This window comes from Rhinatrema bivittatum, chromosome 1, assembly GCF_901001135.1.
Source record: "Rhinatrema bivittatum chromosome 1, aRhiBiv1.1, whole genome shotgun sequence".
NCBI classification, from domain to species: domain Eukaryota; kingdom Metazoa; phylum Chordata; class Amphibia; order Gymnophiona; family Rhinatrematidae; genus Rhinatrema; species Rhinatrema bivittatum.
Genome location: NC_042615.1, coordinates 659,350,523 through 659,494,701, shown reverse-complemented (window position 1 = coordinate 659,494,701; position 144,179 = coordinate 659,350,523). Strand labels below are relative to the sequence as shown.

Sequence of the window (144,179 nt, the reverse complement as noted above, 5' to 3'; positions counted from 1 at the left end):
GGGATATCTCAAATATTCCAGGCTGAGGGCACGTCTAAAAGCAGGGGAGTTGCTGTTTTACTCCATAAAGACGTGCCCTTTCAAGCCAGTAAGACAATTGCAGATCCCACAGGCCATTATGTAGCGGTTTTAGGGAATTTGTTGGGATTTCAAATCATACTTGCGTCTGTATATGCCCCAAATAGCTACGACCACACTTTTTTTGTAAAATTAACTGCGGAATTGACTATACTTGGTGATTTCCCCATTATTCTGGGAGGGGACTTACATTTTGTGATTGATCCAATTTTGGACAGATGTCCCCCTTGCCCACACCAGCATAGTAGTCAGAATAAAGGACATCTTTACCTATGCAGACATTTGAAACTCTTGGATCTCTGGAGAACCCTACACCCGGGGGAAATAGAATATACTCACATCGCTAAAGCCCATCCTACTCAAACCAGAATAGATTATTTACTGATATCTGAGTCTCTTTTTTCTAGCTTTAAAAAGTCCTCTATTCATAACTTAGTGATCTCGGATCATTGCCCGGTTACGGGAGACATGACTTATGGAACGGAACAACTGCCTGCTCAGTGGCGATTACCAGGCCATTTGCAGCGAGACCCCGATTTTCCTGAGTACCTCCGTTCTAAGTGGCGGGAGTTCCAATCTTTAAATTCCACTCATCAAAGCCAACCAGTACTGTTTTGGGAGACGGCCAAGGCTGTCTTAAGAGGGGATATCATCAGCTATGTAAAATACAAAAAGAAAAAGCTAGATGCGGATATTCTTGCTCTTGAAAAATCCATGACTATGTTTAAGCGTTCCTCCTATAATGGTAACGCTGAGGCCGTCTCCCAATTCAAAGCGATGCAAACAGCTTTGAACACATTGTTACATGAAAGAGCTACCCACTCTTTAAGATTTCGCCAGTTTACATTCTTCCACCATGGAAACAAAACTGGGAAGCTTCTTGCCAATCTTTTAAAGGCATAGGAATCTTCTAAATTTATTCCAAATATTAAGTCCTCCAGTGGCCAGTTAAAAACTAGTTCCAAAGACATAGCTCAAGTTCTTGTGGAATATTACCATCAGCTTTATTCAGAGGAACAAACTCAGGGGGTGGACATAGAGAAATTTCTAGACACACTATCTTTACCTCAGCTCTCTCAGTCCCAACTTGCTTCTCTAAATCAGGATATAAAAGAGGAAGAAGTGCAGGAAGTGGTTCGTTCCCTTGCAGACAATAAGGCCCCAGGGCCCGATGGTCTAACTGCCATTTTTTATAACTCTCTTGGCTTTGAGATTGTACCAGTTTTGACGTCCCTTTTTGAATGCATTGCAGGGGATGGGGCTATGCCATCAACTATGCGGGCAGCAACAATAGTGGTACTACCTAAACTGGGTAGAGACCATACTCTGCCTTCCTCCTACCGTCCAATTTCACTTTTAAATCTGGATATTAAATTGTATGCAAACATTCTGGCCAATAGGTTAAAAACAATTATGCCAGCCTTAGTGGGCCCGAGTCAAGTAGGCTTTGTATATGGTCAAAGGTCTACTGTAAACATTCACAAGGTATTAACAGCCATAGAAGAGTGTTACATAAACAATTTACCCCAACCGTTATTGGTCTCCTGCGATGCGGAAAAGGCATTTGATAGGGTGGCATGGCCTATTCTCAGGGCAGTGCTGAGTAGAATGGGATTCATGGGACAGATATACAAATACATAACTCTATTGTATTTGAATCCCACGGCTCGCATCATGGTTAATGGTCTGCTGTCAGGGGAATTTTCATTGGCTCATGGCATGAGACAAGGGTGCCCCCTATCTCCCCTAATATTTATTCTTACGGTGGAACCCTTGGTACATAAGCTTTGGCAGGCACCTGCAGTGAGGGGCATATTGGTGGGATCGCAAAAATTCCTGACTTTATTGTTTGCTGATGATATTCTGTTGTTGCTCACGGAGGCTAGGACGTCGCTTTCTGCGGCTCTCCACATCTTTCGTCAGTATCAGCAGATATCTGGCTTCAAACTTAATTTGGACAAAACTGAAGCATTAGACCTATTAGGTACCATGGAGGGTTCTTGGCTGGACTTCCCGGTCCGTTGGGCAACCAACTCCCTTAAGTATTTGGGGATTAAAATTAATTGGCGCCCTGCCCAGTGGTATGAATTAAATGTCCCCCCATTGGTAGAAAAAGTTAGGCATCAACTTCAAGGGTGGCAGTCCCTCCCGCTTTCTTTACAGGGCCGCATAGCGGTGATAAAAATGGTGACGGCTCCCAAGCTCATATACTTTTTTCTAATGGTGCCCTACTTCTGGAAAACAAAGGATAAGCTTGTTTTACAGAAGGCTATTACTAATCTTTTGTGGCGTGGGAAACGGGCAAGGCTTTCGCTGGCCACCCTATGTGTGCCAAAATCACTGGGAGGTTATGGCCTACCGGACTTTCAAGTCTACACTTGGGCTGCTAATTTAAGATTCTTGGGGGATTGGTGAAAGCACTTCTCGACATATACTGATGGAGAATTGATAGCCAATATATGTGCTCCTTTTGACCCATGTCTCATACTTCACCTTCCCACAAGGGACTTATTATCGCATCACATGAAACACACTCTACTATGTTCTATGCGGAAAGTGTGGGCCATAACTAGGAAACACATGCAGCTCCCGAGTCATCTATCAATGTACTACCCTCTGAGGGGATCATCTCACACATCCTTGGCAGTTCTACCCAGGCAACACGTCCTAAAAATCTCCCCTAATTGGATGCTCAAGGATGTGGTAGATTGGCAGACAAATAAAGTCTATACTTTTGAACAATGCCAGGAGCTCTTGGGATTAAATATGTCTCAATTTTTTTTATATGGGCACATCCGGGATAGATGTAATATTTTGTTCAAAACTGTTACTGGGCCTATTGATAATTGCACTAGCCGAACCTTATTCACTGTGATGGAGGCCAACAAAGGGTCTTTGTCGTTCTTATATAAATTTTATATGTAGGTAATTCCGCAATATATCTTTCTTAATGTGGGGATTAAGTGGTCTAGAGACTGTAAAGAATATCTATCTGAACGTATGCTTGCTTCATGTTATGTGACCATTCCAACTATATCGAATAATGTTACATACCGGGAACTACAGCAACGTATTTTTCACCGAACAATTATTTCTCCAGCCAAGGCACACCTTATGCATATTGTACCCACAGACAATTGCTTGAAATGCAAGGGTCGGGGAGCTAACCTTATTCAATGTTTATGGGAATGTCCTAGCATTAAAGAGTTCTGGGAGGAGGTTCGACTCTGGCTATTGAATCTGTTTACAATTGATATTCAGTGGTCTGCTTCCTTTTGTGTATTGCAAAATGATGTGGGAGACATAAGCTTGACAAACAAATAGCAAAGAGCCGAAGAAATCCTATAGTACAATCAACATAAAAAACAAAAGGACTCCGTCTTAACTTTCAAAAAATGCACGCTAGCAAAATTATTAATGAATGTTTAAATTTTTAAATTTTAAACTTTTAAGAGGAAACCGCATCAGTAAGCCTGGCAATGACTATGGGGTGAATTTTAAGAGCCCTGCTCGCCTAAATCCACCCAAATCCGGGCGGATTTAGGCGAGCAGGGCCCTGCGCGCCGGTGAGCCTATTTTACATAGGCCTACCGGCGCGTGCAGAGCCCCGGGACTCGCGTAAGTCCCGGGGTTCTCCGAGGGGGGCGTGTCAGGGGCGTGTCGGGGGGTGGGCCGGTCATCGCGGCGTTTAGGGGGTGTGTCGGCAGCATTTTGGGGGCGAGTACGGGGGCGTGGCTACGGCCCGGGGCGGTCCTGGGGTGTGGCTGCGCCCTCCGTACCCGCCCCCAGGTTGCGTCCCGGCGCGCAAGAGGCCCGCTGGCGCGCGGGGATTTACGCCTCCCTCTGGGAGGCGTAAATCCCCCGACAAAGGTAAGGGGGGGCTTAGACAGGGCCGGGTGGGTGGGTTAGGTAGGGGAAGGGAGGGGAAGGTGAGGGGAGGGCAAAAGGAAGTTCCCTCCGAGGCCGCTCCGATTTCGGAGCGGCCTCGGAGGGAACGGGGGTAGGCTGTGCAGCTCGGCGCGCGCCGGCTATACAAAATCAATAGCCTTGCGCGCGCCGATCCAGGTTTTTAGCAGATATGCGCGGCTCCGCGCGTATCTACTAAAATCCAGCTTACTTTTGCTTGCGCCTGATGCGCCAGCAAAAGTAGGCCAATTTGCGCTATTTGAAAATCTACCCCTATGTGTATAACAAAGTCGTCCCGTCTTGTCCTCATATGCGGCAAAGTTCTCAAATAACACCTTGCGATGCTTTCCAGATTTAAATAGTTACTTCAAAATTATTCATCTGTACCCTTTATAAATGTCCAAGACCTGACAGTGGCCGGTGTTTCACAATCTATTTGATTGCTTCTTCAGGAGTCAAATTTATATTTGTTCTATAAGAAAAGACAAAGTACAGACTAATTTGACTTCTATTCTCTATATGTTGTTACTTATATTTAAGTTAAAGCTGCATCGTTGTCTTACTTCTTAAAGATGCCCGGTCTTAATGAGTTTGAAAAACGGGACAGAGAACGCCTTCCTTCAGCCGAGACCTTTAAATAACCCGCTTCGCCAATCTACGTGATGGCGTCAGAACGTCAAAAGTGTCAAGTTGCTATAGTTACCCTCCATAATAGTGGCCGGACTTCCAAATACACAGTGCAACATTTTAATCAAAGAAAAACTTGAAATTCCAACATAGAATTTAAGCCAGCTGGATCCACTGTCTTTAGGCGATAAATCCAACGTTGCTCAGCCTGCAGCAAACGTATATATATATATATATATATATATATATATATATATATATATATATATATATATATATCTATAGATATATATATATATATCTATATATATATATATATATCTATATCTATATCTATATCTATATATATATATATATATATATATATATATATACAAGACATAAGCTTGAACCATGATAACGTGCTCTTTTTCTCTAAAGCTTGCTTAGTAGTGAAAATATGTATTCTGACGCGCTGGTTAGAGGAATCTTCTCCAACAATTGGGATGTGGAAAGCAACTCTGTTGGAAATGTACCAGTTAGAATATGGTTCTCTCTAGAAACGCTTCTCTGGGAAAAAGAAGAAACTATTTAAAGACATTTGGTTTACTTTTTATGGCACTCTTTCTCAAACAGTGCGGGGTCTAGCACCGTTGGATGTTTCCTGATCCCCAAAGTGCTTTTTGGAGCTCTTTATACTTGACTGAGGAATTTGAGCGGCACGTTTACCTTCATATTACACACCAAGAGGACAAATGTGGGGTTATTATTTCAGTTGGCGGGGGTTGGCGGGCGGGGAGGGGGGGGGGGGGGGGATGGATGGGAAGGGGGGGGAGGGGATAGAGAGGATTGTCTTGAGAAAATATGGAACTTCGCCATGTTCTTTATGTCTTGCCACTTGTTGATGTTAGTTTGCTTGCATTGTTCCTAATAAAAATACTATTGAAAAAAAAAAAAAAAAGACAGGAAACAGAGAGAAGGATTAAATGGTCAATTTTCTCAGTGGAAAAGCGTAAATAGTGGAGTGCCAGAGGGATCTGTACTTGGACCGGTGCTTTTCATTATAATTATAAATGATCTGGAAAGGAATATGACGAGTAAGGATATCAGATTTGCAGATGATACAAAACAATTCAGAGTAGTTAAATCACAAGCAGATTGTGATAAATTGCAGGAGGACCTTGAAAGACTGGAAGATTGGACATCCAAATGGCATATAAAATTTAATGTGGACAAGGTGTTGCATATAGGAAAAAATAACCCATGCTGTAGTTACTCGATGTTGGGTTTCATAATCTAGGCATCATAGTAGATCATCATAGATGATCTAGGCATCATAGTAGATAATACATTGAAATCGTTGGCTCAGTGTGCTGCGTTAGTCAAAAAAGCAAACAAAATGTTTGGAATTATTAGGAAGAGAATGGTGAATAAAATGCAAAATGTCATACTGCCTCTCGATCACTCCATGGTGAGACCGCACCTTGAGTACTGAGTACAGTTCTGGTCACCACAACTCAAAAAAGATATAATTGCACTGGAGAAGGTAAAGAGAAGGGTGACCAAAATGATAAAGGGGATGGAACAGCTCCCCTATGAGGAAAGGCTAAAGAGGTTAGGGCTGTTCAGCTTAGAGAAGAGAAAGCTCAGGGAGAATATAATTGAGGTCATAATATGATCAAATCTGAATTAATGACTGCAAGAGGAATAGTATGTAAATCCATGGCTCTCGTGCTAAACTTCCAAAAGGGAAACTTTGATAAAATGAGAAAAATTGTCAGAAAAAACTGAAAGGAGCAGCTGCAAAGGTTCTAGAAGCACAGTCCAGATGTATTCCACACATTAAGAAAGGTGGAAAGAAGGCAAAACGATTACCGCCATGGTTAAAAGGGGAGGTGAAAGAAGCTATTTTAGCCAAAAGATCTTCATTCAAAAATTGGAAGAAGGATCCAACAGAAGAAAATAGGATAATGCATAAACGTTGGCAAGTTAAATGTAAGACATTGATAAGACAGGCTAAGAGAGAATTTGAAAAGAAGTTGGTCGAAGAGGCAAAAACTCACAGTAAAAACTTTTAAAAATATATTTGAAGCAGAAAGCCTGCGAGGGAGTCAGTTGGACCGTTAGATGATCGAGGGGTTAAACGGGCACTTAGAGAAGATAAGACCATTAGGGATGTGAATCGTTTTTTGACGATTTAAAATATCGTCCGATATATTTTAAATCGTCAAAAAATCATTAGGGCCATGATACAATACCAATTCCCCCGATTTATCGTTAAAAAATCGTAAATCGGGGGAAGGGGGAGGGCAGGAAAACCGGCACACTAAAACCCCCTAAAACCCACCCCCGACCCTTTAAATTAAATCCCCCACCCTCCCGAACCCCCCCCCCAATGCTTTAAATTACCGGGGGATCCGGCGGTGGTCCAGAACGGTGGCGGTCCGGAACGGCCCGCTCAATAGAATCGTGTTGTCTTCAGCCGGCGCCATTTTTCAAAATGGCCACCGCAAAATGGCGGCGGCCATAGACAAAAACGATTCGACGGAGGAGGTCATTCCGGACCCCCGCTGGACTTTTGGCAAGTCTTGTGGGGGTCAGGAGGCCCCCCCAAGCTGGCCAAAAGTTTCCTGGGAGTCCAGCGGGGTTCCGGGGGCGATTTCTCGCCGCGAATCGTTTTCGTACGGAAAATGGTGCCGGCAGGAGATCGACTGCAGGAGGTCGTTCAGCGGGGGTTCCGGACCGGTGGCGGTGGTCCAGAACGGTGGCGGTCCGGAACGGCCCGCTCAATAGAATCGTGTTGTCTTCAGCCGGCGCCATTTTTCAAAATGGCCACCGCAAAATGGCGGCGGCCATAAACAAAAACGATTCGACGGAGGAGGTCATTCCGGACCCCCGCTGGACTTTTGGCAAGTCTTGTGGGGGTCAGGAGGCCCCCCCAAGCTGGCCAAAAGTTTCCTGGGAGTCCAGCGGGGTTCCGGGGGCGATTTCTCGCCGCAAATCGTTTTCGTACGGAAAATGGTGCCGGCAGGAGATCGACTGCAGGAGGTCGTTCAGCGGGGGTTCCGGACCGCCGCTGAACGACCTCCTGCAGTCGATCTCCTGCCGGCGCCATTTTCCGTACGAAAACGATTCGCGGCGAGAAATCGCCCCCGGAACCCCGCTGGACTCCCAGGAAACTTTTGGCCAGCTTGGGGGGGCCTCCTGACCCCCACAAGACTTGCCAAAAGTCCAGCGGGGGTCCGGAACGACCTCCTCCGTCGAATCGTTTTTGTCTATGGCCGCCGCCATTTTGCGGCGGCCATTTTGAAAAATGGCGCCGGCTGAAGACAACACGATTCTATTGAGGGGGCCGTTCCGGACCGCTGCTGTTCTGGACCACCGCCGGATCCCCAGGTAATTTAAAGCATTTGGGGGGGGGGGGGTTCGGGAGGGTGGGGGATTTAATTTAAAGGGTCGGGGTGGGTTTTAGGGGGGTTTAGTGTGCCGGCTCACGATTTTAACGATTTTTCACGATAGTTTACACACCCAAACGGCAACAATACGATTCCCTCCCCCTCCCAGCCGAAATCGATCGTTAAGACGATCGAGGACACGATTCACATCTCTAAAGACCATTGTGGAAAGATTAAGTGATTTCTTTGCTTCGGTGTTGACTCAAGAGGATGTTGGAGAGATACCCGTACTGGAGAAGGTTTTCATGGGTAATGATTCAGATGGACTGAATCAAATCACGGTGAACCTAGAAGATGTGGTAGACCCGATTGACAAACTGAAGAGTAGTAAATCACCTGGACCGGATGGTACACACCTCAGAGTTCTGAAGGAACTAAAAAAATGAAATTTCAGACCTATTAGTAAAAATGTGTAACCTATCATTAAAATCATCCATTGTACCTGAAGACTGGAGGATAGCAAATGTAACCCCAATATTTAAAAAGGGCTCCAGGGATGATCTGGGAAATTACAGACCAGTTAGCCTGACTTCAGAGCCAGAAAAAGTAGTGGAAAGTGTTCTAAACATCAAAATCACAGAACATATAGAAAGGCGTGGTTTAATGGAACAAAGTCAGCATGGCTTTACCCAAGGCAAGTCTTGCCTCACAAATCTGCTTCACTTTTTTGAAGGAGTTAATAAACATGTGCATAAAGGTGAATCGGTAGATGTAGTGTACTTGGATTTTCAGAAGGTGTTTGACAAAGTTCCTCATGAGAGGCTTCTTGCAAAAGTAAATAGTCATAGGATAGATGGTAATGTCCTTTCGTGAATTGCAAACTGGCTAAAAGACAGGAAACAGAGAGTAGGATTAAATGGACAATTTTCTCAGTGGAAGGGAGTGGGAAGTGGATTGCCTCAGGGATCTGTATTGGGACCCTTACTTTTCAATATATTTATAAATGATCTGGAAAGAAATACGACAAGTAGGGATGTGAATCGTTTTTCAACGATTAAAATTATCGTCCGATAATGTTTATATCGTCTTAAATCGTTATAGAACACGATACAATAGAAATTCTAACGATTTATCGTTAAAAATCGTTAAATCGTGTTAGTGCGCACTAACTGAAAATGATACAAATAAACACTTTCCAGGTCACTGAAGGTCAGTTCGGAATGAATATGTGTTCCTATTGGCTGGCTGCCCTCTTATCTATTAATGTTACCAAGGTTACCACTGAGGTGATGGTTGGGGGGATGGGAAATGGAACTGGAAACTAACGAACACCAACAGAAAATGAAACAAAGTGTTCACACTTCCCAGGTCAGTAAAGGTCACTTAGGAATAAATATGTATGTATGTATTCCTATTGGCTGGCTGTGCTCTTATCTATTGATGTTACCAAGGCTAATACTGAGGTAATGGTTGGGGGGATGTGAAATGGAAACAGTTAGAAGCTTGACAAAAAAAGTAATGTAATGATCAGCACTCACGTGACTAGAACTTGTTTGTTTATTATTTTTGTTAGCAGGCACCTGAAATGCTAGTGCATGTTGAATTTGCCAATCACTGTGCATTTTAGAAAGGTGGTCCTGGCTGGAACTGTACACAGTTCAAATATATGTAATTGATTGTTGGTAAGTGTATTTTTTAAGTAGCCACACTGGCACAAGTATGTTTACTTTTCCTCCTACTTAACTCACTAGCTCAGCTTTGTAAGAAGGGCTTCTCTGCTTGTGTGTTGTTTTTGTTTGGTGTGAGGAGAGCAGAAACATCAGATCTTTATTCAATCTACTACAGTCATCTCTTACAGTGCCCTATCCCTATTAATACCAGGAGTGTTGTGATCTTCCTGCACACAGTGCCCTAACCCTGATACCAGTCTGAGACAGCTCCCTCCCTGCATTACTAGTGAGAGGCTGGCTTCACAGACAGGGGGGAGCTGCCTGACCCTCACTCCTGACTTCCCCCATGTCCCAGCTAGTGAATGGTGTGTGGGTGAGGGGGGGGGGGAGGATGGTGAAGTCTGAGACAGCTCCCTCCCTGCATTACCAGTGAGAGGCTGGCTTCACAGACAGGGGGGAGCTGCCTGACCCTCACTCCTGACTTCCCCCATGTCCCAGCTAGTGAATGGTGTGTGGGTGAGGGGGGGGGGGAGGATGGTGAAGTCTGAGACAGCTCCCTCCCTGCATTACTAGTGAGAGGCTGGCTTCACAGACAGGGGGGAGCTGCCTGACCCTCACTCCTGACTTCCCCCATGTCCCAGCTAGTGAATGGTGTGTGGGTGAGGGGGGGGGGGGGGGGAGGATGGTGAAGTCTGAGACAGCTCCCTCCCTGCATTACTAGTGAGAGGCTGGCTTCACAGACAGGGGGGAGCTGCCTGACCCTCACTCCTCAGGGGTATTGTGATCTTCCTGCACACAGTGCCCTATCCCTGATACCAGGGGTGTTGTGATCTTCCTGCATGCAGTGCCCTATCCCTATTAATACCAGGAGTGTTGTGATCTTCCTGCATGCAGTGCCCTATCCCTATTAATACCAGGAGTGTTGTGATCTTCCTGCATGCAGTGCCCTATCCCTGATACCGGGATGTGTGCAAGAAGATCACAACACCCCCGGTATCAGGAATAGGGCACTGTGTGCAGGAAGATCACAACACCCCCAGTATCAGGAATAGGGCACTGTGTGCAGGAAGATCACAACACCCCTGGTATTAGGGATAGGGCACTGTGTGCAGGAAGATCACAACACTCCTGGTATTAATAGGGATAGGGCACTGTGTGCAGGAAGATCACAATACCCCTGGTATCAGGGTTAGGGCACAAGTTCTAGTCACATTGACTGATCACATTACTCGTTTTGTCAAGCTACCAACTGTTTCCATTTCCCATCCCCCATATACTGTCAGTAGGAAACTTGGTAACATGAATAAATAAGAGGGCAGCCAATAGGAATACATATTCATTCCTAAACTGACCTTAACTGACCTGAAAAGTGTCAAATTGTATCATTTTCAGTTAGTGCGCACTAACTCCCAGTTAGTGCGCACTAATCGGAAAAAACGATTTTTAACAATTTTTTAACTAAAAAATCGTGCCTAAGACGATTTTCTCGCCCTGCCACACGATTTCTATCTTTAAGACGATATGGAAAACGATTCACATCCCTAACAACAAGTGAGGTAATCAAATTTGCAGATGATACAAAATAGTTCAGAGTAGTTAAATCACAAGCAGATTGTGATAAATTGCAGGAAGACCTTGTGAGACTGGAAAATTGGGCATCCAAATGGCAGATGAAATTTAATGTGGATAAGTGCAAGGTGATGCATATAGGGAAAAATAACCCATGCTATAGTTACACAATGTTAGGTTCCATATTAGGTGCTACAACCCAAGAAAGAGATTTAGGCATCATAGTGGATAACACATTGAAATCGTCGGTTCAGTGTGCTGCGGCAGTCAAAAAAGCAAACAGAATGTTGGGAATTATTAGAAAGGGAATGGTGAATAAAAAGGAAAATGTCATAATGCCTCTGTATCGCTCCATGGTGAGACCGCAACTTGAATACTATGTACAATTCTGGTCGCCGCATCTAAAAAATGATATAATTGCTATCGAGGAGGTACAGAGAAGGGCTACCAAAACGATAAGGGGAATGGAATAGCTACCCTATGAGGAAAGACTAAAGAGGTTAGGACTTTTCAGCTTGGAGAAGAGGTGGCTGAGGGGGGATATGATAGAGGTGTTTAAAATCATGAGAGGTCTAGAACGTGTAGATGTGAATCAGTTATTTATTCTTTCGGATAATAGAACGACTAGGGTGCACTCCATGAAGTTAGCGTGTGACACATTTAAATTAATCGGAGAAAGTTCTTTTTTACTCAACACATAATTAAAGTCTGGAATTTGTTACCAGAGAATGTGGTTAGTGTAGTTAGTATAGTTGTGTTTAAAAAAGGAATGGATAAGTTCTTGGAGGAGAAGTCCATTACCCGCTATTAATTAAGTTGACTTAGAAAATAGCCACTGCTATTACTAGCAACGGTATAATGGAATAGACTTAGTTTTTGGGTACTTGCCAGGTTCTTATGGACTGGGCCACTGTTGGAAACAGGATGCTGGGCTTGATGGACTCTTGGTCTGACCCAGTATGGCATGTTCTTATGTTCTTATGAGAGGTCTAGAATATGTAGATGTGAATTGGTTATTTACTCTTTCGGATAATAGTAGGACTAGGGGGCACTCCATGAAGTTGGCAAGTGGCACATTTAAAACTAATCAGAGAATGCACAATTAAGCTCTGGAATTTGATGCCAGAGTATGTGGTTAGTTCAATTGGTGTAGATGAGTTTAAAAACGTTTTGGATAAGTTCTTGGAGGAGAAGTCCATTAAATGTTATTAATTATGTTGACTTAGGGACTAGCCTCTGCTATTACTAGCATCAGTAGCATGGGATCTGCTTAGTGTTTAGGTACTTGCGAAATACTTGTAGCCTGGTTTGACCACTATTGGAAAAAGGATGTTGGACTTGATGGACCCTTGGTCTGACCCAGTATGGAAATTTCTTATCTTCTTATGATCTTAAAACACATTGGCAATGTAGCATACCCATAACAATGTATTGTTCCAAAAAACAGAAGAATAGACAAAAAATCTTCAAAATGGTAAATATATAGGCATGCTAAATCTGGGGCCATCATATCCCCCATCAGAGTGCTATTAATTTGTTTATATTTGTCTCCATGAAATTCAAAAAAATTCTCAGTTCGAGCAATAGTGGACAATTTTACCAGAAATTAAGTTGGAACATGAACTGGAAGTTCCCCGATTATTCAAAGTATGTTCAACCACTTTAAGTGCTTCTTGTTGTGGTATATTGGAATGAAGATGTTGTATCCCGTGGCCATGGCACTCCAAGACCGTGACCCCCAACCTGATTCACGGCGCTCTCTCGCCGCGGGAGCCCCGGGGGGAGGGCTCCGATTCGGGCTGCCATGCCCGCATGGCCTCTGATCCTGCTCACTGCAGGGGAAGCCGTCCTGTTTCCCCCCTCGCAGCGTCTAGCGGCGTCTCCCCTCCGCGGGGGAGATTCAAGATGGCCGCCGCCATCCTTAGGCACGAGGCTGCGCCTCCTCCACTGATTTAAAGGGACCTAATCCCTTTAAATGTCTTCACCTGTTCTCTATCAGGCAGAACAGAGGACATATAAAAGGCAGCTTCCTCTGCTCATCCAGCGACTTGGCAACGTCCACTAGCGCTGTCTAGTCTGCTTGCTTCGGTGAGTCTTCAAGCCTTGGATCTTGTTCCTGTTCCAATCTTGACATTCCCGGTTCCTGACTTCGGATTGGCCTTCGGTGATTCTCTGGTTCCTGACTTCAGATTGGCCTTCGGTGATTCTCTGGTTCCTGACTTCGGATTGGCAAGTGGTGATTCTCTGGCGTATGACTTTGGACTGGTGAGTGACGACCCTCTGGCACCTGACCTAGGACTCCTTCAAGACTACCGTCTCCAAGGGCCTACCTAAGTCCCAGCAGCCCGGGTCCCTACGGGCTCCTCCTGGGGGGACCGCAGGCTTCCAGGGTGAAGCTCCAGCCAGCCCTTGCACCATCACCTGACCTCTCAAAGGTCCACCTAAGTCCCAGCGGTCTGGGTCCCTACAGGCTCCTCCTGGGGTGACCACAGACTTCCAGTGGTGAAGACACAGCGTCTCATCCCGTCTCTTTGTGCTCACCTCAGTCTCCAGTGCCAGGGGTCAGCTGGTCCTGTCTCCTGCTCTGCCTCGCCACCCGACAAGAGAACCTACGGACCCTCCGATAGTTATACCATCCTCCCATCGGCCAAGGGTCCACAAGCCCGAGCATAACAGAAGAGAATGAATTTCCATACTTGCTAACCAACATTCCAGAACAGGAATACATATAGATTTCAAACATTGTATGAAATGTGTAGAATCACAAACAAAAGATATATTTATGTTTATGGGTACACTACATTAACGATGTGATTTGTATATGATGTGGCTCTAAGCTGGAGTTTATGAAACATTTTGCTCCCTCATTCACAGGTATCATTTCATTCTGAACTGGGCGAGATGTTAAAATCAATGGTACATGTTAATGTTTCAAGAAGTTCCAATCTTGTTGATGTTTCAAAAAATAATTCCTTGACAAGAGACCCTTGTTTCACCTGACAGTTTCCCTATAATCACAAATAATATTTAATCAACCATATCATTTATCACAAAAAATCATTAAGTGACAATGATATCCTAAACATATTAGAGATGTGAATCGTGTGCCCGATCGTCTTAACGATCAAAATCGTCTGGCAAGAGAAGAAAATCGTGTTTGGTACATTTTTTTAGCTAAAAAATCGGTTTTTCCGATTAGTGCGCACTAACGGGAGGGATATGTTAGTGCGCACTAACGGGAGGGATACGGCACACAGTGCTGTATCCCTGCTCAGTGCAGGAAGATCACAACACCCCCGGTATCAGGGTTAGGGCACTGTGTTCAGGAAGATCACAACACTCCCGGTATCAGGGTTAGGGCACTGTGTGCAGGAAGATCACAACACCCCCGGTATCAGGGTTAGGGCACTGCGTGCAGGAAGATCACAACACTCCCTGTATTAGGGTTAGGGCACTGTTTGCAGGAAGATCACAACACTCCCGGTATTAGGGATAGGGCACTGCATGCAGGAAGATCACAACACCCCCGGTATCAGGGTTAGGGCACTGCGTGCAGGAAGATCACAACACTCCCGGTATTAGGGTTAGGGCACTGCGTGCAGGAAGATCACAACACTCCCGGTATTAGGATTAGGGCACTGTGTGCAGGAAGATCACAACACCCCTGGTATCAGGGATAGGGCACTGCGTGCAGGAAGATCACAACACTCCCGGTATCAGGGATAGGGCACAAGTTCTAGTAGTCACATTGACTGATCACATTACTTTTTTTGTCAAGCTACCAACCGTTTCCATTTCCCATCCCCCCAACCATCACCTCAGTGGGAACCTTGGTAACATCAATAAATAAGAGGGCAGCCAGCCAATAGGAATACATATTCATTCCTAAACTGACCTTAACTGACCTGAAAAGTGTCAATTTGTATCATTTTCGGTTAGTGCGCACTAACTCCCGGTTAGTGTGCACTAACTCCCGGTTAGTGAGCACTAACTCGTTTTAATGATTTTTAACGATAAATCGTTAGAATTCCTATTGTATTGTGTTCTTTAACGATTTAAGACGATTTTAAAATTATCGGACAATAATTTTAATCGTTGAAAAACGATTCACATCCCTAAAACATATATCTCAAAAAACAAATATCCTGTTCAAAGATGTAAAATGGAACCACTATTATGGCTTCACAAAGCACTTCATAGCTTCACAAAATGAACTCATCAACTCTCTTAAAACATCTCATCTTTGAAACAAATGCACCAAAAAACATATCGAGATTCAAAGTTTAAATATACATGATATACACACCAAATTTCATCTTTAAATGTTACTTACAACTTATTCATGGACAGATCAGGTAATCCGCTGCTTCGTGTATTTTCTCACAGAACGCCACATACGTTAATGGTATAACTTATACTTATCCCGTGCATTTGTTTTATGTGTTTTTGCTGACCCAACCAGGGACAAAAGTCTATCAATTACATAAATGCAGGCCACTAAATTTCACTATTGAGACCAAACAGTATCAATGTTTGCCAATTATAAATAAAAACATTGTTCACATTGTCGTAATTTGCAGGAGTCATCCCATCCATGAGTACCATCTAATTGTTTGATAACAAAGAATTTTGCATTCTCATCCATATGTGACACTAAACTCCTATGGGCTACAAGCAGGGCATTCTCCTTTAATGTCCAAATACTACTCTTTCGTTCAATAATTCTCTGATCTCTTTCTTAGACATAGATTCAGTATTTTGCTATAAATGTAGCAAAAACACCACCCACAATAAAAAGATAGGTGTGGTAAGGGTAATTTTCCAGGTACCACATAGCTATTTTACCACATCTGTGATATTTTCACATTGCAACCTGAGAAGTGCCTGGACAGGCTTTTATCACATTTTGAGGAGAGAGAGAGACAACACCTCTTTAGAAGCTCATAAATTAGTTAACTATTTATTCCACAGTAAGAGGGGGCATTAGTAACTTGGGGTGAGGTTTGTGGGGAGGGGTGGGTTTGGGGGACCAATTTTACATATACAGTCATACATACGAACAACACAGTTACAATCAGTGAATATTTGCTGTGATTTGGAGTGATGAATGGTGAAAGAAGAGTACATGTGTACATATTCTCTCTTCCTAGTTTGATGCACAATCTAATAAGCAGTTTAATGAATGACTCTATTAGTTTGCCTAATATAAATGTAAGAACATGGGCAAATTTCAGCATATATGATACAGCTTGATTTACATGAAAAAGACGGACAGTGAAATGCTAAGAGAAATTAGGGAAGCTAACCAAATTTGTAGTGTGGTAATAATGGGAGATTTCAATTACCCCAATACTGACTGGGTAAATGTATCATCAGGACATGCTAGAGATGTAAAGTTCCTGGATGGAATAAATGACATTTTTATGGAGCAATTGGATGAGGAACCGACAAGAGAGGGAACAATTTTAGATCTAATTCTCAGTGGAGCACAGGATTTGGTGAGAGAGGTAACGGTGGTGGGGCCGCTAGGCAATAGTGATCATAATATGATCAAATTTGAATTAATGACTAGAAGGGGGTAAGTAAGCAAATCCATGGCTCTCGTGCTAAACTTTCAAAAGGGAAACTTTGATAAAATGAGAAAAATAGTTAGAAAAAAACTGAAAGGAGCAGCTGCAAAGGTAAAAAGTGTGCAAGAGGCATGGTCATTGTTAAAAAATACTATTCTAGAAGCACAGTCCAGATGTATTCCACACATTAAGAAAGGTGGAAAGAAGGCAAAAACATTGCCAGCATGGTTAAAAGGGAAGGTAAAAGAAGCTATTTTAGCCAAAAGATCTTCATTCAAAAATTGGAAGAAGGATCCAACTGAAGAAAATAGGATAATGCATAAGCATTGGCAAGTTAAATGTAAGACATTGATAAGACAGGCTAAGAGAGAATATTGAAAAGAAGCTGGCCATAGAGACAAAAACTCACAATAAAAACGTTTTAAATATACCCAAAGCAGAAAGCCTGTAAGGGAGTCAGTTGGACCGTTAGATGATTGAGGGGTTAAAGGGGCAATTAGGGAAGATAAGGCAATCGCGGAAAGATTAAATGATTTCTTTGCTTCTGTGTTTACTGAAGAGGACATTGGGGAGGACCCTGTACTGGAGAAGGTTTTCATGGGTAATGATTCAGATGGACTGAATTAAATCACGGTGAACCTAGAAGATGTGGTAGGCCTGATTGACAAACTGAAGAGTAGAAAATCACCTGGACTGGATGGTATACAACCCAGAGTTCCAAAGGAACTAAAAAATGAAATTTCAGACCTATTAGTAAAAATTTGTAACCTATCATTAAAATCATCCATTGTACCTGAAGACTGGAGGATAGCTAATGTAACCCCAATATTTAAAAAGGGCTCCAGGGGTGATCTGGGAAATTACAGACCAGTTAGCCTGACTTCGGTGAAAGACTAGGGGGCACTCCATGAAGTTAGCATGTGGCACATTTAAAACTAATCGGAGAAAGTTCTATTTCACTCAACGCACAATTAAACTCTGGAATTTGTTGCCAGAGGATGTGGATAGTGCAGTTAGTATAGCGGTGTTTAAAAAAGGATTGGATAAGTTCTTGGAGGAGAAGTCCGTTACCTGCTATTAAGTTCACTTAGAGAATAGCCACTGCCATTAGCAATGGTAACATGGAATAGACTTAGTTTTTGGGTACTTGCCAGGTTCTTATGGCCTGGATTGGCCACTGTTGGAAACAGGATGCTGGGCTTGATGGACCCTTGGTCTGACCCAGTATGGCATTTTCTTATGTTCTTATGTTCTTATGCCACTAGCCCTGATCCAAGCCTGTCAGTGATGCCTCCTCTAGCCTATTCCCTGGACGTGGACTTACAAGGCTCTGGCCTTTCTTTGCTTGAGCACCTCCAGTTACTCTCCATTCCTTTGGCACCTGAGTTCCTGTACCAAACCCAGTCCAGGGTAAGACTACGCCACCTATCGACTGCTGTCTCTAGGCTGAACCACCTTTCTTCACAAACCAATCTCAAGGCCCACCTAAGTCCTGCTGGCCCCAGCACCCAAAGGCTGAACCCGTGGGCAATGAGGGCTGGTATAGGTGAAGCTCCTGCGGCCTCTACCTTCAGCCCACTCTACCTGCTGACGGTGGGGACCCGAAGGTAGGGACCTACGGGTTCCATCAATCCTACCTCAGCCCAAGGGTCCACCTCCGACGCAACAGTGATGACAATGTCCTGTTTATTAAACAATTCTTAGTCTCAATACTGTTTATTGAACAGTTTCTTTGTCCTAACAGTTTGCAGCATTATTATTTTGATTTTTTATTTGATTTATATTCTGCTTTTTTTTCAGCAACTTCAAAGAGGATTGCATTCAGGTAATGTAAATATTTCTTGTCTTGCTCATACTCCATTTTGTTTAGTTTACACAGCTCACAGCTTCTTTAAAGGTGACCTGGACTAATTCCTACAGGTGTCTTAGGGTCATCATGTCACTGTTGTTGATGCAATTTACCAGTCTATTTGGTAGAGATGTGAATCGTTTTCCATATCGTCTTAACGATAGAAATTGTGTGGCAGGAGAAGAAAATCGTGTTTGGCACGATTATTTCGTTGAAAAATCGTTAAAAATCGTTTTTTTCCGATTAGTGCGCACTAACTCGAGTTAGTGCGCACTAACTCCTCGTTAGTGCGCACTAACTCAAAATGATACAAATAGACACTTTCCAGGTCACTGAAGGTCAGTTAGGAATGAATATGTGTTCCTATTGGCTGGCAGCCCTCTTATCTATTGATGTTACCAAGGTTACCACTGAGAGGATGGTTGGGGGGATGGGAAATGGAACTGGAAACTCATGAACACCAACAGAAAATGAAACAAAGTGTTCACACTTCCCAGGTCAGTAAAGGTCACTTAGGAATGAATATGTATTCCTATTGGCTGGCTGTGCTCTTATCTATTGATGTTACCAAGGTTACCACTGAGGTAATGGTTGGGGGGATGTGAAATGGAAACAGTTGGAAGCTTGACATGTGATGATCAGCACTCACGTGACTAGAACTTCTTTGTTTATTATTTTTGTTAGCAGACACGTGCATGTTGAATTTGCCAATCACTGTGCATTTTAGAAAGGTGGTCCTGGCTGGAACTGTACACAGTTCAAATATATGTAATTGATTGTTGGTAAGTGTATTTTTTAAGTAGCCACAATGGCACAAGTATGTTTACTTTTCCTCCTACTTAACTCACTAGCTCAGCTTTGTAAGAAGGGCTTCTCTGCTTGAGTGAGGGTCAGGCAGCTCCCCCCTGTCTGTGAAGCCAGCCTCTCACTAGTAATGCAGGGAGGGAGCTGTCTCAGACTTCATCATCCTCCCCCCCCCCCCTCACCCACACACCATTCACTAGCTGGGACATGGGGGAAGTCAGGAGTGAGGGTCAGGCAGCTCCCCCCTGTCTGTGAAGCCAGCCTCTCACTAGTAATGCAGGGAGGGAGCTCTCTCAGACTTCACCATCCTCCCCCCCCCTCACCCACACACCATTCACTAGCTGGGACATGGGGGAAGTCAGGAGTGAGGGTCAGGCAGCTCCCCCCTGTCAGTGAAGCCAGCCTCTCACTAGTAATACAGGGAGGGAGCTGTCTCAGACTTCACCATCCTCCCCCCCCCCTCACCCACACACCATTCACTAGCTGGGACATGGGGGAAGTCAGGAGTGAGGGTCAGGCAGCTCCCCCCTGTCTTTGAAGCCAGCCTCTCACTAGTAATGCAGGGAGGGAGCTGTCTCAGACTTCACCATCCTCCTCCCCCCCCCCCCTCACCCACACACCATTCACTAGCTGGGACATGGGGGAAGTCAGGAGTGAGGGTCAGGCAGCTCCCCCTGTCTGTGAAGCCAGCCTCTCACTAGTAATGCAGGGAGGGAGCTGTCTCAGACTTCACCATCCTCCCCCCCCCCCCCCACCCACACACCATTCACTAGCTGGGACATGGGGGAAGTCAGGAGTGAGAGTCCGGCAGCTCCCCCCTGTCTGTGAAGCCAGCCTCTCACTAGTAATGCAGGGAGGGAGCTGTCTCAGACTGGTATCAGGGTTAGGGCACTGTGTGCAGGAAGATCACAACACTCCTGGTATTAATAGGGATAGGGCACTGTAAGAGATGACTGTAGTAGATTGAATAAAGATCTGATGTTTCTGCTCTCCTCACACCAAACAAAAACAACACACAAGCAGAGAAGCCCTTCTTACAAAGCTGAGCTAGTGAGTTAAGTAGGAGGAAAAGTAAACATACTTGTGCCAGTGTGGCTACTTAAAAAATACACTTACCAACAATCAATTACATATATTTGAACTGTGTACAGTTCCAGCCAGGACCACCTTTCTAAAATGTACAGTGATTGGCAAATTCAACATGCACTAGCATTTCAGGTGCCTGCTAACAAAAATAATAAATAAACAAGTTCTAGTCACGTGAGTGCTGATCATTACATTACTTTTTTTGTCAAGCTTCCAACTGTTTCCATTTCACATCCCCCCAACCATTACCTCAGTGTTAGCCTTGGTAACATCAATAGATAAGAGCACAGCCAGCCAATAGGAATACATACATACATATTCATTCCTAAGTGACCTTTACTGACCTGGGAAGTGTGAACACTTTGTTTCATTTTCTGTTGGTGTTCGTTAGTTTCCAGTTCCATTTCCCATCCCCCCAACCATCACCTCAGTGGTAACCTTGGTAACATCAATAGATAAGAGGGCAGCCAGCCAATAGGAACACATATTCATTCCTAACTGACCTTCAGTGACCTGGAAAGTGTTTATTTGTATCATTTTCAGTTAGTGCGCACTAAATCGAGTTAGTGCGCACTAACGGGGAGTTAGTGCGCACTAACTCCCGTTAGTGCGCACTAACACAATTTAATGATTTTTAACGATAAATCGTTAGAATTTCTATTGTATCGTGTTCTATAACGATTTAAGACGATATTAACATTATCGGACGATAATTTTAATCGTTGAAAAACGATTCACATCCCTACTATTTGGTGCCTTAGGCTTTTCATGCCATTGTTTCTCCTGCTTTGTCCCTGAAGTATTCATGACACAGTTGTTGATTCTCTTTCCCCTCTTTTGGTGCTCTGGGTGTTCATGCCCTTGTTTTTGGTATCCTTTTCCCTTCTTTTGCTGCCGTGAGCTTTTCATGTCACTATTGGTGCTGCTTTGCCTCTCTCATAGCTTGTGTTAATATTGTTTTGCCCCTTTCATGATGCCTTGCGGTGTTCATGCCACTCTTCTGCTACTTTGCTTTCTTGTGGTGCCATTGAGTGTTCATGCACTCTTCGTATGCTTCACCCCATTCTTGGTATCATGGGGTGCTGCTTCCACTGCTGTTAATGCATTTTTATTCTAAATTTAAAAAATTACTAAAAAATCATAAAATTATTTTTGAGTGTGCTGGTTGGACCTATGATTAAAGAAGACCCTAATGTGAAAAAACTGGAAAACCTATAAAAGTGGACCCAGTTTTCAGAGGTGGTATGAAGGTCCATCTAAGGAATGTTTAAGTATTATCTTCAGATTCTCTCTCTGAATATTAATGACTTAAACCACATTGCAGTTACGTTTTTGTTTTAATTATATTGAATATCGTCTGCACGTATTGACTATTTATAGTGTGATCTCAAATCTAGGAGCTAAATTATATATTTTTAGACATTTTTAGACATTTAAACAACTAAATCTAACTATATCTTGTTCAACTTAGAATGTGACTTTCATGGCCCCTTTTCCTGAATGGGAAGCATTGCCCTCATTTACTTCAGACCTTTGAAGTAAAATCTGTCTCATGATTTCCAGTAGGCACATCTTACTTTCCTAATTACTAAAGTAATTTAGCACAGATAGATCCATTACAGACTCTCAGGATGTAAGTACAAATCTCTACTGATATGGAAGATAAACACTATGAACCTACATTGACATCAGAAGAAAAGTCATGTTTAAAATGCTGAGCATTAGAATCAAGGAACAAATAACTGTTGCAGGAGCAAACAGTTACTACTGGGCAGAACAATTGCTCACAAACTGTTTGCAATCACAATTAAATTCAACCTTTTACTTGTAGTTATGTAGCAATTATATTGGTGTACTGGGGATTGCATTAATGTATATTCCCTCATTTTCTTTGTGGTATGACTATACTTTCGCTGTAAACTGTTAATCTCCTACTCTCTAGACACACAAGCATGCTGAATTTGTAACCATTAAAACACACACTTTTCATGAATGTTCAGTTCTGCTTCTTTGAATCTAAATGTTTGTATGGAAATTCTGCAGTATGAACCAATAGCTTGGCAAGTCCAAATAACAACATAGAGGTTCATATTTAGTAAGTCGGAGAATAGAGGAGTTGTCTGGCTAAAGTTAGCTGAATAACTTGTCATGGATATACAGTGGGACAAGTCTTTCTCTGAATATATTTGGCTAAAGTAATTTGGGTAATGTTCGCAAACATAAGGGACGTTCTTTGAATATTAACCAGCTATATTCAAAATATAGCAAGTAAAGTTAAAAAAAACCCAAAAACTTCCGGACCAGTAGGCTGTCCCCCCTCCCCCCCCCCCAAATTCCCCAAAAGAGTACCTTGCCTAAGTTGTCTGAAGAGCCTTGCCAATGAGCCCTCCACATTTTGGTAAATAAAATAGGGAGACTCCAGGCCCTCTTCTAACTCCATCCTTCCCCCCTCCCACCTACAATCTCTACTGCTTACATTCCTGCTTCATTTGGATTCCTTTCTAAAGTACTCCAAACCACCAAGTGTGCAGTAGGGATGTGCATTTGTTTTGAACGAATGCACAACCCGCAACTTATAGGTCCCTATTTGTTGCATTCATGGGTCCGCGAAACGCATGGTGAACCCCCATGAATGCAACCTATCATTAGTTTCATTCTTTTTGTTCATGTTTTAGTGGCCGTTTGAAATAGAAGGCCATGTGAAAGTAGGGACGGATTGGCCTATCGGGATCGGGCTTCCCCTGGTGGGCCGGACTAGCTGATCACGTGGCCTTCTCTGGGCCATTGAGGGCACCAGGCCGAAGAAATGAAGAGACCATGCCAGTGGGGCCGAAGAAAAGAAGATGGCTGCTGCCGGAGACATGAAGACCGGCACAGTCAGCCACCGATGGAGAGCAGGCTGGCGGGGCCAAAGAAAACAAGACCACCAGGTAAAATTGAAGAAAATTTTAAAATCAGCCCGCAGCTCGTGAGTTGGAAGACAGATGCTCAATTATGCCAGCGTCCATTTTCCAAACCCATGGCTGTCAGTGGGTTCGAGAACCAACGCCAGTAAAATTGAGCGTCAGCTGTCAAACCCACTGACATCCTCGCTCCTGTCAAAAAGGAGGTGCTAGGGACATGCTAGTGTACCTAGCGCCTCTTTTTACCATAGGCCCTCATTCGCATATGAGCCGATACTAAATCGCACGCACAGGAGAGTGGCCTGAGCGTGCGTCGGGAGAGCGGGCGCTCACCAGCTCTCCCACATTTTTTTCTGTATCGGCCCATGTGTGTTATCTTTTTTCTGCTTTGCAGTAGGAATATTTCCTCATTGTTTTGAAGAGATTGTGCATACATAGATTTCTTTATGGTCACCTCTATTCACAGTGGTGTATTCTGGGTTAACATGCAAAAATATACATTATTAAATTTGAATTTTAAAAGCCCAACGTGTGCCAAAACCGGGAGATACATGAATTTGTAGGGATGGCATGTGCCAAGCAGATTTTAAAAGCTGCCCGAGTACGTACATATCTCCCGCTTCACACACAAATGAAAAGTTCCAAAAAAGGGGTGAGATGTGGGCAAGGTCAGGGCAGAGAATGGGCATTCCTGGATTTCAACTTCAAATTAGAGTGTACATACTTACATGCACAGGCGCATGCTGGAGTTTCCCTGCCACCTAACTTTACTTCTGCTATGCAGGACATATAAGTAATAAAATAAAGATTGATAGATTGGTGGGTTTTAAGGGTCGCGACTAACAGGGTAGAAGGGAGGCTTTTAAACTAGGGGGTTTGGGTGAACTGGGAATGAACTGGGAAAACTGGTAATGGCATGGGCACGCATGTATATTAAAATCCCTCCACTTATGCGGTAGAAGTAGCTTTAGTGCACATACGTGTATGTCCACTTAAAATTGCGTTCATGCAGTTTAGAGCATGTGCATATATATACATGCATATGTTATAAAATGGCAGTGTCCCCAGGGTGTGGGCTGGTAAACATGTGTGCATGTGTGCCCACACGCCTGTTTTAAAGTTACCTTCCCTGTGAATAAAAATCATAAATTCTTCATTATTATTTATAATATGATATATCAACCTTCAAAATAACACTCATCACTTTCAGTAACGGGCGGATTTTAAAAGCCCTGCTCGCGTAAATCCGCCCGGATTTACGCGAGCAGGGCCTTGCGCGCCGGTGCGCCTATTTTCCATAGGCCGCCGGCATGCGCAGAACCCCGGGACGCGCGTAGGTCCTGGGGTTTTTGTAAGGGGGCGTGTCGGGGCATGTCGGGGACGGGGCCGAACGACGCAGCATTTTGGGGGTGGGGCGCAGCGTTTCAGGGGTGGGGACCGGGGGCGTGGCGCTGGCCCGGGGGCGTGGTCCAGGCCTTCGGACCAGCTCCCGGGTCGGAGCACGGCGCGCCAGCGTAGATTTACGTCTGCTTCTCGCAGGCGTAAATCTACGGACAAAGGTAAGGGGGGGGGTTTAGATAGGGCCGGGGGGGTGGGTTAGGTAGAGGAAGGGAGGGGAAGGTGAGGGGAGGGTGAAAGAGAGTTCCCTCCAAGGCCGCTCCGATTTCGGAGCGGCCTCGGAGGGAACGGTGACAGGCTGCGCGGCAGGGCGCGCGCCGGCTGCCCAAAATCGGCAGCCTTGCGCCCGCCGATCCAGGATTTTAGAAGATACGCGCGTATCTTATAAAATCCAGCGTACTTTTGTTTGCGCCTGGTGCGCAAACAAAAGTACGTGAACGCGCTTTTTAAAAAAATCTACCCCTAAATTAATTACCCTTTAATTTTGGTCTATCTAATATTTTTACTTTTATTATATATTTATAAAGATAGATTTATAAAGCTAAACATATAAAAGCAAAATAGTAGATAGACCAAAGTTAAAGAGTAATTTATATATTTAAAGTAATGAGTGTTATAAATAATAGTGAAGAATTTATTATTGTATTTCCTCTATTGGACTTTCTTCACAACCCTGTGTATCTATTAGTGAATACCATTAGAAATTATGGGCACACAGGTACTGTGGTAAGTAATACATGTTTTTGAATGTTAACATATTTTTGTTAATGGGCTATTACATATACACAATTAGAACCAGTGAGGTTATTCAATCAGAAACAAACACAATCAACCCCTCTATAATATTACATAAGAACATAAGATATGTCATACTTGGTCAGACCAAGTGTCTATCAAGCCCAGTATCCTGTGTCCAGCAGTGGCCAACCAAATCACAAATTCCTGGCAAAAACCCAAAGCATCAAAGGATAGAGTTTAAAAGGGGCGTATAGGCATTCATGTTTGCATGGTTGCCGGCACGTGCACACGGACATGCCAATTTTATAACATGCATGTGTCGTTTGGGAGCAGATTTTAGTTAGAAGTACGGACAGGGAGGGAACTTCCTTAACCCCCTAGATCACCTTCCTGCCTTTTCCCCTCCCCCCCCCCTGCTAATGAACCAAATTTTTTAACTTACCTGCTCTTCTGAGCAGCAGTAAGTTCTGCCCGCCAGCCAGCTGCCAACGTGCACTCTCCCAGCCCACCCACGCTCCATCCATACTCCACCCCCTTTCGCTCCCCTGGCCCGCCCATTTTTTGAAACTTGGCTCTTCCACACATTCTGGGAGATATGTGCGCGGCTGGGATGCTTTGAAAATATGTGCTTATCTACCGGTATTGGCACGTGCTGGGGTTTAAAAATTAGCCCGTCAATGAATAGATCCCAAGCTATTAATCCTTATTGAATTAATAGCAGTTTATGGAATTATTAGGAAGGGAATGGCAAATAAAAGGATGGATGTCATAATGCCTCTGTATCGCTCCATGGTGAAGTTAGGGCTGTTCAGTTTGGAGAAGCGATGACTGAAAGGGGATATGATAGATGTGTACAAAATCATGAAAGTACTTGAACAAGTTAATGCAAATTGGTTATTTACTTTCTCAGATAATAGAAGGACCAGGGGGCACTCCATGAAGTTAGCAAGTAGTTCATTTAAAACAAATTGAAGAAAATTATTTTTCACTCAGCACGTAGTTAAGCTCTGGAATTCATTGCTAGAGGATGTGGTTACAGCAGTTAGTGTATCTGGTTTTAAAAAAAGGTTTGGGTAAGTTCCTAGATGAAAAATCAATAAACTGGTATTAATTAATTATTAGCATTAGTAGCTTGTGATTTATTTAATGTTTGGATACTTGTCAGGTACTTGTTACTTGGAATGGCCACTGTTAGGATACTGGGCTTGATGGACCCTTGGTCTGACCCAGTATGGCATATCTTATGTTCTCATATTTTTATGGACTTCTGCTCTAGGAAATTATCCAAACTATTTTAAATCTAGCTACATTACCTACCATAACTATATCCTCTAGCAATAAATTCCAGAGCTTAACTATGTGTTGAGTGAAATAATTTTCTCAGAGTTATTAATTAATAAATCAATTTAATTATTTATTTATTTAACTAACAGATTTTCTAGACCATCGTTTAGTGAAACCATCACAATGGTTTACATGATTAAGAAAATAAATACATCATTTCAGTATAAGGTATAAATACATAAAATAAAGAAATAAACCTGAGCTTAAAAAATAAAATGACTAAAATAATTAATTATCAGAGATATAATAAATAGTACTAAAAGAAGATAAAAGAATAAGATTAGAAACCCGACTCATCCCGCTCCCTTATAGGCTCTGTTAAACAACCAGGTTTTCAGATTTTTTTTAAAAACCTTAAAATCAGCTTGCATCTTAATTTCAGGGGGAAGCTCATTCCAAAGTTTTGTGCCTGTTAATGAAATGGCTCTCTCACGCACTTGTGTTAATCTCGCCGACATATCTTATGTTCTTATGTAATATTATCGAGGGGTTGATTGTGTAGGAAAATGTGGGAGGGAGGTTCTGGAAGCCAAATTTAGGGGTTGATTGTGTAGGAAAATGTGGGAGGGAGGTTCTGGAAAATGTAGGAAAATGTGGGAGGGAGGTTCTGGAAACCAAATTTAGGCTCTTAGGCAGACAACTTAAATCCAGAACCTCCAGGGTAGAATTCTCTGAAATGTTCCCTGTTCCAAGTGCAGGTCACCAGAGGCAGGCAGAGCTCTGGAGTCTCAATGCATGGATGAGATGATGGTGCAAGGAAGAGGGATTTAGTTTTGTTAGAAACTGGAGAACCTTTTGGGGAAGGGGGAGTCTCTTTCGAAGGGATGGGCTCCACCTTAACCAGGGTGGAACCAGACTGCTGGCACTAACCTTTAAAAAAGAGAGAGAGCAGCTTTTAAACTAGAACAAAGGGGAAAGCCAACAGTCACTCAGCAGTGCATGGTTCAGAGAGAGGCATCTTCAAAGGATACTAACGATGCATTAGAATTAGGACATCCCGACAGTGAGGTTCCAATAATAAGAAAAGTAGTCCAAGTACCTGTAACTAAAAATTCACCTGAGCTAAATAATTCTAACTTATTCCTATCAATTAAAAAGCAGAATGAAAATACAAACAAAAAACAAACTTGGAAATGTTTGTATACTAATGCCAGAAGTCTAAGAAGTAAGATGGGAGAATTAGAATGTATAGCAGTGAATGATGACATAGACTTAATTGGCATCTTAGAGACATGGTGGAAGGAGGACAACCAATGGGACAGTGCTATACTAGGGTAAAACTATATCGCAATGACAGAGAGGAGCACACGGGAGGCGGCGTGATGCTTTATGTCCGGGATGGCATAGAGTCCAACAGGATAAACATCCTGCACGAGACTAAATGCACAATTGAATCTTTATGGATAGAAATCCCTTGTGTGTCGGGGAAGACAGTGAAATGCTAAGAGAAATTAGGGAAGCTAACCAAATTGGTAGTACGGTAATAATGGGAGACTTCAATTACCCCAATATTGACTGGGTAAATGTATCATCGGGACACGCTCGAGAAATACAGTTCCTGCATGGAATAAATGATAGCTTTTTGGAGCAATTGTGTTTGCTTTTGATTGAATAACCTCACTGGTTCTAATTGTGTATATGTAATAGCCCATTAACAAAAATATGTTAAATTTGTTTTAAATGAGCTACTTTCTAAGAACATAAGAACATAAGAACATGCCATACTGGGTCAGACCAAGGGTCCATCAAGCCCAGCATCCTTTTTCCATCAGTGGCCAATCCATGTCATAAGAACCTAGCAAGTTCCCAAAAACTAAGTCTATCCCATGTTACTGTTGCTAGTAATAGCAGTGTCTATTTTCTAAGTCAACTTAATTAATCTCGACCAAGAACTTATCCAATCCTTTTTTAAACCCAGCTACACTAACTACACTAACCACATCCCCTGGCAATGAATTCCAGAGTTTAATTGTGTGTTGAGTGAAAAAGAACTTTCTCTGATTAGTTTTAAATGTGCCACATGCTAACTTCATGGAGTGCCCCTAGTCCTTCTAGTATCCAAAAGAGTAAATAACTGATTCACATTTACCCATTCTAGACCTCTCATGATTTTAAACACATCTATCATATCCCCCCTCAGCCTTCTCTTCTCCAAGCTGAAAAGTCCTAACCTCTTCAGTCTTTCCTCATGGGGGAGCTGTTCCATCCCCTTTATCATTTTGGTCGCCCTTCTCTGTAGCTTCTCCATCACAACTATATCTTTTTTGAGATGTGGCGACCAGAATTGTACACAGTATTCAAGGTGTGGTCTAACCATAGAGTGATACAGAGGCAATTAGTAACCCCTTATTTGTATATGATGTTCCTTCATTTGCCTGCATAGGCTTGCACATATTTGCATGTTTTCTTTAACATCATCTAGGACCACTTTATTGCACCCTATATTGCATCCTATTTTTAGCATGCACAAGAAGTCCTTACTGTGCACATCAAATTTTTTTGCATAAGTCCCTTAGTCATCATTTCTTCTTCAATCATATCACTCATCTTGTTGCTTGGTAGACATACACAAACTTTCTTGTTGCTAAGCAGATAGCCTAGCATCTCCTTCTGAAAATTATTTCTTTATTTATTATTTAGATTTATTACCCATCTTTATGAAGAAGCAATTCACTCAAATTGAAGTTCATCATATTAGAATGGCTACATATAATCAGAGAGATCAATAGCAGCTTGCAATTCTAGTCTGAATAAGGTACTTCTTTGGTAGTGCAGCTGGTATATACTTCTTTCCCTGGAGATCTTGTGCATCACATCTGTAGCTCTCAAAGCTGAGAGTCAGTTTGCTGAATAAATTCCCAAACTTAGATTTTTCAGCTGACAGTGCAACATGCTATTATTTTGTTACCAGGCAAAATCTATGTGCTGTTTCTTTGTTCAGATATAAAGAACATTTCTCATACTTTTTTGACCTTTGTTTTATCTTGTATTATGGATGTATTTTGGGTTTACTGCAAAACATTTTAGCATTGATACAGAGGACAAAATGAAGTATATAAGAGTAATTTGGAATCTTGAGTTAATTCATCCAAAAAGATTATATATTGAAAATACACAATTATTTAGAGATCTTTTAAACCAGAATGTCCACTTTCCTGATCCTTTATTTTTTCTATGTCTTTCTCTCATTAATTTATTTTCAACTCATTTCTTCCCATCAGGTTTATAAAGCTTCAGTCCTGATTGGAATCTCTCTTTTTCTCTCTCTCTTTCTCTCTACTATGTGCTACTCCCAGCTGAGCGGCTCCAACTATCAGACTAACATTAACTTATGTGATGATAATTGAGTGGAAATGACAAGAACAATAAGAAGACCCAAGGCAGAAAATTCATTGCTTCCCTTTGATTTTAATAGAAAATGAATGACTGAATGATATGAAAAAAAAAAAAAAGAATTCATTTTTGGCCCCAAACCAAACCAAAGAAATCACTAGGTCAAACAACCTGAGTGAATGAACCGAACCAAATGTTTTCCATGCACATCTCTACTTCCATGAATAAAAGTTTTATAGTATTTTGAGTTTGAACATTGCTGTTTCTTATCCAAATTTAGAGAAACTTGCAAGCAGGCATCAGTAGCAGAGGAAAAATCACTCCAAGATACCAAGATGTCATTGCAAATCACAAAATGCTTTATTTTGTACCCCGTCATACTTCAGGTTAATACTCGATGTTAAAGTTCCTATTATTTTTTCTTGCTCCTAGTTTTACGCCTCCCTGTTTTATTGTAACTGTAACTTTATTATTGTGTTAGCACCGTTCACTGTTTTCCGTTTATCACCCCACTGTTTATTGTAAACCGGCATGATGTGATACCCTCACGAATGCCGGTATAGAAAAAATAAAAATAAATAAATAAAAATAAGATTTGGGTAAAGTAGCACCAAGAGTGACATGAATAGCATAAGGCACCATGACAGGTCAAAGCCTGTTGGCCTGTCAAAAAAAGTATTACATATTTTGTAAGCTGTACTGAACTTTGCAGCACATTTAATATCAAGCTGTTCTCTACAAGCCTATATCACACCTAATCTGTAGGAACTCTACTAGCTGCCTATTACTTTTAGAATTAATTTTAAGCTAGTTTCCCTTGTGTTTTAAACATTATGAGGTACATTTAAAAGCCTGGCGTGCACATCAGTGAGGGGCTGTGTGCACAAGACGGGCTTGCGTGCACTGACCGGATTTTAAAAAACTGTCCAGATGCATGCTTATCTCCCATTGCACACACATGCCACTCGATTTAGAAAAGGGATGTAGTCTGGGCATCATCTGGGCAGGGCATGGCCAAGACATGTGCACATAAATACTTACACGCCCAGGTCCAGTGCCATGTGACTTTGCTTCTGCTATGGAGGAGGTGTAACTGTAAAAAAACAAAACATCCTGCCATTTCAGAGGGGTTTAAAAGGTCTGGGATAACTGGGAGGAATGCAGGCTATTAAAACAGGGGGGATTTACATTTACATAGTAGAAACATGATTTATGCACCAGGGTGTGCACCCAGGCTACTTTACAACATGCAGGCATAGTATGTGAGCAAGTTATAAAATGGTCGCGTATCGTGTGCATACATGTGGCAAACTGCACCCATGCACCAGTTTGAAAGTTAATGTTTATTTGAAGCTATACCCAGTTACTTAACTAACCTGTGTCTTGAATAAAAAAGGGGCGAGGCAATAAGTAAAGTCATTTTCCAAGGAGTTAATTCCACTAACAGCTGTTAACATGTGGCTACAACCCTTTCATACATGGTATGTTGTGTGCTAGAGGCCAGTAAAGGTGTGAGAGAGAGAGAGAGAGAGAGAGAGAGAGAGAGAGAGAGAGAGAGAGAGAGAGAGAGAGAGAGAGAGAGAGAGAGAGAGAGAGAGACTTGCTATAATGTCTACTCCCTAGACAGGTATTTGTATCCCTATGGGAGGCCCACCTAGTAACTCGAGGTGGGGATTAGGTATGAGTGTAGGGGGTTGGGGCCACTTTCACATTCAACATGAGACGTACGAACAGAACAGTGGTCTCTTGTGAAGATTTGATGGCCTTCGGAGTAAGGAAACTCACTCCAAGATGAGATTTGGGCAATGTTCTCTCCACCTAGCTTGTTGTTACCCAGGTAGAGTGTCCATCAAGCTAGTTTGAGAGAACATTGCCCAAATCTCATCTTGGAGTGAGTTTCTTTACTCCGAAGGCCATCAAATCTTCACAAGAGACCACTGTTCTGTTCGTACGTCTCATGTTGAATGTGAAAGTGGCCCCAACCCCCTACACTCATACCTAATCCCCACCTCGAGTTACTAGGTGGGCCTCCCATAGGGATACAAATACCTTTCTAGGGAGTAGACATTATAGTAAGTCTCTCTCTCTCTCTCTCCCCAATAAACCTTTACTGGCCTCTAGCACACAACATACCACAAATGAAAGGGTTGTAGCCACACTACCTTTACATATACTCCACCCCCTGAATAAAATATTCACAAATCATGTTAGCACGATTTGTGGAATTATCTCCTGCAGTAACTCCTTGGAAAATGACCCCCTTAGTTTTAAGAAAAAGTTTGAAACATATTTTAAAAAAAGGAGTCAATAATTAAATAAAGTAAATGGACCATAACCAGATTGAGTTTGATTGAAATACAAACTCATGGAGTGCGGGTCCTACAAACAACATATTTGCATTGCTATATATGTGGTTACAATTGAAAAGAAAAAGTTTTGACCAATGAAACCTACTGTTTTTGTGAGTGTGTTGCAGTTTGTGAGGGTTTCTGGAATACAGTTTTTTGTGATTGATGCAGTTTGTGAGGGTTTCTGGAATACAGTTTTTGTGATTGATACCCCTAATACCACCATGGGGGACTTGCTAGCACATGCTTATCTTCATTGCCCCTAATTCTACCAAAGGGGGCTTGCTGGCACATATCTACCTATCATACCTTAAATTCTATTATAGGGGATTTGTTAATTGATGCTTTCCTACCATTAGAGATGTGCATTTGTTTTTCATGAATTAGACAATGTGAATGATATTATCTAATTTGTCGTGGTTCGGTAGCACCGATATATGAAGTGATTTTTGCTGAAATTTTGGCAAAATTCGTATTTCGTGTTAGTGCGCACTAACAGAGTTACTGTGCACTGCATATCTCTTAGTGCACAGTAACACCAATTAGTGCACACTGTTTCTCTATCTAACGAACTCCTCATGAATTGATACTTTTTAATTTTTAAGTAGCATTTTTTAGCGCACACTAACATTAGTTAAGCGCACTACTACATGCTTAGTGCGCTGTAAGTTCTATTAGGGCGCACTAACGGGCCTTAATGTGCATTAACATCTAGCTAGTGTGCACTATCTCGTTCGTTGTACTGCGCACTAATACGGAGATAATGCGCACTAACGCACTTTGTTGAAAATTGCCGGAAAAAAAAACCAAACCATGGGAAAAATAAATTTCCTGCAGAGAGCCCAATCTGGAGCCCGAACCAAAATGTTTAAAGGAAGCACATCTTTACCTACCATGCCCTTAGTAGCAGCATAGGGGACATACTGGTGCATGCTTATCTTCCATGCCTCTAATTCCATTAAAGAGGGCTTGCTGGTAGTGCCACCCTATCTGCCATGCCCCTAATTACACCATGGGGAACTTTCTAGCACATATCTACCTGCTATACCCTTAATGCTACCATAGGGGATGTGTTAATTGTTTCCTACCTACCATGCCCCTAGTAGCAGCATAGGGGACTTGCTTCCTGAAGACCAGCTTCTATACACATAGTACTGGCATAGGGGATTTGCTGCCTGAATCCCAGTAGCCATATCTCTAGTACCATCATAGGGGATTTGCTGACAGATGTCTATCAGCCATGCCCCTAATTCTACCATGGGGGATATGCTGGCACATGCCTACCAGTACCCCTTATGCCACCATAGGGTACTTCCAATTTGCAGCCATATGCCTACTTGCCATGCCTATTATACTAGCACACGGGCATGACTGTTACTGCTCCCCCTACCTGCCATGTTTCTTATACCACCAAAGAGGTCTTGCTGCTACTGCTCTGCCTAACTGCTATGTCTGCCTAAAATGTATGAACATGGGAGTTTTGGTGCATCCATGTTATTTGCTGTTGTTTGTTTCTTTGTTGTACTGGGGTACTTGCTTTTCCCCAGAAAAAAGTGGAAAGTTAAGAAAAAAAATCTTTCTTCCACCTATTTTATAGTTCTTTGTTTTGTTTTAACCCATCTGCAATGATCCCAGCCTTTTTCTCCCACCCTGTTTGTTGATTATATGGAGGTAGTTTGTCCATAAAAGCCCTCATTCTTAACAAAGAAATACAGGCAAACAGAATACATAGAGGAGAGAATCCATTTACATTTTCTGAGAATATTAAAATTGACAGTCAGGCAGAAAAACTCATGAAAAAAACAGAAAATCAGGAAATGGAACAGCCGGAGTTCAGATACAGAATATGGGAATAGGTTTCTAAATAAAACCCTCTCAATTTACCAGAGAACAAAACCATATTCAATAGAGTAAATGGTTACATATTCTGAATGTGTTAAAAGTATCAGACAGGCAGAGAGAACTCATGGAAAATAAAATAAAATCAGGAAATGGAAGAGCAATACAGAATATTGGAAATATTTTCTAAAAAACAAACAATCTTCACAACTTGCAATAAAAATGTATTACACTCAACTGTGAAACTATTTGTATTCTGAATTTAGTGACTAGTACTAATTCCACTGGAAACCAGGCAATCAACATGAATCTGAAAGAGGTCACAAGATGGCTACATTTTGATGAAACTACACCTGATGAGATTGAAAGCCTAATAAAAAAATGATCCCTGCGACCCATCAATTGGACATGATACCTATTTCAGCCTTATAATCAATAATTCACTTGATCTCATCCCCTATTAGGTCATTAATTAATCTTTCTCTAAAGGAAGGCCAATTCCCGGAAATACTTAAATGTCCAATAATTAGACCTATTTTGAAAAAACAAATACTGGATCCAACTGTTTGTGATAATTATAGGCCTATATCTAATCTCTCATTTCTATACAAATTACTAGAAAAAGTAGTCCAGAAACAATTAACTGAATACCTTGAAAACAATAATATTTTATATTCATCTCAGTTTGGCTTCAGAAAGCACTTCAATACTGACACCATTCTTAGGGGATTTGACAGCAGACAAAGCTATCTACTAGTTCTGTTAGACTTATCCATAGCATTCAATACTTTAAACCATACAGTTCTTCTTGACAGATTATCTGAAATTGGATTAACAGATACTACACTCCAATGGTTTTCCTCCTATCTCACTAATCACTCTTACCAAGTTAAAATTAACAATTCTGTCTCAGACAAGATACAGCTCAGTACTGGAGTCCCTCAAGGCTCCTCACTGTCAGTTACCTTGTTCAACATATACATGCTCCCACTCTGCCATTTACTTGCTGGTCTAGGTCTTAATCATTACATATATGCAGACGATATACAAATATTAATTACAGTTAAAGACACAATCAAAACCACACACAAAATGACAGCAATGTATCTCTCAATCATCATAGAAACATATAGAAACATATAAATGACGGCAAAAGAAGACCAAACGGCCCATCCAGTCTGCCCAGCAAGCTTCACACATTTTTTTCTCTCATACTTATCTGTTTCTCTTAGCTCTTGGTTCTATTTCCCTTCCACCCCCACCATTAATGTAGAAAGCAGTGATGGAGCTGCATCCAAGTGAAATATCTAGCTTGATTGGTTAGGGGTAGTAACCGCCGCAATAAGCAAGCTACACCCATACTTATTTGTTTTACCCAGACTATGTTATACAGCCCTTATTGGTTGTTTTTCTTCTCCCCTGCCGTTGAAGCAGGGAGCTATGCTGGATATGCTTGAAGTATCAGTTTATTCTTCTCCCATGCTGTTGAAGCAGAGAGCCATGCTGGATATGCATTGAAAGTGAAGTATCAGGCACATTTGGTTTGGGGTAGTAACCGCCGTAACAAGCCAGCTACTCCCCGCTTTGTGAGTGTGAACCCTTTTTTCTTCTCCCCTGCTGTTGAAGCAGAGAGCTCTGCTGGATGTGTGTAGTATCAGTTTTTCTTCTCCCCTGCCGTTGAAGCAGAGAACTATGCTGTATGTGCATAGAAATTGAAGTATCAGGCTTATTTGGTTTGGGGTAGTAACCGCCGTAACAAGCCAGCTACTCCCCTCTTTGTGAGGGAGTAGCTGGCTGAACATTGAAAAAATGAAAGTTATTCTATTGGAAAGAAGACCATCACCCTCCAGATTTCCAGTCCTTATACTAGAAGATAACACAAACGTCTAGGAATCATCATCGATGGCAAACTTAAGTTCAAAAAACATATCTCCAACAAATTAAAAGAAGGGTGTAACAAACTTCTAACCCTCAGATGATTAAAACCACTATTAACACAGGATGATTTTAGAACAGTATTACATTCATTAATATTTTCAAGAACAGACTATTGCAATTCTTTACTGCTCAGTCTCCCATTGTCTACAATTCGCCCATTGCAAGTCTTACAAAACGTAGCAGCTAGGATACTTACAGGAACCAAGAAATGCGATCATGTAACTCCCCAACATTGATATCATTGCACTGGCTTCCAATTAAGTATCGTATTGAATACAAAATGACATGCATCTTACACAAAATCATTTATGGGGAGCAAATAGATTGGCTGAATGTGGCCATTTGCATTCATAAACCACAAAGAAATTTAAGATCTGCAATAAAGGCCTATTAACCATCCCTTCGGTGCACTCAGCACATTTAAGTCAGAGAGAGACCATTTCACTCACATGTCCTAAACTCTGGAATTCCTTACTAGTGGAAGACTGCAACCACATATAAAAACATTTAAAAAAGACCTAAAGACCTGGCTATTTGGCAAAGCTTATCAAGACCATGATTGATATAAGATCCAGCAATTCATTTCCTTTATTATTTTTCTTCTTTTAATTTCCTGTTTTTTATAGAATTTTTAAGTGATATCAATTTTATTTTATTTTAATTGTAAGTTTATTTTTTTACTTAATTTCTCATTTAATTTTGTGCTCTTTGATTGAATTCTATTTTAGATTTTATACTTTTATTATTGTTATTTTCTTGTATTTCTATTAATTATGAAAACCTTTGTGAAGGTACCCCCAAATGACAATATATACAAATCTATAAATAAATAAATACATGTACTGAATTGTGATATTGGTTTCATTTGGAAAGTCAGTTTCATAAGAAAATAAAATTCCACTCAGCAGCTAGATCAAGTTTCATCAGGGAATGTAATAAAAGCTTATTTAAAAAAATGATTCTTATCACTGGGCATTGTCTTATTCTGAATCTGACAATAGGCAATGTGCTTCAACACATTGACATCTCTCATGCTACTTACTCTGCCCTGCTACTATACTCCTCTATGCTACATGTTGGGGGTCTTTGTGCCACTCAGCTTTGCTTCCATGCCCAGACCTTAAACTTTGGAGTTTTCTTTGCCACTGTACCTTTCTGTCATGCCCAGACATTATACCTTGATTCGTTCTTGTATGTCTGGGGGTTTGCTTTGCACATCTCATGTTGTTTGTGTGCTGTTTAGCCCCTTTATCAGTGCCTTTGGTATTTTTTCTGCCATCTTTTCTGCATTGTTTACCCTTACTTGTGGTGCCAATTTGCCACGCAGGATGCCATCAAGAGTACATCTTACTATTTTGGAGCCCTGGTGTGTTCTTTCCACACTTGCTTTCTTCTTGGTTTGTTATAGTGGAGTGTTTGATCCCCAGAACAATCTCAGCTTATTTTTCCCATCTTGATTGATGGTTGATAATATTGGAGTGATTTGCCCAAAAAAACCCTCATTGAGAAGGAAGAAATACAGGCACAATAGAAAAGATGTTCATGAAAAAAAAATTACTGAATATCATAAGAGGTTAGAATAATTTAGTAAGAGAGAACACATGCAGAGCCAGCAAATTAGAACATATAACATCCAGGATTCAGCTTCAGAATATGGTAAATGTTTTATAAATAGAGCTACCCTCAACACTTTCCAGGGAAACTGCACCATACTTATTAGAGAAACAATTTAGATGTCCTGCATGTGATAACAGGCACCTTCAGATAAGTTCAGAAAGCTTAATTCACAAGAAAATCAATAGTCCATCCAGCAGTTAGATCAAATCCCAGTAGGGAATGTAATCAAAGCTTATTTCCAGAAAATGATACTTATCAGAGTTCCTTCTGTTGCACTGATTCTGACAATTATAAAGTGTGTTTGAACAGCATGACTGGCATCTCTCATCTCATTCAGCCTTGCTGCCATGCCCAGATTTTGCACTTTTAGATTCTTTCTTCCAATGTGCCTTGCTGTCAACCCTAGATCTTATACCTTGAGGTGTTCTTGCCAGTCTGAGGAACTGCTGTTCACCTCTCATGTTATTTTGAAATCTTGATGCCACTTTTTCTGCTGCTTGGTCTTTTTATCAGTGCCTTGGGGATTTTCCTGAAACCTTTTGGGCTTTATTCTGCCTTCATGGTACATTAGCATACTTATGCCATCAGGGGTTCATGTCACTATTGCTGGTGCACTCTTTTGGAGCCTTGGGGTGCTTTGCCAATGCTGATACCCCTTTGCCCCTTTTGGGAGTCTTAGGTTATTTATGCCACTTTTGGTGCCACTAAACAACAGTCTATATACCTTAAAGTTCTCTCTCCCTTCTGTTGATTTCTTAACACAAGTTTCATGAGAATTGATAAGAAAACCACAATTCTGGAACCCAAAATAGGCTACAATGCTAAAACAAATAAATTAATACTTTTTTTTTTTTCATTTTGAAATGAGTGAAATGAATTTGGTTCCCAATAAAATGAATGAATAAACCAAAATGAATTTTTATCTTCTGCACATTCCTGGAATTAATTCAGTATTTCTGCCATCCTTTGTACCTCTTTCACCCCTTGGTCATCCAACATCCTAAAAGACTCCCCTCAGAGGAATTTGGCTTCATATGTAATTGATAATGTTTTATTATTAATTTCTTTTCTCTCTGGCAAACTTCTTCCCAAATTCTTTCTTGGACTGTCTTACTACTGTTTTACATCTAACTTGCCAATTCTTATGCTCTTGCTTTTTTTTTTTTGGGGGGGAGGGGGGTCTGCTATCCATTTTCTTAATGATGCTCTCTTGGCTTTAACTGTGACTTTCCTGACTTTTAAGAACATAACAACATATGAAGTTGCCTTGCTGGGTCAGACCAAGGGTCCATTAAGCCCAGCATCCTGTTTCTAACAGTTACCAATTCAGTCTACAAGTACCTGGCAAGTACCCAAACATTAACTAGATCCCATGCTTCTGATGCCAGTAATAAGCAATGGCTATTCCATGATTGACCATGATTAATAGCAGTTTATATACTTCTCTTCCAGGAACATAGTCAAATCCTTTTTTAAACCCACATAAGTGAACTGCTTTAACCACATCTTCTGGCAATGAATTCCAGAACTTAATTGTGTATTGAGAGAAAAATAATTTTCTTTGGTTTGTTTTAAATGTGCTACTTGCTAACTTGCCCCCTTGTTCATGTATTATTTGAAAGAGTAAATAACTGATTCACATTTACCCGTTCAAGTCTTTTCATGATTTTATAGATCTCTATCATATCCTCCCTTAGAAGTGTCTTCTCCAAGCTGAATAGCCCTAACTTTTTTAGCCTTTCTTCATAGGGGAACTGTTCCATGCCATTTTAAATTTTGTTTGCCTTTCTCTGTGCCTTCTCCAGTACAATTACATCTTTTTTTAGATGAAGTAACCAGAATCGCACACACTATTCAAGGTGCATTCTAACCATGGAGCGATACAGAGGCATTTTGACATTCTCTGTTTTACTTACCATTCCCTTCCTAATAATTCCTTTTTTGACCACTGTGGCACACTGAGCCAATGATTTCAATGTATTATCCACTATGATGTCCAGATCTTTTTCCTGGGTGGTAACTCCCAATATTGAACCTAACATTGTGTACCTACAGCCTGGGTTATTTCTCCTTATATGCATCACCATGCTGGCAATTACTTTTTCATCTTTCAACTTTTCTTAAAGCATGGGGTACTTTCTATTTTGACTTCCAACATTATTTTTATTGAAGTATTCAAAAGAAAAATTACATGAATTACAATCAAGCTAGGACAGCAGAACTTAAACCAATTAAACACAACAGAAAGTCAAATACAAGGCAACGTATCAATTAAGTGCTGCATCAGTCCACACACGGGGGAAGAATCTATAGGTACATGACAAAAATTTATAATATCAAGGCAAAAAAGATGGATCAAGGTCTATACCCAGATATAATAAAAAGAACCAATAATCAAGTAACATCAGAAAAAGCAGATGGTATCTTTATACAAAGAAACATAGAAAGCTGGGAAGGTTCTAAAAGGATATATCTCAACTCTTGTTAAGAAATGAGGCATTACAGGGATACTTTAAATTAAAAGACAACACAGTTTGCAATATCTTATGTCTATGAATGAAAAGATGATCTCCTTTTTTGGATTTCTCTAGCTAAGGCCTAGTTTTATCAATCTGCTGTAAATATCGCATGCAATAGGAAAAGGGGGCATGTTTTATGGTAATAGCCTAATTATTGCAATGTGTGCTATACATAGGTATTATCACAAAGTGCATTAACTTTTTGCACTTATACCTATGTAATTGTATTTTCCTATCTGCAAAGTACTTACTTTATTACTGGGAAGGAGGGGAGAGAGAGAGAGAGAGAGAGAGAGAGAGAGAGAGAGAGTTTCTACAGGAGCCATCTAGTAGTTAGCTATATATATCTCTATAGAAGGCCCACCTAGTAACTTGAGGTTAGGTTTAGGTAGTAGTGTAGGGGTTAGAGGCCACTTTTACTAGGGATGTGCAGAGCAAAATTTTATGTTCATATTTTTTATGTCCGAAAGGGGGTCCCACTTGCGGCCAATATGGACATAAAAAAAATCCAATGAGTTGGGTATATGTACATATGTGCAAAAAAAAAATTTAAACCCCCTCACCCTCCTTAATCCCCCCCCCCAGACTTACCACAACTCCCTGGTGATCGAGCGAGGAGTGAGGACGTCATTTCTGCAATCCTTGGCGAGAAGCATGTGACGTCGGTGGCACGTCGAGTGACGCGGCGTCACGTGATTCCCGGCTCGTTCGCGCCGGACGGCTCGTTCGGCCCAAAAAGAACTTTTGGCCAGCTTGGGGGGGCCTCCTGACCCCCCCAAGCTGGCCAAAAGTTCTTTTTGGGCCGAACGAGCCGTCCGGCGCGAACGAGCCGGGAATCACGTGACGCCGGCGTCACTCGACGTGCCGCCGACGTCACATGCTTCTCGCCAAGGATTGCAGAAATGGCGTCCTCACTCCTCGCTCCATCACCAGGGAGTTGTGGTAAGTCGGGGGGGGGGATTAAGGAGGGTGAGGGGGTTTATATTTTTATTTTGGCTCAACAATCGCGATTTCCCACATATCGAACATATCTATGTTCGATATGTGGGAAATCCGATCGTTTATGTCGAATCAATTTTTTAAGTAAAAAAAAAATATGAGTTGCGTTTTACTAATGCGGTCAATCCGAATGCACACCCCTAACTTTTACATGCAGAGTGAGACATATGAACAGAACAGTACACTCTTGTGAACATTTGATGTCCTTTGGAATGAGGAAACTCACACAATGATGAGATTTGTACAATGTTCTCTCAACCTAGCTTGATGGACTCTCTACCTGTGTAACAACAAACTAGGTTGAGAGAACACTGTAGAAATTTCATCTTTGTGTGAGTTTCCTCACTCTGAAGGATATCAAATCTTCACAAGAGTGTACTGTTCTGTTCATATGTCTCACTCTGCATGTAAAATTGTCCCCTAACTCCTACACTACTACCTAAACATTACCTTGAGTTACTAGGTGAGCCTCTGCTTACTATGGTGCCCCCCCCCCCCCAAGAGGCACTCTCTCTCTCTCTCTCTCCCCCTCCCCCCTCCTCTCATCTTAGACCCTTCCACAGCCTAAAAGTACCTAAAATGGAATTTGTGAAAATATTATATTATGGGCATAATGCATGATATTGCACAACTTAATGCAATTGAAAAAGATGTAGTTATTTTCGTCATAAAAACTGTGATATCATGAGTTATGACTTTGCAAAGCCAGCCCACTTTTTCTGAAATCTCACCCATGACTCCACCCTAATCCCTCCCCTTTTAAAAATTTGCATCACACCATGAGTTATGGTGCTTATCGCATGCGTTAAGGCATTTTTCGCATGCAAAAACACCTTAACGCATGTGAATACATCATAACGTGATTTGATAAATGACCCTGTAAATCTGGAAAAACACTAATCTTAGAATTATAGAACAATTTATCCCTATATTTAAAGAACAACTGAAAAATCAATTCCACATCTGATTCCAAGGCAAAATTAACTTTCAAAGTTATATATGATAGTACCTGATTGCATCTCTTGATGCACAGAAAAATCTATACTCTTCGAGGCACCCAATTGCTTAACTGCTGTTTCCACCTTCTGAAATGGAGATATACAATGGATCTTGTAAATAGAAGGCAAAGATTCAGGAGGCATTAATAAACAATCTTTGAAATAATGATGAAAAAGATTAGACAAAGTCACTGAGGAAACCTTATGGAAAGTTGAGAAACCTCAAGATTTTGTATCAAATTAAATTCTCAAAATTTTCTATTTTCCTACATAAATGTAAATTGTCCTTAGCAATGATTATACCAAGATCTTCAATCTTTTTGAAACTTGACTCCACATCATCAGACCTTACTTGATTTTCCTGAATCCAAATGTCATTAATTTCTCCTTTAGATTTCAACTCAATCATCTGCTCCACAAATTGAGATATTTGCACAGCTATCTGTTTCACTATCAGGGAGATAGCCTTCCATAGTTCCTCTAAAGTGATAATTGTGGTCTCTCCAAAATAAATGCTTCCCCAGTAAAAACAATAAAGTTTGGTAGTGTAACTGAAGAAATATCAATTACCTTACTATCTTGCAATCTAATATCATCAGCTTGTTGAATTTCTCTATGCAAAGCCAGATTTGATGCCTCTCCAAAGTGTTGTTCCTCCATACATACTGAGTGGTCAGCAGACTCCATCTGCATCACTAAAGCCAAGGGGACAGGATCAATTTTCAATGACTAAGGAAACACCGTACAAGAATCTGTATATGAAAAGGTAGGAATTTAGAAGACATTCTTGCAGTCAAGATCTAATGTGCTGCCATCTTGGGCCTACTCTCTCTTGATTTAATTCTTCCCAAGATAATACTTTTAAACAATGACCACACCGCATGCAAACTTTTAACCTTTCCAACCTTTCTTTTTAGTTATTTTTAATTAATTCCCTCATTCAATCATAGTCTTCCTTTTTCAAGTTATATGATGTTTCAGTAGTTTTACTTAATGTCATCCTTGATTATATCAAATTTGATTGCATTATGATTGCTATTGCTTTGCGCCACTAACATAGCAACCCCTTGAACCAGGTCATGAGTTCCCCTCTGGACTAGATCTAAACTAGTGGCCACTCTATTCAGTTCTAGAACCAATTGCTCTATGAAACAGTCATTTATGGCATCTAGAAACACAACCTCTTTAGAATGCCCTGATGAGAAATTGATCCAATCAGTACTGGGGTAATAGAATCTTCCATTGTGATTGTGTTGAAAATGTATTTGCCTTTCTAATTTCAGCTAGGATTTCACAATTTGTTTCTTAATCTTACGAGGTGGGCAGTAGATCTAGGTGGCCCTAGATCCATGCCCTGGGTTTCCAGTGTAGTTGGAGAAACTATTTCGTTAAAGACAATCATTTGTTTAATGAAGTAGGTCATGACCAGGTGTACCTGTAAGGTACTGTTCATGGGTAAAAATCATATATATAGAGTTTACAATTACGTTTGTGAGGTAGGTTTCATAGATTATTGAGATGCACATTCTTAGAATAGTGCTGTGTGCTGGTGTTCTTCTTCTGCCTATTCCTGTATATTTTCATTCTCATTCTCCAGTCTCTTTATAAAATGCTTGTTTAAAAAGCTATGTTTTTAAACTTTTCTTAAAGGTTTTGAGATCTGTTTGTAATCTGATCTGTAGAGGCATTGTGTTCCAAAGTATGGGGCCTGCTAAAGTTAAGGCCCTTTCTTTTACTTGAGTTAGTCTCACAGTTTTTACTGAGGGAATGGTTAAGAGTGCTTTATTTGCTGATCGAAGGTTTCTGTGTGGGATGTGCACTCGTAATGCTGTGTTTAGCCAGTTCGATTTTTCATCATGTATTAGTTTATGTACATATGTACATAGGGCTTTGTATTTAATTCTGTGTTCAATAGGTAGCCAATGTAATGCTGCCAGGGTTTCAGTTATATGGTCCCTCCTCCTTTTTCCTGTTAGTATTCTAGCTGCTGTGGTTTGAAGTATTTGAAGTGGCCTTAATGTTGTATTTGGGAGTCCTAGTGAAAGGGCTTTACAGTAGTCTGCGCTGGAGAAAACTAGTGCCTGCAGTACTGTTCTGAAATCAGTTAGTGTTAGTAATGGTTTTAGTTTTCTGAGTATCATGAGTTTTCCATAGCCTTCTTTTACTTTTAGTGATATGTGTTGTTTTAGATTAATTTCTGGGTCCATTATTATTCCAAGGTTTCGTACTGTTTCAGCTAGTTCAATTTTCTGGTTGTCTTTGAGGATTATTGGAGTTTGGATGATTTCCATATTTTTCCGTTCTAAGTGTAGAAATTCTGTTTTTTCAATATTGATCACAAATTCCATTTAGTTTAGCAGTTGATTTATAATTTATTTATTTATTTATTTGGAACTTTTATATACCGACATTCATGTGCAAAAGTACATATCATATCAGTTTACAGCGAAACGATAGAAGTATAAAACGAATGCATTACATCGAACAGGGGTTACATGAACTGGGGTACAACTTACAAATAAATACTATGTTCTTCCTGGTAAATAACAGTGTGGCAAACCAGAACTTAGATGGCAGATATATCATGAAGGAAAACATATCCTCAGTTAAATAGGGGTTAGTGGGTTGGGGTGAAAAGAGAGATGCAAGACCAGACTACGAAGTAGGATCATTGTTTAGAGTTCGGAAAATTTGACTAAAAGAGTAGTCCAGATATAGAATGAACGGCAGATGGATGGATCATCTGAATTTACTGAAAAGCTTGAGAGAAGAGCCAGGTTTTGAGTTTCTTTTTGAAGGTTGCCAGGCATATTTCTTGCCGGAGGTCTGGTGGTAGAGCATTCCATTGCGAAGGGCCAGCTGTGGAAAGAGCTTGTTTCCTTAAGAAGGATTTGATAGGGGGGGCTTAGAGGGTGTCTCTATAAGCAGATCTGATTGGTCTAGTGGTGTTATGGTGATGAAGTGGAATATTTTGATCAGGTGGGGTGAGATTGTGTAAGGCTTTGTGTATAATCATTAGGACTTTATACTGGATTCTAAATTTGATTGGGAGCCAGTGACGGTTACGCAGGATGGGTGTGATATGATCTCTTTTGCTGGTCTTGGTCAAAATCCTCACTGTAGCATTCTGCAAGTCTAGGTACATGTTCGCTAAGGTTAACGTTTTCTGTAGTGTGCCCTCAATTGGTAAAATTAGTTGAATATCGTCTGCATAAATGTAATGTATGATTCCTAGACCTGCTAGCAGATGACATAAGGGCAGCATGTATATGTTAAAGAGGGTTGCGGATAGGGCTGATCCCTGCGGTACTCCTGTTTTGAGATTGACTTTTTCAGATAATATGTTGATCTGAACTTGAAAGAAACAATTATTTAGATATGAACTGAACCAGTTTATTGTTTTGCTATGTAATCCGATTTCTTCTAGTTTTTTTAGTAGTATTTTATGGTTTACTGTGTCGAAGGCTGCTGATAAGTCTAGCATTATTAGAATGTAATGTTTACCGCTATCGAAACCTCTTAGAATGTTATCTGTTAGTGAGAGAAGTAGTGTCTCAGTGCTGTAATGCTTTCGAAATCCATGTTGAGATGCATACAGTATTCGGCTAGCTGTTTCTGTACTGTTTTTTCTATTAGTTTAGCTATTAGGGGAAGATTTGAGACTGGGCGGTAGTTGTTCAGGATCGTGGGGGTCACTTTTTTTTTCTTTATGATTGGTTTTATAATTGCCCCTTTCAGTATATCTGGCATAGTTCCTTCTTCGAGGGATAGGTTTATGATCTTAGCTAATGTAGGTGAGACCGTGTTGGCTGTTTTCTTAAGTTCAAATGTTGGTATTCAATTTTGTGTGGAGCCGGGTTTATGTTTTTTAGCATGTATTCCACTTCCATCTCGGATATCTCAATAAATGATGACCATTGGTTCACGTCTCTTTTTTGCATTTTAATGTATTGTTTGTTAGTGCTTGGAAGTTTATTTCTTAAGTTAGTAATTTTGTCACTGAAAAATTTGGCAATTTTGTTACATTTTGATTCTGGTAGGTTTTGTGGTGATTCTTGCTTGTCATTGGTGAGATTTGATACTATTGAGAATAAGGTTCTTGGATTGTTAGCAAATTTTTCTATTTTATTGCTGTATTATTCTTTCTTAACATTAAGGATTAGTTGTTTGTAGAAAGCTAGATGTTTTCTGTATTTGGTTAGGGTATCGGTTGTTTTGTGTTTTTTCCATTGATCTGAGAGTCCTTTTTGCATCTTTTACTTTTTCATTATGCCAGGGATTATTATGTATAGCTTCTTTTTTACGTATTGATTTGATGGGGTTTATTTCATCAGCAATTTATTTGGTTGAGTCTAACCATGTTGCCGTAGCAGAACTGCAGTTGTTGTATTCAAAATCTGTTAGTTTTTCCTCTAGTTTGTCGCTTAGTTTTATAATATTGAAAGATGGTCGATATTTACATTCTAAGGGTTTATTAAGTTTGTTTGATTTGAGGTTTAAGGAATTTTACGTTGGAATGAATAAGGAAGTAGTCTGACCAGGGTATTTGTGTGTAATAAGTTTTATAGTGTTCTAAACAGTTGTGGTGCAAATCCCATCCTCCCTCTAAATAAGAACAATGTCTCTAATGGCCTCAGTTTGGTTAGTCTGAGTATCAGTTAGTGTAGAACTTTATGCACATCTCTACAACAAGCCATAACATGTTTACTTGTACTGGGGTAGCAGATCTGAAAGAGAATCACATATAGCAAAGACTAAAAATGCTGGAGTGGAATTTCAAATTTAAAAAGGTATACGCTAACTCTTGGTGGGTACTGCAGATATATTTTAAATATTTCTGTGTTTTACAAATAGAGATGAAGGCAATTGTTAATAATCTCGCCACCACCCTGCTGGCATTCACCATCAGAACATGCCAGAACTGGAATAGGTTTCAATTCCATTTAGTTTCAATTAGATGTCTATGGTGCAATTATACTGTGCAGGAAGTATCTGTTGATGTTGTGAATTTGTTTTTTAATAAGATTACTTAGAATTATAATACACTTCCTTTACTTTGAAATTCATAGTTAAAGCCACTGTATTAGATAATTGTTTCAATTTATTTGTACTCATCTATATATCTAGATAGATATATCTAGATATATTTATATATTTTCTGGAACAGAAATTTAATTTTTTCTTTGAAAAAGATGCTCTGTTTTATAATGTGATGGACTGACTTATATTATCTAATCTGGCACCTGCAGTGCGATGGTATCACTGCAGAATCTGTGATCATGATACTGATAGAAGCAATGTGTTAATATTCATTTGCTGGAGCTATGTTAGCAGAGAAATATTTGACTTAATAATGCACAAGAAGGAAGCTGCAATATGATAGACAAAGAATTGCTTATTATTTTACTCCTAGTAAAATAGTAACTCTATTATAAAGATCATGACAGCAGTACCAAATAAATATCACTGCCAAGCCTCTGTTTTGCTTTGTTATATTAGACTGCTACCCTTTTCTGGGAAGCAGTGATTTCAACACTGAAATTACTAATAGATATCTTCATAAGCTCTTGTGTTTCTTCCTCCTGTCCTGAAAAGGGCAATTATGTTCATTTAATTTGTATAGATTGATCTCAGTCAAAACTCATAGCTCAATAATCACATTCAAGTATATAGGATTATATTAACTCAGCAAAAGTTCTTTAAGGACATGCCCTTCCCTTGCCTTTGCTATGTACAGACCATGAGCTAGATGATTACAAATGATAATCGTTATTATCCGACTGGATATGAGTAGGGGAAAATAAGTGGGAATGCAGCAGACAGCTAGATATTCCACCATTCTTGCAACTAGTCTTCAGTGGGTATACTGAGATCCTCAGGACCAGACATGGTATAGTCAACTAACACAGTCCCCATAAGTATAACTATGCAATGCTTAAAATTATATGAACTTTTAGCTGTAGTTTAGGGGTATGCAGAGCTATTCTGAGTACCATCATCTTTTCCTCCACCTGCTTGTGGTCTCTCAATAAAAACATGCATCCTGCATGTGAATACTGGCACCTATTTTCCAGAAAGAAAGCAATGGGGGTATGGGAAATCATTTGCCATTGCTTAGTAAAGAAGGGCAAAGAGTATGGGAAGTATTTTTTATCAATAAATTATTAATGTGATCTTTCTTTTCATAATTTTTCTGTTTTGTTTTGTTTTGTTTTGTTTTTTTCAAGAAACAAGTGACTTAAACTTATTAGGTTGTTTGAGGGATGGACCAGAGGGTATCTATTAGGGATGTGAATTGTTTTTTGACGATTTAAAATATCGTCTGATATATTTTAAATCGTCAAAAATCGTTAGAGGCGATATACAATAGGAATTCCCCCGATTTATTGTCAAAAATCGTAAATCGGGGGAAGGGGAAGGGGGGAGGGGAGGGGGAGGGCGGGAAAACCGGCACACTAAAACAACCCTAAAACCCACCCTGACCCTTTAAAATAAATCCCCCACCCTCCCGAACCCCCCGAAAATGTCTTAAATTACCTGGGGTCCAGTGGGGGGGTCCCGGTGTGATCTTCCACTCTCGGGCCACGGGTTCGTTAATAGAAATGGCGCCGGCGCTACCTTTGCCCTGTCAATACAAGAGTGGAAGATCACACCGGGACCCCCCCACTGGACCCCAGGTAATTTAAGACATTTTGGGGGGGTTCGGGAGGGTGGGTTTTAGAGTTGTTTTAGTGTGCCGGTTTTCCCGCCCTCCCCCTTCCCCTCCCCCCCCCGATTTACGATTTTTGACGATAAATCGGGGGAATTCCTATTGTATATCGCCTCTAACGATTTTTGACAATTTAAAATATAAATCTTCAATACAATACAAAATGGCACCGGCCGTATGGCCGGCGCCATTTTGCAATACAGCAATACGATTTGAGTGCAGGAGGTCACTCCCGTACCCCCGCTGGACTTTTGGCAAGTCTTGTGGGGGTCAGGAGGCCCCCCCAAGCTGGCCAAAAGTCCCTGGGGGTCCAGCGGGGGTCCGGGAGCGACCTCCTGCGTTCGTGACGTCGGGGGACAGGAACCAAAATGGTGCCGGCGCTACCTTTGCCCTGTCATATGACAGGGCAAAGGTAGCGCTGGCGCCATTTCTATTAACGCACCCGTGGCTCAAGAGTGGAAGATCACACCGGGACCCCCCCACTGGACCCCAGGTAATTTAAGACATTTAGGGTGGGTTCGGGAGGGTGGGGGATTTATTTTAAAGGGTCGGGGTGGGTTTTAGGGTTGTTTTAGTGTGCCGGTTTTCCCGCCCTTCCCCGATTTACGATTTACACGATTTAAAAAAAAACAAAACCGCAACGATCCGATTCCCTCCACCCCCAGCCAAAATCGATCGTTAAGACGATCGATCACACGATTCACATCTCTAGTATCTATAGATGATACACCTCCTACATGATTAAATTATTTTTGTGTAATATTGGGAAAATATCTTGCTTTGTTTGAGATTCAATTCACTCAAAAACATATTGGTGCCTAGAGGGTGAATAGTGGAAAAAATAAATAGCAATTTTCATAAAAATTATATTTATGATATATTCCATAAAAAAGGAAAATATTTGTATGACTGAAAAAAAATATTGCACATATGCAGGAGGAATCACCATAGACATTCAATTTATGAGCTTTGCTCTGATCATAGACCTCTAACAGTACTTACTGAGCCCCAAATATATTTACAGTATTCCTGCTTTAGGCTGGCATCATTCTGGCAGGAATTGATCTGTACCCATTTGGTTTCCTTTTTAACACCTGCAAAAACCCATTCTCATTTTTCAAAAATGGCAGTACTACTCTCTTGTACTACTCAGTATATGCAAAACAGAATTCTGTCAATCATTGATGCTTCACAGAAAATTTGTAATGCCCTACATGCTCTTGTGATGTCTGTAATGACGTCTGTCTGTATGGTGCATTCATCCTGGCAGGATAGCATCACATGATCAATTCTCTCAGTTTAGTGTCAAAACAGTACATCAAGCAGCTGTACAAAACAAGCAGCCTACTCTGCATGCATCACAAACGGGAGAAAATCAACACATTTACAATCATAAAACATTCATCCACAATCTCTCAGAAAGGAGATAAATGGAGAAGGAACTAGAAACCTTATTGTAGTGCCAGATAGATATGTAAGAGATCTGCTCTCTGATAAACAAGCCAGGAGTGGTAGTCAAAAGAAGACTTTGCAATTAAAATTGCGGTCTGTTTCAAATACTAATCATTCTGAAATGCTAACTGCCAGGTCAGTGGTAAATTAGGCAAAACTGAAGCAACATTTGTGACATCACATGAAGTCAAGGGCAGGCATTAAAAATGGACTGTCCATCATCTCAGTAACTGACTGTGGGTAAGGAAACTGAAACTAGGGTTGTGCAGCCAAAAAATAAAAACTTGTTTTTTTGTTTTTTTGTAGTTTTTGTTAGTTTTTTCTTTAATTTGGCTTATTTTTAGTGGTCTCTAAATGTTGGTAGTGTGCATTAGTATCCATTTAAGATGCACTATTTCGATTTAGTGCATATTCATTCTTTTAGTGCTCATTAAAAATATTAGTGTGCTGTGCACTAATCAAAAGAAAAAGAAAAAAATGAATGCACATCCCAAACTGAAATTGAAATCTCCTTTGTCATGATCATGAATGATCTGCAGTTCTTTAACAAACTAATGACGCATGATCATAGTGCAACTAAATAAATTAAAATGCATTTGACTTTCCTTACAACCCAACTCTATTTAAAAAAAAAAAAAAAAAAAAAAGATTAATTGGAGGAAACAACTTCCTTATTGGAAGATACTTTGACACTGCTACTGAAAAAAGTCCAAATCATTTCTGACCTGAAAAGGGACATTTATGATTGGAGAAATAATTTGAGAATTTAGGGGATTCCAAAGGGAAAGATAGGTGGCGATCCAGTGAAATTCAAGGAGAAATTTCTGTCAAAGCTATTGGAAATTGTTTATGAAAGACTTTGAGACTGAAAAACATATAGAGTCCTCCCATAATAGGGATGTGAATCGTTTTAGGACGATTAAAATTATCGTCCTATAATTTTAATATCGTCTTAAACCGTTATGGAACACAATACAATAGAGATTCTAACGATTTATCGTTATAAATCGTTAGAATCGTGAGCCGGCACACTAAAACCCCCTAAAACCCACCCCCGACCCTTTAAATTAAATCCCCCACCCTCCCGAACCCCCCCCCAATGACTTAAATAACCTGCGGGTCCAGCGGCGGTCCGGAACGGCAGCGGTCCGGAACGGGCTCCTGCTACTGAATCTTGTTGTCTTCAGCCGGCGCCATTTTCCAAAATGGCGCCGAAAAATGGCGGCGGCCATAGACGAACACGATTGGACGGCAGGAGGTCCTTCCGGACCCCCGCTGGACTTTTGGCAAGTCTTGTGGGGGTCAGGAGGCCCCCCCCCAAGCTGGCCAAAAGTTCCTGGAGGTCCAGCGGGGGTCAGGGAGCGATTTCCCGCCGCGAATCGTTTTCGTACGGAAAATGGCGCCGGCAGGAGATCGACTGCAGGAGGTCGTTCAGCGAGGGTTCCGGCACCTCGCTGAACGACCTCCTGCAGTCGATCTCCTGCCAGCGCCATTTTCCGTACGAAAACGATTCGCGGCGGGAAATCGCTCCCTGACCCCCGCTGGACCTCCAGGAACTTTTGGCCAGCTTGGGGGGGGCCTCCTGACCCCCACAAGACTTGCCAAAAGTCCAGCGGGGGTCCGGAAGGACCTCCTGCCGTCCAATCGTGTTCGTCTATGGCCGCCGCCATTTTTCGGCGCCATTTTGGAAAATGGCGCCGGCTGAAGACAACAAGATTCAGTAGCAGGAGCCCGTTCCGGACCGCTGCCGTTCCGGACTGCCGCTGGACCCGCAGGTTATTTAAGTCATTTGGGGGGGGGGTTCGGGAGGGTGGGGGATTTAATTTAAAGGGTCGGGGTGGGTTTTAGGGGGTTTTAATGTGCCGGTTTTGCGATTTTACGTTTTTTCGATTTTTCACGATTTTTCACGATATTTTACCCCCCCAAACGGCAACAATATGATTCCCTCCCCCTCCCAGCCGAAATCGATCGTTAAGACGATCGAGGACACGATTCACATCCCTATCCCATAATACCAGTTATAACAAAATACTTTCAGGCAATGCTGTTTTCAATTTATTTTATTTATTTATTTGTTTAAATTTGTTTGACTGCCTTTTGCTATTCACCACAAGTTAGTTAATAATAAAACATAAAAAGCATTTACAATAAAATCCATATACAGTATATAAAAACAACACCACAAACAATTAGAGATGTGCAGAGGCAAAATTTTCATTTTTATTCTGTTACTTGTTTTATAGGTCATCTCCATTAATTTGATTTGTTTCAACCAAAAAAAAACATTTTCCATGTGTTTTTTTTGTTTTCTCATTAGTCAATGTGGGAAGCAAGAGCATGAGAAGGAGTGGAGGAGAAGCCTAATGGTTAGAGCTGGTCTATAAACCAGGGTTCAGATCCCACTACTGCTTCTTGTGATGTTGGGCAAGTCACTCTATCCTCCATTGTCTCAGGTACAAACTTACAGGCTGACACAAGATGGAAACACTAAAACTGTGGACACATTTTTTAATGCATGCACAATCACCTCTCCTGGGCACTTGATGCAAAAAGCAAATGAGCTGCTGCACTAAAACGGAAGCACTAGGGATAAATTGTGCTACCCTAGCATGTCTATGGCATCAGGTGCAAAGGAGATGTGGCTGTGCATGGGTTAGGAAAATGGATGCTCGATTTACGAGTATCCGGTTTTTCCCGTGGCAGCTATTTTACCGGCACAATATGCACACACAATATACACAGCCCAGAGCATGTATATTGTGGGTATATATTGTGTGCCCCGCATTTTTTTTTCTACATCAAGACTTTTTTTTTTTTGGATGGTGCTGCTTTCTGTGGTTCTTCCTACTTAGTATCTTGACAATACTAAGTAGGAGAAACTATGGAAAAGCAGTTTTTCTTTTGTTTTTAAGTTTGAGTCCTCAGCGTGTGATAAGACTTTACACCTGCTTCAGTGCAGGTGAAAAATGTTAAGGGTTTAAAGTGCACCTTGGACACATGGGATTTTTTGCATTGCAGGGTAATAGCTAATAGCCTCATCTACATGGCCTTTACATGTGATGAGCAATATTACCTAGGCCTTTGGACACGTGTTTTGGATGTGCTGATCCCCTTATTGCATCAGAAGTTATGGATGCACATCCAAAATGAGCGTCCAACCACTTATACAGCTATGCGCTAGGCTGGGCACACTTTATTTCATCATCCCCTTAGAATGTAAGTCCCTTGGGGATAGGGAAGTACCTCCAGTACCTGAATGTAATCTGCTTTGAATTGTTGAAAATTTAAAAAACAAAACAAAACAATGGAGCCTATTTTGAGCTTTAAAATTGGGGTTATCTAATCAATTTTAATGATTCTTGTGAGAAAACATTATCCATGCCCCCATTATGGACATCTGTCACATAGTCATATTGCAGGGTCACCCAGACCAGATCTTCTGTTGGCATCAGTTGAACCTCACATGGTGGGTTCCTTCCCATTCGACACAAGAATCACTCAATCTGTGTCAGCTTGGCCTTGACCAGCACTCTGGTCCCACCAATGGTGCTTGAGCTCTAGATTTTCAGGACAGGTTGATCCAGTCCTGGTTTTGCCCCATTGCATGCTGGGACTTATTCAGATTTCCCTGTTGCATTCCCTAAGAAAAACAAGACTATTATTACCTGCATGCAGGGGAGTTAAACCAGGACTGGATCAACCTGTTCTGAAAATCTAGAGCTAGTTGGCAACCCTAAGTCCTGGAGGCCACCAACAGTCTGCTGATACCTTAAATGATGCTCCCTCAGATCTTCCTCTTCACCTTGGTGGATGACTTCTGACCAATGAGCTCATTATGTTTTTAACAGACCTATTGCACAAGATGGTTCTTCTCTTATGAGATGTGTACATCATGCTCATTCTGGTTCTTCTCCAGCTGTTGGTTGCTGATTCCCACCTGTTCATCGCTATCAGATGAGTGGTGAGGGTCCCTACCTTCTTGGGAACTACTCCCCTCCCATCCCCCTGCTCGCCAATACTCGTCTCTTCTCTTCCAACATTCCACAGTGCTATTCTTGCCATTTTTTTGGTTGACTCAACAGCTTTAGACTTGCATTTCTTCTGACTTTTTTTCTCTTATCTCTTTCTCTTTTACAGATGGGTTCATTTTTGTCATCATTGCTCATCACTGCAGTGTGCAGAAATGGAGGCTCCCTTTCAGCTCACTCACTGATCACTGATCACCAATGTTTTGCAGAGATGGTGGATCATTTACAACTCTTCCTTCAGACATGGGATGCTTTGTCAACCTTGCAGGCTGTCATCATTGGTCTTCCAAATATTTTTCCAGTTTATTGACCTGTTGATGGAATTTGTGGACTTTTGATACATATAAAACATTGCACTTTATGCACTCAGTTTGAAGTCAATCTGAACTGTTTACTTTTGCAATTGCTATTGAAGTCAAGTAAACATTACATTCGGTATGCCAGCTATCTCAAAGAAAGCACAAAATCTCCTGCCACTCTATAAGTTGCTGTGGATACTTGATGTACTGGATGATCTGTTTCATTATGGTCATCAGTTCTTCGCTGCAATGAATGGAAAATGTTGACTGGTCCATACCAGCCACCATAGTCACTGTGTTCTGGAAGAAGCCTGTGGTGAGAAAATGCAAGGCACGGAGAAAGTTGATGAAGCCTGTAATGCTATGTCCACGCTTGGTTTGAGGATCAATATTATTCTTGATTTTTTCATAGAGAGAAAGAATTTCCCTGGAGCTCAGTCTATATATCTATTAGGGATGTGAATTGTTTTTCTGACGGATAAAAATATTGTATGATATTTTCTTATCCGTCAGGTATCGGGGGGTCCCCGAAAGTGATAGGAAAACCCCACTAAATTTTCGTGTGGTTTTCTTATCATTTTGGGGGGGAGCGGGAAAAAAAGGGCACACAGAAAAACAACCCCCAAACCCACCCCGACCCTTTAAATCATGGTTTCTGTTACACACTGACCCAGACAGAGGAACAGTGAGTCAAAGAAAGATTTATTTATTTTATTTATTATTTTTATATACCAACATTCGATCTGAGATATCACATCGGTTGATAAAGAGGATTGATTGATGATAAAGAGGAGAGCAGCTGGAAACATTCTACTGGGCTTCCTTCTATGCAAGGAGTGGGATAATTGAAGCCTAAGAGGCAAAGTAGGATTCTATGAGGCTTTGCTGAAACTAGCTGCCAGTCAGCATGGTGTCCTCGGCTTCTGTGGGTGCACATTGGGGATCCTAGGGTAGATCAGGCAGTATCTCTATTGGTATCCCATGGCGTAGAGCGAGATTATAGAATACACAGCAGCGCAGCATTATTTCTGCTACTCTGGGTTGGGCATACATTAAAGTTCCTCCCATTTTGTCCAAACAGCGAAATCTACATTTGAGAACTCTGAAGGTACGCTCTGTGACACAGCAGGTCTGCCCTAACACAATGAATATGCTAGGCCCAAAAATACACAGGCCGCAGCTTCTGGTTTACCTGTGTGATGGGTAGGTCAAACTGTGCCTGACAACCCAGCTGACCCATCACTATCAGGGCATACCAGATCTCTGAGCGCCAGCAGTGTGGGCACTAAAATATTGTGATTAACCAGTGAGATTTCAACTGCTCCAAATAGGAGGATTGGAAAAGGCAAAGGTTGAGAGTCCATCAAGCTAGGTTAAGAGAACATTGTACAAATCTCATCTTTGTGTGAGTTTCCTCATTCCAAAGGTCATCAAATCTTCACAAGAGTGCACTGTTCTGTTCAAACGTCTCACTCTGCATGTCAAAGTGGCCCCTAACCCCTACACTACTACCCAAACCTCTCCTCAAATTAGTAGGTGGGCCTCATATAGAGGTATAAATACCTAACTACTATAAGGACCTTATAGCTCTCTCTCTCTCTCTCTCTCTCCCTCCAGTGGTTGGAGGTAGGAATTGCAACAATTGTGGTGTTAGTGCAAAACAGTTATTGCACTCTTTGTTAATACCTATGCAAAGCACACTTTGCAATAAATATTTTATTACCATAAAACACACGCCTCTTCCTATCGCACATGATAGTTTGATGAATCCTGGCCTTAGGTAGGTACCTATTTTCAGATGAGTTTAAGTGACTAAGTTTTCATCTGAAAATGTATATAATTTTAGGATTATAAAAGTTAAGCTCCTAAATTTAGGCTTGCTATTTATTTTTCCTAGATTTAAGATCCTAAATTATGTGATAACTCCGAAAATCAGTTTAAGTTACTAATTTTGTTTCCCTGTTCTTACTCTACCCCATAGGCACCCACATTTTTAGGGCCTAAATTTAAGGGCTCAACCTTAGTACATTTTCAAAAGGGCCAATTTAGTAGACTAACTTTAAAAATTAGGTGCCTAAACTATTTGAAAATCGGCCTCATTATGACAGTGTTGGGATCTGAGTAAACTTGTCAGAGTACAGGATAAAGAACCAGGGTGCGATTGATGACATAGAGATAGACTGGGCAAATTAGTAGACTAATTAGATAATGAGTATTTTGCTTCAAGCACATGCAATAAAATTTGATAACTTATATGTGTAAAAGCTAAGAAAAATACATGTTACATTTACACTTGTAAATGATTAACATATATGCACATAGCAGATGTTTGCCACTTATCTAGATAAATTTTGAATAATCTGGCTAAGTGGCAGTTAGCCAGATAACTCTTAAAAAGTGCTACTTAGTACTTAGATAAGTTTTGAAATGCTAGTAATTTGTCTATCTTAAATCTGGCTAAGTAGCATTTTCCTTTTACTTATCCAATATCTTATTTAGCCAGATAAGTCTTAAACAGTGCTACTTAGCTAGTTAATTCACGATAGTGTTACTTAGCCGGACTTTTTGTTGTCACTTAGCTGGATAAGTTGAAACCTATCCAGCTATGTTTAAAATACATGCCGGATATTTTTGTGATATGCAAACATGTTATTGGGTAGATTTACATGTATTGTATATAGTGTGTGCAATTGTGTGCATGATATAAAATACATGTGCATTCGCACTCACATGCATATCCCTTTAGCTGCATATATGGGTGTGCTCGTGCTTGTTTTAAAGTTATCCTTCCTTTCAGTTAACTGTAAGAGAGCCAAGCATATTCTATGGTGCTGCCATGCTACTGAATGTATTAGCCAAATTAGCCACACAATAATCTAGATAACTTGTGCAGTCAGAGGTTGAAAATTGGACCTTAGAAGGATAGTTCAATAAGATATATTCTTGATGGAATATAACATGTTTGACATATAAATATGAAGCTGCAGAAGTCAAAAAAATAATAGAAAAAAAGTTTCAGGAATTTATAGATTATGGGGCAATGTTCTAGGGATGTACAGCCCCAAAATTCTGGGTTTGCTTTAATTTTTTATTTGGAGGAAAGGTTATTTGGATATGGTTTGCTTTCATTTACCACTCAAAAAAAAAAAAAAATCCCCCCATAAAACAAATCACTAAAAATAAAAAAAAGAATGGTCTCCTATGGACCGGGCTGGGCTATTCTGTGCCAAACAATTGCCCATGCCCAACAACAAGGTCCATAGCTGAGGCCTGGTCCCAGCACTGAGGCCCATACCCGGTATTGGTGCTGCCTGGATCTGAGGTCTGGTTCTGGTGCCATGGCCCAGCCCTGAAGCTGATCCTGACACCAATGTTGAGGCCCAGAGCTAGGGCCCAGACATGAGATTTATCCCAGCACCAAGGTCTATGCCTAGCACTGGGGCCCAGCTCTAAGGCCTAGACCTGGGCCTCCAGATGGCTTCTTCATATCCCAATACTTGAAGAAGTGAGGCCATCCGTTTGGATGACAGTGCTGGAATGAAATCACTTTGGCACCTTCCACCAGTGCAGTTAGTGACATTTGAATAAGACCAGACCTGGGAATTTTCTGGATTTGACCTGTAGTCTCAGCAGCTCTAATAGAATTGCTAGATCTCTTGGCCAATACCTGAAACCTCCAGCATTCTGTTTCTATTTTGAAGCAACCTGTGTGCCTGCAGCAACCAGTTGGAAGTCTCCTTCCTTCTTCCTGACCTTGGGGGCCTATCAGAAGTTTCCCCATTCTTCTTGCCCCCATGGGACAATTGAAAGCCTCCTCCGTCCTTCCTGCCCCCCTGTGAGCCAATTGGAAGCCTTCCTCCTGCCCCCACAGGCCAATCAGAAACCTCCTCCCTTCTTCCTGCCTCCATGAGCCAATCAGAAGCCTCCTTCCTTGTTCTTGTCAATGGGAGTAGGAAGAAGGGAGGATGCCTTCAATTGACTGGTGGGGCAGGAAGATGGGGCATCCCATGGCCCACAGCAGAAGTAGAAGATGAAGAGGGCATGGCATGAAGAAGGAAGAGGAGGAGGATTTCCATGGGATGTTGGGGGTCCTAAGGAGGAGATTGCTGCTGCTAGTGGGTTCAGGGACGGTAGAATAGGGAGGGAGGGAAGAAATGTATGTCTGGGAGAAGAGAGGAATGTGAGCAAGCATGTCTTTGAAAATGAGGACAAAAGTGAATATGCAAGTGTGTTAGAGTTTGTGTGCATGGGAGGAGAAAACTTGTGCATACACCTCATGATCTGCCCCCACCCCATCTAAACAACAAAATCTCAAGGTGACTATAAATCAAAAGTTCCCAAGTATGGGTAAGACAATACATTTCAATGGCCATACACAAAATGGCACTATCCTTGCTGGTAGAAGGCATCTCAGTGACATCACTCTAGCACCATCCTCCAAGCAGATGACATCATTTTCCAAGCACCAGGACATCAAGAAGATCTCTGGAAGACTGGGCCTCGGCATTAGCGCTAGGACTAGGCTTCAGAGAAAGGATCAAATATCAGGGCCTCGGCCATGGAGCTTGGCTTAGGCCTTAGCTATGCGACCAGGCCTCTAACCAAAGCCCTGACTCTGAGCTTAGACCTCAGTGACAGAACCAGGCTTCAGGGCCAGGCCCTGACATTATTACTAGGTCTTAGAACCAGGGTCTAATGTCGTGATCAGGTCTCAGCACCACACTCCAGCAGCTGGCCTAGACCTTGTGACCGGGATCAAGCCTTGGAACCAGGCCCAGCCCAGTGCGGGATCCAGCACCAAAGCTTGGTTTTGATAGAATTCTGTTTTTCAAAATGCAACAAATATGAAAAGGCTCAAATATTTTTAGGTATTTTTGTAGGAGTCTATTTTTGGTTTGTTCCATTCAGAACAAACCAAAATGGCCTCATTCAATGCATTTTTTGCATTCATTAAAAACAAATGTATATCTCTACAATTTTCATTAAAGCACTTAGTGGCAAGATATATGGGCACATTTGTTCTCATGTGAAGTACACTGGTACGTCCTCTTTGAAAATTTAATAATGTGTAGATGAATACAAAAATACCTATGCCTGCTGTATCTACAGCTGAGGTTAGGCTAGTGAAACTATGAGTGCATAGTTTTTCAATTGCCCCAATTCACTAGAGCACCTACTTTAATAGTGGATAAATATACCTGTCTTATTTCACTACATGGGGCAATTTTTGGCCTGACAGGATCAGCTGGTTAGCTCTGTAGCTGACTAGATCATTTTGAATGTTTCCCTCCATGTATTACTGTAGTTTAAAGCAAATTTTTTGAAAAATTAGATAAGCTATGTTGTAAAATAAGGTATCCTTTCATATGAGTTAATGTAATGTTTGTTTAGAAGGTAATTTTATAACAGCCTGCATAGGACTAAAATCTGTGGATACATTGTACATTGCAGACTTTAGCCCAAATTTTCAAAGGGGACTTATGTGCATAAATCTGCTTTGAAAATGTGGTTGTTGTTTGTGTATGCATGTATATGTACATATGGAAAGTTGCACATGCTCACTAACCACCCCCAAACCACCCACAAGCAGGTGTGATTTTCTCCATGTACATTTGTGCAAATACAGGTGAATTTTAAAAGTGTAACGCATGCCAAAATCGGGAGATGGGCGCACATCTAGCACATGTGCACATCCACCCAATTTTCTAAGCAACTCACATGCATGCACAAGTACCGCTGCGTGAACATCTTGTAGGGATGTGAATCATTTATCTGACGATTGAAAATATTGGATGATCGGACGATATTTTCAATATCGGATGATATTTTCAATCTCGTCAGATATCAATCTCGGATCTCGTCAGATATCAATCTCGGATATTTTCAATATCGGGCGATATTTTCAATCTCGTCAGATATCGGGGGGTCTCTGATAGCGATAGGAAACCCCATGATTAATTTCGTGGGTTCTCTTATCGTTATGGGTGGGGGGGGGGGGTTTGGAAGAAAGGCCACTTAAAAGTAACAACTTGAAAGTTGTTTGAAAGTAATCAACTTTCAGATTACTTGGAGGAACATAATATTCTACATCCGTCACAATATGGATTCCGAAAAGAACACAACACCGAAACCCTCCTCATCTCATTCTTAGATCAGGTATATATTGGCATTGACAAAGGACAGTCCTTCTTCCTAGCACTTCTCGATATCTCTGCAGCTTTCGACACCATAAATCATACTACCCTTCTAAACCGGTTATCAGACATAGGAATCGCAGGATCCGCTCTCAGATGGTTCGACTCATTCCTTAGCAACAGAGGCTACAAGGTTAAATTCAATAACAAGGAATCTCCTCACACTAACTCCCCATTTGGAGTCCCCCAGGGCTCCTCTTTATCACCCACCCTGTTCAATATTTACCTACTCCCTCTCTGCCATTTACTCTCAAAATTAAAACTGAAGTTCTACATATACGCAGACGATGTTCAAATTTTAATCCCCATATCTAACTCACTGGATTCAGCAGTCAAACTATGGGATTCTCACTTGCAAATGATCAACCATCACCTTTCAAGCCTCAACTTGGTGCTTAACACTGCCAAGACAGAACTCTTGCTCATCACCCCAGAAGGCAGTCCCTTCCATCAACAGCTGCACGCTAACATACAAATCTCCCATGCAAGAGACCTTGGAGTCATAATAGATAGTCACCAGAGCCTAAAGAAATTTATAAACCACATTACGAAGGAGTGCTTCTACAAGCTACAAGTACTCAAAAAACTCAAGCCTCTTCTATTCCATCATGATTTCAGATCTGTTCTCCAAGCCATTCTGTTCTCCAAGGTTGGTTACTGCAATTCCATCCTGCAAGGTCTTCCTGCTACTACAATAAAACCCCTCCAGTTGCTCCAAAATGCGGAGGCGAGAATTCTGATGAATACTAATCGGAGAGAGCACATCTCTCCTATATTAAAAGATCTTCACTGGCTCCCAGTAAACTTTAGGATTCTCCATAAATCGCTTACAATTATTCACAAAAGCATACACCATCAGACCCCCCTTGACCTGTTACATCCACTCAAACTACACTCTACGGCCAGACCCTTAAGGGAAGCTTACAAGGGATCCTTACACGTTCCTCCAATCAAAGTGGTGCACCACTCAAACATCAGAGACCAGGCATTCTCAACAATAGGTCCCTCCATCTGGAACGCCATGCCCCCGGATCTCAGGCAGGAAACCTGTCTCCTAACTTTTAAAAAGAAACTCAAGACATGGCTCTTCGGTCAAGCCTTTCCCTGCTCCTAGTCCAACAGCTTGACTCAGAATTGTTCCTATAACTTCTGTATATAAACAAGCACTAAGACACACAAAAACGTCATAATGAGGTTGGCTCCTTTGCCTCCCTCCCACACCCTCATTTGTATATAATTCACTATCATTGTTCACCCCCTCTTTATTTCCTATCCCCAGTTAATGCACCCTTGTTACAATGTAACTTTATGCTTCATCAAATTTTGTCTCTTATTTGGATATGTTTAACTGCTTAGTTCGATGAAAACCGAGTTGATTTGATTTGTATCAAGAAAGTCAGTATATAAAAGCCTTAAATAAATAAATAAATAAATAAATAACACAAAAACACAGCCTGACCCTTTAAAATTAGTTCTTTAGTATCCCCCCATCCTCCGGACCCCTCCAACCCCCCCAAAATTTTTAAGTACCTGGTGGTCCAGTGGGGGTCCCGGGAGTGTTCTCCCGCTCTCAGGCCGTTGGCTGCAAGTAAACAAAATGGCGCCGATGGCCCTTTGCCCTTAGCATGTGACAGGGTATCCGTGCCATTGGCTGGCCCCTGTCACATGGCAGGGGCAATGATTAGACCACGGGAAAAATAATTTCCCGATAGTCCACGAATCCGAAACCGGAACCGATTCTGGTTGCGATTCACATCTCAAATATCTTGCACTGGAATAAAAAGGGGTGGAATGTGAGTGGGGCATGGGCATTCCAGTAGATATATGTGGAAATAGCTATGTGCCTGGCACACTCCCGGGCATATTTCCATGCAAAGTTACTTCTGCTATGGATGAGATGTAAGTCTTAATAAAACTATTTCCAGGCATCTATGAAGTGATTGAGGGTCTGGGTTAAATGGGGGAGTGCAGGCTAAAGAACCAAGTGGGTTTGGAGGACCTAACTTTAGACTAAGCAAACTGAACACTGAGTACACATGAACACACAAGGGCTATTTTATAACATGTGAGTGTATGTCCATGCAGGATATTAAATTGCTGCATATCTGGCCAGGCGCCCAAATACACATGTACATGTGCTTGTACATGCCCATTTTAAAGTTACCATCATACTGTCAAAAAAAAATCCCTTATTTTTTTACAAAACTATTTTATGTGCTTGAAAACTAAGTACATTTTATAGGTGCTTTATCACAATATTAAAAGCATACAAAAATTGTACTTATTAGGGATGTGAATCGTTTTTTGACGATTTAAAATATCGTCCGATATATTTTAAATCGTCAAAAATCGTTAGGGCCACGATACAATACCAATTCCCCCGATTTATCATCAAAAAATCGTAAATCGGGGGAAGGGGGAGGGCAGGAAAACCGGCACACTAAAACCCCCTAAAACCCACCCCCAACCCTTTAAATTAAATCCCCCACCCTCCCGAACCCCCCCCCCCCAAATGCCTTAAATTACCTGGGGGTCCAGCGGCACACTAAAACACCCTAAAACCCACCCCCGGCACACTAAAACCCCCTAAAACCCACCCTGACCCTTTAAATTAAATCCCCCACCCCAAATGCCTTAAATTACCTGGGGGTCCGTAGCGGCGGTCAGTAGCTTAAATTACCCCCGGGTCCGTAGCTAAATCGGGGGAAGGGGGAGAGCAGGAAATCCGGCACAGTAAATCATGGTGTCTTCAGCCGGCGCCATTTTGCAAAATGGCCGCCGCAAAATGGCGGCGGCCATAGACCAATACGATTCGACGCAGGAGGTCGTTCCGGACCCCTGCTGGACTTTTGGCAAGTCTTGTGGGGGTCAGGAGGCCCCCCCAAGCTGGCCAAAAGTTCCTGGGGGTCCAGCGGGGGCCCCTGGAGCGATCTCCTGCCGCGAATCGTTTCCATACGGAAAATGGCGCCGGCAGGAGATCGACTGCAGGAGGTCGTTCAGCGGCGGTCTGGAACCCTCGCTGAACGACCTCCTGCAGTCGATCTCCTGCCGGCGCCATTTTCCGTACGGAAACAATTCGCGGCAGGAGATCGCTCCAGGGGCCCCCGCTGGACCCCCAGGAACTTTTGGCCAGCTTGGGGGGCCTCCTGACCCCCACAAGACTTGCCAAAAGTCCAGCAGGGGTCCGGAACGACCTCCTGCGTCGAATCGTATTGGTCTATGGCCGCCGCCATTTTGCGGCGGCCATTTTGCAAAATGGCACCGGCTGAAGACACCACGATTTACTGTGCCGGATTTCCTGCTCTCCCCCTTTCCCCGATTTAGCTACGGACCCGGGGGTAATTTAAGCTACGGACCACCGCTACGGACCCCCAGGTAATTTAAGGCATTTGGGGTGGGGGATTTAATTTAAAGGGTCGGGGTGGGTTTTAGTGTGCCGGGGGTGGGTTTTAGGGGGTTTTAGTGTGCCGCTGGACCCCCAGGTAATTTAAGGCATTTGGGGGGGGGGGTTTGGGAGGGTGGGGGATTTAATTTAAAGGGTCGGGGGTGGGTTTTAGGGGGTTTTAGTGTGTGTTCACGATTTTAACGATTTTTCACGATAATCTAAACACCCAAACGGCGACGATACGATTCCCTCCCCCTCCCAGCCGAAATCGATCGTTAAGACGATCGAGGACACGATTCACATCTCTAGTACTTATCTCTACTGTCCAAGCTTTTGCTTTTGTAGCTCCATTTTGACAAAAATCTTTATACCATAACATATGGACAGAGATCTTCATTTTTAGTTTTTATTTTATTTTGCCTGGCAATTTCAAATTTATGACAAAAAAATGGCAGTGGAAAAATGACATAGATATAACACACAGGAGAAAAATCTAGTGGAAAAGTCATTTTTCCACTGATTTCTTTTTCTTGTTCTAACATTGAAATTCCCAGATAAAATAAAATAAAATTGAAAAGGAAGGTCCCTACTTATGGGGGCGGATTTTCAGAGCCCTGCTCGCCTAAATCCGCCCAAAACCGGGCGGATTTAGGCGAGCAGGGCCCTGCGCGCCGGTGAGCCTATTTTACATAGGCCTACTGGCGCGCGCAGAGCCCCGGGACTCGCATAAGTCCCGGGGTTCTCCGAGGGGGGGCGTGTCGGGGGGCGGGCCCGGTCGTCGCGGCGTTTCGGGGGCGTGTCGGCAGCGTTTTTGGGGGCGGGTATGGGGGCGTGGCTACGGCCCAGGGCGGTCCGGGGGCGTGGCCGTGCCCTCCGTACCCGCCCCCAGGTCGCGGCCCGGCGCGCAGGAGGCCCGCTGGCGCGCGGGGATTTACTTCTCCCTCCGGGAGGCGTAAATCCCCGGAGAAAGTTAAGGGGGGGGGGGTAGACAGGGCCGGGCGGGTGGGTTAGATAGAGGAAGGGAGGGGAAGATGAGGGGAGGGCGTTAGAGGATTCCCTCCAAGGCCGCTCCGATTTCGGAGCGGCCTTGGAGGGAACGGGGGTAGGCAGCGCGGCTCGGTGCGCGCCGGCTATACAGAATTCATAGCCTTGCGCGCGCCGATCCAGGATTTTAGTGGATACGCGCGGCTCCGCGCTTATCTACTAAAATCCAGCGTACTTTTGCTTGCGCCTGATGCGCCAGCAAAAGTACGCCTATTCGCGTTTTTTGAAAATCTACCCCATGGTGAGCAAATATACTCACACTTATAGCATCCATTTCAAGAAAGTTTGGCAAAAGGGCCTCCTTGCGGGCTGAGAAATTATAACTGTGCACTTACCTGCAGACAAGAGGCTTTAACAAAATTGCCTGCCTAATCTTCAGGGAAAGTAGGCATGCAAGGCCTCTATGCATATACCTTTACCAGCACTAATTAGAGGCATTCCTGGGGAAGGTATTACTCTTAAGCACGCACTGGGACATTTTCAAATATGTGCACATATTTTTCCTCAAAAAAAGATGCACATTTTAGCAGGTTGGATCATTTTCAAAGGGAAATTGGTGCAAATTCTGTATCCACAGACTTTACATAAAAATGATTAAAATGATAAAAACTGAGCTTTACAAGTTCCTATGCATTCCTCCCTAGTCTTGTCTGTGTCCTTCCTCCCGTTTCTCCCTTCTTAGAGATGTGTATTGTTGTTATATATTGTGTTGGTTCGTACTTTGTTTTTCCGGTGGTTAACCTAGTTTTTTTTTCCGGATTTCACTAATATCGTGTTAGTACATGCTAACATTTTCAATTAGCGCGCACTAACTATAGTTAGTTAACTATAGTTAGTTAGTGAGTGCTAATGTGACTTAGTACACACTAATTCCCATTAGTGCGAACTAACATGAAATTCAAATTTTCCCCGGATTTTGGCAAATTATTGTTCGTTTCAGGGCGCACCTGAAGCAAGACAAATTAGACAATTTTGTTGAAATTATCTAATTCATTTAAAATTAATGCACATCTCTACTTCTTATTCCTTCAGCTGATTCTTGGCCCCTCTTTTTGTATGTTTCTTACTCCTAGCATACATACATTCAATGTTAATTTGCTTTTCATAGCATATTTCTATTGTGCCTAACATTCAGTAATTATGTCAGTAGTAAACCTTTTATAATGTGTGTTCTAAGAAATATGTGCCATTTTCAACACATATTTCTTAGCACACATGTCCCCAAAGAAGATATCATTAATAGATAGTAAATAATATTACATTTTTTCAGGTCTCTGGTGAAACTGAAGCTTACATATTATAGGCTGTTTTGGAGACTATGGGCCAGGTAACTTAGCCGGATATGACTTATCTGGCTAAGTTACAATGTATATTCAAAGGCATGGCAAAGCTGCAGAATATACACATATATGTGCACACTAAGGGGGTCATTTTTCAAAATGTGGTAAGGTGTTTTTGCCTTTGTGATGTGTCCCGTAAGGCTTCTGTCAGAGGATTTGAAGGAGAAGGGGAGGGAGGGAGGGGGAGGGAGAGAGAGACTTGCTATAGTGCTGCCTCCCTAGACAGGTATTTGTATTCCTAAGGGAGGCCCACCTAGTAACTCGAGGTGAGGGTTAAGTATTAGTGTAGGGGGGTAGGGGCCACTTTGACATTCAACGTGAGATGTACGAACAGAACAGTGGTCTCTTGTGAAGATTTGCTGGCCTTCGGAGTGAGGAAACTCACTCCAAGATGAGATTTGTGCAATGTTCTCTCAACCTAGCTTGTTGTTACCCAGGAAGAGAGTCCATCAAGCTCGGTTGAGAGAACATTGCACAAATTTCATCTTGGAGTGAATTTTCTCACTCCGAAGGCCAGCAAATCTTCACAAGAGACCACTGTTCTGTTCGTACATCTCACGTTGAATGTCAAAGTGGCCCCTACCCCCCTACACTAATACTTAACCCTCACCTCGAGTTACTAGGTGGGCCTCCCATAGGGATACAAATACCTGTCTAGGGAGGAGGCACTATAGTATGTCTCTCTCTCTCTCTCTCTCTCTCTCTCTCTCTCTCTCTCATTTTTCTTGGCTCCTCACAAAACTTCTTAACTTTGAATGGGTAAAATGCAACAAATGAGAGGGTGCCCTCAAATTTAAATAAACATTTTTGTTTCATTTGTTTATGTTTCCAATTCAAGTCTAGTGCCCATTGAAAAGGGCTGGATTGAGAAAGATACAGTGAAATTGGTAATTTTAGGAGCTAAGCATTATCTGTGTGAGATAGTAACTGTGCTAGAGCTGAGGTGGGAGATGCAGGAAAGTAGACTGAACAGAAGATCAATTAAGGCAAAGCATTATTTTAGTTAGCCTATAGTTAGGATCTGGATCAAATGATGCTGACATCCTCTCACTAAAAGGTCTAAGCGTGTGCAAAGAAACTCCATTTTCTCTGTTGATTTCACAGAGAAAACCTGTCTTTTCAGAAGCTTTCTTAGAGTCAAATAAAAGTTTTGCAAAGGAGAAAATTTTTGAACTGGCAAAGGGCTTTTTTTGATATTCATTTCGGCAGTCACAGGCTGTCACTCACTGTAACAGAGAGGCAGAGGCACTACTTTCTGTCTGTTCACGGGGGAAGGTAGTATACTGGAGATACAGAAGCAGTAAACACTATTTTTTTGTATCTCTATGTCTGTTTGATTCTGCACAGGGCAATGTTCTGGTTATCAGCAGACAGACTGAAGTGGTTTTTTTTCTCTTTCTCACAGTTTTTGTGTGTGTATATAAAAGGAGTCAGTCAGCAGTGCACACACAGAATGTGTATGTGTGTGTGTGTGTGTGTGTGTGTGTGTGTTAGACTGACATATACATGCATATGATATTTTTACGTGAGTAAACCTTTGAAAATACACTTTATATAGTCTAAGGATAATACAGGTTTAACTATGTATATGTCATGATGCTATAATCTGCCGAGATTTTCAGATCAGTGGAATAGAACTAGGTTAAATAAATAACATTGGTCCTATATATGTCTAAATCTGTTCCCCTCTTTCTCTTTCTTTCCCTAGATTTCTTGGGGGGAAGAGATGTAGATAGCTATAAATATAGTAAATATAGCTATAAATATATGTTTCCTAATATATATAATCCTAAACAAACATAAAATAAATACACATGAAAAAGCTAGGGTTTTGAGGTCAACTATATTAAGCCCAAAATGTGGCAAACACAAACATTTGTGTTTGAAAAGTGCAGAAAAATACATATGGAAAAGAAGTAACCATATGGAGCAATATTTTGCCTTCAAAAAATGTCTAGCAACTGGTAATACAACTAGTAGCTCTTGCACATAGTACAGTAGATATTTCTAAACTAAATCCAGCAATCAGAAATCAGAAAATTAAAACTATGAATATATCACAAGCTTGGCTAAATGTATATTCACTGGCGTTAGGACTTTAAATGCTTTCCTAGAATAGAAATACTTGGCACATATTTGTCTAGATGAATATAATAGTGACTTCTCAAAACTTCCCTTAAAGAAGGACCCTTGGCTGCAGTAGCTAATATTAGTGTTCTCTGCACTCTTTATCCTGGACCTTTGAGATTCCTAGCTGACAAATTATGTGAATTATGGTCAGTTATATACAGTGCTCCCTATTCACTTGGGAGACGGCTGAGTATCTGGAACTTGCTATACTTCTGACCATTAATAGCCAGTTTGACATAAGCTTTTCATCTATTTTTTTAATGGGTGAACTCTTATCAAATCTCCACGGACCTGAAATGTATTGAGACTGGCTGATACTGAACTGCTTCATTAAATTTTAGGATTTTATTTATCCATTTGTTATTGTTTTCTAAAACTAAATTAAATAAAAAGAAATAAAGAATATCTAGTTTTCTATATGGGTTTCTCTAACTGTTGTATCAAATCATTAAATATAATCTTTCTTGCTATTTTTCTCTTGAATTTGCTACATAGCAAATATACGCTCACATTTATTCAGTTTCCTATTCACTGGACTCAGTTCACCCAAATTCTTTTTGATCTCTGGAAACCAAATATTGGGGGGAAAAAATCTAATAATAAAGCTCATAAATGCAGGAGATAATTGTCAAAAACCAACATATTTGTAACAACCTGGAAAAAGAGGTTCATAATACACTGGAGGAAAAGCCACCATAAATGCTTCATTTATGCCCTGCAGTCTGTGCTCAGGCATGCCCGTAAGTATCCAAGTAGACTAACAAGGCAGCCAAATTACTTTATCTATAAACATCCATTCACTTATAGACATTCACACTTTTTATTTTTCTGCAACAGCCAGATATATTTACTTTTTCTTGAAATGCCCAGACATCCAGGAGCACTCTGTTCAAAACCACACAGACCACAGTACACTGTAGGCTGGGCCTCTGCTCCCCTGTGATTCTGTAGGCAAGGGGAGGGCTGCAAAACCAGCCCTTCTCACAGAACTGGCTGGTTCCCTTGGAATCCCAATGGGGAAACCAGAGGCTGAGCTGGACTGATGAGGCAAAAGATGTCCAACAGTTCATTTAACTCCCTCCTCCCCTCCCCAGTTGATTTTCCTCCTTTTTGCACTGGTCATGCAACAGGAGGAGGATATGGGCAGCAGCAGTGCCTTGGGCCACATCTTCCTCCTTCGCTGCCTGAATCCCTAGCCCTGCAGTAATGTGTCCTAGACCAGTTTTTCCCAACCCTCTGCTGGAGGCACACCTAACCAATCGGATTATCTATGTTGAATATGCACAAGAGATTTTCATGCATAAAGACCCAGGGTATGCAGATCTATCTCATGCATATTCACTGTGGCAATTCTGAAAACCCAACTGGCTATGTGTGCCTCCAGGAGAGCATTGGGAAACCCTGTCATGGACAATTTAAAATGCAAGTGAGGCCCCTGATGGTAGAGGAGAAGTTTGCATTTTAAGGCACTGCCACCGCCTGATCAGTGTGTGAGAAGGGGAGGTGGGAATGCAAGATTAGGAAGGAGCTAACGGTTTGGATGTGGTTGTGAAAGGACCTGGGAGTTTATGGAAGTGCGGCTGAGGATGAGAAGGGGGATTGTGAAACAGGGGGTGGGGTGTATGAAAGGGGCTGGGGGACGAATGGGTGTGTGTGCCTGCCACTATATTTGCACTTGGGATAGGGTATGAGAGAGGGCACCTGAGATTAATTTAATTAAATGTTGATGTATATTCTGCCACAACTCTGGTTGTGCAAACACAGAGGGCACTTATTTAAATAGGTTCTCTAATATTCAGTAATATTGACCACACAAACAGAGAACCAAATATGTAATCACACCACACACTTAAGTAAAAACATCCAAAAATATGTATTAAGAATAATACATCCTATCTAGACAATTAATACTATCTAGCCATTCAAACCCCATTCATCCATTAAAAACATCAAGCAATGAATCACACATAGACAACTTTAAGTTCTTTTCAAAAGAATACACATCTTAGGCAGTTTTTAAACCAATTTGTTTACAGATCTCATGTATTATAACAAAGCAGTGATGATAGTAGTGTACATAAATGAATTAAACACATTAAAGTCTTCTCTGTAATTTTTCTCAAATGGAACAAATTCCCTTCACCAGTCCATTAAATTTGATTATAGCTAATATTGCCTTAATACAACTAACTAGGTTCCTCTCCGCCATACACTTAACTATTATCACCACTCTTTACCAATCCATTAGAAATGGTTATTACACAATACACAGCACTGCCTTGATGCCGTTCATTCGAATTCTCTCCGCCGTTCACACGGCTATTCCCCAGTGCCTTAATGCCGTTCACTCGACTCCTCTCCATTGTGCATACAGCTATTCCCCCACAAAGATCTTTGTTTCACCCATCTAGTGGGCTTCCTCAGGGAGAACTCTGGTTGGCCACTTCAAAGCAGATTTCATTCAAGTTCTACAGGTAGTTTCCCTCTCCTCAAAGAGGAGATAAAGGGGAAAAAGCCAAAGGACTGGAGTGAAGAGAGAAAGAAGACTGGAGTAGGGATGCAAGGGCCAAGCTGTGGCTGGTGGAGGGAGACCTTCCTCTCCCCTCTCTGTAGCTCTCCCAACATTTCCCTTCTCTTCCCCATATCTTTATCCCCAATCTCCTCCCCATCCCAAAACCTCAATCTTCCCTCCTCTCTTCTAATATGGTCTTCTCTCCTTCTCCCTCCACCCCTTCTCCTCCCTCCATCCTGGTCTTCTTCTCATTCCTGCTCCTTCCCCACATCCATACTAGAGATTCCCTCAGCCATAAAACCTATAAATAATACAGAGTTGGGGAAATTAATTAATTTATATTATACACATATACATTTGTCTTATTTATTGTGTAAATATACAAGCACACTGCAGAATTTCCAGAATTAAAAAAAAGTGCAATTTCCTAATCTTTGCGACAGAATGATCCACTGATTCACTACAGGAAACTAGGAACTATGACTAGAGGGCCTATGCAAAAGGGCCTGTCTCCTCCAATCTCTTCCTCCTGTCCCCCCCAGCTTGACCCCTCCAGTCTCTCCTTCCTCACTCACTCTCTTCCATTCTCTCTACCTCTACTCCCTCCCATCCTTTCTCCTTTCTATCTCTCTGTCTCCTCTCTCCAGTCTGTTTCCTCCATTATCTTTCCTTTTCTCTCCCCCTAGCCTAGTCAAATCTATCCCCCTCTTCCCCCCCCCCCCCACCACCAGACTTATCCTCAGTGGTCTTCTTCCTTCCTCTCTCCCTGGATCCCTGATATCCATCACTCCTCCCCTTCCCCAATCACAGGGTCCTGTCTCCCTCTCTATCATGTTTTTCTTATTCCTATTTCATGTCTCTTTCTTTTGTCCCCTTACCTTCCCCTCCTACATTCCATCCCAGTCCTCCTCACTCTCTTCTTCCTCTTCTTTATGCTACTCACCTTCTTGATACAGCTTTCATCCCTCTTTCTGTCAGGATGGTGAGGGCAAATGCAAAATATGTGCACTCTCATCAGGCTGGCAATTGCCCTTCCTCGTTCAGCATGCAGCTACTGATGGAGACACAATTAGCCTTGCACACCTTCTCCCAGCAGTGAATAGAGGAAAAGCCTTGTAGTTAGAGCAGCAGAATCCAAATCCAGTGGCTGGTGCTTGTGAAGTAGGAAAAGTTAATTCAATCTCCCTTATCTCGGGTACAACCTTAGGGTCTGATTTACTAAGGGTTTTTCCCATTTTATGTCTGAGGAAAAAAAAGCTTAAAGGTGAATTTTTAAGCGTTGCACATGTAAAAATGAGCACTTGCATGCCATTTAAAAAAAATGCAACATACACATGTAAATCAGGGTCAGTGAGCAAATTTGCATGTGTACAAAAGGGGAGGGTCAGAGGCATTCTGGGGAAGGTACACTATGTCCACAAGTAATTTGCTATTTTATAACCTGCCAAAATGATGTGCTTATGTCTTTTCCTTGTATATATTTACTTCTGCTCAATATCTGGTGTAAGGGAGCATAGGGTACAGAGTCTGGGTGAAATGAGAGGACTTCAGGCTGAAAGGCCAAATGAGTCTTCATGAGCTGCAGATGGACTGAATGAACTGGTAGACTAATTGGTAAAACTGTTTATTTCATTGCCGTGTGCATGTTAGAAGATTGCCTAACTTACACATGTAAAAACAGACTTATGGGGGTAAAAGCATCAAATTAACACAAGTAAAATCTACTTGCATATTTTTTTAAAATGTGAAGTACAAATATGTGTGTATATCATTTGCACACACTTATCAGACTAAATTTCATCTTATCCGGCTGAATTGTGCCTTGGCTGGATAAGTCTGAAAAGCACTACCTGTGAAGTTAAATATCACCTTTTGGACTTATCTGGCTTAGTGTTGCTACCTAGCCGGATAAACCAGCATTTATCCAGGTAAATCTGAACTTGTGCAGCTCTTGGTTTTTATATATGCAAGCATTAGTGCGCTCATATGTGCTTGTGTTTTATAATCTTCACATATTGTTTTCACGCAGTAGCAACTTTGCATGTGTCCTTATGCTCACGTAAATGGGCACACACAAGCAGTTTTGAAAGTTATCCTTCCAGTAAATAAGGGCCGTATATAGGAAGCCTTCTGAGGACAGAAGCATTATTTTGGTATCTGAATGCAATCTGCTTTCAAGTGGCTGACCAGTCACAAAAGGTGTAATATAAATGTAAAAAATAAATAAATAAATTTCAAAAGTTTGATTCAGCATGAGAGGAGCTGCCATCAGCCTTGCTGTTCTCCAACTGGCAACAGTTGTTTAAGATGATGGGGGCCATGAGCAGCCCCATGGCTCCCTTCCTTCTAGTGGCAACAGTAGCTGAAAGAGCAAAGGCAGCAGCAGCAGAACTTCAGAGGACTGAATCCTTTTTTGTGGACCTCTCCCAGCATGTGCAGAAGAAGGGTGTTTAGGCTTCTATCAGCCATACATTATCCATGCTCTTCTCCTCATCCTGACATTGTTGTACTTGCCACCTGTGGTCAGGCCTTTGAGCGGCTCACTCATCCACAATACCATGCTGCTCTGCTCTCTGTGGCAGGAGATGCCACTGGGCCTCAACATTGTCGTTCCACCTCTGCGGCCAGGAGGCCATCCAGCATTGCTGATGTCCTTCATGCATCGGGAGTCACCACTGACATGGCCCTGTGTTCTGCACGATCCTTCTTCATGTCTGTGTGCCACCGACATTCTCTTCGCAGCCTGAGCCACCAACATCCCGCAGCTCAGCATTGCCTGCTGGTCTTCCATCACAACTGGAAAGCCGCCAACTCTGCCGCTGACTTTCTCCTTCACTCGATGTCCTCTAGGTATGTGCACACACCTCTGCTAGGAAATGAAAGGGCCCACAGAGAGAAAAGCCCTATGGTGCTTTCTGATGATGTCAAGCCTGCAGCCCTATAAAAGAGATTCTCTATCAGTTCAGCTTTGCCTTCGCAAGGAGTTGCTTGCTCCTGGAGTTCCTATTCTTCACTCCTGGAGCTCCTGCTTGTGATCCATGCTTGTTTAAGGTCTTCTTGTTCTTTGTTGGAGCTCCTCTGTGTTCTTCATTCCATGTTCCACTTTCCTGGTCTTTTAATGGCTCCTGCATCTTTGTTTACTGATGTCAAGTCCTCATTTCCAAGTCTTCAGTCAAGTTCTGAATATCCAGCCCTTGTCTCCACATTCCATCTTCCAGGTGCTCTCTCATCCTACCTCCAGGTATGCCTGCGACATGGTCCATGACCAGCCCAAGGCAGGTTGTTTAGGGCGCCTCCTGGCACAAGGCCTGTCTCCATGACCATCTTCACTGGATCAAATCCTAGAGTCTATCCTTGTTTTAAATTTCCAAGTTTCAAGTTCCATGTATTAAGTTCCATGTTCCTAGTCCTGTTCCTAGTTCTGGTCTCATGGAGCTTGTGCAGCCAGAAGATCTCCTAATTCTTTGTCTCAAGCCATGTTCTTCATCTCAAGTGATGCTCCAAGTGATGTTCTTGCTTTTGTTCATGTCTGAGTCTCAGTCCAGAGCTTTCCCTACCTTGGGTGTGGTCCATGACCAGCCCTAGGGCTGTGTAGGGCATGCTATGATGCAGACCTCATTTGATCCTGTACCTGAACTTGAACCTGAGACTTCATGTAAGTTCCAAGTCTTCAGTGCCTTCATCTAAGTTCCAAGTCTTCAGAATCAAGTCCAAGCCTTCTTCATGTCATGTCTTGTCCTCGACCTCTGTCTGTCCTGATGCACAAGCTGTTCCCAAGTGGCAGGTCCAAAAGGGCCTTTGAGTGGCCGGAGGGCTACCCCAGAGACCAGCATTGCATTCTGGGTCTTATTTTTGATGCATGCAGGTTCAGTGGAGAAATGAATGATCTACATTCCAAGTCCAAGCTATGTTTCAAGTCCATCCCATGCCTGGATATGCTGGCCTCCCGCAGTGCATTTCTTGGAGCATTACCCTAAGTTTGTACCATAGTCCAAGGGCTCACTTTCTTGAGCAAGTGACCACATCCCTGCGCTTGCAACAGACTTGCAGCAGCAGCAACAGATATTAAGACTTCTGATGGCTGCAACTGGTTCTGTTCTCTTTCTCTTCTTCCTGGCATGTGGCAACAGGGGGTAACAGATCCTGGGAGATACAATCAGACCATTTTTCTTTCTCCTGGATGAATAACCTTGGGTACCCACTCCTCGGGGGCCCTATGCTTCTTTCCAGGTGCCTATCCAATATCCAGGTACTCGCTCCTCGAGAGCTGAACTGTCTACCTTGGTGTCTGCTACTATTACTTCTATTTATTTATTTATTTATTTATTTATTTATTCTACCTGCTTGGAACTCCACCATTACAGCTACAAGAGTGTGAGTAATCTAACATCTATCAGTCTGTCTCACCTACAGCTCCTCATTGAAGATCTGTATCGGAGCTCCCTATACCACCATTGTGGGACGGGTCTCCTTAGCCAAGGACCCCAGACTGCTGCTGCAGGAATCTACTCACTACTGCCACCTCTGGTGAACTCTACAAGCTGTACAATAAAAACTATCTCTGTGTTTGTGCATCTGAGTCTAGCCCAGTACTGCAGTTCCCCGTGGGGCTCCTCCCCATGGCCATCACCGTAGCACCTAAGAATCCACCAAACACCTCAAAACCATAACAGATTGCTAACTTCATTGATTCGGCTCAGCTCACCACATTGCAGGCCATTCCAGGCTTGGCCCAGCGAATCTCCGAACAACAGAACTCGCTGGATAGCTTGACTGTGGCCTTTAATCTACTGCACTCACAGATGAATGCCTCTACTACCACAGGTAAAGAAGAAACACTGCCAGAAGTGATGGTTAACAGTGGGGGAGAGTGGGTGTCTCTTCATCACAGGCCTTATTCTACCAGAACCTACTCTAATCCTATTATTCCTGGAATTCTGAATCCTGGATACTTTTCTATTGAAGTGGAGGAGGATACTCAGAAGGCTTCAAAGTTTGGGAAACTGAGGGGGTCATTTTTCAAAGCGATTGCATGCGAAAAGGGACTTTTTGCACGTGAAAAGTCCCTTTTCGCATGCGATCACTAAAAAGGGGCAGCGTCAAGACCGGAAGAGGAGGAGTTGGGGCGGCACCGGGGTGGATACCGCGAGGACATCGAGGACAGCGAAAAGGTAAGAACCCTTTTTGCTGCCCATTTCGCGCCCAATATGGCACTATTGGGTGCGAAAGCCAGCCCCCCACTTCACCCCCCCCACCCCACTGTACCGCACGATTCATGACGCCACAGTGTCTTAGAAAATCTAGGCCTGAGTGTCTTAGAGTCACAGGTCTTGTTCTAATGGAGCCCACTGTTAACCATTTATACCTGGGTTTCTGAATCATCTGTGAGAGTTGGGTAAAATATTCTGGATGCTGCAAGGAACGGGAGATTATTTGGATCATGCATACTATCTCTTCATAATTTAGAATGAGTGTTGCCTGTTCTATTTTTAATGATAACATGATATACTCAATCAATCTAGGGTACACTCTGTACATTTCAAGGCAATTTGTTATGTAAGAGTGTGGGATGCCATAAATCATTTTGTATAGTCAATCCATGCTATTCTGAGGTTTTGACTTTTCTTCCTGCTGGTCATGATGCCTTTAATTAGTATTAATTAGTATTGGTTCCATGTGCTTCTCTTTTGTTCCCTTTGTGTTCTATCAACATAATGTTATTATATCTATGCAATTGTATATTATATCTAAATCATTTGCAGTGATTAGCTTATAGACTGTATGTAGATGTTATTGGTCAGTAATTTTTGGAGATTTTACTTGGGTTTCCCTTTGTAAAAAGAAGTATTCTTCCAATTATTTGCCATTGTTGTGTTAGTTCTGGCTGTCTGATGCAAAACAATCTCCCAGGCGCTGGTAGAGGGACAAAGTAGCACAATGAGTGGTATGAAGACCCAAAGGCACCATAAGAGGTACAAAGCAGCCACCTACAGTTGCAAGAAAACATCAAAGTGTAAAGTCTGGTGGTCAATGAATGAAATAAAAAAAGGTCTCATCCATTGCATTTTACCCATTTGTTTCAAATAAATGTCCATTCTTAATTATTATTATTCTATTTTTTAATTTTCTTTGTTTCCCAATGTATCCACTCTTGTTTTATTTACCTTGAGGTATCATTCACATCTAGGATACTACCTTAAATTCTAACTAGTACATTAGGTCACATCGGCATCATGCTGCATGGGGATTTTTTTATTATTGTTTACTTAATCTGCTTCTTTCTATGCATTACCATATGCTGTATGTTATTTACTTTTTATGTGATCTACTTTGTGAGGAACTTGGGCAAGATGGATTATCCAATGTTCATAAATTAATAAATAATGTGCACATTAAGTTCACTTTGAAAATACTGAGAAAAGTCTACATATACAGTGTAAATATAAATAGGAAAACAGGTTTTAGATTATATTCTGTTAGATGCTGATATTTCACTTTTTGACTATGAAGCCTTTGTGTTTTGCATAGAATAAATTTATATTACAGAATATTCTCTTGTATTGCATTTTCAGTTCTGTAAGTTTTATTGAAGTTGAGCACAATGCTTCTATACCTTTATGTAATGTGCTGAGTAAGCTGCTTTGAGATGCAGAACATTCAAAGTAGTGTGCCATACAAGCCTTAATTTTGTCAGGTTAATGGAACAAATATGAAAGCTGTGTTGATGCATTTTATTGAATTTTTTTTTTTTTAAATCTAATTGATCCTGAAGTAAATGCAGATTTTAAGTTTTTGCCATTATGTATTTCACATTTGTTAGATATAATACAAAAACATAAGAATTGACAATCACTGAAAGGTATTTGTCTCTTTGGTCAGTTAGGATATATAATTTGACACCTCTCCTAAATTGTGTGAAGGATTATAAGATTATTTTGACACATCTGCTTCCTTATTATAAAAAAAAAAACAGCATTGAAAATGTATTCTGTAAGTAATACATTTTGCGTTGACTTTCCTTAATGTAATGCTTGTTACTTTTCCTTACATTTCTGCTGAGTAAAAGTGCAGAAGGATAACCCACTGCTAGTCTTACTTCTGACAAAGCATGATGAATTACTTTGGTATACTGTAATTTCATTGTAAATTAATTTTCAATATTTTAGTGGACAAACCCATATCAGTGAAAATAACCATTCAGTAAAACTGTAAGCTTATGCACACTGATAAACTGAACAAATCAAACAAGCCTCTCTATACCCAAGCAAAAAATACAACAAAAGAGAGGAGAAATATCTAATAATTTTACCAAATAACTTCTCTCAATATCTGAACACAGTATCAGAAGTCAGTGTGGAAAAATCTAATCCACTGCCTCTCTCCTTGCGATAGGCCCCAGAAAGCTGTTTTTATTAGCAAATATTGAGCATTAGAGCCATTTTGTAAAAATTAGTTTGTGAATTTGTAACCCTTGAAACAGGTGATAGTGGGTTGCTGAAATATTAGCCTTTGTTGGAGGCTCAAAGACATATGCACAAGTCTTAGATGGTAATCGTTCACAATATTTTTGGTTATTGCACTAAAACATCAACTGTGAAATATATGTGAAAATAAAAAAAAAAATTGTTTTGATAATAAAAACAGCTTTCTTGTGGTTAGCAATGGATTAGCATTAGTACAGTGATTACTTGAACCAGTAAGTGATTGAGCAATAATGCTGTCTTCTGATACTGCTTGGGGTCCATTGAGAAGCACGAGGCAATGGATTAGATCTTTACACACTTACTTCTGATTACCACATTTAGCAATTGAGAGAAATATTTGGTAAAATTATTAGATATTTCATCTCTCTTGTTTTGTATTTTTAGCTTTCATACCCTGCCATCATAGAGGATACTTCCTTTATCATTTGGTATTATAGCTAATACACCATTTCTAAACAAGTGTCATAATAGTCAGCCTAACTTCTCCTTCATTTCTTTTCCTAGGCACTTGTTCAATTCCTAATAAATGCTACTTTTAGCTTAGTTCAAGACATGGAAACTGACCTGATAAAGCCATCATGTCTTGTCTGCCCTTCATATGTCCTGTAAGTGTTTACTCCCTTAATAAGTATGAACCATTCATCCACTTTCATTAAAATTTGTGTCAAAGAGAATAGAGCATCCGATGACCACAGTTTCAAACTTTTCATATGCCCTCAATACCTACAAACCTAGAATGCCTATTTCTATCCTATAAGGTGTCTGTTCATAGTGATAGCTATTAAAGAACAAGTCACCCATCTAGGCTTCCGAGTTCAGTTCAGTTCTGTTGAAATCTCAGGAAAATCAGATCACATTGTGCTGCCATGGAGCATTATTAAAGCTGCCTAATAGTGTGCACTATTTTCCAAAATGAAGAACCCAAAAATGTTCATGACTTTTGGAACAGATAGAGATTCAGTTTGTGTTGAAATGAACTGAACTGAAAATGGCCATTTTTGGTTGAGATTCCAAATTATTTGAAATAAATGAACAACTCTACTGAGTATATGATTGAAATTACCAAAATAATATATGGGTAAGTTTAGGACAAATATTTGTGTGGACTGACATTGTGATGACAAGGACAATGCTTGTGGAAATACTAAAAGGGTTAGGTCTCTTCAGCTTGGAAAAGAGACAGCTGAAGGGAGATATGATAGAGGTCTATAAAATAATGAGTGGAGTGGAATGAATAAATGCTAATTGGTTGTTTACTCTTTCAAAGAGTACAAAGACTAGGGGACATACAATGAAGTTACTATTAAGAGAAAATATTTTGTTTACTCAATGTTTAAATAAGCACTGGAATTCATTGTCAGATGATGTGATTAAAGCTAATAGTGTAGCTGCATTTTAAAAAGATTTGGACAAGTTCTTGGAGAAAAATTCCATAAACCACATTCCCCCATGCTTAAAGGGCCAGTGGCGGAAACAACCAGGCAGCACCCTCGGTTGACATCATTGACTGGCTCATATATAAAGCTGCTCCAGATGCCTCTCCAGTGGCTCAGCAATAGGTCGACTCCTTCTGAAGAAGTGCTTTGCCAGCTTTCTTGATTCCTGATCCTGCTTCATAGTTCCTGTCTCCAGTGTGGTGTCCTTGAGTCCATGTCATATGTCCTTGTCTCCTGCAGTCTGGTTTGTCTCTGGATCTTCTTGTCTGTGATCAGTCTTCCTCTTCTCTGTCTTCAGCAAGTCCTCATATTCCTGTGGTCCCTCACCTTCCTCCTCTTCATCATCTTCCTTGGATTGAGATCTTCTGGCTTGAAATTGGACTAGACCCAATGTTTCTTGACTTCCACCTGCCACTGACCACAACCTGTACTTCATCTTTGATTGAACTCTGCCTGCCTCCAACCTCAGTCTTGTCCAGACTCTCTTTCCTGTCATCTGTACTGCTTGGTGTCTGACCCAACTGTGCATCCTGCTGTGCTGGCCTGCCTCGTCTTCCAAGTCTTGCATCTTCACCTCCACAGAAGCTCATACCTAAGTATAGCCAGCCCCGGAACCTGTGGGCTCAACCTAAGGAGAACAAGGGCTGGTATTGGTGAAGCTCCACTTGGGCATCTGCTCCTGCCGCTCTGACTGCTGATGGTGGGGACATGCAGGGCTCCTCTGTGCAGGTTGTGCCAACTCCACCTTGGCCTAAGGGTCCACTTTCACAACAGATTGTCACAGACATGGACCCAGTAAAGGTCACCGCCCTTCAGGTCATTCTGGGCTTAGCCCACCAGATGCAGGAACAACATCGTTACCTCAAGGTTCTGGCAGCTTTCATGGAATGTCTCAATGCTTGGCTGGACTCTACGGCAATTCCCTCTTCACTGCTGCCACTGGTGGCACTTCCAACTACTCCAGCAGCTCCAAATCATCCCTTTATTCTGATGCCGGCACCCCCCATTATGCTGGGCTTCCAAAGCAATTTCGGGGTTTTATTAATCACAGTGCTATATGCACTGCTCGCTCCAACTGGCTCTTTTCCCAGAGGAAGCTACCAAGATCACCTTCTTTCTCTCCCATCTGCATGGGAAGGCTCTAGAGTGGGCATCACCACTCTGGGAATGCTCTAGCAATTTGTTTTTACCTTCAAAAAGGTCTTTGATGACCCTGGCCACCCTGGCCACCAGGCTGCATCCAGCGTGGATCTTTTCTACCTACATCAGGGGAACTGGCCCCTAAAAGATTATCAATAGAGTTCAAGCCCTTAACAATGGAACTCAACTGGAAGGAGGACTGCTTGTGCTCAATCTTCTTTGAAGGACTCTCGTCTCTAATCAAGGACAAGCTGGCAAGTCAGGACTTCCCAGAATCCTTAGAGAGTCTCATGAACCTGGCCGGCAGGATAGATCACTGCCTCCAGGTGTGTACCCAAGAGCTCTGTCCTCCTCAGATTCCCATCACTGTGGGTCCCCTTTCACCACCTCCACTTTCATCACCCACTTCAAACCCATCTCTAGTGTATTGCATGGAGGAACCGATGCAGCTAGGATGTGGATGCCTATCCCCAGAGGAATGCATAAGGTGTTGTCAGTTCAGACTATGCCTCTACTGTGGCATCCCAGGGCAATGCATAGTCCAGTGCCCAATCAGACCAGGAAACCCCCAAGCCTAGGGTACAGTGGGGGGATGACCCTAGGCTTCATGACTCTGGTTCCCCAATTAACGCTTCCAGTAACCTTCTCAATGGCTGATCTAAGTTTCTCCATCTTGGCCCTCATGGACTCCAGTGCCAGTGTGAACTTCCTTATGAAGGCCTTGGTGGTCCACCTCCACATTCCGACAGTCTCCAAGAAGATTCCACTAGTAATCTCCTCTATGCATGGAGAGCCGTTACCTGGTAGAATCATGATTACAATGGTACCACTGATCCTGCGTACTGGCACTCTAGACGTCAAACAGATCAAATTCAACATAATAAATAAAGCAAATCACCCCATGGTTTTGGGTCTCCTCATGTTCCTGTGGTCCCGCGACATCCTCCTCTTCATCATCTTCCTTGGATTGGTCTTCTGGCTTGAGCTTGGACTGGACCTAATGCTGCTTGACGTCTGCCTGCCACTGACCACCATCTGTACTTCATCTTCGATTGAACTGTGACTGGTTTGACCTCAACCTTGCCAAGACTCTCCTGCCTGTCACCTGTACTTTTTGGAATTTGATCTGACTGAACTTCCCACTGTGCTGGCCCACCTTGTTTACCAAGCCTTGGATCTTCATTAATGCAGAGGCCCAAGCCTAAGTCTAGTCAGTCCAAGAACTTGAGGGATCAACCTAAGGGGAATGAAGGCTGGTATTGGTGAAACTCCAGTTGAGTCTCTGCTCCTGCCAGCTCTACCTGCCAACACTGGGGACCTGCAGAGCTCCTCCCTGCAAGTTGTGCCAACTCTGCCTTGGCCTAAGGGTCCACTTCTGCAACAGTTAACACCCCCCCCTTTCTATTTGAAAAGTAATTTCTATGTAAAGATATGCCCAGGAAATGTATCTCAGTACATTATTTATTATTTATTTATATATTTATTTAAAGGCTTTTACATACCGATAACCGTTTGCACATCGTATCGATTTACATGGAACAGGGAGATTAAATGAAATAACGTTTACATGGAACATTTGGTAACATGGTAAAATTAAGATATGGTGCAAACTATTGACATATTATTAAAAATGAAGAGGGATAAAAATGTATTAATAAACATGATAGATTAGACAAGAGAAAAGAAAACCTTTAACAATTGGTGAACTCAGGGAGGTTTATAGATAAGGAGGATAAAGGAATGATGGGCTAGGGAAAGCAGGAAGGGGAGACAAAAATGTAGAGGCGGGAGGGAGGGAGAGGGAGGAGGATTGAGAGAATAGGGGTGGGGGGGGCAAGGTGTAAGGGAGGAAGCAAGGAATGGAAGGGTGTTAGGTGAAGGCTTGTTTGAAAAGCCATGTTTTTAATTTTTTTTTTTAATTTCTGTGAGCAAGTTTCCATGCGGAAGTCAGGAGGCATTGTATTCCAGTTTGAGGGACCTGCTATAGATAATGCTCACGCCCTTGTGGAGGAGAGGTGTGTGATTTTGGGAGAGGGTATGTGAAGGGTTCCTATGTAGGCGGATCTGGTGGGTCTATTGGATGTATGAAAGTGGAGAGAATGGTTTAGCCATTGGATGTTCTGGTTGTGTAAAGTCTTGTGTATAAGGGAGAGACTCTTGAAAATAATTCTGAAGGAGATAGGGAGCCAGTGGAGGTCTCTTAGTATAGGTGTAATCTGTTCTTTCCTGCATGCATTGGTGACGATTCTAGCTGTGGCATTCTGTAACAATTGGAGGAGTTTTATGGTCGAGGCAGGGAGGCCTAGGAGAAGGGAATTACAGTAGTCAATTTTGGAAAAGATTATGGTCTGAAGGACAGTGCAAAAGTCATTGAAATGTAGGAGAGGTCTTAGTTTCTTTAGGACGTGAAGTTTGAAGTAGCAATCCATGGTGGATTTTCTGAATGTTTTTAGGTTTAATTGGTTTCAAAGGTGACACCTAGGTTGCATATATGTTGTGAGAAGGGAGTAGTAAGGGGCGAGGTGTTGGAGAGTGTGGGGGTGAAGGTAGCTGGATTGTGAGACATGATGAGGAGTTCTGTTTTGGAAGTTTTGAGCACGAGATTAAGTTTAGTGAGGAGGTGATTGATTGAGTTTATGCAGTTGTCCCAGATCTTTAATGATTTGGCCAGGGAGTCAGTGATAGGGATAAGGATTTGGACGTCGTCCGCGTATATGAAATGGGTGAGGCCTAGGTCCAACAGGAGTCGGCAAAGGGGTATCATATAGATATTGAAAAGGGTACAAGATAGTGAGAAGCCCTGGGGTACACCTCGGGTTAAGATGATGGGATCAGATTCACTATTACCGAGTTTAACCTTGTAGTGTCTGTTTTCAAGGTATGATTCAAAGCAGCGGAATGCAATACCTGTTATGCCGATGTCCATGAGTTGGCTTAATAGGATTTTGTGGCTGATGGTTTTGAATGCAGATGAGATATCGAGCATTACTAGGAGGTACGACTGCCCTTTGTCCATGCCTTTGAGTATGGTGTCGGTGATGGAAATTAGGAGTGTTTCTGTGCTGAAGAACTTACGGAAGCCAAATTGAGACTGGGATAGGATTTTGTGTTTCTCCAAGTATTCGGAGAGATGGAGATTGACTACTTTTTCTGTGAAGGGGAGATATTAAATTGGACGAAAGTTAGAGAGTTCTGATGGTTCGAGATTAGGTTTCTTAAGGATGGGTTTGACAATAACTTGCTTTAGGGTGGTCGGGACATTACCCAGGGTGAGGGAGGAATTGATGATCTCAGACAGAGGTTTAGCTATTAGGTTGGGAATGGTTAGTAGGAGTTTGGTCGGAATGGTGTCAGATGGGTGAGATGCAGGTTTAATTTTCTTTAAGAGGGATTCTATTTCAGTGGATGATGTGGTTTCAAGGCAGTCTAGGCTGGCCATGGTATTTAAGGGGGGGACATTGGCGTGGGAAGAGTCAGGGAGAAAATGTACCATAAGCTTGGAGATTTTATTATTGAAAAAATGGGCAAGGTCATCACATTTGCTTTTGGATTCAGCATCTGATCTGGGTGAGGGGGAGGTTTGTTGAGGTCAGATATAAGTGAGAAGAGGGCTTTGGCATTGAATTGATAGTCATGAATTTTAAGGGCGTAGAAGTCACATTTTGTTTTGAGCATGGTTAAGCCTATAGGCATGCATGGAGGATTTGTATGAGGCAAGCAGCGTGGGTGACGGATGTTTTCACCATTTTCTTTATTTCTTAGGTCACATTTCAGTTTTTTTAATTCCGGTGTGTACCATGCTTTATCATTATTCTGGGCGGGGTTTACATTTTTAGTTGTAAGCGGGCAGATTTTGTCGGCTATGTCTTTAGTGATGTTGTTCCAGGAGGAAAGTGCTGATCCCGTGTTTGTTAAGTCAATTTTGCTGATGATGTCGGAGCAGGAGGAGATTAGGTCCTCTCTGGTACAGGTCTTTCAGAATTGGATGATGTGTTTGTGTGGGGGAGGGGTCGAAGATGTTTTATTTATAGTGAAGGTGGTATTTATAAGTATGTGGTCCGACCAGGGGACAGGGGAGCAGGAGGAGGTTTCAGAGGTGAGTATGCTTGAGTTCATAAAGATTAGGTCTAGTGTGTGGCATGCTTTATGGGTGAGGTGGTTTATAATTTGCTTAAAGCCTATAGCGTCAAGGGAGGAGAGCAGGGCTTCACATGAGGGCATTAGAGGGTGGGTGTCTATGTGTAAATTGAAATCACTGAGTATGATGGTTGGGATGTCAAGATCTATGTTATCTGCGATAAAGTCAATGAGGGGGTAGGCGTTACTTTCAAGGAGACCAGGGGTGGTGTATATTAGGCATACTTGGGGGGAAATATTAATAGTTTGTGGGGTGAGTCTTAGATATTTTTTGGCAGCGAGTCGTAGACCACCTCCTCTTTTTTTGGGCCTAGGTAAGGAAAAGATGTCGTATAGATGTGATGGTAGTTGATTTAACAGTACTACATCTGAAGGTTTGAGCCAGGTTTCCATTATAGCACAGATGTCTGGCTTGGAGTCAAGCAGGATGTCTTTGAGCTTGGGAGTCTTTCTTTTACAAGAGATTGAGCGTTGAAGAGTATCAGGGTGAATAATGAGAGGCCTATAAACTGTGTGAGGGGGGAGGTCATGATAGGAATCAGGGATCTTGGGTGTTGGGGTAGGAGGGTTATCAGGGATTTTCTGTAGTTGCGTGCAGGGTATTTAAGTATGGGGATGGGATGAGGTAGCATATTTGTGAGGGTAGAGAAAGGGTAGAGAGTGTCGCAGGGGAGGAGTAGTTAAAGAGGTAGGTGGAGTCGAGTAAGGGGGAGTCAATGCGGTTGGATGGGATGAAGAGGGCTGTGGGTGGAGCGCTGGGTCGTGGCTCATTGCAGGGGGCAGTGAAAAAGGTTTAGTAATGGTAAAGTGGGGGGGATTGGTCTAGGCTGGGTTTCAGGTTGACATAGGCTTGAAGTGATCCAGATACTGGATCAGGGGTGGGACTATGGGAAAGTGGGTAAATGGGGGCAAGGTAAGTCAGGTGGTGAGCAGTTGTAGTATCAAGTGGGACAGGGAACCAGAAAATGTAAGGCGTAGGGCAGACAGGAGGAACTGCGCAAGAATCTTGTGAGTTAGGGATTGCTGATGGTGGAGGCAGTTGGTACGGGTTTGGGGTGGTGGCACTGATGTAGGAGAAGTTCTTGTGGGGGAGGAGGGATGGTACCTATGGTTGGGGGTGCTGCAGGCCAGAAGGGATGTTGAGACTTGGCTGACAAAGATGAAGGGAGAGCGGCATATAGGGGCGGCACTAAGGGGTGCATGAAGGGGTGGGCCCCTTTGTCACGCTCCTTCAGCGCGCGACGCATGGCATGTGGCTTGTACGGCTCATTGGCACTGGTTTTGAAGCAATCTGTCCCTTGTCACTCCGCTGATGTCAGGAGGTAGGCGGATTATTCGCTGTGGACCCCCCCACCTTCCCTGTATTAGGCAGTGGAACAGGGACCTTAATGTTCAGTTGGGGAATGACAGTTGGAGAATTATTTGATAATGAGCCCATAACATTTTGATTTGTTGTAGACATGTGGAGTTAATGGTCAAATTATTGCATTGTGCTAATAGATACCCCCTTTATTATACTGCTTTCCCTCCTGGCTCCTCCCATTATTTTTGGGAGGGGATACAGATTATATGCCTCTTTTTATCATATCTGATGGCTGTGCTCTATGGTGGCAGCTTTCTGGAGGAATCTGGCAGGGCTGATCTCAAAGACTTTGTAGGTTGGGCTTGCCCTTACCCCAGAATTCTTTCTGTCGGTGCTGTGGAGAGTGCTAGGGAGGTGCAGGCAAAAAGTTTTCGTTGCGTACGTGATACGTATTCGTGGGGGTCAATTCCGTTTCATGCGGAAGTATGGAGAATTCAATAAGTTGTTGCTCTGTAAATATGTTACTATGGCGAGTTAAATTATTATCCCAGCTAAAATTAAAATTAACTACAACCCCCCACCCTCCTGACCCCCCCAAGACTTACCAAAACTCCCTGGTGGTCCAGCGGGGAGTCAGGAAGCCATCGCTGCACTCGTTTGCCGGTTTCATCACGGCGCCGATAGCCTGTGTCACAGGGGCTACCGGTGCCATTGGTCAGTCCCTATCACATGGTCACCGGCACCATCTTGTGCTCCTACCATGTGACAGGGGCTGACCAATGGCACCGGTAGCCCCTGTGACATAATATGGGCAAAGGCTATCGGCGCCATTTTGAGTCCTGGCGTCGGACGGCAGGTCGCTCCGGGACCCCCGTTGGACCCACAGGGACTTTTGGCCAGCTTGGGGGGGCCTCCTGACCCCCACAATACTTGCCAAAAGTCCAGCGGGGGTCCGGGAGCGACCTCCTTGCACGCCGGCCGGCCGATCCCAATACTCACAATGGCGCCGATCGCCTTTGCCCTCACTATGACGGCGATCAGCGCCATTTTGAGTATTGGCATCGGACAGCGATTATATAGTACATCTTTATGTTTCAGCTTATAAGTCAATTAATAAATAAGTGCAATCTTATAATTGCCATAGTGACTGATTGTTTCCGCAGTAATGCCACTGTGAATCTCCCTGCATGAATTATCCAATCAGTTAATGTTCTCTTGAATGTCGGTAGACTGTGCACTCTCTAGAGGTGTGCATCCGTTTTCCACGTATTTGTAATCCGCAACTTATTTTTTGCTATCTGTTAAATACGTGGGGAGGCGAAACGCATCGCGACTCCCCATGTATTAAACAGATTTCTGTTTTATTCGGCCTCCTAAATAAAAATTTGAGACTCAATATCGCCGTCCGATGCCAATACTCAAAATGGCGCCGATCACTGTCATAGTGAGGGCAAAGGCGATCGGCGTCATTTTGAGTATTGGGATCGGACGGCCGGCGTGCAAGGAGGTCACTCCCGGACCCCCGCTGGACTTTTGGCAAGTCTTGTGGGGGTCAGGAGGCCCCCCCAAGCTGGCCAAAAGTCCCTGTGGGTCCAACAGGGGTCCCGGAGCGACCTGCCGTCCGACGCCAGGATTCAAAATGGCGCCGATAGCCTTTGCCCATATTATGTCACAGGGGCTACCGGTGCCATTGGTCAGCCCCTGTCACATGGTAGGAGCAGAAGATGGCGCCGGTGACCATGTGATAGGGGCTGACCAATGGCACCGGTAGCCCCTGTGACACAGGCTATCGGCGCCGTGATGAAACCGGCAAACGAGTGCAGCGATGGCTTCCTGACTCCCCGCTGGACCACCAGGGAGTTTTGGTAAGTCTTGAGGGGGTCAGGAGGGTGGGGGGTTTAAATTTTTATTTAGGAGGCCGAATAAAACAGAAATCTGTTTAATACGTGGGGCGTATTATTTAGTCCAGTTCTTTTCCTCAACTTATATTAGTCTGACAATGAGTACATTCTGAAAATCACTGATCTTGTAGAAGTGTAGTGCCTTCACACTTATCTAGCAGAATCCCTCTCCATCCCTGATTGTTGGGTGCTTTTACTGGGGTGATGGTTGAGACCAAGGGCACACCTGAAGGTAGAAGGCCAGAGGCATCTATTGTGGTCTCCAGTACCTGCTCTTTCTTGGGGAAGTTCTTTGCCCTAGAGGTATTACTGTTGTGAACCTGCCTGCGAGTAGTGCGGGCAGGCCCCCTACCTTCGCGGCCAATCAGGCCGCTGGCATTGCCTTCTCCACGGCAGTTATGCCACCATCGCCGGGCTCCTCCTCAGCTGCCTCCTGCTTTGCATGGCAGGGCTAAGCCACCGGGAGCCCAACCACATGGCTGGGGTCGCCACTGCCGCTCCTGCTCTGCCGACTGTCCCTCTTCACGGCTGGAGCCGCTCCTGGGGTCCTCATACGGCAGAGAGGCCATCTCTGCCACTGCCAGGGTCCTTTCCCAGCAGGAAGGCTGTCCTTGCCAGTGCCTGCTGCTGTCTTCATCCATCTTCACGGCAGGAAGCCGCTCCTGCAGCCTGCCTACCTCCAGCTCCATGGTAGGGTCGCTCTCGCTGCCTGCCTTGTTCATCCTGCTTCTCCACGTGGCTGGGAATGCCACCAGCCTGTCTTCCCAGCTCTCCTTAGGCGCGGGCGCGTGCCTCTCCTCCACTCTTATGGGGCCAGCCAGGTGTGGCCCTCTGCAAGCTCCTCCCTGGGCATAGTCCTCTTCAGCCCTACAAAAGGGCTCAGCGTTCAGTTCAGTTTTGCCTTTGCAAGGAGTTAGATGCTCCTGGATGTTCCTGTCCTTCGCTCCAGGAGTCTTCTCTGTTCCAGATTTTCTTCAATGTCCTGTGTTCTTTGTTTCCTGTTGGAGCTCCATGTCTCGTCCTGAAGTCCATGATCCATTCCTGATGTCCTTGATCCACTCCAGATGTCTGTCTTCCGCTCCTGATGTCCACGGTCAGTCCTGATGTCCGTCTCCTGTTCCTGATGTCCGTGATCCAGTCCAGATGTCAGGTACCCCTGGTTCCTCATCGCCACCTTTCCTGGTGTGCCATGTCATGGTCCGCAACCAGCCCCACGGGTGGCTGCGTAGGGTGCTTCGTGGTACAATGCCTTCCTCACTACCGCAGCTCAAGCCTCCAGAGGGTATTCCTTGCTTGAAGCCAAGTCCTGTCTTGGTCTTGTGTCTTGAACTTTGCTAGCTCTCGGATTCCTTGTGCCTGCTCTGTCCATGCTAAAGACTCTGCCAGAACATGTACCATACCAGCGTAATCCGTGACCAGCCACTGGCGGCTGTGAAGGGCGTGCCCCGGTGCAGGCCTCTACAGTTTCTGCAACATGCCTTTCTCAGTTTCTCCACTATCTCGTCTAGAGTCTACATCGGTCCCAGCGTAGACCGTGACCATCCCCATGGTTGGGCTGTGTAGGTCACGCTGCATCACAGTCTCAACCCAGCTCTTGAACCTCGTTCCTGACTCCTTGTATACAGAACCTTGATCCTTCGTCTTCGTCCAAGTGTCCTCACCTGAGTCTTCATCCAAGTACCTACATCTTTGCCTGAGTCTTCGTCCAAGTACCTACGTCTTCACCTGAGTCTTTCTCAAAGGTCTTCGTTTTCCCCTGGCCTCCGTCCGACCTGCCTCTTCTTGCTGTTACCCAGCAGCAGATCCGAAAGGGCTTGGAATAGTCGGAGAACTGTTCAAAAGACCACCATTGCGTTGTTGGTCTTTCTGAAGCATGCAGGTCCGGTGGAGGGCCAGTACCTTTGGTCATCATTGTCTTTGTTCCAGTCTTGTTCCTGCTAAGATTCCATCATCTGTCTTTAGTCCAGCCTTGCTCCTATGCAGCCCATGCTCGGGCATGCCTCGCTTGCCTCGGCACCTCTTTGGGGTCGAGCCGTGGTCCAAGAACACACAAACCCCTGGAAAGTGGAATCACTCTCCTAGCGCTTCCTAACAATTATAGTACTGCTGATTACTGGTTTGCTCACTGGATTATATAGAACATAGAAACATAGAAATGACAGCAGAAGAAGACCAAACGGCCCATCCAGTCTGCCCAGCAAGTTTCGCACTTTTTTTTTCTCATACTTATCTGTTACTCTTGGCTCTTAGTAACCTTTTGGTTCTATTTCCCTTCCACCCTCACCATTAATGTAGAGAGCAGTGTTGTTACTGTATCTAAGTGAAATATCTAGCTTAATTAGTTAGGGGTAGTAACAGCTGCAATAAGCAAGCTACACCCATGTTTATTTGTTTACCCAGACTATGTAATTCAGTCCTTGTTGGTTGTTGTCTGTATATAGATCCACTTTTCTTTATTCCCCCTACCGTTGAAGCAGAGAGTTATGCTGGATATGCATTGAAAGTAAAGTATAAGACTTTCTCCCCTGCCGTTGAAGCAGAGAGCTATGCTGGATATGCGTGAAGTATCAGTCTTTCTCCCCTGCCGTTGAAGCAGAGAGCTATGCTGGATATACGTGAAGTATCTGTCTTTCTCCCCTGCCGTTGAAGCAGAGAGCTATGCTGGATATGCATGAAGTATCAATCTTTCTCCCCTGCCGTTGAAGCAGATGCTATGCTGGATATGCATTGAAAGTGAAGTATCAGGCTTTTTTGGTTTGGGGTAGTAACCGCCGTAACAAGCAAGCTACTCCCCACTTTTTTTGTGAATGCAAATCCTTTTTTCCACATTTCCTCTTGCCGTTGAAGCATAGAGCAATGTTGGAGTTGCATTAACTGTGTGTATGTTTATTGAATAAGGGTATTATCTCCAGGTAGTAGCTGTCATTCCCGCAAGCCACCCACTCTTCATTCATGTCCTCTGGACTTTATGGATCCACAGTGTTTATCCCATGCCCCTTTGAAGTCCTTCACAGTTCTGGTCTTCACCACTTCCTCCGGAAGGGCATTCCAGGCATCCACCATCCTCTCCGTGAAGAAATACTTCCTGACATTGGTTCTGAATCTTCCTCCCTGGAGCTTCAAATCGTGACCCCTGGTTCTGCTGATTTTTTTCTGACAGAAAAGGTTTGTCGTTGTCTTTGGATCATTAAAACCTTTCAAGTATCTGAAAGTCTGTATCATATCACCTCTGCTCCTCCTTTCCTCCAGGGTGTACTTATTTAGATTCTTCAATCTCTCCTCATAAGTCATTCGATGAAGACCATCCACCTTTCTGGTCACCCTTCTCTGGACCGCCTCCATCTTGCCTCTGTTTCTTTGGAGATACGGTCTCCAGAACTGAACACAGTACTCCAGGTGAGGCCTCACCAAGGACCTGTACAAGGGGATAATCACTTCCCTTTTCTTACTCGATATTCCTCTCTCTATGCAGCCCAGCATTCTTCTGGCTTTAGCTATCGCCTTGTCACATCTGTTTCGCTGATTTCAGATCATTAGACACTATCACCCAAGGTCTCTCTCCTGCTCCATGCACATCAGCCTTTCTCCCCCCATCGAATACAGTTCATTCAGATTTCTACTCCCCATATGCATGACTCTGCACTTCTTGGCATTGAATCTCAGCTGCCATATCTTCAACCACTCTTCCAGCTTCCTTAAATCCCGTCTCATTCTCTCCACTCCTTCCGGCGTGTTCACTCTGTTGCAGATCTTAGTGTCATCCGCAAAAAGTCAAACCTTACCTTTTATCCCATCCACAATGTCGCTCACAAAGATATTGAACAAGACTGGTCCCAACACCGATCCTTGCGATACACCACTTAAAACCACTCTCTCTTCAGAGAGAGTTCCATTTACCATCACACATTGTCTTCTGTCCGTCAACCAGTTTGCAATCCAGGCCACCACCTCGGCACTCACTCCTAACTTCTCATTTTATTCACTAGTCTCCTGTGCGGGACTGTATCAAAAGCTTTGCTGAAATCCAAGTAGATGACATCGAGTGCTCTTCCTTGATCCAATTCCTTGGTTACCCAGTCAAAAAAATCAATCAAATTTGTCTGACAGGATCTTCCCCTGGTGAATCCATGCTGCCTCTGATCCAGCAATTCTCCCGACTGTAGATAGTTCACTGTTCTCTCTTTCAACAGTGACTCCATTACTTTTCCTACCACCGAAGTGAGGCTAACCGGTCTGTAGTTACCAGCCTCTTCTCTGTTCCCACACTTGTGAAGCGGGACCACCACCGCTCTTCTCCAATCACTCGGCACTACTCCCGTTTCTAGGGAACAGGTCACACAGCGGACCCGCCAGCATCTCTGAGCTCCCTCAGTATCCTAGGATGAACTTCATCAGGCCCCATGGCTTTGTCCACTTTCAGTTTCTCCAGCTCTTCCCATACATTTTCTACTGTAAATGGAGTTACATCTACTCCACTCTCCTCCAGTTTCTTGTTAACTAGCAATGGTCCTTCTCCAGGTTCCTCTTTAGTGAACACAGAACTGAAGTATTCATTTAATATTTCTGCCATTTCTTCGTCTCTCTCCACACATTGACCCTTTCCACCTTTCAATTTCACTATACCACTTTGAACTTTTCTCTTTTCACTAATGTATCTGAAAAATGTTTTGTCACCTCTCTTTAATACTAAGTATACTCTCTAAATTCTCTTCAAGATCCTCTGATTCTGCAAATCCATACTATGATTCATCTGAATAAGTAGTTTCAGATGCAAGAAAAACAGGAGGATTGTTGTTCTGGTTCAGGGATGGATTTAGGATTTTGTTTCCCCTAGGCACTTTTGTTGCTTTAACCCCTACCCCCCTCCCCCCCCCCCCCATCTACACCACCACTATTGTGAAGAGCTCCTCTAAGGTCTGTTTCAGGGTAGCAGATGGCTGTTCTCTGCTGAAAGATTCAGCAGAGCTGGAAGGCAGAAAATCTTAGCCAGCCTGTTCTCCTTAATGTTTGCTGCCCTAAGCACAGGCATAATGAGTGCCTATTGACAAATCTAGGGTTATACTGAATTTGGCTTCTGCGCATCTACCACCTCTGCTGTGCCACTCTTGTCTCCACTGCCTCTACCTTCTTCTGCTCCTGGACCATAGCAGCAATGCAGATAGAAGCAAGTAGCTGCTGTTCCAGGTTCTTGTCTTCCTCAGTAGATAGTTTGCCCCTCCTAAAATAGCCTCTTTGCCATTTTGTCAGGAGACTCCTGGTCCCATCACTACTTTTCTCAGTTCTGCTTCTGCTGGCCCTAAATGTACAGAAATAGGTTTTAATCTTTCTCTCCCTCTTCTATTGTTGCTATGTCTGCCCTTTGATGCCTCTAGCATGATGAAATTTCAAAAAGAACACTTGTGGCACTAGTTAAGGGTTTGTGGGGTGACAAATACAGCTACTTTTGCATGGGAGTGCGCTTACATGTGCGCGCTAGGGATGTGAATCGTTTTAGGACGATTAAAATTATCGTCCGATAATTTTAATATCGTCTTAAACCGTTATGGTACACAATACAATACAGATTCTAACGATTTATCGTTATAAATCGTTAGAATCGTGAGCCGGCACACTAAAACCCCCTAAAACCCACCCCCGACCCTTTAAATTAAATCCCCCACCCTCCCGAACCCCCCCCCCAATAACTTAAATAACCTGCGGGTCCAGCGGCGGTCCGGAACGGCAGCGGTCCGGAACGGGCTCCTGCTCCTGAATCTTGTCGTCTTCAGCCGGCGCCATTTTCCAAAATGGCGCTGAAAAATGGCGGCGGCCATAGACGAAAAAGATTGGACGGCAGGAGGTCCTTCCGGACCCCCGCTGGACTTTTGGCAAGTCTCGTGGGGGTCAGGAGGCCCCCCACAAGCTGGCCAAAAGTTCCTGGAGGTCCAGCGGGGGTCAGGGAGCGATTTCCCGCCGCGAATCGTTTTCGTACGGAAAATGGCGCCGGCCATATGCGTATGGCCGGCGCCATTTTCCGTACGGAAAATGGCGCCGGCAGGAGATCGACTGCAGGAGGTCGTTCAGCGAGGCGCCAGAACCCTCGCTGAACGACCTCCTGCAGTCGATCTCCTGCCGGCGCCATTTTCCGTACGAAAACGATTCGCGGCGGGAAATTGCTCCCTGACCCCCGCTGGACCTCCAGGAACTTTTGGCCAGCTTGTGGGGGGCCTCCTGACCCCCACGAGACTTGCCAAAAGTCCAGCGGGGGTCCGGAAGGACCTCCTGCCGTCCAATCTTTTTCGTCTATGGCCGCCGCCATTTTTCGGCGCCATTTTGGAAAATGGCGCCGGCTGAAGACGACAAGATTCAGGAGCAGGAGCCCGTTCCGGACCGCCGCTGGACCCACAGGTTATTTAAGTTATTTGGGGGGGGGTTCGGGAGGGTGGGGGATTTAATTTAAAGGGTTGGGGGTGGGTTTTAGGGGGTTTTAATGTGCCGGTTTTTCGATTTTTCGATTTTTCACGATTTTTCACGATATTTTACCCCCCCAAACGGCAACAATACGATTCCCTCCCCCTCCCAGCCGAAATCGATCGTTAAGACGATCGAGGACACGATTCACATCCCTAGTGCGCGCATGCACACACACACACACACACACATAAAATGCTATGTGGCTGTGCTTCCTGCCTTCCAGTCATTGAGTAACAGTGTGAAACAGACCATGTCTGTGACAGCTAGTGTTACAATGCATCCACTAGTGCATGGAGTGGACACACACATAAATACATTGGTATGTGGCTGTGTTTTTTGATTTCTACTAGCTGAGTGACAGTATGAAACATATTAAGACTGAGAGAGCTAGTATTACAACATACACACAAGTATGTGGAATGGATACATGCACATTTTGCAGACACATTAATTTTACATACATACACATACACAGTGTTGTCTACAAATGTTCATTATCTAATAGAGACACACACAAGAGCTGACAGAAGAATGGATGCTGTATCCTGACATAGTCACTCACAGCGAAGAAACACAGGATCTGAGCACCTCATTGCTGTCTCTAACCTTTGTTGAACTGATACTGTAACCATGACTGTAATAATCAGCAGAGTGATTGTTGTGTCTTAATCTTCTAACATGAAAAACACAGTGATACTTAACTCTTTTTGTCTTATATATTATCAATGTGTCTGTAAAAATTTTATTTCACTCTAAATGGTGTATATAACTTGAGATATAAACATTTGAAACTGAAAAACTTTCCAAAATTGCCATCATCATCTGCTCAAAATGTTTTACAGTGATTGAAATTTACTGAGAATTTGTTACTCTCATTTTTATGTACCTTTTGGCAAGTATTCCACGCAAAACAAAAGAGATAATGAATTAGTTGAGCACAAAACAGATGATTTAACTGAAGGAAAAAAAGTCTAACTTGTGGGAGAGATTTCTTTCTCTGTTCCCAGAAATGGCTATGTTGTAGTGGAATTTGCATTTTTTTTCTACATAGGGTTGTGTAGATAAGACCTCTCTTTCCTTAAAAAGGATTATTTCTCTAATTCTCCAGGCCTCACAACTACGTAGGAAGAGATTTCTTACATTACATTCATATGTACAAAACCTTAGGGCCAGATATTCATACCTACGCGTGGGCATAGATTTGTTTGCGCAACCCGGCGTGCACAAATCTACGCCCGATTTAATAACATGCGCGCGCAGCCACGCTCATGTTATAAAATCCAGGGTCAGCGCGTGCAAGGGGGAGCATAATTATGCAACTTGTACACGCCGAGCCGCACAGCCTTCCTACATTCCCTCCATTCCCTCCACCCCCCCACCTTCCCCTCCCTTCCCCTACCTAACCCCCCCCCCTTACCTTTAACTTATAAGTTGTGCCTGCCTTCGGGCAGGTATAGGTTGCACGCGCTGGCCAACGGCCATGATCCCGGGCACAGCAGCAAATGGCCGCTGTGCCTTGAGGCTCCGGCCCAGCCCCAGACTGCCCCTTTTTTCCCCACTCCCTGCCCCACTCCCTGCCCCTTTTTTCAAGCCCCAGGTCATATGCGCATCCTGGCACTTGCACGTGTTGCCGAGCCTATGCAAAATAGGCTCGGTGCGCGCAGGAGGGGTTTTAAAGGGTTACACGTGTATATTACATGCGTAATCCTTTTAAAATCCGCCCCTTAAGGATGTGCATGATTTTTTTGATGAATTAAAATAACGTATGATATTTCCTAATTCATCATGTATCGGTTAAACCGATAAACGATCACATTTTCCATGAATTTTCGTGAAAATTTGTTTTTCGGTTTCGTGCGCGCTAACAGTTTTCTGTTAACGCGCACTAAAGGGAGCTAGCACACACTAATATCAATCTAACTCCCCTTAGTACGCGCGAAAACGAAAATTATTCGATATGAAAAAAAAAATGCCGATCTGCGGGAATACAAACTTTTCCCGTGGCTACACGAAAACGAAAGCGGAAACGATAGGGCATCCGATGCACATCTCTACTGAAAACCTTGGTGTTAGTTTTGATCTACAGTTTCCAGGCTGACATTCTGGAGTAAGCTTTACTTTGTTTGTGAGCCTGAACAGATAATGGCATTTGTTACATCCCAACCAGGAGAAGTGGCTAAGAGACTCTAAAAGAGCTGGATTCCTTCTTCTCCTTGGAAAATTCTGATTAGGTGTTTTCGAATCTCAGATTATTTTTTTAAATCTTTTTTTTTTAGTTAATATTGAATTCTATTATGTTTCATTTTATTCTCTTTTTTCTTTGTGAATATTTTAAAATCTTTGTCTTCTTTGCAGTCAACAAAATTTTAAGATTGAACTTGTTTAATACTGAAAGTGTTTCATATATTGCTCTTCTCAATTATTTGCATTTATTTTCACTCTCTTTCTCAAGTCTTTAAAATTACATTTTAAAAATATGTGGTACAGGACAAAGCATAAATAGCTATTTATATCATTTAGCACTTTGAGACAAGAGCTTCTGTCTATCTATCTATCTATCTATCTATACATATAGTAACAATATTTAAGGCAACAGATATGTCAGCCAAAGGCTGTAAGAAACTCTCTTCCCTGTAAGAAAAAGGAAATTGGTAGTCAAGTGGAGAATTATAACTCCCAGGGAGAAAATAATTGGAGTCAAACCTTGAAAACCTAGTTTCCTTAATAATGAAACAAGCAGGGAAAGATGTTTCAGAAAGATTGAAAGGAACCCCCAGGGAAAAGTAGTTACCTACTAAATTAGATGCTTAGACAATTACATGTTTGAAAAAGGGTTCCCTGGAAGGGAAACCTTGTAGGGGGAGGGGCAGAAGTCCACAACACCCCAAACAGGTGGTATCAGTTACGGGGGGGCTGGAAGAACTGGTCAAAGACAAGAGCAGATGAATTCTGGGAAGGAGAGAAATACCAGGAGTGGAATTGTGCTAGAGAAAATTAAATCGGCCCATAAGAGGGGCTAAATTTTTGTTTTCTTTTATGTATTGTAGCATGGATTTTGGATTTTTGTGTGACTATGTAAAAGTGATTAAAAGGTGAGTGCCCCTTAATGGAACATACTCCAGAATAAATGGCTTACTCAAGAAAAGAAGAATCAAACTGGACTGGAGTTGTAATGTATATGATTAGCATACAGCTTCAAGCAAATAGAACAGACAAAGAAAGGACACTTTTCAAAGCAATTGCCAAGAAAAAAGCAATTTACCTGCTAAAGCAGTTTGGCTGAAAATTTCCTTCACTTGCACAGCAAAAGTGCAAACTGACTTCCATAGCATGTGTACTTTTATCCATGGGAAAAAGACACTTCATAGTGAACACATTTATGCTGAGGATGTAAAACAGTCCATGTGTGTTTGATTCTCAAGCTTACTAGTACTAGTATGATGAGTAAGGTAATCAAATTTGCAGATGATATAAAATTATTCAGAGTAGTTGTTGCGCTGAAGGTGAACCCTTGGCTTGGTGCAGGACTGGTATGGCCCTCTGCTCAGACACAGAGAGCACCTGCCACCAGGAGGCGGATCACACAAGGAGACAGAGGCTAGCTGGAGCTTCGCCAATAGCAATACGGGGTTTCTGCAGATTGATTCTTTGGGTACCCGGACCGCCTGCACTTAAGTGGGCCTCAGAGAGTCTCCTGGAGAAGTAGCAGAGAGGTGTGCCCACCACAAGCAAAGGTGCGCGGTTGGTGACGAATGGAGGAACTAGACCTGAATCAGGATCACCAGAGAATTCAGGAAGGCAACATGAGATGAAGGTCATCCGGGCAAGATAGGCAGCACCTACTGGTCTAGTCTGATGTAGGTCGTGGGCAGTGTCCGAGCAGGCTGGCCTGGTGGTCACAGGAGCCAACAGAGTATCCTAGTGTAGCACAAGGGTCAAAGCCAGGGTATCCATCCGAGGGTGGTCAGCCAAAGTAAGGGTCAGTTCTGAGATCAGTCTGTGCATAGAAAAGACGAGCAAAGGTCAGTTCCAGGCAGCGGTCAACATGGTCAGACAAGCAGTAGTCAGTTCCAGGCAGCAGTCAAACATAGTCAGGCTAGCAGAGGTCAGTACCGTGAATCAGTCCAAGAAGGTACGACAGGAGGAGGAACGTGGAGCAGGAATCAGGACAGGCACTGGAACACAGAGGACCATGGGAACACAGGAAGGCAGAAGCACTGGAACAAGACAGGAACACAGGAACGTAGGAGCACTGGAACAATACAGGAACACAGAAATGCAGGAACACTGTAACAAGACAGGAACACAGGAATACAGAACAGCAAACTAGCTACACCGAAGGTGTCGACTTGATTGCCAAGGCGAGGTCCTGGGGATAGGGCCTCGCTATTTATATTCTTGCTTAGGTGATGTCATCAGAAGGCATCCAGGCCGAGGTTCCTGCCCTCAGCCCTTTAAAAGTAGAGAAGTCGACCGCGCTTGCCTAGGGGCGGGGCCGAGGATGCCGAAGATGCAAAGCCCCTACGGGAGCTCTGCTGAGAGGCCTGTGGCATGGAGGAGAGCATCGGGGATGACGGGAGCTGGCAGCCATGGCAAGAGAAGAGAAGCCAGAGCTTGTGGAGGGCAGTGCGAGGTGAGCAGGCCCGGTCGCGGCACCAACACGGCCAGGACACTCAACAGTACCCCCCTTCTAGGCCTCCCCCATACCGGTTTGGGTTTCTCAGGGTGCTGAAGATGGAAGTTGCAAAGGAGGCTCTTGTCAAGGATGTGGTGAGAGAGCTCCCAAGAATTTTCTTCAGGGCCGAAGCCCTCCCACGAAAGGAGGTATTCCCAGTGCCCTCTATGGCATCGGACATCCAAGACTTCTTGTACTTGCAGGGTGTTCTCGGACTCTGCTGAAACTTGAGACAGTGGTGGAGGTCTTCGAGATGGCCAAGATAGTACTAGGGGTTGGAGCAGACACATGGAAAGTGTTATGGATTCCAAGGATCTGAGGTAACTTGAGCTGGTATGTGACAGCTCCCATCCTCCAGAGGACGGTAAACGGGCCCACATGTCTAGGTGTCAGCCGTTGAGAAGGCAACCGGAGAAAAATATGTCTGGTGCTGAGCCAGACTCTTTGCCCAGGCAGGAACCCTGGTGCGGCATGACTATGGGCATCCGTTACGCGTTTGGCTCGGTCGGCCATGTTATGATTTGGTTGTGTTGTGGGCCCATGGTCGCAGCAAGAGATGGAACCTCCCACAGGGAGGAGCCCTGTGGGGACTTGCTGTGATAGGCTGGCTCTTATGGTACACACACAGGAGTCAAGAGAATCTTTATTGTACAGCTGATGATGGAAATAGCCCGAGGAACGGGCAGAGAGCCTCTACACAGAGGATGGTGGTCCCAGAGGAGTGTTCCCTTAGATATTCTGCAGTGTGAACTGCAGAGATGTATTCTCACCAATAGATGGTAAGTGTAGATCCGGTAGTGGTCCGCAGAGTGGGGTACGCTGTGAATCTATACTGTAGATGGCAGGCCAGAGAGGTAGATCCGGAAGTGGTCCACAGAGCAGAGTACGCTGTGAATCCACACTGTAGATGGTAGGCCTGAGAGGTAGATCCGGTAGTGGTCTGCAGAGTAGAGTACACTATGAATCCACACTGTAGAAGGTAAGAGAGAGAGAGAGAGAGACAATCTGGAAAGCTGGAGTACTCACTCTGTAGTAGTAGGCTGAAGAAGAGAGGAACCTCCGAGGAGCGGAGGCCCAGGATGAGGCAAGGCCCCCAAGGAGCGGGTACTTTAGGCGTCCTAAGCTGGAGCAAGTTGACCCTGAAGGGTAACGCTGGAACGTGGCAAGGCCCCCAAGGAGTGGGTACCTGGGTCGTCTGAGGTAGAGTACAGAGCGAAGGCGTCTGCAGCATGAACAAAATCAGTAGGAAGAGAATCCTTGCTAACTCGGAGCTGGAATGAGGAATAGAGTTTAAATACCCGGAGGTAGTGACGTCATGCGGAGGGGACGCCCCCGAGGTTCCCACCATAACGTACGTAAAAGGAGGGCCAACGCGCGCACACATGTCCTAGGTGATCCCAGAAGGAAAATGGTGAACGCAGTCGCCCTTGCCGGTCCGGAGACACCGTGGAGGTCAGTTTTCAGAAGCAGAGGCAGCCATCTTATCAACTGGAATGGAGAAAGGCAAAATACAGGTGAGACAGAGAGGGTGCAACCGTCTGCGGCCCTTTTTAGGGCCCCTCTCAGGGGGTTTAGGTTTCCTAGGATGTGCTTGATGAAAACGTCAAATCAAGACTTTATCAAGAATGTTGACAGCAGACTCCCAGGAATTCTCCTCTGGTCTGTATCCTTCCCATGAGATTAAGTACTTCCAGTGTTTACCTTTCTTACGCACGTCCAGGACATTGTGAACTTGGTAAACAATATCCTTTTCTGCATCTAGAGGTACTGGATTAGGAGTCTTGGTCGAGAATTCGGAAAGGATGAGTGGTTTCAAAAGTGCTACATGGAAGGCATTGTGGATTTTCATAGAGGGAGGTAGTTTTAAACTGTAAGTTAAAGATACCAAGAGTCGAAGAATAGCGAAGGGTCCAACGTAACGTGGCGCAAAACACACGGAGGATAGTTTTAGGTGAAGGTACTTCATGCTGAGTCATACTTTGTCACTTGACTGGAACTGAGGCACCGCTCAGTGATGAGCATCATAGGTCTTCTTGACCTTCTGCCCTTCTTTAAGTAGTAGATCCTTGGTATGTTTCCAAAGTTGTTGCAGCTCTTCCACAGTAGTTTGAGCAGCTGGAGAAGCTACGGTCAGAGGCAAAGGCAGTGGAGGTGATGGCTGACGACCATAGATGATTTGGAATGGAGTTGATCCAGTGGCGGAAGCAGGATGGGAGTTCAAGGCGAACTCAGCCAAAGGAAGTAAATTTGCCCAATCGCTTTGCCTTGAGTTCGCATAAGAACATATGAATTGTTTGAGCGTCTGATTCATTCTCTCGGTCTGTCCATTGGATTGCGGGTGATAGGCCGAAGTTAGATCCAACGAGATATCGAATTTCTGACACAGTGCTCTCCAGAATTTAGCAGTGAACTGGACACTTCTATCCAACAGGATGTGTCTCGGCATGCCGTGAAGATGGAAAATGTGTTTCACGAACAGTTGAGCCAGTTCCATAGCTGAAAGTAAACCTGACAGTGCCACGAAATGGACCATTTTTGAAAAACGATCAACAGTCACCCATAACGTGTTATTTTCATTGGAAGGTGTTTAGTCTACCACTAAGTTGGTCACAATATGTGTCCATGGTTCTTCAGGTACTGGCAAGGGTTGCAGAAGGCCCCAGGGACATCCGGCCAGAGGTTTCTGTTTCGCGCAGGTAGCGCATGAGGCTATGTAAGCTTGTACATCTGCCTTCATTGTGGGCCACCAATAGAAGCACTGAAGCATGGCTAGTGTGCGGGCTTGACCAGGATGACCGGCCAATTGAGAGTCATGTGCCCACCTTAATAGCTTTTTCGTCATACCTTGAGCTACCACAGTCTTACCAGTTGGCACCGCATGGGTGGCAGCCAAGACCACTTTCTCAGGCTGATGATGTGGCGAGGTTCATCAGGCACATCTTCTGGTAGAAATGTCTTCTCCACAGGATGGTATTTGAGCAAAACGTCGAATCAGTTGAAGAATAATGACCACCTGGCTTGCCTAGGATTAAGTCGCTGCACATGGCGTAGATATTCCAGGTTCTTGTAATCTGTATATACCATTATTTGGTGTTGGGCCCCTTCCAACCATGGATGCCACTCCCCAAAGGCTAGCTTAATAGCTATCAGCTCTTTATCTCCTATTCCATAATTTCTCTCGGCTGGGGTAAAACGTCGAGACAAAAATGAGCATGGATGCAGAGTGTTGGTATCGCTGTTCTGGCTTAGCACAGCTCCCACGCCGACATCGGAGGTGTCGACTTCGACGAAGAATGGGCGATAGGGATCGGGGTGGCAAAGACAAGGTCTTTTTAAGAAGGCCGCTTTCAGAGTCTGAAAGGCCGCCATGGCCTCAGGAGATCATTTGGAAGGGTTGGTCCCTTTTCTAGTCATGGCAGTGAGTGGAGCAGTTAAGGTAGAGTAATAGATCATTGCAGGTAAACATTAATAATACCAAATCAGAGGCAATACCTCTTGAAACTGGAGTCCCACAAGGCTCAGCCCTATCAGCCACACTGTTTAATATATATCTCTTCCCACTATGTCAGCTACTCTTCAGTCTCTGCATCACCTACTTTATGTATGCTGATGACATCCAACTAATCATCCCAGTGACAGACACACTAGAGAAAGCCTTTAAACTATCAGCCATATACCTCAATGACATAAAAAAAACCTACTAAATCAAATGCGACTCTGCCTTAACATGGACAAGACGGAATGCATTCTCCTCGAAAAAAAAATCTCAACACTATGCAAATTGACAATACTACCATTAAATTAGGGAATAAAGTGAAAGTCCTAGGTAAATGGCTTGATCCAGAATTAAATTTCAAAAACACATATCCATGAAAATAAAAGAAGGTTTCAACAAACTATTAATTCTCAAACAACTAAAACCTCTCCTAAATCAACCTGAATTTAGAACCATATTACAATCACTGATCTTTTACAAGCTTTGATTACTGCAATTCACTACTATTAGGTCTACCCAAAGAAACTACATGACCACTTCAAATATTACAGAATGCAGCAGCTAGAATCCTAACAGGCCAAAAAAAAAAAATGTGTCACAGGGGCTACCGGTGCCATTGGTCAGTCCCTATCACATGGTCACCGGCGCCATCTTGTGCTCCTACCATGTGACAGGGGCTGACCAATGGCACCGGTAGCCCCTGTGACATAGTATGGGCAAAGGCTATCGGCGCCATTTTGAGTCCTGGCGTCGGACGGCAGGTCGCTCCGGGACCCCCGTTGGACCCACAGGGACTTTTGGCCAGCTTGGGGGGGCCTCCTGACCCCCACAAGACTTGCCAAAAGTCCAGCGGGGGTCCAGGAGCGACCTCCTTGCATGCCGGCCATCTGATGCCAATACTCAAAATGGCGCCGATCGCCTTTGCCCTCACTATGACACACAGTGAGGGCAAAGGCGATCGGCGCCATTTTGAGACTCAAAATCGCCGTCTGATGCCAATACTCAAAATGGCGCCGATCGCCTTTGCCCTCACTATGACGGCGATCGGCGCCATTTTGAGTATTGGCATCGGACGGCGATTTTGAGTCTCAAAATGGCGCCGATCGCCTTTGCCCTCACTCTGTGTGTCATAGTGAGGGCAAAGGCGATCGGCGCCATTTTGAGTATTGGCTTCGGACGGCCGATGTGCAAGGAGGTCGTTCCCGGACCCCCGCTGGATGTTTGGCAAGCCTTGTGGGGGTCAGGAGGCCTCCCCAAGCTGGCTAAAAGTCCCTGTGGGTCCAACGGGAGTCCCGTAGCGACCTGCCATCCGACGCCAGGACTCAAAATGGCGTCGATAGCCTTTGCCCATACTATGTCACAGAGGCTTCTGGTGCCATTGGTCAGCCCCTGTCACATGGTAGGAGCACAAGATGGCGCCGGTGACCATGTGACAGGGGCTGACCAATGGCACCGGTAGCCCCTGTGACACAGGCTATCGGCGCCATGATGAAACCAGCACCGAGGGTGTGAGAGTGCAAGGAATGGCTCCCGGACTCCCCGCTGGACCACCAGGGAGCTTTGGTAAGTCTTGGGGGAGTCAGGAGGGTGGGGGGGTTTAAATTTTTATTTAGGAGGCCGAATAAAACAGAAATCTGTTTAATACGTGGGGAGTCGCGATGCGTTTCGCCTCCCCACGTATTTAACAGATAGCAAAAAATAGGTTGTGGATTACAAATTCGTGGAAAACGGATGCACATCCCTATAAGGAACCCAGGTAGGTCACTCAGGACTAGGTCGTTGCATTCCCAGAGGTGTGAAGCCCAGCCTAGGGCTCTTCCTTCTAGTAATGAAAGAATATACATTGTTGTTACGGCCCCGGTCGCCGCGTTGCCAACCGGGTCCTTACCTCCTCAGCGGGGTCCGGGGTCCTGCCACGAGCCGCGGGATCCGGGGCCGGCCTGGCTGCATGGCGACGGTCTTGCCTCGTGGGAGACGCCGAGTCCCGCAGATGACTCCTCCCCCGGAGGGGAACGCGCGCGCGCGAGGGCCGGCCTTTTGACAGTCCAGCACCCGGATGTGCTGAACCGCCCCCTGGATGATGTCAGCGCAGGCGGGGGATTTAAGTCAGCTCCAGCCCTTCCTGCTTTGCCTTGCAACGAGGTCACTTCTGTGAGTTAGTTGCTGTTCCAGGTTCTCCTGTTCCTGCTTGCCAGTTTCAGCGTTCCTGTTCTGATTCCTGCTGCCTGCCTTGACCACGGATTGACTCCCGCTTCTGATTCCTGCTGCCTGCCTTGACCATGGATTGACTCCCGCTTCTGATTCCTGCTGCCTGCCTTGACCACGGATTGACTCCCGCTTCTGATTCCTGCTGCCTGCCTTGACCACGGATTGACTCTCGCTTCTGATTCCAGCCGCCTGCCTTGATCACGGTTTGTCTTCACCTTTTCTCCTGCCTTCACTCCTGTTCCAGTTCCGGTCCGGTTTTCCTTCCACGCCAGCCTCTCTCCTAAGTCCCAGCGGTCCGGGTCCCTACGGGCTCCTCCTGGGGGGACCTCGGACTTCCAGGGCGAAGTCACCTAAGTCCTAGCGACCCGGGCGTTCACAGCTCCTCTGGGGGCGTCACGGGTTTCCAGGCGAAGAGCTTTCCACGGCTGTGCGTGTCTGCCTCCCGACCGCCTCCCAACGACGGTCGGCCTAAGGATCCACTTCCGGATTACAACATTGTTTTGGAAACAGCGGAAGGAAAGTATTTAGGTTGTAACAAAAAGTGCATACAGCACTGGTTGAGGAAGCCCCTACACATCCGGGCATCACCAGAAAAGTGTGTAGGAGCAGGTAGAGGTACAGTGGTTTGGTCCTTAACCACTTGGGAAGAAGCATTCATATCTGGAACAGGAAGAGTGTTCAGTCTGGCATTCAACTGATTGAAGGCGATGGTTAACGTCTCCAGAGACTTCTTTTGTTCGTTGATCCATTGGGCCTGGCCAGGAATGGCCTGCAAGGCTGAGAGCTGAGCCGGGTCCATTAAGTTAGCAACCTGTTATGATTTGGTTGTGTTTGGGGCCTTGGTTGCAGCAAGAGATGGAACCTCCCACAGGGAGGAGCCTTGTGGGGACTTGTCGTGATAGGATGTGGTTAGTGCAGTTAGTGTAGCTGTGTTTAAAAAAGGTTTGGATAAGTTCTTGGAGCAGAAGTCCATTAACGGCTATTAGTCAAGTTTAGTTAGGGAACAGCCACTGCTATTAATTGCATCAGTAGCATGGGACCTTCTTAGTGTTTGGGTAATTGCCAGGTTCTTGTGGCCTGGTTTGACCTCTGTTGGAAACAGGATGCTGGGCTTGATGGACCCTTGATCTGACCCAGCATGGCAATTTCTTATGTTCTTATGTGGCAACTTGTTTACATTATATAAATAAAGAGTTAAAAAAAGCAAAAAAACAAAAACCTATGCCCACCCACTATTACTGGCTCAGTCCCTTGCTGCCCAGTCGAGCCCCAGATGGCTAAAGATCATGCCCGCTGCTATCATTTTCCCCTTTCTCCTGTCTCAGCTAATAGGGGCAGTGCAGGGGGCATTGGAGGGGCAGTGCAGGGGCTAATAGTTTTCCTAGGGAGCCTGATACTCTTCCCCAGCCCTATTGTGGGGGGTGGGGGGCTGAAATTGGGAGTATTGTGTCTGTGTGTGTGTGTGCAAGGGTGGGTGGAGTGTGTGTGGTTGTTTGGAGGTTGTAGGTTTGTGTGAGGGTTTGACTGTGTCAATACAGGGCTGTGAGTTGTGGGTGTGTGGGGGGTAGGGGACAGGTGGATGGAGGTATGAGTGTAGATGAGGGAGGGGGTATAGGGAGCTGGACTGGCTGTGTGGGGTTGTATATAAGTGGGATGTAAAAGTGTTTATTTATTACATTTGATTACATGCCCTAACTCATCAGTCCAGAGCGACTTACAAAAGTATGTGGGTTTGTGTAGGGGGCGGGAATGTGTGTTTGGTGGGGGTAAGGGGTAGGAATTTTTGGGTGCTTGTGTATGGGAGATATGAATGTGTGTGTGGGGAGTTGGAGTGGGTGTGCATGTATGAGGGTGGATGTAGGTTTGCTTGGGTAGTGTGTGTGATTTTGGAAATGTGGGTGAGGTGACTTTGAAAGGGCCTTTTGATGCAACCCTTCTGTGGCCTTTGCTTGCCTTCTTTCTAATATTCCCAGTTTTAGGTGGTGATTCATTTTTCCACCAAAATAAATGAGCCGATGATAAATACACAAGCGTCCCATGACTCTGGAAATCCCTCTTGCCCTGCAAAACGTGAACATATGAGCGAAGGAATGATTTAAGAGACCTGTTGGTTTTCTCAACCTGGCTGCTAGGTTGTGGGTGGTACTCTGAAGTTAAATTCAAGGAGATATTGAACTTCCTACAGAGGGAACTCCAGTATTTTGTTACAAATTGAGGGCCCCGATCTGAAACTATTTCTTGCAGAAGCCCATGCAGACGAAAGACATGAGTCAGGAAAAGTCGAGCCAGTTCTAGGTAGCCCAGGTAAGGGGACAAAGTGGGCCATTTTAGAGAAACGGTCTATTATGACCCAGATTACAGTATGTCCCTTGGAAGGGGGGCAGGTCCACAATAAAGTCTGTGGATAGACTGGTCCATGGTTTGGTGGGTGCAGGAAGTGGTTGGAGAAGCCCCCAAGGACTTCCAGTGGGGGGCTTTTGCTGTGCGAAGATGAGGCACGAGTCAACATAGTCGCGGGAATCCTTGACCATACCGGGAAATCAATAATATCTGCGGAGCATTTCAAGAGTTTGGGCTCGGCCGGGATGGCCAGCAAGTTTGGAGTCATGAGCCCAACAGAGTACATGTTCACGGAGGTGACGGGGCATCACCGTCTTACCAACTGGTACAGTGGTGGTGAATGCGATGGAGATACAGGCAGGGTCAATGATTTGCGCTGGTGTCTCTGGAATATCTTCCGGCTCTAAGAAGCATGAGAGTGCATCTGCACGGAGGTTCTTTGCTGCTGGGCGGTAGCGAAGCTCAAAGTTGAAGTGTGCAAAGAAGAGGGCCCAGCGGGCTTGTCTTGGATTGAGTAGCTGATCTTCTTTCAGGTATTCTAAGTTCTTATGGTCAGTAAAATTAGTAAACCTGTGTTGCACCACTTCAAGCCAGGGGCACCATTCTTAGAGGCGAGTTTCACTGCCAGGAGTTCATGGTCCCCAGTGGTATAGTTCCATTCTGTGGGCGAGAACCTATGGGAATAGAAGGAGCATGGTACAAGCGCTCCCTTGGTATAATACTGACTCAGGACTGCCCCAACTCCAATGGCGGATGTATCGACTTCTACAACGAAGGGGCGGCTTGGGTCTGGATGGCAGAGACACGGGCCAATATGGAAGGCTTCTTTCAAGGCTTGGAATGCAGATTGAGCCTTGGGGCTCCAGAGCCGAAGGTCATTTCCTTTCTTTGTCATGGCAGTGAGTGGAGTGGCCAGCGTGGAGTAGTCTGCTATAAAGTGAAGATAATAATTTGTGAACCCCAGCAATCTTTGTAGGGCCCGCAGACCCACAGGCTGGGGCCACTCATGGGAGGAGGAATAGCCTAGTGGTTAGAGCAGTGGGCTACGAACCAGGCGACCAGGATTCAAGTCCTGCTGTTGCTCCTTCTGACCTTGGGCAAGTCACTTTACCCTCCATTGCCTCATCTACAAACTTAGATTGTAAGCCCTCTGGGGATAGGGAAATACCTACAGTACCTGAATATAAACTGATATGATATCTCAGATCAAATGTAGGTATATAAAAATAAATAAATGCCTTGGAGTTTGTCTGGATCCATGGTAAACCCTTGACTAGAGATAATGTACCCTGGAAATGGAAGGCTGGACTACTCAAAAAGTCATTTCTCAAGTTTTGCATAGAGATAATGGTCCCTGAGTCACTGGACTATGGTTTGGATGTGGGAGTGATGGAAATCCAGATCCTTAGAGAAGATCAATATATTGTCCAGGTACACTATGATGAAAGATCTCATTCATCATTCGCTGGAAGATGCTGGGAGCATTGCATAGCCTGAAGGGCATTACTACATACTTGTATCATCCATACCGTGTATTAAATGCAGTCTTCAGGCTGAATCCAGACTAGGCTATAGGCTCCACATAGATCTAATTTTGTGAAGACCTGAGCCCCTTACAGCTGATCAAAGAGCTCACTGATGAGCAGAAGTAGGTTCCGGTCCTTCTGGGTAATGGCATTCAGACCCATATAGTCAATACAGTGCCTCAGGCTCCCATCCTTCTTCTTTACAAAAAAGAACCTGGCGCCCACCGGGGAGGTAGAAGGTCTTATAAACCAATTGGCTAAGTTCTCTTTAATATGTGCAGACATTGCTTGGGTCTCCAGGAGTGAGAGAGGGTAAGTTCTGCCCTTGGGTGGTGTGGAGCCAGGTAAAAGTTCTATAGGGCAATTAAACTTCCAGAGCGGGGGCAGAATATTGGCCTTCTATTTGGAAAATATATCCTGATATTCCATGTAAGGAAGAGGTAACCCGGGAAGGGCTGTGGAAGTTAGTACTGGTACGGATGGGGTCACCCACCGTAAATACTGGGTTTGACATCGAGGGCCCCACTGGGTTAGTTGAAGTGACTGCCAGTCAAAGTGGGAGACCAAGGTCTATGGGGTGCACTGACCGTTTTAGAATCAAGAGGGTAATTTCTTCTTTATGGAGAGTTCCCACAGTCAGTCTGATAGTCATGGTATGGTGAGTGATATGGTCAGGTAGAGGTTCTCTGTGGATGGAGGCATTGTGCAAGGGCACCTCCAGTGGTTGAGTAGGTATCTGTAGGAGAGTGACTATCTCTTCAAGGATGAAGTTCCCACTGGCCCCGGTGTCTACGAGGGCAGTGGTAGCGAAAGTATATGCCTCCCTGAGAAGAGAGACAGACAGCAGCAGTTGAGGGCCAGAAACTGTGACACCCAAGCTCGGGACCCCCGCCGGGCTCAGGCTTTGGAGTTTCCTGGACACACCAGACAAGTCTGGAAAGATGGCCAGAACCCCCACAGTAGAGGCAGAGACCAGACTTTCATCTTCGGAGGTATTCCTCGGGAGTAAGGCAACCGCGGTTTATCTGCATTGGTTCCTCTGGGGGTTGAGGACCCGTCAGTAATGCCTATAACCTGGGGCTCGTAGACCGGGGTGGTCGCAGAGCGGGAGGTCAGAGAGCCTTTACTTCCCAGTGCCATTCCCGGATATGGTGGTCTATCTGCCCAACCAGACTGATGAGTTCTTCCAAAGCTGTAGGGATCTCTCGGGCGGCCAATTCATCTTTCAGAAAAGGAGACAGTCCTTCGAGATAGAGTGCCTGCAGGCAGTCCTCCTGCCATCCCAACTCAGTTGCCAGAGTTCAGAACTCCACAGTATATTCAGAGAGTGAGTATGATCCTTGGCGGAGGTGTAGCAGATGGTGACCGGCACTGCCTGTCAGCCTGGGTCCTCGAAGGTGCATCTGAATGTTAAATTGAGAAGGCTGCTGTAGTATGGAGTCAGAGTGCTCCCACAGTGGGGAGGCCCATGCCAGGGCCTTCCCTCCAGACAAGATAGAAAGAACTTGATCTTCATCACTTCATCCGGAAAGAGAGTGGGTTGCAGTGAGAACTGCATATAGCATTGATTGATAAAACCTCGACAGAGACGAGGGTCCCCATTGAAATGGGTTGGAGCTGGGAGGGCCAGCAGTGCCCGTGAGGGCGATGAGACAGTGGATAAGCTCTGGGAAAGAGCCCCTGGGTTGGCCATAGTGGACTCTTCAAGTTGAAAATGCAGTCTTTCCACTGAGGTGGACAATGCTTCAATGAATTGTTGCTGCTCCTGGACACGGGTGACCAGAGCAGGGATGGCCCGCAAGGTGGGGGACTCCGCCAAGTCCTGAACCTTGGCAACCTGTTGTGCTTGAGGTGGACCCTTGGCCTGGTGCAGGATTGGTCGGCACTCTGGTTGGACCCAGAGAGCGCCTGCCACCAGGAGGTGGAGCACACAAGGAGGCAAAGGCTAGCTGGAGCTTCACCAATAGCAATCTAGGGTTGCTGCAGGTTGAGCCTTTGGGTACCCAGACTGCCTGGACTTAGGTGGACCTCAGAGGGTCTCCCGGAGAGGTAGCGGTGAGGTGTGCCCACCATGAAATAAGGTGTGCGGCTGGTGATGAATGGAAGAACTAGACCTGAACCAGGATCACCGGAGACCTCAGAAAGGCAACAGGAGATGAAGGTCCTCCAGGCAAGATAGGAAGCACCTACTGGTCTTGTCTGATGTAGGTCACGGGCAGTGTCTGAGCAGGCTGGTCTGGTGGTCATAGGAGCCAACAGAGTATCCGAGTGTAGGCCAAAGGTCAAAGCCAGGGTATCCATCCGAGGGTGTTCGACCAAAGCAAGGGTCAGTTCCAAGATAAGTCCGTGCATAGTCAAGACGAGCAAAGATCAGTTCCAGGCAGCGGTCAACGTGGTCAGGAAGGCAGTGATCAGTTCCAGGCAGCGGTCAAACATAGTCAAAAGACAGGTAGTGGTAAGTTCCAGGCAGCGGTCAAACGTAGTCAGGCAAACAGAGGTCAGTACCGTGAATCAGTGCGAGAAGGTAAGACAGGAGGAGGAACGTGGAGCAGGAATCTGGACAGGCACTGGAACACAAAGGACCACAGGAAAACAGGAAGGCAGGAGCACTGGAACAAGACAGGAACACAGGAACGCAGGAGCAATGGAACAAGACAGGAACACAGGAAAGCAGAACAGCAAACTAGCTACACCGAAATGTTGACCCGATTGCCAAGGCAAGGTCCTGGGGACAGGACCTCGCTATTTATACTCCTGCTTAGGTAACGTCATTAGGAGGCGTCCAGGCCAAGGTTCCCATCCTTGGACTTTTAAAAGTAGAGACGTCAGTTGTGCGCACGCCTAAGGGCGGGGCCGAGGATGCTGAAGATGTGGAGTCCCTAAGGGAGCTCAACTGAGAGGTCTTTGGCATGGAGGAAGCCGGAGAGGCCCAAGGAGAGTGTTGGGTAGGGATGTGAATTGTGTGATCGATCGTCTTGACGATCGATTTTGGCTGAGGGGGGGGGGGGAAATCTGATCGTCATGGTTTTTTTGGTTAAAAAATCGTTTTATTGGGGGAGGAGGGAGGGCGGGAAAACCAGTACACCAAAACAACCCTAAAACCCACCCTGACCCTTTAAAACAAATCCCCCAACCTCCCGAACCCCCCCAAAATGTTTTAAATTACTTGGGGTCCAGTGGGGGGTCCCGGCACGATCTCCCGCTCTCGGGCCACGGCTGCGTTAATAGAAATGGCGCCGGTGCTTGGAGTGGGAAAGATAGTGTCTGATGATCTGAAGATACTGGAGCAATTTGACAAGACAGTGGCTTAAGTCAAAGAATTCTGGACCTCATACAGAAAGACATAATCTGAAGGAACAAAGAGCAGATAATGCCAATGTACAAGTCATTGGTGAGGCCTCACCTGGAGTACTGTTTTCTGTTCTGAAGACCATATCTCAAAAAGGATATAGATAGCATAGAACAGAGGTGGTCCAGAGAAAGGCAACCAAACTGGTGCAGGGTCTATGTATTGAAAGACATAGGAGATGAGACTTGAGGAGCTAAATATATATTCCTAGAGGAAAACTAGGAGTTATGATGCAGATTTTTAAATATCCAAATGTATTAATAAGGCTCAAGAATGAAACCTTTTCTGATGGAAAGGAAGCTGCAGAACTAGGGGTCATAATATGAAACTCCAAGGGGATAGATTCAGGAACAACGTCAGGAAATATTTTTTCACTGAAACTTATGCCGCTAACTCTGGCCTATCCTGAAATATCTCCTGCCTGCCCCTGGAACGCTACTGACTTGTGCACCTAAATTCTAGGCGTACATCTCAATATGTGCCTAGAATTTAGGTGCATATGGCACTGAATATCCCTAGCTAGCCATTTAGATGGATAACTTTTCAGTTATCCATCTAAATGGCTTTTGAATATCAACCTCATCATTACTATAAATGGCATGAAGCAATGCTTCCCTGCCCCTGTTTAGGAATGAACCACGCTCAGTGTCACTTATCCAGGAGATATAGTAGAAGGATCGAGGAAGTGTTACATATGCTTTTGAGAACTCTGCAGAACTGTGACTGAAGCTTCCAGTATCACCAGTCTTCTGTTAGGCTCTATTGAAATACTAAAAGTTATGACTGTTAAGTCATGTTATCACCATTGATCTTTGCCTATAATGTGTCCTTTCTATCCATATCCTAAGAAGAGGGGCTGAGAGAAATGTGCGAGAATTTTTTTTAAAAAACATCTACTTTCAAATGTATAAAAGGGAATGATTATAAGTGGAAAATAAATAGTGAAGGGTATTTTTCTTTCCAGTGCAAACATCTGGCAGTAATCCTTGCTTACACAATTAATGGGCATCTAATTGGCAATGATCAGTTTATTGCTGCATTATGAATTGAATGTTTCCCCAAGATCAAACAGCTGTTGCAGTGATTTCACAGTGATTTAGCAAACACCAGGTGATAACAATATCAAGAATTGAGTGTTCTGTCTATTTACTAATAGCAATGTATAAGAAAAATATAGAGCATTGGCACTACAGTCTTTTTGAATGTATCTGTTTCTTCTCAGCTGTGCATATTTATTAGGTTTAGTAAAATAAATAACACTATTAGCATCCTTCAAAAAGAAAGAAAATATTATGGGAAAAACCTGAGAAATTAATATATTGAAATATATTCATTTTATACTAAGATATAATGTGATTTGAAATTGCTAATTTCATGTTTCACAATAATACATACATCTTAACAGTGTGTTATTATTTATATAAGAATTTTCTAGCATTGAAATAATTTAACAGTGCCTAGCTTAACAACTATATCTAGTATTTAATAGCATTTTGCCATCTGACTAAAATTAAAGGCAATGCTCTTTAATTTCTACTGCTTATTCATTTGCCTTTCCATAAAGGATTAAAAAACAGTTCCAATGTTGGTTTTTTTTCATATTTCAATATGCTCCCTTATTATTAATTTAATAAAATGATAATAGCTTTGCTAACTTTCTGCTGCTACTTACTAGTCAGCTTTTGGCATATATTACATTCTATATTTTAATGTGGAGCGCTGGCAGACAATGTTATTTCCTAAAGCTCATTTTCATTAGTCAAAGGAGTAATTTTACTTCAGCAAATGCTTTTATTTACTGTACCATTTAGCATTGGCTTTTGCAAGATTCTCCAAACAATACTCTGAAATGAGCAAAACATTTAAGAGCCAATCTACTGAACAATAGTTTTGTTTTTTTCATGTATACATTCCCCAAAAATTCATCTCCATGACAAAAAGCAGACAATCAATCATCTTCTATTATGTTTTTCTCAGAAATTGCTGCTCTTTAGGGAACAAAAAAATGCCGTCTCAGTAACAGGGCCATTCTTACATGTAAATCAATAAATTGAGCGGTCTTCATAAAACCTTTACTCACATATTAATGAAATTTTTGGTTTAATATTCACATTAATAGGATATTACTGTTTTAGGCTGTTAAGGACAAGACTCATAAAAGAAAAGAGATTAGGGCTATGAGAAAGAAATCTAGTTTGTTAACGCACATGAGATTTGTTTCACTCAACTTATTTTTAATAAGCCTGAGTCCCTGTATTACCGGATTCTGAGGCAGACGGGGGGAGGATGCCCTACTGAGAAGGGGGGAGTGATGGCTTGAACAACAGGTCTGGGTCCTTCTGTTGGGGGAGGGGCTGGACTGCCACTGCTGAACTCCTTGGTGCTAGGCTGATACACCCAGCTGTGGCCTCAGCTGTAGCAATATCAGGAGGGGCTGGGTCCTCATCCTTGTGCTTATCCTCTTCCTCCTCTTTCTCTGATAATAAGGAGGAAGAGGTGTCATCTATGAAGAGAACACAAAATGTATGTCATTTTATGTACTCATATGTTCCAGAGTGTGATGTACAGTATCAGACAGGCAGTGAGTGGGCATTCCAATTATGGGAGGGGTGTAGGCAAAGGGAAGAGCTCCTAGCTGTGGGACACTCATATCATATAGGTGGTGGCAAGGTCATATAATGTTTTTGTTTTTTTTGTTTTGTTTTTTTTACTAATTTATTGAATTTTAACAAGAGTGTAACAAAAAATATTACAGTACAAGCAAAGTTTTCTTATGAAAAGATTAACAATCAATAAAGCCCCTAAACTGAAATAATATCATAAGAAAAACACAAGTACATAAAAGGAGATCAGATTATACCAGATTTAGCAAGTATACAAATCTTTAAACTCTATTATTCCTTCACAATAAACAGTAAAAACTTAGATTTCTACTCCACATTACATTTATCATCAATAAAATGTTTTAATTGTACAGAGCCATAAAAGATAAACTTATTCCCTTGATATACTATTGCACACTTGCAGGGGCATTTAAGGAAATAAGCACCCAAGCCAAGAACTTGGAGATTTTAATTGTAGAAAAGATTTTTTCTACAATGGCATATACTTAGAGAGGTCTGGAAAAGCATTCACTTTTTCTTCTGAAAAGGAGAATAATCTATTACTAAAAAACTTTCAATACTAAATATCTGTCCATTTTCAAGGCAAAAGTTAATTTAAAGGTTTCCCTACCAACAATATCATCTTGGAAATTTTGTAACAAAGCAGAAACATCTAACCTATCAGGAAAAATCAGAATATCAGTACCTCCTTCTTCAGGCAATTGTTTTTGAGAGGGAACATAATATACTTTGGAGTAGATATTCAAAAGCCATTTAGATGGATAACTTACAAGTTATCAGTCTAAACCCTAGATTCATAAAAATATGTTAATAATAAGGGGTGTGTTTAAGGTAAATTTTAGAATTACTGTTCCCTGTGGTAATGAGAGAGAAAGAGAGAGAGAGAAAACCTTTTGATAAGGCTTTTATATTTGTTAACTATTTATGCCACTGTAGAAGGGTCAACTAGTAACTCGAGGTGAGGGTTTGGTCTTAGTCTAGGGGTCTAGGATTTGGGGGGCAGTTTTACATGCACAGGCAGAGTTACTGTTGTGGGAACGCTGGTAGTGGATCCATCTCTATGATATTGTGTGCCCCTGGGCCACAACGCAGCCACAGAGGAGCTCCGGCAAGCGCCGAGGCAGGTGAGGAGTATCCTAGCATGGGCTGTAGATTTAGAATGATGGCCCCCAACCACAGCCACACCTGTACGCAGCAGTGAGAGACCCAAACAACACAATGTTGGTCTCATGAGTGGTCCTACGACTACTCCAAGCCCTTTCGGACCTGCCACATGGGAGCAGCAACTGCGACAGGGCGGACAGTGGTCAGAGGATGAAGACATCAGACGAGGACGAATACTTGAAGACTGAAGACATGAGGGCTTCACGAAGAGACGAAGACTCAAGATACGGGAGGGTTTAACGAAGACTTGAAGGAGAGAAGAACTTAGGTGGAGTCTCAAGGTTTTAAAAGTTCTCAAGGTTTTAAAGTTCTGAGGTGGTACTGTGACAAGACGCGCCCAACACTACCCAGCAAGGCAAGTCACGGACCATGCATACATGCGCCCTACTCAACCAGGCAAGGCAGGTCGTGGACCACACTTGAGGTTCCTAAGACAGGTTGCTTGAAGAGGTGAGACAGGACTCATGGTTGATTGAAGAAGAGGTGAGATGGGACTCACGGTTGATTGAAGAAGAAGTGAGATGGGACTCATGGTTGATTGAAGAAGGACTCCAAAAGAGTCACAAGTTGCTTAGAGAATACTGAGTAGGTACTGCCACATCACGTGCCCTACACTGCCAGGCCTAGCAGGTCGCGGACCATGCTTGAGGTTCCCCAGCCAGGCTGATTGTAGATCCAAGGTAAGGTATAATAAGGCTCAGTGAGACCAGAACCAAGACACGCCCACCTGGCCGGTTGTTGTAAATCTGATGCCTGGTGGATGGAGCAATCAGATAGGAGTTATCAATCTGTTAGAAACTGCTCCCAAGCAGGGAGGAGCTAGCAATCTGTTATAGAACGACTCCTGAGAAAGAGGAGTTAGCAATCTATTGTGAATCGCTAGGGAGCTAGCAATCTTGAATGCTATGACTCTTGTGGAGGGAGGAGTAGCAACCTGTTATGAGCGGAGTGCTTGGAGAGGACACTCAGCTGTAGAGTCCAAATGAATCCCTGCTATCAATCCTTGCTAACTCGATCTGTTAGCAATTTCTGAGACCTTTTATATTGGAAGCAGATGACATCATCTTGGGGACGCCCCCAAGGTTGCGCCCTTGCTGGTACATCAATGGGAGCACGTTCGCGGGTCCTACGTCATCAGGAACATGGCAGATCCACAGCGTTGAGCCGGTCCGGGGACGCCGGAGGGAGACAGCAAGAAGACGCCGCGGCAGCTCGCAATCCATCAGGCCCGGAGGGAGTCGCCACAGCGGTAAGGAGGGCGGAGTGAGGGCGTCGAGCAGCAATGGACGCAACACCAGTCAAGGCAAGGCAGACCATGTCATATGGAGCAGGATATTATTAGAGTTCATTATCAAGGTGAAACATTCGCAGGGGATTCCGGATATCCTAGCAGTGAAATAGGACCTTAGAGAAAGACCTAAAGGCCGAACCCCAAGAACCAAGGACTCGGGGCCCAGGACGCCACGCAGGAGCAAAAGTAGGACATGGAGTATGGCACTCTAGCTTGGAGGTAAAAGCAGAATCCATCCAATGGAGGTGCTGTTGAGGGAAAGGACTTCAGGAGATTTGAAGAGAAGGACCAGTGGCGGGACATCTGGAACTTCTGGATTTAGAAGGTTCGAAGAAGGACCAGTGACAAGACATCTGGAACTTCAGGGTTGGTTAGAAGATTGAAGGGTTGAGCTCTAAATTAGCCAAATAAGTAATGGGACATTGCAGGAGCATTCCTGAGTGAAAATGAGTTAGCAGAAAAATTTATTCAGCTAACTCCAATATTAGGAGTTAACAGAATAACTATCAGCTAACTCAATCTGTGCCCAGGAGCAGGTCTAAAGTTATCCGGGAATATGTTTCCAGATAACTTTACACTGACCTGTCTATATTCAAGAATATACCCTGATAAGTTGTGATGGCCTTCAAAGAAAATGTGGAGCATGGACCTGGGGTCCCAAATCACAGCCCCCAATTCAATGTAAAAAAATAAATGCTTTACTGGGCTGAGGCTACCACAACCCTCCCAAAGTCCTCTAAGTATCCATGCTTCCTCATCTCCCTTTTTTCTTCCCTCTCCCACCTCCCACACCAATCCTAACCCTCCCACCCATTCCACACCTAAGTGAACTCTAATCTGCAATGGGATTGTGGGTATGTAGCGATCCTGGCCATGCCAAATGTTTCCTATCTTTAGCTACAGTACTTTAAACCTGTCAATATTTAAAAGATGGCCAATTAAGTTTAAAATTATGCGACTAAAGTTAGCCATATAACTTAATGATTAGGGATATTCAGGTGGACATTTATCCCATGAATATCCCAGCTGACGTATCCAGCTAATGTTAGCTGGGCAAGTTATCTCTCTTTCAGATATTTTAAAATTGACCTTGTAATAAGTAATAAGTAAGAAATGATGATAATGATGATGATGATGAACTTAGAAATAAATAAATATAAAATAAATAATTACTGACTTTCACTGATGAAAATATATTCTATCTTTTACAAATTTTTTCTCCTTTAAAAACCACTGATTCCTTGTATTAAATGTAGCACCCCCTCAAGTATTATGCTGCCAAGGGAGAGGGGCTGCACAAGAAGAATAACCCCCACCTGATTATCAGAGTGGGGGGGTTGCGAGTTACGTTAGCATCTCTGGGATAAATGATCCAAATGCCCCGACCCATCTCTTCTGGGAGCCTCTGTGGTTCTCACCCCCCCCAGGAAACAGTGTACAGCACAAAAATCACCACTTTCACTGTAAACATTAAATTATTTTACTGTTAACAGGTACACAGAACACTGCAGAAATGATAAAGCAAACGAAGTGAAAATAATTAGTAATAGCACGCATCCATAAGCATATAAATCACAATTTGGCCAAATATTGTTCTGGTACATTAATCAACCTGCCCGGTAAACCAGGGCTATGAGCAACTTGAATTTTCAGTAACAGCCTGAGGATTCTCCTGTTCAGACTGCCCTCTGGCAAACCTTATGTTTACCCAAGACCTTAAGGGTAAATGTCATACCAGTGCACAAAATAAATGTTATACAGTTACTCTCATTAGTCCCCAGTCCAAGGAGTGTAACCCCCCCCCCCCAAAAAAAAAAATAAAATAAAAAAGGAAAACTCCAAGAACTTTGCGCACGAGTATCAGTAAGAAAGTGATTGTTATATCCTAATCAATGCAGGCTGCATAGGTTGAGAATGTATTGGCACTCTCTGGGAAACTCCAGTCTTATAGAGGCTCCAACAGAGAGGAAACAAGCTGGTTTCCTGCCCTGATGCAGGGATTTAGAAAGTCTGGGCTGGCCTCTACTTGGTAGCAAACAGCAGGGGTTTATCTTACAGCTCACTGATGCAAATGTCTGGGGCCCAGAACGACAAAGAAATCTCTGTACTACTGCTGAGCAAATTAGGATTACTTAGCTGAACTTTATCCTGCAGGAGGGGGATGTCAGCTCTCAGCTCCTGGAATCTCCTTCTGCTGTGCTCTGTATCCTGTAGCCATGGGTGAAGGGCAAGGAGGGATCCTAGCCCAAGCACAGCTCTCTCCTTCCTTCCCCTGCTGCTCTTTCTCCCCGAATCTCACACACAGCCTCGTGCCTTTGTTAGCTAGCTCTGCACTCATTGGTCTGATGGTGTCTCCTCTCTCTGGGTAGTAAGCTGGCTCCCCATTGGCTCATTCTAGTAACTGAACCCCCCTATGCCTCTTGTAATCTGATACTGCTGCTTTTTGCAACAGCACAAGTCTCATGCTGGATCTAAACTGAAACAGTTTTATTTTGACATCTCTCTGCTCCACAGGGAAAAACAACAGTGCCCAGTTGTCCCCTTGCTGCAATTCTGAGATACAGTTGTCCCCAGTCCAGTTATTCTATGTTGTCCTTTTATTTTTCTTGTCCCTGGGTTGTATCATACCTCTCTGCCCAGGTAAGGTCTGGGGGGGGGGGGGGGGGGGGGAAACCCAAATCAGGCAGTCCAGCCACATAAAAAATTATCTTCTCAAATGTAACTGTAATACTGCCAGGACTTGGGGTAGTGAGATCAGGTTTCTGAGAGCTAGTCTTTGTGGTCACTCTGGGGTTCCTACAGCTATAAGGAGGTGGAGTGCCTCTTAGGTCAGTGAGTTTCCAATTTCCAGAATCCCCTCTACTCATGTCTTCTACAGACTCAAACACTTGGGTGGGAGGATATATAGGGGCTAGCTTTTACTTTATAGGGGGAGACTTCTAGTGATATAAGTAATCCCCAGACTTGCTAAAGAAGATATGCTGGGCCCCAAATACCTAGCACAAAGCTTGGCTTACTCAAGATGATTCTAAGATTTATTTCAGTCAGGAACTAAGGCCCTCTTGGCTAGGCATAAACTCTAGCCTTCCCCTCCATGTGGCTCTTTACACCTGGCCTTTTGTTTCTCAGTACCAGTTCCATAACTCTTCAACAGCTTCCCTAGGAAGTTAGTTCTACCCTATTTCCTCAGCTCCAATAATAATTCATCAATACACAATTCAGTCTGAGTTTGTTTTATTGCATGGTGTTTGTCTACCCTTCAGTAGTAACAGTGTTACCATTTCTAAAGCAGAAAGTAAGATTGTGTAACAGCTCAGTCTCTGGGCTTTTAATCATATATTTCCTGTCTAAACTAAAGCAATTGCAGGAACCCAATTTCTAAAACACAAATTAAAGCTAATCTGTAACACTTCAAACTCTGGGTTTTAAATGTATAGCTTCAACAGTTCCAGTGCCAGAGATTCAAAAGCACAAAATTAAGCCTAATTAGCAACAATTCAAACTCCAGGTTTTAACTTCAACAGTTGCAGTGTTGTGATTCTAATGCATAAATTAAGCCAATTAGTAACCATTCAACCTCTGGGTTGTACATTTATAACTTCAGCCATGCAGTACTATAAGTTCAAAAGCACAAAGTAAAGCTAATTAGTAACAATTCAAAAATGCTGGGTTTTAAATGTAGAACTTCAGAAGTGGCAGTACAACAGTTACAAAGCACAAATTAAATCTAACAATTCAAAAAGAAACACAACTTAGGATAGCTTCAACCTGTTGTGTGCATGTTTCTACTGCCCAAACTTCTTACTGACATTTAAGGTTCAATTTCCCTTAGAGACATTGCTGCAGTCAATTGCATTTAATCAGGCAGATAAACTTCCTCTCTTAATGGAATTGAGTCTTTTCTTAACTAGGGTTCAAAAAACTCTAGACATTTCCTCAGTGTCTCTCTCACTTCCATGAACTGGGCTATGATATTCTAGAGCCCTTCCTAACTGAATTTCTACAGATCTTCTAAACCATTCCTACAGGAATTCTGAATTCCTACAGATCTTCTAAACCATCACCATCACATTCCCCAGACAAAACTCCCCAAGCCTCCTGCAGGATGGTAACAGAATTTCTTCTTAATAGCTTAGGGAACAGACTTAGTTTAAGGGCTGGCGTGTTCATCATGCACTGACTCTTCCTCTTCCTCTTCCTCTTCCTCTTCAGAGGTTTTCTACATTGTTAGGCTATGCTGATCTACTGCTGCTCTGACTCTGCTGTTCCCCCAAGGCCCCTTTTATGAAACCTGGCAGCCTATAACTGGTGTAGAGTTGACTCCTCCCTGAATAGATTTCCTGGAATCAAGTCAGATGGAGAGCTGGGAAATGTAGTCCTTTAGGTGCAGACGTCTTAATCCCCTCTCATTTTGCTTCAAAACAAGTCCTGCCTTACTGTTTGTTCTGTCTTTAGTGCTGAGACTAATATGATTACTAGTAACACATCACAATAACAAATATATAAATGGCAGCTTTTCATGAGTTGTTACCACTGTTTTGTAATGTGTATTGACACAACAGTTGAATATAATGTAGGTAAAAAAAAAAAATGCAACTTCAGCTGAAAGAACACCAGGTGGTGGCTTTTGAAAGCAGAACTTGTGTGAATGGTCAGGAGTAAAAATCAGTCCTCAGGGTTATGCAACTTTTTCTTGTTTGTAAGCTTTTTTTTATAGTGAAGCATTGCATTTACAGCATAATTTAGACATATCCAGTATGATTTTTGTGCATCGTATATGCTTCTAACATAAATAATACGCAAATAGATAGAAGTAAAGGAAATCTCTAAGTTGGAAAAACATATTGTATTGCATTCCAAGGAATTTCTCTTAAGGTAATACATTTTTCATAAATGTTAAGAAACACATAAAACGTTGAGCTTTTCCAACAAGTTATGGACATTCCATGAAAGTGCAAACGATTAGATATTATGATTAGAATGAAAATTTCATAAGCATGTACTTAATGTGCTACTCTAAATCCAGAAAAAGGACTCATGGATTTAAATGCCAAAGATATTACATAAAATTTCAGTTAAAAAATTAGGAGTGAATTTTAATAGGGTTTTAATGCATATGATTTGCATATATGTACATTAAGTAGCATGCACTTGCACATATGATACTTATAAACATCAGGAGTACTTGTATATTTTCCACTTTATGCATACATTTTACTGGAACAAAAACAGAGGAAGCACGCAAATGGCCTGATTTTAAAAGCACTACATACGCGTATACTGGGAGATATGTGCATGGCTGGGCTGCATGCGTGCTGTGGCCCTTTTCAAAGGACGGCCGCCACGTGCGTATCTCCCAGTATGTGCCAAAGAATGGCTCGAGCAAAAAGGGGTGGCCCTGGGGTGGGTCAGGACTGCGCAATTAGGCGCTATCTTGTTGAAGTGCACACCAGAATCAGACCAGCACATGCAACCTGCTGCTGTGCGGCAGATCGGGTAAGTTGTGAAACAAAAAATGTAGGTTAGTTATGGGGGTTTTAGGGGTTGTGGTTAGTAGGGGAAAAGGTAGGCAGGTTAGGTAGGGGTTATAGGAAGTTCCCTCCCAGTCCAGGAGCGGACTGGGAAGGAACTGGGAATAGGGTCTATCGTGTTGACGCAAGCATGTTATAAAGTCGACGCTGGGCACTGACTGTGAGCACATAGACGCCCGCATGCAGGTAATAAAATTTACCTTTAAGGGGATTCTGGTGCAGGGTTCAGAAATATGCACAGTCCTTCTAGTTTTGTAAGAGATATGCACTTTTATACCTGCTAATTGATGCACACAAATGAAACGGAATTTGTCTGCTGTTTGCTGTTTTGTGTGAGAGGTCTGGGGAACTGGTAGGGGTTCATGTAGTAGTGCTAAAGGTTCTAGGTGAATTGCAGAAGGCTGGTGAACTGGTGGAGGTATCAGCAAACTAATAATTTCAATTATATGTGCAAGAATTTTCAAAATGGTATATGCGCATACTTTATAAAATACCTACCTCTGCATATAAATTGGGGTTATTACCCACCATGTTTTTTACACACCAATAACATATAATGCAAATTTTCAACAGTTGTGTATGTAAATATCAGCATATACATGTGTAAAATAGCAGATACTTGCATATATGCTCTATTAAAAAAAAAAAAAATATATATATATATATATATATATGTATGTATGTATGTAAGTGTATACTAGTAAATTTGCACATGTTAAAAAGGGGCAGGCCAGATGTATTCCAGAGTAGGGATGTCAACATTTACTTAAGTAAGTAGCTTTTTATAAGCAATTTCTGCATGTAAGTTTGGCAGCTTACTCGAATATGGAGCAGATTTTAAAAGCCTATGCGTGTAAATCCAGGTGGATTTACATACGTGGGGGGGGGGGTGTTACGTGTGCCGGGCCTATTTTCAAAAGGCCCGGCAGCACACGTAAAGCCCCAAGACGCGTGTTAAGTCCCGGGGCTTGAAAAAATGGGTGGTCCAGGGGCGGGGCGTGGGCAGGGCGGGCAGTTCGGGGGCAAGGCGTGTGCATGGCCACTCCACTGCCGCTGGGCCGGGGGATCGTGGCCAGTGTGTGCAAGTTGCGAGGCAGGCATAACTTCGGAAATAAAGGTACCAGGGTTTTTTTTGTTTGGGCTGGGGGCGGGACAGGTAGGGGAAGGGAGGGGACAGGTGGGGGGGGGGGACGGGGAAAGCCAGCTGGTCTTCTCGAGGGCTCGGCATGCGCAAGGTGCATTAATGTACAGCCCCTTGCGCGCGCTGACCCCTGATTTTATAACATGCGAACGGCTGTGTGCGCATGTTGTAAAATTGGGCGTACATTTGTGCACGCCGGGTAGCGCGCACAAATGTAGGCCGCACGTGTAGGTTTAAAAATCTGCCCCACTCTTTTAGTTTTTAAAATAGTATCTGGATAGTACTTGAATACCAGGATTATTTGGTTAATAATGTTTATCATTAATGAGCACAAAATTCAGATAATTTTAGAACTACTGTAGACTTTCTTTAATTGTATTTTCTTCTTTCTGAATTAATGAGGCCAGGCCATAACGAGTATAAAAAAATGAAGTCCTTTATTACTAAAATGCAAATATACTGGCATGACAACTGAAATAGAAGCTAATATAGAAGGGTGAGATAATGTTTTCATCACATTATAAATGGACATCACAATAGTTCAGGCTCCCATTATCAAATTCAATTTTTAGAATATATTGCTTTGGTCATGTTCACCTTATCACTGGAATTATTTGGGAAGATAGGATAGGAAATCTGATGAATATATGTATTTTTAATGCCCAACTTTAAAAAAGGCTCCAGGGGTGACCCAGGAAACTAATGACCAGTGAACCAGATGTAGATGTTGTGCTAAATGGTAGGAGCTTTTCTAAGAACAAAATTACTACCCATCTGGATAGACACAGACTAATGGGGCAGTGCCAACATGGATTTAGCAATGGGAAATCTTGCCTTTCAGATCTGTTTGCTTATTTTGAAAGGGTTAACAAACATGTTGGCAAGGGTGAGATAGTTGATTATATATATATATATATAGAGAGAGAGAGAGAGAGACTTTCAAAAGGTGTTTGACAAAATCCCTCATAAGATATTCATCAGGAAATTAAAAGTCATGAAACTAGAGGCAATATCCTATTGTGGACTGGAAACTGGATAAAGGATAGGAAACAGAGAATGGGACTGAATGGTCATTTTCTCAGTGGAGAAAGTAAAATAGTGGAGTGCCCCAGGGATCTGTACTGGGACTGATGCTTTTTAATATATTTATAAATGATCTGCAAAAGAGAATGAAGAGTGAAGTGATCAGGTTTGCAGATGACAAAAATTTATTCAGAGTTGTTAGATCACAAGTTGATTTTTAGAACTTGCAAAAGGACCTTGCAAGACTAGGAGATTGGTCATCTAAATAGCATATGAAATTTAACGTGGACAAGTACAAAGTGTTGCATATAGGGAAGAATAATCCAAATTACAGGTATACAGGTATACAGTGCACACAGGTTATAAAATCGGGTGTAGATTTGTGCGCGCCGGGTTGCGTGCACAAATCTATGCCCGTGCGTAACTCTTTATACCTGGCCCTATATTAATAACAGAGAAAGGAGATACCCTTGTTTAGTTTCCCTATATAATGGAAACCTTTTTTAAAAATGTGCATGCTAAAAAATATGTGCTGAAATTTTAAAATTGTTTGTACACTTTTCTTAGCAAACTCTGTGTAGGTGGGCCATTAGGAAAAGAAAAGTATACGTTTTTTTAAGGTGTCCACAAATCAGAATTGATGAGGTTAGATAAGAAGACCAAAGCAGTTTGGATATCCATAATATCTAGAAATTCTAGTAAAAAGGTAGGTGTTCATGTAGCCAGGCCTGTATGACAGACTACACAAAGGACCTAGGAGGCTCACTAGTTATTAGGCTGATGCAATAATCTGTGCCTTAAAACTGTGTGCTGAAATCCAGTGCACTGTTTCTAAACAAACAGATTAGTATTTATTTTAACTCCCAATGCAGTAAACAAATATTATGCTATTGAATCAGGAAGTAAAACATATATCCACTATCCAGTATGACAAGATAAAATGTACATTCAGCATGAACTGAACCCTCATTTTAACTTAGGGAAGGGGGTAAGGAAGCTACCAGAGGGAATTTTACACCTATATGCTTGGCAGAATCCAGCTTAATGGGTGGCTGTAGAAAAAAAAAGTGAGATATTATTGCAGGATGCTTTCTAAGACAGATTTATCAGAATCACTTTATGAAGAAATGAGAGATGTGGTACTCAGTTGCTATAAAATCCTTCTTGACAGGTTTGGCTTTTGATGCTGGATTTAGAGGCAAGCTTCTATTTCTCGCAATTGTTTCTATTGGGTGGAAAGTAGGGATATGCATTTGATTAAAGTGAATGTGTAAAATGCAATGAATAAGGCTGATTCATTTTATTTGGGGGGGCTCCAAAACAAATCGGGAGCAATCCAAAAGCAACAAACCATATTTGTTGCATTCATTTTAAATGAATACATCAGGCTTAAGGCCTAGTCCTAAGGCTAGGGCCTCGCCTATGGCATAGGGCAAGGTCAAAACCAGGGGCTGCAGCCTAGGCCATGCACAATACCGGCACCTCAGTCTAAGCATAGATCTAGGCCCGAAGCTAGATTCACCTAAGGCATAATCTGAGCCCCAAAGCAGGTTCCACGGCCTAGGTCCAAGCACAATGCCGGGGTCTCAGTCTAGGGACTAGATGATGCCAGGGTCTCAGCCACGCTCCCTCCAGAACAAACTTACCTGATCTGTTGGGTATCATAAGAAGCAGCCAGGCTTCTTATGATACCCATAAATCAAGACTCATGACTGAGTCTTGATTTAGAAACAGATCCAGGCCTGGAGCCCACATTTGAAGCAGGTCAAGACCCAGGCCCAACACTGGGGGCTCTCCTAGGTTGGAGCTGGAGGCCAGGTCGTGACGCTGGGGTCTCGGTCTAGACTCCGGCCACAATGCCAGGGCCTGGCCTAGAGGCCAAGTCCAAACTCTTGAGCCTTGACCTAGGGTCAAGCCCAGGCCCATAGACCAGGCCTCAGAGTAGGTCCCATCTCCTTTTCTTTTTTTCTTCAACTGATACCATCTGTAGTAGTAACACTGGAGTTAACTAATTCCAGGACATTCATCCCAGCGGACAGGACCATTTTTATATACTGCAATGTACGGCAATGCTATACATTGCAGATGGCAGCAGTTGAAGAAGAAGAAAAGAAAAGGACGTAGGACCTGCTCCAAGGACTGGTCTCTGGGCCTGGGCCTGACCCCAGGAAAAGTTAAGAAAATGGCAAAGTCTTTCACAGCATTTGGGTGGCATTATTCATTGATTGATTGATTGATTGATTTTGCACTTTTATATTCTGCCTATATTGATAACTAACATGCTAAGCGGATTACAAACAATACAAAGTACAATACATCAACATATATAAAAATACATAATATAAAAACAATATACATCACAAATTAGAAAAATGCCTCAGTAAATAGAAATGTTTTCACAGCCTTCTGAAATAATTTAAAATCAGTTAGCCTATGAATATCTTCAGGCAAATTATTCCAGAGTATTGCTACCCCATTAGGAACTTCTGCAGCCATAGGTGCTGTTGATGCATTAGAGATGGTTCTGAGATTGCTAGATTTCAAGTGACTGAATAGAGAAATCTGTGCTTGCAAGAAAAAGAAACTCATTTTCTATGGTTTCCGTTATCTCCTCTAGAAGATGGATTACATTCAGTGGGTCCTATTTATCATACACACTGTCACTGCCTTCTATAAGTCTGGCATCACTCTTGCCAGTAGTCCTTTAAGTTGATGAAGGTGGTCTGTTTTTTTCACATTGCTGCTGTTACCACTGAATTCACCATTTGAGGAGTTACCATCATTTCCTAAAATATATTTCTTTGGCTATATATGTCAAACACTACAGATATATTATTCTGCATCCGGTTTATCAGTTATAGAGTCAAGGAACAAAGCCAGGTTAACATGATCCTGATAAAGCATACCATTTGTTAGTTCACCCCCAATCAGACTAGAGAAATATAATTTGCCTTATATAGTGTCATACATATATATTCTTCTTCTATTTATTTATTAATAGCATTTATATGGTTCCTTAGAAGAAATAAATATGATACCTGTGGGAGCTAGTTGTCAAGAAACAGAGAAACAGAAAATCAAGAACCTAAGTGTCAGAGCAATTGATTTTGAGGGGTAGGAAGGTGGTACTCTTTATTTGAACACTCTGAATAACACTGGGGAGAAGGAGGGGGAAGGGGTGGGCTGCATAGGTTCACCAGCTTAAACTAGTTGAGTATTCGGGTGGAAGCATGGTGGGCATTGCCTGCTAGCCAAAATTTGATTTTATTTTTTTAATCATTTGCCACTTAACCAGTTATATTCTTTGCATATAGCTGCATAAGCTTAAAGTTATCTGGCAGCCTTTTGCAAGATAACTTTTAACCTATTTGGCTATATTCCATCATAGTAGGTTAGGTTTAAATAAAGGTAGCTGCTAAAATGTAATTGCAATATTCAGAGATGCTTATCCTGCCTAATATTCCAAATAACTTAACCAGGTAACTTTAGTTGAATATATTATCCATTTTAAAGATTTTTTAATATTGACCACATACCATTAATTGTGCAATAATCTAATCGGATCATCTGTCACCTCGTCAGAACTGTACATCTCCAGAAAATCATGCCAGAAAGAAAGAAGAAGATTTTATCAGACAAGGGGTAATAAAAAAAAAAAAAAGAAAGCAAAGGACCAACTTGAGGATTACCATCAGAATGTACTACTACGTGTACTATTATTTATCATTTTTTAAGTGCTACTAGAATTATGCATCACTGTACATATACACATAAAAGACAGTCTCTGCTCCAAGGAGCTTACAATCTAATCAAGACAAACATACATGACAAATAAGAATATGTAGGAAGTCTATTATAGAGAAGTATTAGGGTTTAAAAACAGTTTTGAAAAAGTGAGTTTTTAAACTTGATTTGATTACGCCAAAGATGGAACATGATGCATGAACTCAGGAAGTCTATTACAGTCATATGGCACAGGAAGGTGGAAAGTGTGGAGTCAAGAGTTGGTGATGGAGGAGAAGGACACAGAAAAGGGCAACTTACCTAATGACTGAAGTTCATGAAGAAAGAAAGATGGAGGGAGAGAGAAGAGAAGAGATTTAATGAAGAGCTACAAAGTGAATGCATTTATAGGCAAGTAAGACAGGTTTGAACTCTATGAGGTGCTGATAGGAAACCAATGTAGTGACTTGAGAAGAAGGGTAATAATGAATAACCCAGTGCTCTTCACCTTAAACTGGATATTATTGACGCTGCACAGCTAACAATGTTCAGAAATGACCATCATACTAGGCTTCCTCGTAAGGGCTTTCGCCTATTCAACTCGGCCTTATAAATAATCATAGGTCATGTTGATGAAACTATTTTTTTTAAGTATTTTCTTATGCAATTAAAACTCGCAAAATCATGGGCTGCTTTTGCCAAAATTAATATTATGCCTTGTGCAAATCCATCGTTTGAAATTTCAACTTATCTTAAGCGCTGCGATATGTGAATAAGAAATGTCAGTCTTGAACCATGACGATGATCTCAATGCTGATGACCCGACACGGAGCCGTGTTTCGGACTGCTCTCACCTTCTGCCAGTCCTTCTTCAAGGGTGATATTTCTGCGTCGAAACAATTGTTTACATTAGAATAGAATAGTTCTTAGCAAATCAAGTAATGCTTATGAGTGGACTATAGTTATTACAGAAACAGCCGCATGACAAACAAGTACTTACACGGTTGTCGAACCTTTTCAAAAATGGCGCTTCAGCGTTTTTTTAGTCATTTCCGGTACCTCCCGGAACCCCTGCTTTAAATGGAACCTTGACGTAATACAACTCCTCCTACCTGTCAATGACAACCTACCCGCCCCTAATTTTAAATTACCTTACAATGCATTACCACAGGAGCTGGTAATGCATTGTAAGGAGTTTCAACATTCATTTGACACATTGCGATGGAGAGTTTTAGAAAAAATCCAAAGTCATCCCCGAGGGGGAAACATCAATAAAGTTCTTAATACCAAAGAACAGCAGTGGATTTTCAGGTTGAACACCGTTATCCCAGCAGGGCTTAATGCCTCCATTGAATGGTACACGCTCATTTAAAATTAGGGACGGGTAGGTTGTCATTGACAGGTAGGAGGAGTTGTATTACGTCAAGGTTCCATTTAAAGCAGGGGTTCCGGGAGATACCGGAAATGACTAAAAAAACTCTGAAGCGCCATTTTTGAAAAGGTTCGACAACCGTGTAAGTACTTGTTTGTCATGCGGCTGTTTCTGTAATAACTATAGTCCACTCATAAGCATTACTTGATTTGCTAAGAACTATTCTATTCTAATGTAAACAATTGTTTCGACGCAGAAATATCACCCTTGAAGAAGGACTGGCAGAAGGTGAGAGCAGTCCGAAACACGGCTCCGTGTCGGGTCATCAGCATTGAGATCATCGTCATGGTTCAAGACTGACATTTCTTATTCACATATCGCAGTGCTTAAGATAAGTTGAAATTTCAAACGATGGATTTGCACAAGGCATAATATTAATTTTGGCAAAAGCAGCCCATGATTTTGCGAGTTTTAATTGCATAAGAAAATACTTAAAAAAAATAATTTCATCAACATGACCTATGATTATTTATAAGGCCGAGTTGAATAGGCGAAAGCCCTTACGAGGATGGCTGAAGCGCCATTTTTGAAAAGGTTCGACAACCGTGTAAGTACTTGTTTGTCATGCGGCTGTTTCTGTAATAACTATAGTCCACTCATAAGCATTACTTGATTTGCTAAGAACTATTCTATTCTAATGTAAACAATTGTTTCGACGCAGAAATATCACCCTTGAAGAAGGACTGGCAGAAGGTGAGAGCAGTCCGAAACATGGCTCCGTGTCGGGTCATCAGCATTGAGATCATCGTCATGGTTCAAGACTGACATTTCTTATTCACATATCGCAGCGCTTAAGATAAGTTGAAATTTCAAACGATGGATTTGCACAAGGCATAATATTAATTTTGGCAAAAGCAGCCCATGATTTTGCGAGTTTTAATTGCATAAGAAAATACTTAAAAAAAATAGTTTCATCAACATGACCTATGATTATTTATAAGGCCGAGTTGAATAGGCGAAAGCCCTTACGAGGAAGCCTAGTATGATGGTCATTTCTGAACATTGTTAGCTGTGCAGCGTCAATAATATCCAGTTTAAGGTGAAGAGCACTGGGTTATTCATTATTACTGGTTTATTCCCAATACTTTTCGTTTATAATATTAAGTCCTACTCTATTGAATTCGAGTTGAGAAGAAGGGTTACATGGTCCTAACAGGCAAGGGGGAATTCCAAAGAGGAAAATGGCTGCACTGACAGAAGGGAATCAGCATCTGGTTGTTCTCCTCTCAACTATCTCCCTGCAATAGCTAAATCACACAATCTGCTTCATTCTTTGCATTCTTAGACATGAGCTTTGTATTTAATCCAAAACAACTAGGCAACTCCAGAAAGATTTTTAGGCTCACACTGTACTTCAGCCTCATTCCTGTGAATGCCTTCATTGGTCTTTGGCTACACTAACATTGTCAATGCCAGCAAAGACTTTAGTCCTGTCAGAAACTATTGCTTGGAAACACATTTGCCTTGAATACAAAAATTATAATTTATTTTTATAGTGCTCAATTGTTTGTCAGTGTGTCTCCTCTGTCACCTCTCTCTCTCTTTTCTCTGTCATTTTCTCCCTCTCAATCATGTCTCTCCTGAGCATCTCGTGTCTGCAAAAGTTTCCTTTAAATATATTTTGGGAGTGGAAGGACTGGGGGACCCACTGGATTGTCACTGGACCCTGGAGAAGAGCCCTCTGCATGGGAAACTCCATGATATTGTGGCAAGCCAGGAGTAGGCTTATCCCCCAACAAAGAATCGTCATGGAAAGACATCAGACCTACTAGTAACCTGCCTTGTGCGAAGTCTCTCACTTCATGAATCCATCTCCCACTTTCACAAAAGTAGGAAAATACCTCCCAAAAAAAGAGACTTAGGGGCAGATTTTTAAAAAGCACGCTGGATTTTAAAAGATACGCGAGTAGCCACGCATATCTTGTAAAATCCGGGGTCAGCATGCACAAGGCTGCACAAAATTGGCAGCCTGTGCGCGCTGAGCCATGCAGCCTGCCTCCATTCCCTCTGAGGCCGCTCCGGAATCGGAGCACTCGGCCCCACCCCTGGACCGCCGTCATGCCTCTGGCCCCTCCCACGGACCACTGCCACGCCCCCGGACATGCCCCTGAATGCCGCACCGCCCCAACATGCCCCCCCGACACGCCCCCAAGCAAAGCCCCGAGACTTACGCCCATCCCGGGGCTTTGCGCGTGCCGGCGGCCTTTGCAAAATAGGTGCGCCGGTGCATAGGGCTTTTAAAATCTACCCCTTAGTGCGTTGTTCACATTAAAATGCAGGTAAGCACAGCTTTCCTTTGATGGGTGCATTCAATGAACACCTGGTCCAACAAGACACAGAAAAGGACAGTGGGACTAAGTAGCCTCTATGTCAAGTACCTGGGTGGTTGCCATAGAGAGGGGAGAGCCCAGACTTGTCAGGTGAAGTGGTATGTCGTACCATACTGACCACATCATTCACCAAAATGCATTATGGTGTTAACACGTGCATAAAGTATAGCAACACATGGCACAAATGCAAATTTTTGAGAGGGCATGATTTAGTTAAATTAGGGGCAATATTACATGGTTTTAACGCTGGAAATAACTACACCTTTTTCTCTGGCATTAAGCTGTGTGATATGATCATAACACAATTTGTGATACATTTTTGTAATTGCATTTTGGCAGGGGGGAGGGAGAGAAAGAGAGAGAGAGGTTCTGTGGAAGGGTGCAGTCTGTGCACCTATTTATATCTCTATAGTAGGGCCACCTAATAGGTCGAGGTGAGGAGTTGGTGACGGTTTAGTGGTGGTTTAGTGGCCAGTTTTGCATGTAGAGTGAGACATATGAAGAGCACAGTACACCTTGGTGAAAATTTGACATCATTTGTGCTGGGATGAGAGAACATTGTACAAAATGTCATCTTTTTGAAACTTTCCTCACTCCAAATGACGTCAAATCTTCACCAAGGTGTACTGTGCTGTTCTTATGTCTCACTCTACATGCAAAACTGGCCCCTAAACACCAAACCACCACCATCACCTCACCTTGACCCATTAGGTGGCCCTCCTGTAGAGATATAACTACTCCCCTACTATGAAGGGCTTGTAGGTAGGTATACTCACACTCCCTCCCTCTCTCTCTCTCTTGCTCTCTCAAAGATTTCCATAAACATTCCCCTTTTCCTTGTCATGGGTGTTATAAATGTGTTACTAACACTTTCTGATAAATGATAGAGTGAGTCTGGCTGGTAGTAACTCTGTTCCACTTATTTGGGAGATTGGTTGTACTTACAAGTACATTTCTTCTTGTTTATATGTTTGAGATTTGACAAATATTTCTTTCTGTTTGGGAGTTTGTTTAAGCTGCTTCTTTTTCCATTTGAAGTTGTATTTTATTTGTTCAAAATGAAGGGTGAATCATCAAGGGGCTGGTTTGGAGGAACTATTTAAATATCAGATACATAGAAACACTAGGACATAAACTTCAGTCATCAGGGTATTGCCATTAAAGCAGGAGCAGCTAAGAGCAGAGCTGAGAACAGAGCAGGACTTAGCAATGGATAAAAACTGATGTCTGTCTAACTAGTGCACTCTGAGAGGAGTTTGACTGATTTGCTTTGAAGAATATTTTATTTTGTTTGAGAGATTGATTAAGCTTTTAAGTACAATTCTTTCTGTTTAGGTGTATGCTATAGCTGTTTCCATGTTTGTAGTAGTGATGTGCATTTATTTGAAATGAATGGGTAAAATGAAATGAATGAGACCATTTTCATTTCATTTATGGAATCCCCATAATAAATGAAAGCACCCACAAATTTAAAGTAAAATCTTTGTTTCATTCTTTTATGTTTCACATTCAAGTCTATGGCCCATTGAAAAGTGCTGCAGTGAGACTGGTAAATATTAGAGATGTGAATCGTGTCCTCGATCGTCTTAACGATCGATTTCGGCTGGGAGGGGGAGGGAATCGTATCGTCGCCGTTTGGGTGTTTAGAGTATCGTGAAAATCGTTAAAATCGTGAACCGGCACACTAAAACCCCCTAAAACCCACCCCCGACCCTTTAAATTAAATCCCCCACCCTCCCGAACCCCCCCCCCAAATGCCTTAAATTACCTGGGGGTCCAGCGGCGGTCCATAGCTAAATCGGGGGAAGGGGGAGGGCAGGAAAACCGGCACACTAAAACCCCCTAAAACCCACCCCCGACCCTTTAAATTAAATCCCCCACCCTCCCGAACCCCCCCCCCCAAATGCCTTAAATTACCTGGGGGTCCAGCGGCGGTCCATAGCTAAATCGGGGGAAGGGGGAGGGCAGGAAAACCGGCACACTAAAACCCCCTAAAATCCACCCTCGACCCTTTAAATTAAATCCCCCACCCTCCCGAACCCCCCCCAAATGCCTTAAATTACCTGGGGGTCCAGCGGCGGTCCGTAGCTAAATCGGGGGAAGGGGGAGGGCAGGAAAACCGGCACACTAAAACACCCTAAAACCCACCCCCGACCCTTTAAATTAAATCCCCCACCCTCCCGAACCCCCCCCCCCCAAATGCCTTAAATTACCTGGGGGTCCAGCGGCAGTCCGGAACGGTCTTCTGCAATTGAATCGTGTTGTCTTCAGCCGGCGCCATTCTGCGCCGCCAATTTGCAAAATGGCGGCACAAAATGGCGGCGGCCATAGACCAACACGATTCGACTGCAGGAGGTCGTTCCGGACCCCCGCTGGACTTTTGGCAAGTCTTGTGGGGGTCAGGAGGCCCCCCCAAGCTGGCCAAAAGTCCCTGGGGGTCCAGCGGGGGTCCGGGAGCGATTTCCTGCCGCGAATCGTTTTCCGTACGGAAAATGGCGCCGGCAGGAGATCGACTGCAGGAGGTCGTTCAGCGGGGGTTCCGGACCCCGGCTGAACGACCTCCTGCAGTCGATCTCCTGCCGGCGCCATTTTCCATACGGAAAATGGCGCCGGCCATACGCTTATGGCCGGCACCATTTTCCGTACGGAAAACGATTTGCGGCAGGAGATCACTCCTGGACCCCCGCTGGACCCCCAGGGACATTTGGCCAGCTTGGGGGGGCCTCCTGACCCCCACAAGACTTGCCAAAAGTCCAGCGGGGGTCCGGAGCAACCTCCTGCAGTCGAATTGTGTTGGTCTATGGCCGCCGACATTTTGCGCCGCCATTTTGCAAAATGGCGGCGCAGAATGGCGCCGGCTGAAGACAACACGATTCAATTGCAGGAGACCGTTCCGGACCGCCGCTGGACCCCCAGGTAATTTAAGGCATTTGGGGGGGGGTTCGGGAGGGTGGGGGATTTAATTTAAAGGATCGGGGGTGGGTTTTAGGGTGTTTTAGTGTGCCGGTCTTCCTGCCCTCCCCCTTCCCCCGATTTAGCTACGGACCGCCGCTGGACCCCCAGGTAATTTAAGGCATTTGGGGGGGGGGTTCGGGAGGGTGGGGGATTTAATTTAAAGGGTCGGGGTGGGTTTTAGGGTGTTTTAGTGTGCCGGTTTTCCTGCCCTCCCCCTTCCCCCGATTTACAATTTTTTGACGATAAATCGGGGGAATTGGTATTGTATCGTGGCCCTAACGACTTTTGACGATTTAAAATATATCGGACGATATTTTAAATCGTCAAAAAACAATTCACATCCCTAGTAAATATAGCAACCCTCCAATGTCTGTGTGAGCTAACAGCTGGCCAGAGTCAAGGCTGGAGAAATAGGCAAGTAGGCAGGATGGAGAACCAATGAAGGTGAAACATTTTTTTTAACTAACCTACAGTTGGCATCTGTATCATATGATGCTGACATCCTTCAACTGAAAGGTCTGAGGATGTGCAAAGATACTCATTTTCTTCTGCTGGATTTATTTATTTAAAATAATTTATATTCCATCCTTCAAGGTAGATAGCAATTTAAAATACAATAAACAAAATTTCTGACATATATAACAAACAAAAACATATATTATAAACTAAAATTGCTAACCCCAAAATCCATTAAACTAAAAAACAAATCTATTTTAACCAACTTGGGTAAAATAAAATGCTTTAAGCTGCTGTATAAAAGCACAGAAATCATCAATTTCATGAATTGCAATAGGTAAAGCATTCTATAAGATTTATCCAATTATAGAAAAAGTCTAGTGCTGGTTGTCATTTCAGAAATTCTCTTAGAGTCAAAGAAAATTTAAAAAAAGGAGTAGAGAGGCTGTCACATGATGTAGTGAGCAGAGAGGCTGTGTTATATTGAAGTTCTGGGCACCAACCCCACTATATCCCTCTGCATCATCTCTTCATCCTTTTATTATGAACAAAATCTGATGGTTTGGGACTCTAAGGAGTTTTGAATACATTTGCATATCATACAGAAGCAGAGATGTCTACTTTTGTCCAGAAGGAGAAGGATAAAACAAATCTTACAGATGGCAAAATGGCTGACAGCCAGGAAAATCAAGGCCCATCACTTTTGGATGATGCAGCTATTGCCTCGATAACAATGGCAGTTGTGAGAACTTTGGATTATAAACTTGAAGCAATAAATGAAAACATCACTGACCTGAAAAACTCCATATCAGAAATATGAAAATGAATGGACAATGCAGAAGCCAGAAAATCAGTAATAGAAGATCCAGCACTTACAATGGAATGGAAGGTATTGGCCTTAGAAAAACAGGTGACTGAATAAGAATGAAAGATTGATGATCTTGAAAACAGGTCATGTCAGAAGAACTTGCATATAGTGGGCATGCCGGATTCACTAGGGGACAAGTTACTGGTGGATACACTGCAGACCTGACTTCCATAAGTGCTACAGCTCCCAACACTGGCTGGTAAGCTACAGATTAAACTGCTCATTATGTCCACCCCAAATCTCAAGTAAACACATAACCGAGAATGTTGCTCGTGCGATTTCTAAACTATGCTCACAAACATTTGATATTATTAGCAGCACACAAACAAGAGGAAATTACCTTTTACAACCACAAAATTCTTGTTTTTCAAGATTTTCTAATAAAGTCACACTTACAAGAAAATAATTAGCTCCAGTGTGCATGGTTCTATACAAGCCCAAGTTTTGCTTTCAGCTGCAATATCCAGCAAAACTCAGAATATGGCATGAAGGGAAATATTCTTTTATGAATCAGTGGCAGAGGATAACCAATTTTTGCAAAACCAAGTACATGGTCATTTAGCAACTGAAACAGGAGTGTAGAAGAATGCATCAGAGAAATTACATATCTGTGCCAGATTTCAATTATTTTTTTCATCTTCCTTGGACAGTGTTTGTTGTCATCTTGATTTTCATCTTTTCATTTTGTGGGAAGATTGGAACTATACTACAGAATTTTTTATAGTATTATGGATTCATCCATCTTGCAGTTGACCAACTATGACAATGTATACTAGGGATGTGAGTCGTTTTTTGACGATTTAAAAAATCGTCCGATATTTTTTAAATCGTCAAAAATCGTTAGAGTGCGTGATACAATACAAATTCCCCTGATTTATTGTTAAAAATCGTTAATCGGGTACGGGAGTTATTTGGGGGGAGGGCAGGAAAACCGGCACACCAAAACAACCCCTAAACCCACCCCGACCCTTTAAAACGAATCCCTTACCCTCCTGAACCCCCCCAAAATGTTTAAAATTACCTGGTGGTCCAGCGGGGGTTCCCGGTGCGATCTCCCACTCTCAGGCCATTGGTGCCATTTTGGCTGCCACTAATAGAAATAGCGCCGATGGCCCGATAAAAAAAAACCCCACCCGGCCCTTTAAAACTTACCCCTTAGCCTCCCCCACCCTCCCGACCCCCCCAAAACCTTTTAAAATTACCTGGTGGTCCAGTGGGGGCGCGACAAGCGATCTCCTGCTCTCGGGCCATCGGCTGCCACTAATAAAAATGGCGCCGATGGCCCTTTGCCCTTACCATGTGACAGGGAATCAATGCCATTGGCCGGTCCCTGTCACATGGTAGGAGCACTGGATGGCCCGATGGCCCGAGAGTGGGAGATCACTCCCCGCGCCCCCACTGGACCACCAGGTAATTTTAAAATGTTTTTTGGGGGTTCGGGAGGGTGGGGAAGGGTTTTTTTTGTTATTGGATCGGGCGCAGCCGATAACAAAAAAAAAATCGAGCCGGATGATAAAAATTGCAGGAAAAGTGGCCAAACTGCAACCATGAGAAAGGAGTAGCTCAGAGCAGAGGCCTCCTACACTGGTTCTGCTGGTCTCGGATGTGACTTCTTCGGATGCAGTTACACGAGGTACAGTTCCCATTTCTTCAGGTGAAAATGTAATTTCTTCCTCTTCCTGCCCATCTGCTGCCATGGAGTTTGTGAAGTGTTTGCATCAGGCTCTTTTCTATAGGGCAGCTCTGGGTTTCTCTCCTGCGGGACCCCCACCCCAAGAACTCCTTCTGGAAATCCAGAGCAAAATGAGAAAAGAATGTGGAGGGGATGATCTTGGAGGATGTAGCTCAGATGGTGGTGGTGGTGGTGGTGGGGGGGGGGGGGGTTTAACCATTTTTGCAGACACCTCATATGAATTGTTCAAGACTTCAGCTAGGAGCATGGCTTCCATTGTAGCTTCCCATTATTTGCTGTGGCTACATAACTGGTCAGCAGTTTCAATTTCCAAGGCAAGGAGGAACAAATGTTCTTTCTGGGGAAGACCTTTTGGAGAAAATTTAGAAAAGTCCCCAGATTTCCCGAAGACAAGCCTAAGAGGATGCTGGACCCAGCTCTGGGTTAGGGATTGCAAGCATTTAAAGTCAGGGAGGTTGATGCATGGCCAGTAATCTAGACCCTCTGGTAGATTGCAGTCCTTTCACATCTCCAAGAAGGGAGGCAAGAATGGAGTCTCGGGACAGTCTGGAAGTTCTCAGACCTTCCAATGAAGTTGTGGGAGGCCACTCTCTGTACAGGCAGGCATTTGTCAGCCTTTTACCGAAAGTGGGTTCACATTAATTCAGATTAGTAGGTCTTAAGAGCCATCAGGGATGACTATGCTCTGCAGTTTTCCCATCCTTTTTATGGTTTCCCCTTGTCAATCTGTTCATATAAGGGGTGGTTTTATGGATGTCGGATGACATTTTTGTTGCTGCTACATATAGGGGCAGTGCTTCTAGTCCCATACTCTCAATGGAATTAGGGTTGATACTCAATTTACTTTGTAGTACCAAAAAAGGGGGATATATTTCACTCTATTCTGAAAGCAGCTCTGCCATGTGATTTCCCACGAAAGTGAAGAAATACAAGGGACGACTCGGTTTTGACCTGATATTCTATTATTAATTTGATGAGTATCATTATGTGGTGATCTTTATGACAGATTCATAGAGTTGTGACATGGCATATGATCCACACCTTTATTTTAGTACCTACTTGCATTCCTATAAATACAATCCTTATATCTGCTTACCTATTGTCCTCCCATTTAGGCTCTGGTGTAAATTCCTTGAATGCATTTGGATAGTTTCTGGGGGCAGGGAAAGGGGGTATTGGGTGGTATTTAGATTGTTTCAGAGAGGGATATGAAGTAATGTTTAGGGGTGTGCATTCGGATTGACCGCATTAGTAAAACGCAACTCATATTTTTTTTTTACTTAAAAAATTGATTCGACATAAACGATCGGATTTCCCACATATCGAACATAGATATGTTCGATATGTGGGAAATCGCGATTGTTGAGCCAAAATAAAAATATAAACCCCCTCACCCTCCTTAATCCCCCCCCCGACTTACCACAACTCCCTGGTGATGGAGCGAGGAGTGAGGACGCCATTTCTGCAATCCTTGGCGAGAAGCATGTGACGTCGGCGGCACGTCGAGTGACGCCGGCGTCACGTGATTCCCGGCTCGTTCGCGCCGGACGGCTCGTTCGGCCCAAAAAGAACTTTTGGCCAGCTTGGGGGGGCCTCCTGACCCCCCCCAAGCTGGCCAAAAGTTCTTTTTGGGCCGAACGAGCCGTCCGGCGTGAACGAGCCGGGAATCACGTGGCGCCGCGTCACTCAGATGCGACGTCACGTGATTCCCGGCAAGCTCGCGCCGGACGGCTCGTTCGGCCCAAAAAGAACTTTTGGCCAGCTTGAGGGGGTCAGGAGGCCCCCCCAAGCTGGCCAAAAGTTCTTTTTGGGCCGAACGAGCCGTCCGGCGCGAACTCGCCGGGAATCACGTGACGCCGCGTCACTCGACGTGCCACCGACGTCACATGCTTCTCGCCAAGGATTGCAGAAATGACGTCCTCACTCCTCGCTCGATCACCAGGGAGTTGTGGTAAGTCTGGGGGGGGATTAAGGAGGGTGAGGGGGTTTAAATTTTTTTTTTGCACATATGTACATATACCCAACTCATTGGATTTTTTTTATGTCCATATTGGCCGCAAGTGGGACCCCCTTTCGGACATAAAAAATATGAACATAAAATTTTGCTCTGCACATCCCTAGTAATGTTCTTACTGCTAATTGGTTGTACTTGCCTTTCCTCGGTACATCATGAATAAAGGTAATTATACACACAAAAATGAAGAGAGATGAATTTTGAAATTGGAAAAAGACTTTTACTTATCTTCACTGCTACAGTTACATTCCTATCACTGTGAAAGAGAGACAGAGGTGTTCCTGCTTTCTGTCTCTTCACTGGAGCAGAGCAAAGGGTAGTGGAGAGGAGACAGAGAAGCATAAGCCAATGAACAAATACAGGCAGTCCAGTATTTGACTGGCAGAAAGAGAATAGAAGAGCAACCTTGCCAGATTTTTTCCATGTCAGACAGTTTTTGTGTGTGTGTGTATGTATGAAATTAGTTAATCAACAGTGTATATAAAGTTTTTGTGTGCATGTTTATAAGAGACATTTTTGCTATCACTCAGGCCGAAACAATACGGACGCGCTAAATATATGCATCCATTTTGGGCACCCGTGGTTTCAACGAGCTCACAGCCACCTCTTCTGGGCACACAATACAGTATTCATATGAGGCACAAATCACGATGGTGCCAAAATGTTCACGTAGGTCAAAAAAAGAGCATCCGTAATGCTACTCATGTTATTGTATCAGACATCCATACAGTATCACTCATGCAGCTTGTGGATGCAACGAAGTTTAGTCAAAAGGGCATATATCTGTCAGAATAAGAAATTCAAATTTATTCAAATTTATCGTTGCTCCCCCAACCTGACATCATAATCTTGCCTATGAGATCTATAAATTGCTGATGGGAGTATGACTGTCCTTTTGCATTCAGTTCAAATTGGATCTGTATTATATACAGGCTAGTGTGAACTGGTGCCTGAAATTCATATTGGATATCGATATCACAGGAATAACAAGATCAACACCGGCCTTGCTTCATTTTGAACAGGTAATAGGTATTTATGTGGGGAAAGAAGCAGGACATCCATGTTTTGTACTCTGTCACCCTGCTCCTTCTTGGATGCTCATGAGTTGGGAGGCCCTGTACAGGCCCGTAATGGATGGCGAGAATCATGGGCATCCAAGAAAGAAGCAGGACGTCTATGTTTTGTACTTAGTCACCCTACTCCTTTCCTGGACATCCAACATTTGGCGTCATGTTACAGGTCTGTAGTCACTCTCTCAATTCCTGCTCCTTTCCTGGATACTCATGGCTTGGGTGGCCCAGTACTGTCCCCTAAGGGATAGTGAGAATCAATGATGTCAAAAAAAGAAGCAGAACATCAATTTTGTACTCGATTGCCCTGCTCTTTTACTGGATGCTCATGACTTGTGCGGCCCAGTACAGGCCCTTAAGGGATGGTGAGAATCATGGACATGCAAGAAAGAAGCAGGATGTCCATGTTTTGTACTTGGTCACCCTGATCCTTTCCTAGACAACAACACATGGCCTCCCGTTAAAGGCCTGTAGTCGCTCACCCAAGTCCTGCTCATTTCCTGGACACTCATGGCTTGGGCAGCCCAGTACTGGCCTGTAAGGGATGGTGAGAATCATGGATGTCCAAGAAAGAAGCAGGACATCCAGGTTTTGTACTCAGTCACCCTGCTGTTTTCCTGAATGTTCATGACTTGGGTGGCCCAGTACAGGCCCATAAGGGACAATGAGAATCATGGACATCTTCTTTGTTCTTACCACTAAGTGCATCTATTGATATCTTTTTAACTAGTCATGTGGCCAGATTCTCTCTCCTTTGATTAACTGCATTTTTTGGCATCTGTTCAAGCTGTCCATGATCCCTGTTTCTTTCTTATTACCATTAACTGCATGTATTGGCATCTGTTAATAATAGCCATGTGGCCTGGTTCTCTCTCCTTTGATAAACTGCATTTTTTTGGCATCTGTTCATGCTGTCCATGTGCCCTGCTTCTTTGTTATTACCATTAACTGCATGTATTGATATTTGTTAATACTAGCCATTGGCCAGCTTCTTTCTTCTTCCGTTACTTATAAATGGAAAGTTATAGTGACATCACTCAGTGGACAGTTGATATTCCAACATGTTATCTTGAATTGAAATATATTGTTTATTAATATGTAACATATGCACAGTTTTTATTTTCATTCACAGTCCCAACAAGCAGAGATACATTGTCATGGCTAAAAAATGAACCTTTTCTCATGTGTCCAGAGAGGCTGGCGATCTGGAAGAGCTGGCAGGACCTAGCGGTAGCCAAGTACCCAAGAAGCGAACGCTGCTTGATTTACATGCAGCAAGAACAACCTACTGTGCCATGCCATCTGCAAGAACTACAAAGTTCTCTTCAGATCAAATTGTTCTGCTTCTATGAAGAAACAGATTAGGGAGAGGATCACGCTGGATGTCAGCTCCCTGTCTGTAATGCACGGGGAGGTCAAACAAATCCAGCACTGGTGGGATGACACAAAAAGAGAGGTTAAAGAAAAGGCCGCCAAAATTGAGGCATCAGTACACAGGACTGTTTTGACCCCCATCAAAGAGCTAGTCCTGAGTACTGTGCACCCAGAGATCATGGCTGGAGTGGTACACTGTACCATGGCAACATAGGACCTATTGAAGGTATGAATTTTGAAATTGCCACTTTTTGCATAGCAAATTTTTCTTTAGGGCTCTTGGGTGGGAAACAGTTGAGAACTAAATAAAGAATTTCAACTTGTGTTTCTCCATCTTTCTCCACAGATGAAGAAGTCGACAATAATGTGGAGGATGTCATGAAGAAAGAGATGCAATCCCTTTCCAGTCCAGAATTAGTCTTTCCTTTGTCAACTGAGAAGC

General features: G+C 43.2%; 1 long non-coding RNA gene across 1 annotated transcript; it reads right to left on the bottom strand.

The window, feature by feature from the left end:
* Window positions 1-42,510: 42,510 nt before the first annotated feature.
* LOC115081887 lies at window positions 42,511-122,347 on the bottom strand. Its single transcript, XR_003853967.1, has 3 exons — window positions 122,273-122,347; window positions 43,078-43,202; window positions 42,511-42,594 (listed from the first exon to the last, which is right to left on the bottom strand). It is a non-coding gene; the product is annotated as an uncharacterized LOC115081887 (long non-coding RNA).
* Between the last annotated feature and the right edge of the window lie 21,832 nt (window positions 122,348-144,179).